This window comes from Echeneis naucrates, chromosome 16 (assembly GCF_900963305.1).
Source record: "Echeneis naucrates chromosome 16, fEcheNa1.1, whole genome shotgun sequence".
Classification (NCBI taxonomy): domain Eukaryota; kingdom Metazoa; phylum Chordata; class Actinopteri; order Carangiformes; family Echeneidae; genus Echeneis; species Echeneis naucrates.
The window spans coordinates 13,860,880-13,967,661 of NC_042526.1; the positions used below are offsets into that span (position 1 = coordinate 13,860,880).

At 40.6% G+C, this 106,782-nt stretch overlaps 11 protein-coding genes across 21 annotated transcripts; 3 read left to right on the forward strand and 8 right to left on the reverse strand.

Moving 5' to 3' along the window:
• Window positions 1-1,091: 1,091 nt before the first annotated feature.
• cyp11a1.2 (cytochrome P450 family 11 subfamily A member 1, tandem duplicate 2) lies at window positions 1,092-4,079 on the reverse strand. The gene is made up of 9 exons (XM_029522203.1): window positions 3,776-4,079; window positions 3,409-3,564; window positions 3,066-3,265; window positions 2,773-2,976; window positions 2,463-2,623; window positions 2,214-2,380; window positions 1,970-2,048; window positions 1,684-1,875; window positions 1,092-1,589 (listed from the first exon to the last, which is right to left on the reverse strand). Exons 1-9 carry the CDS (start codon window positions 4,045-4,047, stop codon window positions 1,467-1,469), a joined length of 1,554 nt encoding a protein of 517 aa, XP_029378063.1. The 5' UTR covers window positions 4,048-4,079; the 3' UTR covers window positions 1,092-1,466.
• Window positions 4,080-4,426: 347 nt separating this feature from the next.
• On the reverse strand, window positions 4,427-7,706 carry stoml1 (stomatin (EPB72)-like 1). Its single transcript, XM_029522205.1, has 7 exons — window positions 7,383-7,706; window positions 6,766-6,872; window positions 6,516-6,665; window positions 5,394-5,597; window positions 5,110-5,320; window positions 4,820-5,020; window positions 4,427-4,660 (listed from the first exon to the last, which is right to left on the reverse strand). Exons 1-7 carry the CDS (start codon window positions 7,537-7,539, stop codon window positions 4,464-4,466), a joined length of 1,227 nt encoding a protein of 408 aa, XP_029378065.1. The 5' UTR covers window positions 7,540-7,706; the 3' UTR covers window positions 4,427-4,463.
• Window positions 7,707-9,436: 1,730 nt separating this feature from the next.
• Window positions 9,437-11,561, reverse strand: LOC115056190 (photoreceptor-specific nuclear receptor-like). The gene is made up of 8 exons (XM_029522460.1): window positions 11,513-11,561; window positions 11,218-11,368; window positions 10,958-11,061; window positions 10,562-10,822; window positions 10,208-10,395; window positions 9,866-10,106; window positions 9,674-9,779; window positions 9,437-9,569 (listed from the first exon to the last, which is right to left on the reverse strand). The coding sequence occupies exons 1-8, from the start codon at window positions 11,559-11,561 to the stop codon at window positions 9,437-9,439; spliced, it is 1,233 nt and encodes a 410-aa protein (XP_029378320.1).
• A 7,328-nt stretch (window positions 11,562-18,889) lies between these two features.
• Window positions 18,890-23,604, reverse strand: hexa (hexosaminidase A (alpha polypeptide)). Its single transcript, XM_029523321.1, has 14 exons — window positions 23,535-23,604; window positions 22,902-23,006; window positions 22,720-22,785; window positions 22,536-22,582; window positions 22,278-22,388; window positions 22,086-22,187; window positions 21,738-21,870; window positions 21,359-21,539; window positions 20,936-21,022; window positions 20,785-20,857; window positions 20,132-20,306; window positions 19,353-19,443; window positions 19,142-19,249; window positions 18,890-19,023 (listed from the first exon to the last, which is right to left on the reverse strand). Exons 6-14 carry the CDS (start codon window positions 22,179-22,181, stop codon window positions 18,960-18,962), a joined length of 1,008 nt encoding a protein of 335 aa, XP_029379181.1. The 5' UTR covers window positions 22,182-22,187; window positions 22,278-22,388; window positions 22,536-22,582; window positions 22,720-22,785; window positions 22,902-23,006; window positions 23,535-23,604; the 3' UTR covers window positions 18,890-18,959.
• Window positions 23,605-24,371: 767 nt separating this feature from the next.
• On the forward strand, window positions 24,372-37,974 carry arih1 (ariadne ubiquitin-conjugating enzyme E2 binding protein homolog 1 (Drosophila)). The gene is made up of 14 exons (XM_029522089.1): window positions 24,372-24,827; window positions 29,723-29,790; window positions 29,903-30,050; window positions 31,506-31,598; window positions 31,693-31,748; window positions 32,994-33,060; window positions 33,235-33,341; window positions 33,483-33,525; window positions 33,638-33,709; window positions 33,945-34,075; window positions 34,250-34,307; window positions 34,576-34,836; window positions 35,250-35,362; window positions 35,455-37,974. Exons 1-14 carry the CDS (start codon window positions 24,540-24,542, stop codon window positions 35,537-35,539), a joined length of 1,590 nt encoding a protein of 529 aa, XP_029377949.1. The 5' UTR covers window positions 24,372-24,539; the 3' UTR covers window positions 35,540-37,974.
• Window positions 37,975-38,363: 389 nt separating this feature from the next.
• Window positions 38,364-51,128, reverse strand: c16h15orf39 (chromosome 16 C15orf39 homolog). 7 transcript variants are annotated; one of them, XM_029522083.1, is made up of 5 exons: window positions 50,996-51,126; window positions 49,580-49,672; window positions 48,617-48,709; window positions 42,583-45,868; window positions 38,364-40,245 (listed from the first exon to the last, which is right to left on the reverse strand). In XM_029522083.1, the coding sequence occupies exons 4-5, from the start codon at window positions 45,824-45,826 to the stop codon at window positions 39,134-39,136; spliced, it is 4,356 nt and encodes a 1,451-aa protein (XP_029377943.1). In that variant the 5' UTR covers window positions 45,827-45,868; window positions 48,617-48,709; window positions 49,580-49,672; window positions 50,996-51,126; the 3' UTR covers window positions 38,364-39,133. The 7 variants fall into 7 exon arrangements, with proteins under 7 accessions (XP_029377943.1, XP_029377945.1, XP_029377947.1 ...); XM_029522085.1 differs by lacking the exon at window positions 49,580-49,672 and having other exon boundaries at window positions 50,996-51,128; XM_029522087.1 differs by lacking the exon at window positions 48,617-48,709.
• A 5,355-nt stretch (window positions 51,129-56,483) lies between these two features.
• Window positions 56,484-65,137, reverse strand: ppcdc (phosphopantothenoylcysteine decarboxylase). Of its 3 annotated transcripts, XM_029523848.1 has the most exons (5): window positions 64,959-65,137; window positions 63,540-63,635; window positions 63,115-63,243; window positions 62,838-63,006; window positions 56,484-57,651 (listed from the first exon to the last, which is right to left on the reverse strand). In XM_029523848.1, exons 1-5 carry the CDS (start codon window positions 65,097-65,099, stop codon window positions 57,563-57,565), a joined length of 624 nt encoding a protein of 207 aa, XP_029379708.1. In that variant the 5' UTR covers window positions 65,100-65,137; the 3' UTR covers window positions 56,484-57,562. The 3 variants fall into 3 exon arrangements, with proteins under 3 accessions (XP_029379708.1, XP_029379709.1, XP_029379710.1); XM_029523849.1 differs by lacking the exon at window positions 63,540-63,635; XM_029523850.1 differs by lacking the exon at window positions 63,115-63,243.
• A 236-nt stretch (window positions 65,138-65,373) lies between these two features.
• hacd3 (3-hydroxyacyl-CoA dehydratase 3) lies at window positions 65,374-69,176 on the forward strand. Its single transcript, XM_029522581.1, has 11 exons — window positions 65,374-65,536; window positions 66,215-66,257; window positions 66,344-66,417; window positions 66,522-66,686; window positions 66,885-66,930; window positions 67,059-67,169; window positions 67,255-67,382; window positions 67,509-67,621; window positions 68,030-68,136; window positions 68,226-68,357; window positions 68,450-69,176. The coding sequence occupies exons 1-11, from the start codon at window positions 65,459-65,461 to the stop codon at window positions 68,524-68,526; spliced, it is 1,074 nt and encodes a 357-aa protein (XP_029378441.1). The 5' UTR covers window positions 65,374-65,458; the 3' UTR covers window positions 68,527-69,176.
• On the reverse strand, window positions 68,947-73,538 carry ints14 (integrator complex subunit 14). Of its 3 annotated transcripts, none has more exons than XM_029522578.1 (12): window positions 73,481-73,538; window positions 72,841-73,130; window positions 72,624-72,731; window positions 72,363-72,518; window positions 71,976-72,094; window positions 71,737-71,879; window positions 71,539-71,631; window positions 71,256-71,400; window positions 70,989-71,122; window positions 70,572-70,690; window positions 69,742-69,807; window positions 69,417-69,650 (listed from the first exon to the last, which is right to left on the reverse strand). In XM_029522578.1, exons 2-12 carry the CDS (start codon window positions 73,060-73,062, stop codon window positions 69,417-69,419), a joined length of 1,539 nt encoding a protein of 512 aa, XP_029378438.1. In that variant the 5' UTR covers window positions 73,063-73,130; window positions 73,481-73,538. The 3 variants fall into 3 exon arrangements, with proteins under 3 accessions (XP_029378440.1, XP_029378438.1, XP_029378439.1); XM_029522579.1 differs by having other exon boundaries at window positions 73,477-73,520; XM_029522580.1 differs by lacking the exon at window positions 73,481-73,538 and having other exon boundaries at window positions 68,947-69,650; window positions 72,841-73,062.
• Window positions 73,539-76,181: 2,643 nt separating this feature from the next.
• On the forward strand, window positions 76,182-81,575 carry slc24a1 (solute carrier family 24 member 1). Its single transcript, XM_029523349.1, has 9 exons — window positions 76,182-77,219; window positions 77,864-77,920; window positions 78,208-78,316; window positions 79,342-79,422; window positions 80,190-80,266; window positions 80,415-80,666; window positions 80,742-80,831; window positions 81,082-81,248; window positions 81,326-81,575. The coding sequence occupies exons 1-9, from the start codon at window positions 76,182-76,184 to the stop codon at window positions 81,573-81,575; spliced, it is 2,121 nt and encodes a 706-aa protein (XP_029379209.1).
• A 1,439-nt stretch (window positions 81,576-83,014) lies between these two features.
• dennd4a (DENN/MADD domain containing 4A) lies at window positions 83,015-99,465 on the reverse strand. The gene is made up of 29 exons (XM_029522741.1): window positions 99,149-99,465; window positions 98,692-98,938; window positions 98,518-98,587; window positions 98,216-98,385; window positions 97,321-97,559; window positions 97,149-97,215; window positions 96,974-97,032; window positions 96,722-96,866; window positions 96,261-96,436; window positions 95,807-95,907; window positions 94,522-94,740; window positions 94,035-94,180; window positions 93,583-93,603; window positions 91,975-92,108; window positions 91,570-91,702; window positions 91,153-91,359; window positions 90,949-91,077; window positions 90,720-90,864; window positions 89,474-89,596; window positions 88,489-88,599; window positions 87,077-87,870; window positions 86,742-86,958; window positions 86,089-86,180; window positions 85,808-85,983; window positions 85,282-85,663; window positions 84,882-84,990; window positions 84,448-84,610; window positions 84,297-84,361; window positions 83,015-83,937 (listed from the first exon to the last, which is right to left on the reverse strand). Exons 1-29 carry the CDS (start codon window positions 99,457-99,459, stop codon window positions 83,801-83,803), a joined length of 5,088 nt encoding a protein of 1,695 aa, XP_029378601.1. The 5' UTR covers window positions 99,460-99,465; the 3' UTR covers window positions 83,015-83,800.
• Between the last annotated feature and the right edge of the window lie 7,317 nt (window positions 99,466-106,782).

Below are 106,782 nucleotides of genomic sequence, written 5' to 3' on the forward strand. Positions count from 1 at the left end.
CATATTTTAGGTCATTTGGAAGACGGAAAAAGCACTAGAAAGCAAACTCAGAGTGAAGAACAGACAAAGTGGTGACAAAAATCGGGTTTTGAAAGAGCAGAGAGGTGCAGAGATGAAAAGGGTGGAAATGTAAACTCACTGGGCACCATGTTTGTACTGAGTAGAGCCTCCCTTCACTTTAGGTCTACAGATGTGGAAGGTGTTAGATGGAAAATTGGGGCCATGAAGGATGGTGAGAGACAGTAATCAGTGCACTCTGTGGCATTCCAATTATGATTAATTGGTCTTAAGTGGCCCAAAGCGTGCCATGGAAACCTTTAGACTGGCACAGCCCAGCGTGTTTATGCAAGGCAGGTTTGGTAATTAAATTTAATGATTCTAGTTTTCCGATGTCCAGTTCTGGTGAACATGTACCACTGCAGCCTGGTATCTGGTTACCAAGTGGAGACCAATGTGATTTTCTGCTCTTGCAGCGCATGTGCCTCAAGGTTCAACACATTCTGCAGTGTGAGATGCTTTTCTGCAGAGCACAGTTGCCAAGAGTGGTAATCTGTTTAGAGAAGCCTTTTCATTAGGGGTGGGAATCTTTTACTATCTCACGATTTGATTCGATTCAGATTTTTGGGGCTGCAATTTGATTCAGAATCAATTTTCGATTCCAAACGATTTGATTCATAATGATTTCTGCTTCAATCTATAGGTGTGCAAAGGATCCTCATGATCTACTCCAGTCTGCTTTGCAAGACAGAATGAAAAATTGAGACATTAACGTGTGTTTTAAAGTTTTAAACATTCATCCATGCTTAGATAGAATTGTTGCATACAAGCAATATCACATATTGCTTAAGTAACAAAAACAAAAGTGTCTCTTTATAAAGAAAATAGTGCAGTTAAACATGGGTTCCTCATTTTGCAAACCTTTTAGATATATTGACCGTGGAGTAACTTACGCCACCGTTGTACTTGTTACAGAGTTCTGTATCAGATAAATCAGCTAAGCAGACAATAAGCAGAAACCTGAAAAATTATCGGCAAAGGAAAAAAAAAAAGGGGAATGATATGTTTGTTTTGTCTTTCTTTTATTTTTTACTTACTGCAAGACATATTTTGTCTCTGCTGAGGTGCTTTATTCATTTTTTCATTGTTATTTTTATATTTTACAAATGAAAGAAAGATGCTGTATATACCAAGAACATTTCCATCATTGCCCACTCAAACATATTATACAATACACATAATACATTTTATTTTCTACCAGTTACTGAATTGCTGAGGTAATTTGTTCATGTACATCTTAAACTTGTGCTGAAGCTAACAATATACAATGCTCATTTCTCTCCTCTTACTCATGAGGCTGGAAAAATATATTTAGTCCTGCAGTGCTTTGTAAAGCAATTATATGTGATAAAGGACTTCACAAATGTGCCCGTTTTGTCATGCACCACATTTTTCTGTCAAATATAGTGTTACTGGCTGTTTTGTAATGGCTTCAAAGTCAACATTATGGGCTTGTCGGGTAAGAGAATGAGTTCAAAGGTACTCTGTACTTCCACATGACGTGGTTTCTCCACTCGGAAGTTCTCAAGCATCTGCAAATGCAAAAGATAAGCACATTGTTAATATAGTGAGTAATTAAATGAAAAAAATATGGTAAAACCACTTCTTATTTTTTATATAACTCACATGAATGAGGAAAAGTTGCATCTCTGTCTCGGCTATTCTGCGTCCTAAACATTGACGGGGGCCAAAGCCGAAGCCCAGACCTCTGAAGTAGTGGGTCTCTGTCCTCAACCAACGCGAAGGCTGATATTGCTCTGGTCGAAAAAACACCTTGGGGTCTCTTCCCATTGCGTACAGACCTAACTGAACCAAAGTCTGAACACCAACAAAAAAACTGTGGTGAGCAAATGATACTACCAAATCACAGGGATGTAGAAAACCACAGAATTTATGATTAACTCCTTCGTACCCCGGCTGGGATGTGATAGTTTTGAATGATGATGTCTTCTGTTATGTATCTTTGCAAGCTCACAGCAACTGGGTGTAACCTGCAGTAGAAAAATTCTTATTAGCCTAATGATATACATACATAATGTGTAATTCATCTGACCTCTTTGAATTACCATTGAGTCAAAGGGACAATTTTTTTTCCTCACCTTCCATCTCATGCATTGCTTGGATTGCTCATACTGGTGAAAATTTGAAAAGTTCACCTGAGTGTCTCCTTCAGAGCTCCTTTAACCAAGGGAATCCGTTTCAGCATCTCCACCATGTCTCCTTGGCTTTCAGCCCGAGCTGAAGCCACCTCTGCCCTCAGCTCCTCCTGGAGGTTGGGATGCCTGGCTAGTTCATACAATGTCCACAACAGCGTTATAGAAGTCTGAAACACATAAACAGAATGATGCCCCAAAAAAAAAAGAAAAAAAGCCAAAAATGTCACACTTTGTGAAATGGTTTCTTACTGTATCTACTCCTCCAGCCATTAACTCAGTAATGCTGGCTTTGATGTCTTCAATGGAAAGCTTGTCCAGCATGAGCAGGCTGGCCAGGACTCCAGGGTATTTCATCGTAGTCCCAGGCTCCTGACGCAGCTGCCTGTAGATGTTCTGGATGCAGCGGTCCGCTGATGGAACAAGAGGATATACCTGGGGTAAGAACCACTATATACAGTGTAGCATCTAAAAATGGAAAATGTCTTGCTGTGCTGACAGATCTTAAAAATATCATGCTATCAAAACTAAAAGATAAATATCCTTTCTGGTCTTTTCCTACCTTGATTGAAGATCCCATCCCAAGCGTCCACATGGTCTCGCCACACCTTTGCTCCAATCTGTCTCAACAAATTGGGAGGTATGTACAGCATAGGTGCGGTAGTCTTGAACATGAGGGTGATGCAGTCAATGAAATGTTGCGCCTCCGGGTCGATGTAGTCCAGCATCAAACCTAGACGCTCACCATACAGCACTGAGCTCACCGCTGTGAAGTGGACAGTTATGTGAGGGATGAAGGTCCACTGGTCAATACAGTGATAGTAGTTCATATCAAGAGAGATAAGTCTGTCTTACATTCAAGTGCATATTTGAAGAGTTCTTGAGAGAGGTCGGTAGTCCATTTATTCTGGCCACTCCGCTTTATCTTTTTGTGAAGTCTGGCCACAAAATCCTGTCCCACTTCATCCAGCAAGGGGACAAAGTTTTCCTGCACCTTTGGGGAAATCACCTCCTTGTTGAGAATGATCCGGTTTGATCTCCACTCTTCTCCATTCCTGTGAGGTCAGATGACAACTTCAAACCAGCCAGACTAGTAGGAACAATTATATGGTGTTACATAATCCGGTTTGTGATTGGGGCAAAAATGTTGGCTAAAAAGAAATGATTATTATAGGCAGAAGCTGATAATATCACATACTTTAGCAAAACTCCGTATTTGCGGTTCCTGTAGTCTCTGTAAGCTGTCCACGCTTCAACGTTCAGCCTTTTGGGATAATGGCCCTCTGCTTTGAACACGATGGCAGCATCCTCAGGATTGATGATATTTACACTTTCATAATAACCAATTTTTTCTCTGACATACCCAAAAAAGAAGGAAGGGATGAAATGTATCAGCTGATTTTTAAATGGCCTAGAAAATATTGTCAAACTCCTGATACTGACATAATCCTAAGTCATATTTCTGTTACGTCTTATCGCTATGTAAGGCAGACAATAATTTTATGCACATATTTTATCATTGGAAAAAAAAAAAAGATTTATGTTAACTGCCTGGATTTCCATACCTGTAGATGGGTCCAAAAGTTTTGAAGTTATGTAACATTATGCGGTGAAGGTTTCTGAAGCCATCGAGTTTCCAGAAATTGTACAAATTGGCCACCCCGTTCTTCCACAGTCCAGGAATCTCCCTGAAAGGCCTGACAATACTACCGTTTTCTGTGAACGCCTGTTTGACCACTGGCACACTACTGCTGCAGCGCACACCTGATGTTGTCATCTGTTCTATCCAGGATGGGGCTTGCATCACAGGTCTGCACCGCAAATTCCACTTGGCCATTGTGGTAACAAAAATGCTCACTGTGCTCTATCTTCAGCAGCTACTCTGGCCCTCTCAGGGACATCTGGTGCCAAGGAAGGAGGCTGGTCTAAATAGTCAGCCCCCCTTGCTGTGCCGATCAAGGCTCTCCAGTTGAAATTACGGCGTAATAGAATGCACAGCACAGCACAGCACAATCTGTCTGTGTTCGGGTCACTGAATATTTTATATTGCAACATGCGATCAATCAATCATCTTTTGGTAAAAGTGTCAGAAAGTATTTAGACTATGTCAACTTTGTTATTTTTGTAAACAAGCTTTGATTTGTGAAGAAAGACAAGGTCGTCACAGAAATTCTGTTTCAGTCCGTACATGAGAAATATCTATTTTACTGAAGGAGAAATGAAGGAATTGGTAAATACATATAACATTTTACTTTATTTCTTCAGTAGTTTTATGAGTTCCTCTAGCTTCATGGCAGTCTTAATGTCTCCCTGGATTTTAAGTCTGCCACTGGTGTATGCAGCAAATGGTCGCAGCCTGCCTTGGAAAATGGCCAGAAGGTCGCTGTCTGTCATACTCAATGTTACATCAGGATGTCTGCAGAAGGACCCTGCTCCCACCGCGCCACAACCTACAGAATCCAAACACACAGCTATTTATGTACCCATGGTTTTGCTTCTTTTACCGTTTGACTATGTTTACAGATTGAGCTGACAATGTTTGCTTTCAACAACAAGATTCATCTCAATGACAGTTTTCGTAATATTCACATCAACATTTAAGCCATTACCTTGGCTTAAATCTACATGGTAACTGCGATGTTCTCCATCTTTTGAGCTGATGTCAAACTGGAAACAAGCCCCAACCTGGTTGACCAAATTTTCCGAAAGCAGGACCTTTACCATGCCAAAAAGCTCTTCAGCAGAGCCTGGCATGCTCATGACATCAGAGGGGGCACTGCTGAGCTCATCTGTAAATGTTATGATGTCTTCTGAGGAGTAAAGGGCAAAGGTCAGCAAGAAAATATCTTCATAATCAAAGCATGATGTACAGTAGTGGTTTTGAGGTCTTTGGCCAAACCTTGGCGAGGCTGTGAGCTGCCACTGTGGCTCAGAAAGTGCATGGCCAACTGCTGAATGGGGCCAGTGAGACTTTCCAGTCCAGGCACAGAGGAAGGCATGATGGAGGGTCCGGAGAGGCCTTCTTCTGGCCCTTTAAGGACGGAACCAAGGGTAAGTTCGACCCTGTCTACCTCCAATCCCCAAGGATGAGTCATCTCGTTTATATCCACCTGAAGACAGCAGGAAATTATGTATATCTGAGCTCAATCAAGCCACCAGAGAGCAAGTCTAATGTTTTCTTACCTGAAGATATTCTCCCAGTTTGAGTCTCTCAGTTTGGACCTCCCGGGCTGTCTTCCTGGCCAGGCTGTGGGTTAAGGCATTCTGTGCTGTCATCCTGGTTGAGGCATTCAGGTCTTGGACTGATACTACTGACATGACAGGGTTCCAGATCCTGAACTGTATGTCTGCTCCCACTGACATAACTCCACCATCCCGAGTGGTCACCTGTAATGGCACATTTTATATTTTGCATATGTCAGAATTGAAGGAATATGGAAACATCACTTCACTCTCACAGCAGGTATTCACCAAAATCTATTACCTAAGTATACAGTTTCAGTCAAAAAACACGTAGCATGAGCTTGACTCTACAGGTCTGTTGAACTGTATTTTAATGACAGAGCTGACGCAAATTTTAACATCAGTCAAGCTTTTGCATTTAATAATAAAGTCTCTAGGGAATAAGATTTGACGGCTAAGAGGGTTAGGGGTTAGGGTTAGGGTGAAAATGAGAATTATGTTCAGACTATGTTAAGACTAAAAATAAATATTCGATGCACAAAAAATATACCCACGTTTTTCTGCTAATATTTAAGCATTTTCAAATAAATAGCTGGCAGAAAGAGGTTAAATAACAGTGTAACAACACTGCCATCTGTTGGACAAAGTAAACCATACCCAACCCAACATGTGGCATAGTGTGGCACAGTGTGGTTAGCATTGTTGCATCAAGAAATGTCTGGGGCCTTTCTTTGTGGAGTTTGCATGTACTCCCAGCGCATGTATGGCTTCTTCCCATAATCCAAAGTGGTACAGGTCAGGTTGTGAAATTGCCCACAGGCCTGAGTGTGAGCATAAATGGTTGTTTCTGTCTCTGTCTCTGTCCTCATCCAAAGTCAACCGCAATTAGCTCCAGCCCCCCGTATCTCTGGTTTTTGTGCTATTTACCTAAAAAATTAAATGTAAGCCCTGATCCCTCTGTGTCTGTAAACTGAATGAACAATCTTTTGATCTCTTTATCAATATCTTGCTTTCATTTCCCCTTTTTGGTATACAGGGAAAAAAAACTTAATTGTTGCTCAACTACCTAAATTGTAGTGTTTCAGTGCTAAATGACTTTGGCTAACGAAACAAGTGGTTTACCTGGCAAGGAGGGATGTTGAAAGCTCGGGTGCGCAGGTCTACCTTCTGCCACTGGTCAACAAGCGGCAGCACAAGGATAATACCAGGTCCCTTTGGAGGACAAACTCTGCCCAGACGAAACACTACTATCCTCTGGTAGTTAGGGACCGTCTGCAGACAAAAATCAGTCACAGTTGTCCACGGTGCTTTATTTTTTGGAAGTGAGCAGTTGTGCTGTTTGAGTAACTTTGAAGAGATAGTTTCAGCTTACTTTCAGCACAAACCATCCTGTTATGGGGAAGGTTATAAAAGTGCAGATGTAGACAAGCAAGATGACAATCAGGTTGCAAATCCAGGACAGCCAACCTTGTTTGGTATCTTTAAGATAAGAAACGAGAAAGGACTCAAACAGAACCGTTGCAATTTCTCAGGGTATTTCCCAGCCAATGAGACATTGGAAGTTGCATGAAATAATCTTTATGGTTTAATTTTTCTCATGATATACTTTATAATGCTAAACTGCAGTTTCAGAGGTTTAGTACACTCATTTTATGGGATCTCATATAGGCTATGTTGGGTTTTTCCTATTTTTATTTTTGTGTATGTGTCTCCTGCAGATCCAGTATGTGTATAATAATTAATAATATTGTTGATTGTACATTTCTAAATCGTATGTTTTATTGTGATCCATGTTCTAACGGGTATGGTGAAACAGAAATCAGTAGCATTAGCATATTAGATAGTAGACGGTAAAAAAAAAAAAAAAAACATTCTAAAAACATCTTCCTGATCATGGATGACTTAAAAAAATAATTTCAGTAATAATTATTTTTATTAGATTATTTGATGAAACGTCTATCACTCAGTGAGTGGCGGCTGGTTTCATACCAGTGAAGTCGTTCTCAGACACATTGGGGATGTAGTCAAAGGACAGTCCTCTGTGGTAGCGGGTCGGACAGACCCGGTTCGGGTCCACAAACAGGCCCGGAGTCCTCTGGTCTGCGGGCTCTCTCTGAGGGAGCAGCTCATACGGCCTGCTGAACATCGTGTCTTCTTTTAGCCAACCTCATAGTAAGTATAAGTTTCCACTACAGCAACACGCTTGGCTAAAGTACGCAAATGTTTTTAGCTTCTGATGCTAAATGCTAAGTAGCAGAGAGTATTCCGTGTTTTGGTGCTTCTTCTTCTTCTTCTTCTTTTTCTCTTCTCCTCCTCCGCCTCCTCCTTCTTCTTCTTCTCCTTCCTAAAGGAGGTTAAACGACAGTTGGCATATTGCATCACTGCCTCCTCTTGGTTTCAAATGTCCATTCCAGTCTTGCACTGAGTTTCTTTCTTCTGTAGTCGTGATATAATTGATCTTCTCTCTCTTTTAAAATTTCCCACATGAAATTAAAGACAAATTTGTGCATTTAGCGAGTTCTACAACCAGCTAAAAGATTCAAGTGACATATTTGATCCAATTCCTTAAATAACTATCTTCTTCTGTTCTGAAGGTTGTTCGGATATACAACTGATGAATGTGCAATGAGCTTAAAAAATATTAACCATGTCAGGACTAAATGACCTGAGCTATACCTCATATCTATTTCTCTGTGTCTTCTCTGTAGCATCGTGTGCACTTTATATTTTCTATCAATTGAGTTCTTTTCTTTCTGTTGATCCAAAAATTAAAAAAAAGGGAAGAAATTAAATACAAGCGAATACAAAATTTATTTCAGGTAAATATCTGTCTGAAAACCCACATGGAATGCTAAAGTAAATTTTTTAACTAATTTAATGATTTTTTTTTTTTTTTAACATTTATCTCTCTTGGATGAAACTTTTATTGATTAAGTTCAGTTTGCATCTCACTCACCTGTATATGATTCTTCGTCTCACACTGCGTTTGAAGAAGCCACTGCAGCCATTGCAGGCATAAATGCCATAGTGTTTACCGCTGCTTGAATCAGAGCAAACTTTACAAAGCAAGCCTTGGCCAAGTGCTTTCCCTGGTAGTGAACTTTTTTCTGTGGAGAACAGGTAACCGGAATTTATATTTATCACACTCTGTCAAGCATGAACGGAAAATGTGTAAAAATTATATTAATACATTTTTCATGATTGATAATTGATCTTCTCTCTCTTTTAAAATTTCCCACATGAAATTAAAGACAAATTTGTGCATTTAGCGAGTTCTACAACCAGCTAAAAGATTCAAGTGACATATTTGATCCAATTCCTTAAATAACTATCTTCTTCTGTTCTGAAGGTTGTTGTTATATACCCGGACATACAACTGATGAATGTGCAATGAGCTTAAAAAATATTAACCATGTCAGGACTAAATGACCTGAGCTATACCTCATATCTATTTCTCTGTGTCTTCTCTGTAGCATCGTGTGCACTTTATATTTTCTATCAATTGAGTCCTTTTCTTTCTGTTGATCCAAAAATTAAAAAAAAGGGAAGAAATTAAATACAAGCGAATACAAAATTTATTTCAGGTAAACACTTCAATTCAAACACGTTTTCATTTTCATGTTAAATAATATAAATGCTTTTCGTGCAACTCAAAACTATGCAAAATCATTTTCTGTGTCTCTGGTTAACAAAATTAGAATACAAAAAAAAAAGATTAAATGTTAGAGGGAATAAAAATAGAGTGACTTGTGTTTATCACTGAATAAAAACCGTTTGCTGTTTTAATTAGAACATCACTGACTTTTGGTAGGGAAAGCAGAACAAACTGATGTAATAGGACGTCATGGCAGTGTGACTGTGAGCCAGCATGCACCAGGACCGTGAAACTGAAGCATCCACATGGAATCAAAAATGTCTTCTCTATGTTGAATAACAGAATACATCAAGCAAACCAAACCAAAGCAGAATATGTTAACTATACAGCGAGGAAAGTTGTTGTTTTGTTTGTTTTAATTTCCTAGAAGAGCTTAACTTCTGCTTGTTCAGTTTTTGAACATGTCACACAACAGCTTCTCCATCGGTGTGCTGCCAATGGTCCTTTGAAAGAACAGCTGCTCGACTTTCTCAGAGCTCACAGAGTGGAGGGACGGCAGCAGAAGCAACAATCTACCAAACCTTGATGGGCAAGAAGAAAGGGGAGTGAATTAAGTGATTCTGTACTTCCATTTACGGTATGTTTGAAAATCTATGTATCCAGAGAACCCATAAAATTGAGATACCTGGCACTTTGGCCGGGGTATATTGAATGGATGTGCTGACACAACAACACCTGTGATTGGTCCTGCAGGTTCTCCACTTGCTCTGGGTCTTTGAGGCTGTGTGTCTCTGCTCAAGAAAGTCAAAAAGCAGAACCGTTGGCTGAACCGTCTACTCAAAAATCAACGCCAGTCACTGGAAAAATAACCCCTTACCTGGCTTGAACAATACAATGGCCTTCAGGCAAGCAAACTCAGTGGGATCGACAGCCAAAGCTTTGAAGCGATTGAACATCTCCTCTAAGCTCCGCAGGTCAGCTGTGGGCAGGCTAGTCCTTGCCTGCTGTGTGGGGGAAAGCTCTGGCAAAGACAGAAGAGGACACCTGTCCATGGGAAGGGACCACTGGATAGCACACAGGAGGAACATCTCACTCCAAGCTTCCTCAAGGAGAATGACCTTAGTACACCACATAAATGATGCATGTGTTATAAGTTGCAGACATGATTAATATATGTGTAGGCTGGTTCAGTATATTTATAAATACCAGTCATGCTCACCTGGTCTCGAAATGGCAAGTGAGCAAAAACAGGCAAATTTTTTGCCCATTTGACAGACATGAAGAGGAGTCGTGCCGATGTCTCATAGACACTCTCTAAACAGCTCAAGGTGTAGGGGGGCGTGTGGAAGTCAGAGGGAGTCTGATCTCTCTCTGAATCATTTGTTGTCACATCAATATTCTCCTCCACTGCACATTAGAGAAAGTGAATGAGTCAAATTTCTAAATTATAGTTCTGTTTAAGGGCTTTACAAGAGTTTCCTAGAGTTATAGTAGGCAAAATTATACATATCGTACATACTTGTGTGCACTCATTGTGATGCATCAAAGTTTAATATTCTTCATATGCTCTTACCGTCTTCAGGTTCCACCTTTGCACAGGTCTCAGCGGTCAGTAAGCTGACCATGAAGCGATGACTGTTATTGGGGTTGCTGCAGGGCTGTGTGGTGGCAGAGGTGCTGATAGACGAGGTGGCAGGAGGTCTGCAGATGGTTGAAGAGGCGACAGCGGAGGTGAGTTCTCGTGTGGTGGCCAAGTGCTCTTTTTTAGTGTCCACGCTAATTGAGTCTAGACTGATATGTGCTGTGCTTCTGGGCTGTCTCTCATTCTGCACAGCTGCAAAGGGAACAAGTAAAAAGAAAAAAACAATGAACATGCAAAGCTATAAAGGATTTATATTGTCCTTTGGCAGAAAGGGTATCTGTACAGATACTATATTCTGCATTCAACTTATTCAGAATGTTTTTTCACCATCTTTGTTCATGCCGGCTTGGAGACACTTCTTTAGTCGACAAGCTTGGCACTGATTCCGATGAGCCTTGTCAACAGGACACCTGCCAGTTCCTGCCTGACACCTGGTTTGGAAATGAAAAATATCTGTCTGAAAACCCACATGGAATGCTAAAGTAAATTTTTTAACTAATTTAATGATTTATTTGTTTTTTTTTTTTAACATTTACCTCTCTTGGATGAAACTTTTATTGATTAAGTTCAGTTTGCATCTCACTCACCTGTATATGATTCTTCGTCTCACACTGCGTTTGAAGAAGCCACTGCAGCCATTGCAGGCATAAATGCCATAGTGTTTACCGCTGCTTGAATCAGAGCAAACTTTACAAAGCAAGCCTTGGCCAAGTGCTTTCCCTGGTAGTGAACTTTTTTCTGTGGAGAACAGGTAACCGGAATTTATATTTATCACACTCTGTCAAGCATGAACGGAAAATGTGTAAAAATTATATTAATACATTTTTCATGAAAAATGTACCAATAATGTATTTAGGTATGTTACAACAATCAGCAGCTCACCTGACAAAGTTCCATCTTTGCAGTTATCAGAGAGGTCAGGAGAAAACATACTTATTTTGGTCATATGGTCGCTCATTTGAGATGTGCTCTAAAGAGTTCACTTTATGAATTGCTTTAGGTAATTGTAGGCTTTATCCCAGTCTAGTTGTTTGGCTGCATCAAAGCATTGTATCATGTGAATACAAGAGCAATGCATCAAAAGAAAAAAATAAAAATAAAATAGACATAGAACGTCCACTAAACTAAACTTATAGTTCAAATGTAAATTCTTGACAGACCAGCAGAAAGTATCTCCAGGAAAGCTTGATGATGATGATGATGATGATCCAGTGCTGAATCCTCTGCGGTTTGTAATTTAATGTGAAGTCAGTGGTTGTTAGTTGTCTTGTTTCTTTCTCGGTGTTAGACTGTGTGAGTCTGAGTTGGCTGGGGGCTTTCTGGAGGAAGACAAGGAGATTAGCAACAGGCGCTGTGTAAGCAAATGCTGATTTGTCATCCTCTTAATCTTTACTGTCTATGAGGGTGAATCAATCAGTCACACTGCTTCCAGGTGGAACCATATACGACAAAGGTGAGCTATGGATAAGAAAAGGAAATTATTTGTCTTCTTTCTTCAAACCTGCGATCAAATGTCTCTTCATGAAAAAGACTGCAGTATATTCAGTCACCAGGATATCCTGATTATAACTCTATCATGTTATTATTAATGGCTCCCTCTTCATTTTTTATTATTTCCACGAGTTTCAGTGACCCCAGTAATCTTTATCAAATTCATTATTACATTCTATCCAAACCTGCAAAAAGTTGTGTGTGTCTGTGAGCACCAATGCAGTAAAAATAAATTTGCTGCCACTATTTTTTTTTTTTTTTCAACATAAATCTACACAGAACTCCTACTGTGGATTTTGTATTTTTATGAAATATTTGGGTCTCTTTGGGTGGGAAAAATAATTAATAATCAAATAATGCGATGTTGTTATTAAGTTGAGGGAAGATATGCAAATAAACTATGTTACCTGGCTGTTGATACTGCCTAAAACATCAATGCTCAGCATCAGCTTACAGCCATCCTAATGACTAGTAAAGAACAAATAAGCTATTTGATGACAACTAATCAACAAGCTATTTCAAGAGTAATATTGATTGTTAATGTTTGTCCTTCTCCTCATATATAAATGTTCCCCACCCTTGTGTTATCAGAGTTCCTGTTAAGACGTCCTTTCTGTGCCATATTGGCCCTGTCAATGACACTAATGGCCTCAAGAGTAGTACAGCCACCCCAAATCGGCCAAAGTAGCTTAACCTCCCATGAAATGTGCTCTTCCTCTTGGAGGGGGGCCGCGAAAGGGGGTGATGAGAAGAAAAAACAATTAGTGCAGAGATTGAAGACCAGCGAAGAGTTGACCCTTAATTCCTTTCTTCTGCCATATGGTGGCCCCTCTTTGGGGCCTCACTCTGTTTAATTAGTGACCCAAGTGCAATTTACAGTCAGTAATGATCATAGAATCACTGATTTTCTCTATTTCCCCACCTGAAAGTATTAAACAGCACGTATTTACACAGAGTCTGACACAACAACACACCTGTTTGCTATTTTCTATATCCATCTATCTATAAACAATGGGAGTCATGATTGCATATAGCTGATAACATCTAGTTTAACTCTTTAATCAGATCAACAACAAAGGCACAGGCAGACACTGATTTCTAACATGTATGTAATCCCTATTAAGTCACTCTTGATTTTAGGAAGACAACTTAGTTTTGAAAACAGAGCTCTCTCTGTTCACTTAAACTGGTGTATAAAAGGATTACAGGCTACAGGAGTTGAGCACACAGATTCATTTGAGCTCTGATCATATTGGCTAATTCAGTTTTTAAATCCTGGAACAGGGACACTTCAGATCTGGGATATCAGTGGCTTAAGTAGTTGTACAAGTGTAAGCATTATACCTGCCAGCCTTTTTGGAGGTTTGTGTCAATGGACTTTGCATTATTTACCTCAACAGCTCAGGGAATCTGAAAACTCTATAACGGGTTACATTGTTGATCGTCATTGTTGCATGGAGAAAGAAACTAATATCCTGTTAACCTGTTTACCAAGATTCAATTTTTTTTTTGTTTTTCTTCTTCTTCTTCTTTTCTCCAAAGCCCTGTAACTGTCTATAGTGTAGTCACAGATAATGTGGGTGAAACCACAGCTGATGAGTCAGAGATTTATGGCCAGACTGGTGAGCGCTAATAGCTAGTAGCTAATTATAGACTGTGGAAACTGACATAGCTGATCTTTTTGCCGCTGAATCAAAGCATGTCTGAATATACTATACATCAAAAATGGGTAAGATGAAATAGATGGAGACACTAAGAACCAGCCCACCAAAACTGTTGATCATACCTATTGATAATCACTGACCACTGAAACGGTTTAGAGCACAAAGCATGGCCCTTCCCAGTATTAGTATGGTATTTAGACTAACATGCTTGGTGAGTGTATATGCACAATGAACAACATATCTCAACAAAAATTCATGTTCACACAGGTAGATAAGAATTTGGTCATTTTTGGCTGCTGACAATACCGTTACACTATTATCATATGGCATCCACGTTAGTGTTCCAAGCTAGCACAGATAGATAGATAGTTAGACTTGCTATAGTCCTTCCTGTCTTTTTTTGGATGTGTGAGTCTCCAATTGTCACCACAGGTATGATGTTGCTGCCATCAGCAAAGTCCTACTTTGGGGTTTTGCCTGGCAGGGATAACTGTCATGTTTCGTCACTCCTCAGCCCCCTGATTGTTGTCCAGATGCAGCCAATCTTTAGCAGCCGGCTGCCATAAGCCAACTAGATGATTATGTATTTAGTGGAAACATTTTTGATGACAGAGCCCTGCAGCTGATTGAATGCACGTCATTGCTAAAATCCCAGCTGGTTGGCAGGTCAGACGGATCAGCTGTTCAGTAGTTTTAGACTGTCCAGTTATTACAACTATTGTATACTTTTCACTGTAATCATCAATGAAACAATGGAGACACATGCACTACAGCAGACACACGTCCAAAACTATTTTATTGTCCTTCAGATGACATCCTTGAATGCTTGTTCACAAATCTCTGTTTAAGCAGCTTTTTGATATAATCTCTTTAAATGTCAGCTATTGTCAAAGAGTGAGATTAACTTTTAAAGTTGTTGCTGTTAGACTGCAAGGTCTACAATGAGCCACATTCTGGGGATACGAAAAGGAGAAAAGAGGTATTAAATAGATATCTGATTTAAAAAAAAAAAAAAAAAGTTGGAACAGTATCTGCGCAAACTTAAATTGTAAACTTTGAAATAAACAAGACCAGTGAAATATTTCATCAGGATAATCTTATTCCTGCCATGTTGTCACGTCATAAGCCTCTATTACACTGCTGTCAGCATGTCTATCTGACTCCTAGTAGCTTCAGAGTGGTTAACCAAGCTTGCTTGGTTAAGCTTTGTTAGGTTCAGTTCAGCGTTTCTTCTGCACCCCCCAAGTCAGATGAAGTAGAAGGATTGTGGTGTCAGCACTATGGACATCAGGGATTTCCACGCCTTGCCATCTGCTGCCACTGCTGTAATCCTTACATTGTCTCAGTCCATATCAAAGTCATGCCAGTTTGATTTAACAGGTAAGCTGACATCAGCCAGACTTTCTGTAAAATCTATGTTGCTGCTGGTGAAGGAATTGCGAGGCTTAACGCGTTAAGAACAAATCAGTCATGATGTCACGAGATTGTTTTATATATTAAAATTCTAATTTCTCTTAAAGATAAATGGATGACATCATTATATATTTGTCTTAATTTAACATTTTAACTGAAGAGAAAAAAGTTATTTTAAATTATTCGATATTGTACCTTATCATATTCACAAGTCTACTCTCAGTCACAGAAGAAATAATTAGGGGTGTTCACTTCTTACATATAAAAGCACTGCTAATCTGATTTCTAAAAGGAAACTGATGCCTTCGGACAGAATCTCCACAGTGGACTGCAGTACACCCAGTAAGAGCTTGTGGATAACTTTTTAATTGTGTAATTATTTAGGGACGAAAAACTCAGATTGACTAATAACTATGCTATGACTGTTGTCAGAATTCCTGCAAACATGTACAGACATTTATTGATTGTTTTCCATTATACAGATGGATCCAAAGACTAACGCATGTCTGATAAATTCTTGTTATCTAAAGCCAATGAAGTAACGCAAGAGTGATTGAAGTGAAGCATTATTCAAACCTCAAGAGAGCGAGCTAACCATTTGCGTAACTCTCCCTGGTGTTAATGTTAATTTGGTCTATGTGTTATGAGTTCCAATATTTATGGGCACGCCTATTATTATGGCAATTATTATAGTCTCAATAACATAGCAGTAAGCAATTATTTTATACATGAAGATATGTATTGAAGTCCTGAACAAAATAGCAACTCAACTGTATGTGTTGCAATCAGAGAGTCTCTGTTTTGAGTCTGAGAAAGTGGGATGTTCATGCAGTAGAGAATTTCCTGTTGGACGTAACATCCACGCATATGGGATGCTGAGATGAAGGTTGGACTTTGAAAAAAAAAAAAAAAAAAAGATATAATCTGTATATGTGTGCGTGTGTGTGTGTGTGTGTGTGTGTGTGTGCGTCAAAATTCAGTGACCTCATCCTGATGTGTCATTCAAAGATCTACTCATTCTTTCTCTACTTCTGAGCAGCAGAGCATTCTGGACAGGACACCCTGCAGACATGCTGGCTTTCACTGAAGATGCATTTCAATTTTCCTCGCTGTTGAGTTAGCTTGTGATGGTCTTCTTAAGCTTTACAAAGCAGGAGGGTAAGGTCTTACAGAAGGTAGGCAAAGTGTTTGACGTAGTGAAAAGTCATTGTCGGATTATACTTAATGAAATGCCAAGTGGAGAAAGCCAAGACTGCAGTGTCACCGAATTCCATACGACAGATCCCAAAAAGTTTGCAACAAAATCCTCGATATAACTTCTAAAAGGTAAGGATCAACGTGCTGGATGAAAGATTGTATTTGAAGACTGAATCACGGGGTTACTTTTATAAGTGTGGGAATTTTGGAACATTCAGTTTGACTAACAATCTGAGCGCTCCAGCTACCTCCCACAGTCAAAAGACATGCCGTTTTGAGTTAACTGTTGGATCTAAATTGCGTGAGTATGAATGCTTGTTTGTCTCCCTGTGTCAACCATGTGATAGACTTGCGAAATGCCCAGGGAAATCCCTGGACTCAGCCAATGTTGAGAGGGATTGGCTCCAGTCCCTCCCCACCCACCCATATTAGCTGTAAACAGATGGAGGAATTGTGTGCCTAGTTATCCTGGCTGATAGTTGGAGTAAAGTTACTGCCTTCTGACATAATTATCATGTCTGATGGAAGCATCACACCTTGAAGTTCTGTTCAAAATAGGCCTGTCAGTATTTTATGAGTGATGTATTCAGTAGGATGTGCGATATTCAGCAGTCACACAGTGAAGAGCAACCCGGTTTGGCTGTGATAACACAAACTGGTGGCACCCAGGGACATGCTGAAGGATTTCCATACTTGTCAGGCGAACTGGGGTCAGTCAATACAACACCACATTGGTGGAAATCCTGTGGAGGCGAAACGTACTCTGGATTAGAGGGTCAACTGTTTCAGCCACAGAGAGCAGCTTGGAAAGTGGACAAAGTGTACAGCTCTGGATAAACAGTGGATGATAGTGAAAATAGCCTTCTGAAGCAGGCAGACACAAAATCCACCCACTATGTGGGACCAGGGATGAATGGTGACTGGCTAAAATGAGCTGGTTTATCCTGATAGGATGCCTTATTTCAACAGGACATCGACGGAGCGAGCATTCACACACTCCGTGCAGTCCCGGGAAAAGTTTGACCCCCAGAGCTGGTCCAGTTCGTTATGGGTTGACTGAATGACTGAACATACGGATAATTTGGAGGACCATTAGCTTGGTCTGGGTTTGTTTGCTGAGCCCCCTTCACCTCTGTTTCTACGTCCCATGGTGAGGATTATGTGATGTTTGAGCTTTTCAGCCCCCCTAAGAGGAAAGCCATCTTGCCTTCTAGTATCTGTGATCCCATTCCCCAAAACCTCAAGACTATAGGTAAGATTTGAAACCAACCACCAATGACTCCTCACCAAACCATTTCCATTTCACCCTCAGTGCCCATTTAAGTTTGCCAGGTCTGAGCCCCAACCCTACCCCTTCCTCAACATTTGATGGCATTTTAGTGATCTTTGCAAAACATTTCATGAGTCCCTGGCTGAGGCTCTTCCATGACAAGACCCAGGAACGCCAAGAAGGCCTAGTATTCCAAACTGCTGTTTGATTAATAAACAAAAAAATATTTAATTATGGATATGACTATTACTATTATTATTTTTATGATCAATACTATTTTCCTTTTCCTTCCTTCCTTTTGAGATTCCTGCTCTCTTGTGCTCCTCTTGAACTTTCTCCCTTTTCCCCAGTTCTGTATTTAACCAGTGTGAAGTGTATCTATATGTTCTTGACATGCAGGCTTTTGATTTCTGCTCAACCCTCTCGTCCCTAAAAACATATTGACTGGGCAACCTAAAGTGTCAATATATGGAAGAACAACTGTCAGCCAGTTTTTGTTCCAACTTCAATTCAGACCCAGACTGCTGAGGGATGCACTGAGAACCCCTTCTCTCTCTCTCTCAACCCAATCGGTCGAGGCAGCTGGCTGCACTCCCTGAGTCTGGTTCTGTTTGAGGATCCTGCCTCTTTTTTCTCTGTTTTCCTTGCCACCGTTCGTTCTTGGAGGGATATGTTGGGTGTCTTTACCAACTCCATCAAGAGTTTGGTTTAGACCTGCTCTATGTGTAAAGTGCCTTGATGCAACTGTTACCATTGGGCACATTTAATTTTATTTTTATTTTATTGTAATGTCAAAAACTTTTGTCACTTTGGTTAAAAATAGCGATAATTTCCCCACGCTAACATAATTTTATTACATTTCAGTGCAAGCACACCAGCAATGTTAATATTTAAAGTAAACCATGTAACAAAACCTTCAAGTGCAAATCAACATGGCATTGCAAGGCAGCACTTTAGCTTTGAAAAGTTTTTTAACAACATTTCTACTACTTAATATTCAAATTGTAAACTAAAATGACGGTTATTGAAGCAGCGCTTACAAAAAAAGTGAAAAAAAAAAATTAAATAAATAAATAAATAAATATATATATATATATATATATATATATATAGGTATGAGATGTAGTCCCTGAGTCCTTGAGTGGAAACATGCTGAAGCCTGAAGGAACAAAATATTGAAGATTTTACATAGTTTTAAAGGCTCCTCCGATTTTTTTTTCCCCCCAGAATCAGCTAAGAAGTCAACTGTGAACTTAGCTCAAATGCTCATCTTGTTATGTTAGTCCTAACACCTTCAAACACCTTGGAACTCATGTTTGCAATGACCAATGTAGAGAGGCTCTGCCTGGATGCCACGCCTTGAGGAGAAAGGGAGACAAAAATGTCAGTGTGTAATAAAGCAGATATTATGAGAAAACTGATGTCCTGTAGGTGTTCCAGCATTATGTTTGTTAAAGTCTTTGATAGTAAAAGTACCTCACGAGCTTGCAGCGAAAGTCCTGCAGTCGAGGAAATGCCTGGTCGACATTGGAGGTCCGTCTCTCATCACTCCACAGTCTCTCGGCTGCAGCACTTGCCCTTGGCCTGCGATTTTGGATGCAATCAGTAATCATTAGTCAGTTATCATTTCAATCAGCAGTAGGTAATTTGACTTAGGTGGTGATTTCAGGTGATTTTCATGCCATACCAAAGGCGTGGAGTGAGATTGGTGGCGTCAACATATTCTCCCCACATGCAGACCTCGCCCCCTATCACCAGCTTCTTCTGTTTGTCAGTTCCTGTGAGGTGATGATAGCGCCATGGATTTATTTAAGGGCGGTCAGATAATGATTTTACTTCTGAACAAAAATTTCACTTCAAAATAATCACGCCACTTCAAGTCAAACTCAGAGAGACAATATTTAAGTGGGCTTCAGAGGTTTACAGCTTTAGTGATTTTGCAGTGCTCTGCTCTATAGCCGAGAGAGCCTTCCTGATGTGCAGCTCTAGTATATTATTTTATAATATTGTCAAGATGTCTTGATTCTTTTGTGCTTAGGGGGAAGAGTGCGTATGTCAAAACAGAGCTGTAAATCAAGCACGGAGAACATGTACCACAGCAATGACATCTGTGTGGCTGTGTCCCCATTCCGTACTGGACACTTAATTCTGTGTTGTGTATTGTTTGTGATATGTTCACACTGAAATAATGCTTGACCTGAGGAAACTGAGCTGCAGAGAGCCGGGAAAAATACTGTACATCAGCCCTGTACAAAACTGTAGACTAGCCGTATTTCTATTTTTGTAAATTCGGTAAACAATTAGCATGCCATACAGAACTTGAATAGAGAATATGCCTTTAACATCTATACATAAACCAGTCTTCACTGCCACCTACTGGTACAGCTGTGAATGAATATTATTATGATAGGCATTAACCACAGCAGACTACTTCAACAAGCCACAGCATGGGAGTTTATCTCTGACCCTTGAAGGCAAGGGGCCACACAGTGTAGTAGCGTGCCCAATCGTGTGTGGGCCCTGGCTGGTCCAGATACCATGGCGAGGCCAGAATCACCCTGAGTCCTGCTTTGGCCACCTTGCGGACCTCACACAGGTAACAGCCTGCTCGCCATACCTCCACCACTGATAGAGAGCTGCGCTGCAACACAGTGCTATAGACGATTAGACTTAGAATCATTTTTGTGATGTATTAGCTTGATACTATTTATGCACTGTTTCATTTGTATACCAGTGTGGAGATTCAAACTTCTGGTCAGATATTCCAAATGGCTACATCACATAGATGATAGCACATAAGTTAAGTTTAATCTATTAAACGTACGATTAGCCATTTCTTTCCAGTGAATTAACTGTCAATGACAAATTTTGAGACAAAAGATCAGATTTTCCTTTTTAAGCACAAAGAATGCATTCAAATCAAATTAAAGTGTTTATATATATACACACATATATATTTCTAAACATGCAACTATGTAAAAGCTACATAATTTTATGCATAATTGCGTAATTTTTAACAATGCCTGAATTGTTCATGATCCCATATGGACTCTGCAGTTGGACTTATGTAGCTTTGTTTTATATCATAGTGGTGATATTTGTTGGCTATACTTACTTACTCTTTTATGATAGTCAAAAACATCCTGCCACACGATCGATGTCTTCTTGAGAGCTGAAGTGATATTCACAATGCTGGAAATACAGACATTAATGGTGAGTTCAGTGTATTTCTCTGAGCCTTATTTATTGTTGTTCCACTTTACAACCTACCTCTCCATGTAAAACGCTTGTAGTTTTGCAAAGTCTACTCCAAATCCCATCTTCTGCATAAATGTGCGAATGTCAGGGTTGGATCTCCTTCGGAAACATAACTGTAATGATTATTATGCATATTCTTTAAAAGGTTAAAGTTACTTCAAATAAATCAAAGTTTCTTTTATTTTTATGATTATTATTATTGTTGTTGCATTTTAAAGAGAAGACATTCATTTTTCATGTTTCCAATTAACCTTTTTTATGTTTAAACAAGCAAAATATCAGGATACTACTAGAAATACTATAGTGACATTCCTTCTGTTGTCATTCTTTGCCCCTATTGCTACCTATTCAGCAGAAATGTAAACAAATAAGTGAGCAAAAACAGGAAATCCTTGTTAAAATGAAATGTAAATTATCTGCTACATTAGAGCCTACCAGCAGGAAAAGTCAACCTCATCTCCTCCTAAGTGGATGAAAGAATCAGGAAACACTGATGATACTTCCTGAAACAGTCTTGCCATGAACTGGTAGGTGGAGGGTAATGCTGGATTAACAGGACCAAAAGTGCCTGAAGGGATGCCACTTCTGTAGCAGGGAGTCAACAGGTTGGACTGCCCTGTAGAATAAATATTGATCGGTCAAATTTAGTTCAGAATTGACTTTCAATACATTTATTGCATTGCCTGTTGAGTTTAGACACAGCATAGCCTGTCCTTTAGAAAAGAAATTAAACAAATTCAAAATTCAGGATGTTTTGTTGCCATAATTAAAGGAAACATTTGTAAACATGGCGTGTTTTGTCTTTGAGCTGTACCTTTTCCCCAAGAACTGGTGTGGCCGGGCGAATCAAACTCAGGAAGGACTCTGATTCCCCGCAGCCTGGCATATGAGATCACCCTCCTCACATCTGATTGTGTGTAGATGTGAGTCATTGGATGGAAAGCCCCCTGAAATAGAGCCAGATGCCTTTGTTCAGGGAGGATGTCATTTCTCAGCATTTTCCTATCCCTTGACTCCACATACTGTTTAAAACTAGGATAACAGTTTAAGTTAAAAATAAAAAGTGGATTCATATATGTGCAAAGTAAATTAAAGTGAATAAGCAAATAACATTAGGCTAATCATTCTTTCTTTTTAATTAACAGCTTTCTTCATGATTTACCTTACTGGAAAGGTTTGGAAAGGTGCAACTCTGGTAAGGGAATGAAGGGTCATCAACAATGTGCCAATGAAACACATTGAATTTATTGTAAGCCATTGCATCCTACCAAGAAAACATATGGTTAGAAACTGATGACAAGTGTGATCAATCAAACAGAACTCTTAAGATTGAGTTATGTCATGTGGTTACTACCAGAGTTTTTAAAATGGTCTGCACTGGTAAAAAGTGTCGTGAAGTGTCCAACAAAATCCCCCTGAACTGAAACCGAGGGAAGTCCACAATCTCAGTCTTGTTCACAAAATACTAAAACAGAAGCATTCACCAGGAAAACGTATTAAAAACATACATCAAAATTATAAATTTGGCTGTGTAACAAGGACATTTTTTGTATTCAAGAAAAGTTATTACAGAGGCCTTGTGAATTTGAGCAAATAGACAATTCTAACTTACTGAACCAGAGTCATCTTGATACACTAGCTGGCTGAAGGTTTCCAGACCTGTGCTTAAGGATGAGACATTTAGTATAAAGTCATAAATCACTAAAATCTACAAAAGTAACAATAGATGATCAATTGTTAAATGTTTTGTTAACCAGGCTCCAGTGGAACCCCTAACAGAAGCCTGACGTGTTCACCTCTTACAGCACCCCACACAGTTTCTGCATTCAAAACTGCTTTCCTTTCAGAGACACTCAGATTGTCTGAAACACAGATTAGGGCAAGTTAGTGAAAGTGGTGGACCATGCTGGATGGGACAGTTGTCACTGTGACCTTTACTTGGTAGTGTTGTGACTCGGATAAATGTGCAGATACTTACATCTCTCAGAGGATTCCTCATTTGGGTAGTCATCACAGTGATCATGGTCAACACTGATCTCTGCTGTAAATGGTTTATCCTTGCTGAATTCCAAGACATCATTTGCTGTTGGTTTGAGAAATGAATTTATGGTGGCGGTATAATTCATGTTTTGTAGAGATGCATCCACAACCTGCACACCTTCATTTTAACAATGCTGCACAGTGCCATGATTATAAGACGCGATTGTGAAAACATGAACATCAAGCCTCATTGTCATAGAGGGTTTTAGACAAGGTAGGCCCACACTGGCTGAATAATGAACTGCTGCCTCTACAAAGCCCATTGATAGGTTTTGAAAAGCCACCATGACAAACAGGACATTCAAAACAAAACCAAAGTGAGCACTTTTTTTGCTTTACATTTGTGTCCATTCATTATGGAGCCTGAAATTTGTTCAGCATCAAATTATCTAACCTCAATACCCACACTATATTTTAAAAAGCCAGGTTTGCCATACAAGTATCACAAATAATATTGCCTGTAACACCTTAGTGGATACGTTTATTTGCTTCAATGGACACTGGAGGTTTTTTTCCCCCACTCCAACGAGGTGGGAAATCATAAATTTAACGCCACCTAACTATCACCTACCAGATGAATAGTCTGGAAAAACAAGAGAAAAATATCTCTTGAAAGCAGAGTCCAGGACAGAACAGCCCCGCTGAGCGACTGACTGTTTTCCATAACCAAAGTGGAAAGTATGTGGGTTCAGCGGGTATTGCTCCATGGACGAGGTGAAATCCTGTGGTAACGGCCATACTCCCTCCACTGTGTCTGCAGATTGGACGTTAATTAATAATTGCAAAATGAAAATTGGACGGTTGTGGCATCCTGGTCTAAACGCATACATGACTCCTGAGGGTTCAACTGTCCAACTGTGGAGAGCGTGCAGTCACATGACTGAGGCACCAGGAGCGGCTGTTTTTGTTGTTGTTGTTGTCTTTCTTTGTTTTGCATTTAAATTTGGCGATTTGTGCCAGTACATTGCCGGAAACATAAAAAACGCTGTTCAAGTTGAAGTAATGTGATTCTCTCAAAAAAAAAAAATGGGTAGAGAAAATACCCTTACCATCCACTGGGGTACCAAAAAAATGGGCTTGGTCAATAAAATATAACGTTTTATGAGTAAAAACATTTTTATGTAGTAGTTAGACAATGTTTGTGATTGTAGCTCATTTGCCAAAGGTTGGCTTCCATCCCACATTTATCGGGAGTTTTTTCGTGTGTTTTGTTAACTCGCTGTACACTTTCGTTACACATGTCAAAATAAAGCATTTAGTGAGAGTGCTTTTTTTATTATTGTTTTTTTTTACATTTTAAAACATTAAGACTATTCGGTGGAAGGAAAAGTTTTTCATACTAATACATTTTTTTCCTTTTTTATCCTCTGTACAGTCCATCTGACGTAAGACCGTCGTAAGTTGGTGACGCTGTCTCTCTTTGTTGGCTTAGCAGCGGCGACGTTTTGTTGTTATTTTCGCTGCAGCTGAAAAACAGGCTCAGATCATTTTGGGTTCCGTATTGTTCTACAATCGCCGTTTTTACACACTGTAGACCTTTCGGTGTGCTTGTCATAAGTTGATAACCACGCTAGGAATGGACTCAGACGAGGGTTATAACTATGAATACGACGACGAAGAGGAGGAATGTAGCGAGGACAGCGCCGAAGAGGAGCCCGAGGACGACACCCTGGAACTCGGAGAGGTGGAGTTGGTCGATCCCGTGGTGGCCGGTGGGGAGCGAGACGAGTGCGGCGAGACCGGCGGAGGTGGCCACGGTCCCGGCGAGGAGGAGGAGGAGGACTACCGCTTCGAGGTTTTGACTGCCGAGCAGATCCTCCAGCATATGGTGGAGTGTATCAGGGAGGTCAACGAGGTCATCCAGGTAGATATTGTAGTATGTCAGTGATAGGAAAGACCGGGGTCCGGGCTTGGGTGAAGCGTAAACAGGCCGTGGACGTTAGCTTAGCCGTTAGCCCGCTAGGAGTAGTTTACTTGCTGGAAGTTGGCAGTTTAACAAAGTCATTCCATTTGCTCACCACAAACAATATTTTTCAGTTAATCACGACTTCGTGTGCTTGGCGTTTCGATTACACGGACACGATATGGGCAACTTTAAAATTGTACATTAAAAGAACAATCGCTTTACGAATTCTGTTCCAGGAAGTAGCCTAATCCCTATTGAGAAGTTGGCAGTGCCGTTTGCTAAGCTAACATTAGCCTGCAAGTTAGCTAGCTCGCTAACTAGCCAAGTGTAACCGTTAAACGAGCCTATTTGTGGATAAACATAACGTCTCCGTTCTCGAAGCAGATCACAGTCAGATCTCATTGGACGGCGGCTGCAGCGCGTTAACGAAGCTGCTCCAACTTAACGGTGCGACATTTGCAAAATAAGAGCAGCGATAACGCCGCTTTAACGTTGGCACGAAAGGCTTGGTCATCGAGTTGGTTAGCTACTTGTATTCTGTGTTACTGGCCTTTACGGGCAATCTGACTATTTGTCATGATTTCCAAATAAGTTTGGATGCACCACAAACGAAAACGATACAATCTGTCGGCCGTTAAAAGATAGAGAATAGGGGAAAACTCTGGAGCCCTCCAGCTTAACGCTACTTGGGCCTCCATTTCCTTTCCCTTCACTTGGCCACAGAATAAAATGGAAAGTGCTCCTGGGAGACCTGCCACTTTTTGTGTTTGTAAGTATTATTTATCCATGAATTTATCCGTCGATGTGTTTTTAGTGGTCAGTGTTTCGTTTTAACAGCTCCCTGTCCGCCCTTGCTCCTCTCAAAAAACAACAAAACGTAAATGAGTGGAAAAATCCGCAAAGATGATTCTTCCATAAATAGAGTCTCGTATAGATTCTTGTTTTCTGGTTCCTGTAGCAATAACCCTTGAAGTGAGGTTTTTCATGTGGCGTGTGTGATAATGGGATGGTTTATGTCAATTCAACGACCTTTCCCGTAATTTGCTCCTCTTATTGTTCCCTCATGTGCCAAGCGTGCCTTGTTTTGCTTGGTCTCTGAGGACATTTTTAGGATATAGTTACCTGTGCTTTTTTTTTTTTTTTTCCTCGTGTAGACCGTCAAAGAACAAACCTCATACAACCAGAAAAAGGCCAAACCTGCCCTAGTATTGTCCACAAATTCACTGAGACGTGTTAGATTATTTTGTCCAGGCAAAAAGGATATCTTGAATGAGTTTACCTTGCTACAGGTGACCAGCGTCACAAACTTCAGTCTCAAAAACATTATCAGTAATACAAATCTGAAGATTATACCCTTTCTTTGAGGATCATTCACTACAGGAGCTGGCACAGTGGGTTACTGGAGTTTCTGCGAGGAATGCTAATAAATGGGCAAATTGTCAATTGTTCTTTTTGATTGTCTTCTGCTTTAATTGTAAATTCATATTCCCCAACCTCATATTTGTGTTTGTACATGTGACTCATGTTCCTATCTCATAAAAATATTTTAAACCGGTCCTTTAATAATGCATTGGGTAAGTTTTGGAGAAAAAAACTACCTTTGTAGCTGAGTCATTTGCATTCACATTTTACAGTATAGAATAACAGTAGTATAACACAATTTCATGTATTGTTATACATAAAATATAACCAAAACTTTAGAAGTTCGATAGCATTAGTCCTAGAATGCCCCACTCATTTGTCAGGATTCAGTGAAATAAGCATCGTTTGTATGAACAGCTTGAGATAGAAAATTTCTCTATCCAGTATTTTCATACAGAGATTAAGCCAGTTTTTTGGGGAGGGGACCAGGGCGGGGGCTTAAAGAGTGTAACCAGGGCACTAGAATACTCCCCCCCCCCACAGCTGCAAAATTATTGCTCTTTCAAATGCACACTGCATATAAAAAGCACCATGTGTGTTTTAGCCACAAACTTTTGAAAATGATTTGCATCATCATCATCTGGGGAATCTCCTGCACCTGTAATCACAGTGACAGCTGGTACACATCATTGTAGTTACTTCAGAAGCCAAAGAAAGATTTTCAATCACGCATACGTCCTCATACAGCAAACTATTAAAGTTCGTATATTAGACTAATAATAGACCAAAGTTGTGGATCGTAGCCGTCATGAACTGGTCTGCTGATCTTCACTGAGAGATGAGGTGATGTGAAAACACAGCAGAAGAATTGTCCCTACTCTTATCATTGTATGTGTGTATTTAAGAACAGATAAGTGACAGTTCACTGCTAACTATAGCCTGTTCTGATAGTTATTGTACCATACATTTAGTATGGCTGTCTGTAAAACCTTGCCCAGGACCAATTATGGAGGTCCGCCTATTTCTCTGTTTGATATCCCTTGGATGTTCATATGTATGTGTGTAGTAGGCAATGAGGTCACGATAGCTTCATGCACTGTCACTATAGTAACAAGGCCACTTTAAAGGGTTATCATGGCTGATGGAAAAAGAGGTACTTTGGTACCAAAAATTAGTTGAGTAAGTACCATACACTGGAAAACAATATTTATTTTAACTGTATAGCAGTATTACTTGTGGCAAATGGTAAACTGAAGCAGGCTTTCTTTAGCCTCTTTTCCACTGGTCATAAAACCCACTAAGACACACTAACATCTGGCATTTGTCTGCATTTGAAAAGGGAATAATCATTCAGACCCAAGTCAAATGTCTCTGTAGTAGATACTTGGCTTCATTCATTCATTCATCTTCTACTTCTCATCTGTTTCCGGGTCGTGGGGTCCCAGCTCACATTGGGTGAGTGGGCTCACATTCAGACCTATGGGCAATTTAACGTCACCAGTTAACCTAGACATGATTGTCTGGATGTTGAGAGTAAACTGGAGTACGTGGAGGAAACCCACACAAGCAGGGTGAGAACATGCAAACTGGGCACAGAAAGGTGCTGTGGGGCAACAGTATAACCACTACACTGCTGTGCTGTTACTGGCTTCAGTCCGGATTGATGTAATCACAAAACTTGGGAGATCATGCTAATTGCCCATTCTGCAGTAACAACTTCCATAATACATGGGCACAGAACTTTCACCTGTCCAACGTAGTGTTGTTAAATATGAAATACTATGACTTTGCTCTTCTTGGAAATGACAGAGGCAGCTGGAGCCTTGATAGAAGTTTTACAAACATGGAAACACAAATTGAAGTGTCTCATGCAAGCTCCAATACTTTTACAGGAGGATGAGATGCAACAGATTTTATTTTAGTTTGCCACTCACTGTCTGACCATTGTGTATTGTGAGTGATAGTATAGTATACATGACATTGCACTGTGTAGTTTGGGTGTCCTTAATCCAACCGAGGCAAGCTCAACTAAAAGTGGAAAAGTGGGCAATTAGCCTTTAACAGGTTTACCTAACCCTTAAAAACAACCTTTTAATACTACCAATAAAAAAGGGCTGATTAAGTCGTAAGAAAGAACAAATGGTAGATAATAGAAAACCTGAGGTGACTTAAATAGTTATTGAAAACACCAGCTCCTTGCTGTTCATAGTTTAGCATAGAACGCAGCATCTTGTTGCTCCTCAAGCAGCATATTTCTGTCCTAAAAATAATTTATGCCTCGATGCACTGTAGGTAGTTGTGCAGCTCTTGGCCTAGCACCTTATTGAGACACATTATGTTGGGTTGTTTTCTGTTTTTATGCATTTATCATTTGTGTACCAGAAAAGAGAATAGCTTGTACCTTTTGGTGGTGCACTTATGTTGTGGCCAATAACTTCATAACATCATTGTGCATACTCTCTTTTCATTAGTAGCATTGCTCTCATTTGTTACCAACCTGGCTGCTACGAATGTAGCCAATAGAGTAAAGGATAATAGTGAATGCTACTAGGTTGAAAAACATAATTAAAAGATCACATACATCTTTTGTGTGGTTGTTATCAACTACTTTGAGGTAAGGAAGCAGTAATACTAAGCGTAAATAATATGTTAAATTACTAAAATTCATTTAATTGCTTCCACTGAGGAGAAAAAGGCAATGCATATGTGGGTTTTAGACATATAAAAAGCACAGGATCCATTTTGCAAATGGTGCTCACTCAAATCAAAATATGGATAGTGATCTTGGTTACAGAAATGTGTGGGAGATAGAATCGATGGTAAGAATGTATGTGATCTTTTACATTTAAGGGTATTTTTGTGGACAGGGCTTAACTTTGGTTTTGTTGCCCTTTGAAAGAAACTTCAGTTTGATCTTTTTATTTAAGATGCCAGTACAGTTTAAACTGAGTTTGTAGTTCTGCTGGTGAAATGGCAGTTAGTGATGAATTCGCACTACCACTGCAATTTTTGCATGATGTCACATTAAATTTGTTGAAATTGTCCTGCAGCTTCGTTCAGTTTCACTATCACCTGACAAGTCACAGGAAATGGTGCACTCATAGGTTTTTTTTCCCACCATCTAGTTTCCTGGTTTATTGAATAATAATCAGCTGCCATTTTGCATGTGAAGTCTACAGCAATGAACAGATAAGTTTCCTGATGCTAAATACGGATGGACACTAAATGACCATTTAAGTGGGATCTATTTTGGTAATTTAAATTACTTGATTCTGTTTCAGTACACGCCTTTCTGGTGTAATGCCTCAGCCTAATTCATATATTTAAAAACCTAGGTCCTTACAGTTGTAGGATTGTAGAAATACCAACTAAGAAACTTTTCATCTCAGCAGTTACTAGAATTGTATCTTGTTTATGTAAAGAGTGAAAAGTAAAAGTAGTTACTGCAAAATTAAGATTTATTTCTGACCAAACCTTTCTCATTCCTCTAGAATCCTGCAACAATAACACGCATCCTTCTCAGTCACTTCAACTGGGACAAAGAAAAGCTCATGGAAAGGCAAGTGTCTGAGTTCCAGTCATTATATGCTGCCAAGATGACATGAATGTCTTCATGCTTTATTTCTTTTTTGTAACGGTGATCATATTTGTTTTTGTCTCAATTCATCCAGGTATTTTGATGGTAACCTGGACAAGCTTTTTTCTGAGTGTCATGTTATTAACCCGAGTAAAAAGCCACGGATCCGTCCTCCAATCAACACCAGATCATCGGCACAGGACATGCCATGTCAGATCTGCTATCTGAACTTCCCCAACTCTGTGAGTCCCTAGACGATACATTTCGTTTAATGAGCTGATTTTTTTTTTGTTTAAGTCTAAGTTGTGGTTTATGAAAGGATTTAGTTTGTATTGTATGTACTGTAACATGCAAAAGCTATGTGATTACTAATACAGTAGAGTTTTAAGGCATGCGTCATCGTGTGTAAGGTCACATTCATTTTACACACCATTTTAACAACATTGGTCACACTAGAGCAGTGAGAATTGAAAAAAAAAAATGTATGGCTAGGCTGATGGCAAGATGTGATCATGTTTGTTTATGACGCATTCGCCTTTTCATTCATTCCTCTTCCACTGCTTGTCCGCTTCCAGGTCTTCGGCTTTTGCCTAACTCAGAATTTTTCACAAGAGAGAGATCTTTTTCTGTTGTCTGTGTTGTTAGGGGCAGGACAGCTTTGTCTGACATGCAGAGCACAGAGCAACACAAACAGCCTACTTTTAGTGGCAATAGTGGAAAAAAACAACAGGTTCCAACATGTGGCAATCTCTTGCATGAAGCTTTTGGGAACATGTGCAGTCTCTCAGAACATCCAATGAGCGTCCATCACATACAGACAAAGAACTGTATAGCTTTTGACCACTTGGCACAGAGTTCATCTGCTGTTGCACTGTTTATAAAAGTTTGTTCAATCCAATGCTCTTATAGTTTTGTTCTTAGGATATATATTGGCATGCATTTTGAGATGATATGAGAAAATAAGGTAATGCAAATCTGTTCTTAGTAATCAACAAGTTCCGATCCATTTGGGGCTGAAAAAGAAGATGACAGTGTCCAAAAGTTAGGAAAAAAGTTAATACCATCATAATCCAGCCCTTTACACCAAGAGCCACTCAGTGCCACATGTTTCACTTTTTTTTTTCCCCCAACAAAACATGATTCATAATTAAAATCAAGATGTAGAATTATGCATTTCTTAAAGAGCAAGATGCCAATTTTGTATGGTAAAGTGCAGTACAGTATAGACCCTGATTTTCTTTGAAACTTTTTTTTTTTTTTTTTTTTTTACGCTGACTTTTTTAATCATTGAACTCAGTTTAACTGCTGTATTTCCGGCTTAACGGTGCAGTGCTGGGCAGGTGACAGTAGTGTAGTGTCTGCTTAGAAAGCGGTGGTAATTAGGTTTTCATGTCTACATTGGAGTAGACAACTTATGCATATTTATCTTAATTAAAGGCCCACTTTATCATAGAAACAGAACTGTACACTTCACATTTCATTTTCTCAACAAATACTCGTTCAATATGCAGTACCTAGACTATTTTAAGCAACAATATTTGGGTGCTGAAGTTTTTAGCACTCAAAATGATCAATTATTTATTTATTCAGTAATAATAAATGTCATTGTTTAAATTTGTTTGTTCAAAATCCAGAGCCTTTCACTCGCATGGTGTCGTATATTCTTTGAAGTCAAATCGTATGTTTCTCCTCTACAGTATTTTACGGGCCTGGAGTGTGGACACAAGTTCTGCATGCAGTGCTGGGGAGACTACCTGACCACCAAAATTATAGAAGAAGGAATGGGACAGGTACCCATTAAGATTAACTATCCTGTATTATCTGTTTAGTCTTTTAAATAACAGTGTTACTCATAATTTTCTACCCACTGTGTTGCCTTCTCAGACCATTTCCTGTCCTGCTCATAGTTGTGACATTTTGGTTGATGACAACACAGTCATGTGAGTATCTGTGCTTATGTTTGCTCTAATGTCTTGTTGCATATTGACTAGCAATGATCAGCATTCTAGTAATGAGAGGAGAACAAACTAAAGATAATGAAATGATCACTGTACGGAGACACTGTTCAACTCCATGGTCTTCAAAATTAGAGATGCACTGATCCACTTTTATTCAGTTCAATCCGATTTGGATACATTTTAATAGGGTATGACTAACCAACCCTGCAAGAGCATTTTTTATCTTGAATTTTACTATTGTCCTTATTATGGTTGTTGTTGCTTATATTACCTGCAAGTTCTGTACTACCTGTGCTGTAGTAAACCATATAGCACTTTTTATTAAAAGAGCCAAAAATATACGAAAATGCATCCAGTGCATGAAATATAAATGAATTTCAAAGCAATTTATTCGAAATGTAACTGTAGTGGGCTTTGCATATAAAAAGGTGTAGGATTACAAACCCCAATGGGAACTCCTTTAATGTTTTGAATAGCTTGAACACATGACGTGCACAGAAATGAATGATCAAATATTGGATAAGTAGAAATCTAAATATAAGTAATAGCGGCATTTCAGTATTACGTCCTCCCTCAGTTGCCAACTAATGGTGCAGGGTGCCGCCTGTACGTCTAACTCCTGTAATTCGGAAAGAAAAGAAAAAAACAAAAACACGTGGGGGACTATTGCATTTATTGGTAGAACTGATTGATTAATGGCTAACTCATAATCAAATCTCACTTTTAACATAGACTATTGGGTATGTGTGTGTTGTTTAAGAGTTAAATCTGTAAATCAGTTATTGAGACTTTAGTCATACTCCAGTACTCAGTACAAAGAAATATACCTCCATATTGGAACCATGGACACTAATCTCTTGTACCAGCTTTTAAGCAGTCAGTAATTGTCTTAACCTACATTCTGATCTCACCAGCTAACAAAAGACCTAACAGTGTATTCACTGTTCAGTATAGGTAGTGACATGTACAGTACAGAAACAAGTTTCCCATGTCAGTGTTGATTCTGCCTTTGTTTGTAACATGCAGTAAATCTTAATTTTGCAATAATACAAAATCAGTTGTTGAGTAAATACATTTTCTGACTATAATGCTTAGGAAAAAGGTTTGCTTGACAGTTATTTGTTATTGTATTTATATTGTATGCATCAAGCACGAAAGGAAGGAATCTTTTACCAGTCATCCTTCTAATGTGAAGAAGATTAATAAATTATTACATCTCTCCTATAGGCGCCTCATAACAGATTCAAAAGTGAAGTTGAAGTACCAGCATTTAATTACTAATAGTTTTGTAGAGGTAAGATTTGAGTTTTCTTTTCTCCTTAACAGTATATTGATGTGGGCTGAAAAATCCATATTTATTATTTATTTATTGTACTGAGTTTTAAGGTTATCTATATGTATTGCTTGGAAAAAATAGACCTTCAAGGGGTGTCCATCAGTTCACTCTCTGTCTCTTTCCTGCTCTAAGTGCAATCGACTGTTAAAGTGGTGCCCAGCACCAGACTGCCATCACGTTGTGAAAGTCCAGTACCCAGATGCCAAGCCAGTGAGGTGCAAGTGTGGCCGTCAGTTCTGGTAAGAGAGTTTTCAAAAATTATGAAAAGACTATTGTGAACTGACAGTGACGGTACTTAAATATTGACTTTGGGTTTAACAAGAATTATTTACATTAACAAAATTTTACCTATTCTTACCTATTACCTATTATTGCTGCAGCTTCAACTGTGGGGAGAATTGGCATGATCCTGTCAAGTGTAAGGTAAGCTATCAAGGAATGTTTCAACACATTATTATTCTTTTTTTGCTTATCCTGACTGAATTTTTTAGACTTGGATTTATCAGTATTTTTTTCTTGGTTATTGTTTTTGCAGTGGTTGAGAAAATGGATTAAGAAATGCGATGATGACAGTGAAACCTCCAACTGGATTGCAGCAAATACAAAGGTATGAAATTGGCATCGTAGAAAATAGTCTGCTAGTGAAGGCCACTTTTCTGGTCAATGTGACAGACTTTTTGAAAAGCTGAATATTTTAATGAGTGCAGTTATTTTTTTGTTTCAATAATGTTCCCTGCCCTAAGCTTTGATCTTTGGTATTGCTTTATTCACAACCCTGGACTTCATCTTTGGTTTTACTGCTATTAAATATAGATAAATTTATGAATCCTTTCCGCTCATAGGAGTGTCCAAAATGCCATGTGACCATTGAGAAAGATGGTGGCTGCAATCACATGGTTTGTCGGAACCAGAACTGCAAAGCTGAGTTCTGCTGGGTCTGCCTTGGTCCATGGGAGCCCCACGGCTCAGCCTGGTAACATTGATAATGGCATATTCATTTCAATTAATCACCAGAACCTTTTAAATATTTGAATAATACATCACTGTTATATCAGGTGATATGTAATAGTCAGGAAAGTATGAAAACATCAAATATTAAATTGTAACCATATGTGTATGTGTATTGTTAATGATCATACCATTTCAGGTACAACTGCAATCGCTACAATGAAGATGATGCCAAGGCAGCCAGAGATGCCCAAGAGGTAGAAGGCAATAATTTTAACATCGAAATTTACTCTGCCAGATATCACAATGTCTAGCCTAGATACTTTGTAATAGTCCATTACATCTTTGATAAACTGTGATTTATAGGGTACTAAGCGTAGCGCCTTGGCTGAAATGCCTCTGTAATACCATTAAGATATTTCATTATATGTTGCTGATTATGTACTGCCCATTGACTTTGAGTTAAAGAGTTATGCTTTGGTCAAGCACTCTTGAATGAAAGCCAGTACCATCCTGTGTGTGCAGCGCTCCAGGGCAGCCTTGCAGAGGTACCTATTCTACTGCAACCGCTACATGAACCACATGCAGAGCCTGCGCTTTGAGCACAAGCTCTATGCTCAGGTCAAGCAGAAGATGGAAGAGATGCAGCAGCACAATATGTCCTGGATTGAGGTGCAGTTTCTGAAGAAGGCTGTGGATGTACTGTGCCAGTGCCGCTCCACGCTCATGTTCACTTACGTCTTTGCCTTCTACCTCAAGAAGAACAACCAGTCCATTATTTTTGAGGTAAGTTAAAAGGAAAATTCTTATTTTAAGTGGTATGAATGTGAGCAGATGCTGTATGATGCATGTAATTGACTAGAGATATAGAAATAAAAAAAACAAACAAAAAAAAACCAATCAATCTTAAAAGTTCAGTTTAGTTCAGTTTTGCTGATAATGTTGAAGCAGACCAAGAGGATACACCACTTTCTCTAAAGGATTGCTATACCATGCTTTAGCTGTGTTTATATTTGCATAAGACTCAATCTCATTTACTTGCTAGCTATCTCGAATGTCACAGTGTGACTTAATCCCCACACTTTTTCTCTGAACTCATAATGCTGACAGTTTATTTATTTATTTTTTCCCTAATTCATTAATTAATTTATTTTTTGCTGTGACCATATTGTTGTTTTTCAATTATTTTTGTTCACCAGAACAACCAGGCAGACCTGGAAAATGCCACTGAGGTGCTGTCTGGCTACCTAGAGCGGGACATCTCCCAGGATTCCTTGCAGGATATCAAGCAGAAAGTACAAGATAAGTACAGGTCAGTGAAGGAAGGAAATCTTAATTACAGCCTTCCACTCTGACGTATGCCTTTGTTGTTCTGTAAATAAATAAACTTTCTTGTGTTGGTAGATACTGTGAGAGCAGGCGAAGAGTGCTTCTACAGCACGTGCATGAAGGCTATGAGAAGGACCTGTGGGAGTACATCGAGGATTGAGGACACGTCCCAATGCAACGGACTCTTGAGTATCTTGACAAACTAGAGCGCTGATGCAATTTAACAGGGCAGCACGGGCCTTCTGCCGCCTCTCCTTTGGCAAACCACCCACTTTTGCATCATTTTCCAGGATTTGTTTAACAAAATCTTAAAAAGTAAATTATATTTAAATAAAAGGTAGAGTAATAAAAAGAAAGTGTACTACAGTATTGTTAGCAACAGAGTGGAGTCTTGGGAAAGCAGAAAGATCCATCTAAAACAAATACATCCTTTTGGCTTGTATTGTAACACCTCCCCTGAACTATCTTATTTTCCAGTTTTTTGCTTGCGAATCTTTTCTGTTTTGATTTTGATTTTTGTTTTCCCATTAGTGTGAAAATGTTTTCAACACAGCTTTAATTGTCCTGGCCATGTCTGCAATATGTGGTGAGATCCTTGTCTGGGTGACTGAATGTTGATAGGCTGATTGCAAAGGGGCAAAGACATTTCGGGGGGAGGGGGGAGGGGCGGGATATCAAAAGAACAAAATAGCAAGTCTGTATTTTTCAATTTGTAAATAGTCCATATGCATGGAAGTTAAGTAAGAGCAAGAGTGGCACGTGTTTGCATAATTTTGAAATTTTGAAATATTTATTCTTTACCAATATTGAAAAGGTGTACTTTTGCCATGTAAGTTGAGTCTGTTTACTCCCTCCAGTGTGTGGGGGGGTGTGGAGGTCTTTGGCAATAAGGCATTCGCCCTATCATCCTCAGTCTCTTCAGAGCAGCGCACAAATTACACCTTATTAGTAAATTTAAATGGGGACTGATAGAATTTCTTAGTTGCTAAGTGATCAGTTAAAACACTCAGTGAAAGTGCAACTGAGTTAGAAAACCAAGACCAGAAAAAAGTTTCACAGTTCAAAGGAAAGGTTAAACGCACAGGCCCTGTGTCCCTCTATTCTAACCTTTTGCTGCACCCTCTTAGTTGTTTTTAGAGGTGTTTAACATTGAAGAACATTACTAATAATTTGCAAGAGCCAAACTGAGTGACATTCACTCTTTTTTTTTTCTTTTTTTTTTTCTTCCCCCTTCTTTTTTCCTCCCTCTTTCCCGACATGGCTAGAGGTCGCCCTCTTAAAGCTCAGCTTGCACCTTGGGGATGGAATGAGGGTAATAGAATGTACTGACAGCACAGCTTTGTAGTGCTGCTAATTGGACTGGATCACTGTCAAACAGGGTCAGGCATTTGCATCACTCTTGCAGGGAATACTTGGATGGCATGGGGCTGATAGTGGCCACGCCTCGATGAAGAGATCTCTTGCCTTGCAGTAAGGCTGAACATTGCTTTAAACTGAGCTACACAGATGGACTTGCGTGATCCTTGGGCAGATGAGGAATATAGGGCAAACTTCTAAAGGTTGTAGGACTGTTTTATAACGCTGTTATGCTTTTGCATTAAAGACTGTATTTTTTCGCACATGGGTTGAGGATACGACATTGAAATGTCAGTGCCCCTCCAGGTTTTTCATTGTTCTGTGTGGTGGTTGCTCTGGTTGTCAAGCCCTCTCCTTGTAAATTCTCGTTCGTGTCTCTGCAGTATGGCAGTCTTCACAGGATTGACTGGAGGGGACACGAATATACAGGCACTGATTCAAGTCAGAAGATGACACCAAAGTGTCAGCCATCATTAAAACACATCCTTTGCCCCAGTTTCAGATCTTTGGGGAATTCTCTCCCAAATGCTTCTTATGTGTTCAAACTTATTATTTTATCCTAGCAAATTATAAACTGTATTGTTTATTTGAATAAATGTCATGAGAAATCTCATTTTTGGGAGTACTGTGTGAGTCATTAGAATAGGTTTGGTCTCAATCATCAATTAACCAGTCATCCATTTCTGCACTATGTATTTTGCAATGTAGTGTACTACAGACCTTGGCTGAGCTGTGTCTTCCAGAATAGTTGGGAAATAATTTGGTACCTCTCATTAACTCATTTTGATTTTAGGCAAAATTGTTAGCTTTTTGCACCACTTTTACTTTTGCAGTTTGTACAATTATAGTGGTTGTTTGTATGATGTCACTTTTTGAGTTTATTGTTTCAAGTCACAAACCAATGATGGCACAAGTTGAATGGATAGTAACAAAAGATGGGCTATTTTCGCTTCGCTGTCTGCAGGAAACACCAGCTATAGCTGTGATCATTAGGCTAACATGCCCTCCAGGGCTCACTGTTTTCATTGTGTCTGCTAATAGTTCTTAAACATTTCATAACATTTGAAGTAACAGAAGCAGCTACTTGCATTAAACTGAGACATCCAAAAACTTTTAATACTTTTCTACATATCTTTTCTTTATGCTATCAAAGGTGTTTTATTTCTTATTAGTGTAAAAATGTGGGAGAAATTAGTTGTCTGTTTTGGAGAAAATATTAAAGTGCAAAATGTGCAAACATCGTTCTGTTATGGGTGGTTGTTTGATAGTGGACACATCCTCTTTCTTGTGGCAGCAGATGTTTCAACTAAAGAGAAAAAAAAAAGTGAGCAGTGATAGTTTAAACCGTGTGCCACAGTGGATCATGCAACTAAATAAAAGGAAATTTGCAACAAACATTTTAGCCACTGGATGGGGACAAAGACTGCCATTCTATTGTAAAGTTTCATATTTTATATGCAGTTGTATTACGTGTTCATAGTCTGTGGTGAGACGTTAGATAAAATACTGCACCATGTTGGTGCATCATTGGGAATATTATATATATATATATATATAGTAAATAATTTCAAAAGTTATGTTTTTCTTAAATATTTGAAAAGTCTTCGGGAGAAACACAGTTACAACAATGAAAAAAAAAATACAAACCTTTATTTGAGACAAAGAAGTCATATTTTGACAATTCAGTCTGCAGAAATCTTAGAAAAGCATACATCTATTGTTGACGGTACGTAAAGACACATTTCATAAATGCCTGTCTAGCTTCAGCTACTCACACACAAAAAATACAACCACAATCCTGATTGTAAAAAAAAAAAAAAAACTATAAAAATAAAAATGTGTGACAATTGTAGACATGCCTGAGACCTTCAATGTTCACCAATATACATGGATAGCACTGCCTTACAGTAAAACTTCATGTCATTTGCTGGTTTTTTTATTATTTCTTAAAATGTAAAAATGTACTAACTACCTTTTAACTAGAAGAGTGGATAATGGCTTCTTCAAAAAATGTATAATATAGCATTTGTTTCTAAAAAAGCACTTGGGGGATTTTAAGTTGTTTGGTATGTGTGTTTTTCTTTATTATTATTTAAATTAAACACAACAAGGCCACACATAATCACAATCTTAATTGTGAATAAACAAAAAAGCTGTTGCCAGATCTGTCAAAGACAAGCGCTTAAAGACGAGAAAAGATGCTGCAAACTGTCCGTACCCACAGACTGGTCCCGTGGCAATAAAGTGGCAGAAATTTTTAGCTGACCTTAACATGAGTAGAAAATTTGTGCCCCAGAGGACGGATTTATATTCAGGACTTGTCAGCCTGTTTTTGGCGAGAGAGAGAAAAAAAAAAATAAAAAAATAAGTGACCTAAAACAAAATTGGCGTAGCAATTTCAGTCTTCAATTTTGAGCCAACCTTTTTTATAGTCAATCAGCAGCTCTAGGTAGTACTTCCACTCTGGCTCGCTGTCATATCTGACCTCAAATATGGTTTTGAGAGGATTGGTGTGGGCCTCGTGGATACGCAGAACCTCTCCTCGATACCACACTTCCGATTTGTCATCCTCTTCATACAGATGGTGGATCCTCTTTCCCACCAGGTCTGGGTAGCACAGTCTCATGGCCCTCTGAGCTCTCTGGACAGCTGAACGCAGCACCCAACGCCTCCTGTGTTCAGCGCTGTGGCAGGTGGACAGGTAGGGACAGTACTTGATCTTTAAGAGTGGTCTGTGCTTTCTCTTGGAGGAGCTTCTGAGGGGTCTTAAGGCGTGAGAGAAGCCGCCTGTCCTCTGCCTCTGTGTTACTTTGGGCGTCCTCCGGTGAAGGTCCTTCTCGTCGCTAACATCTCCTTCCACATCCTCCATCTGTGATCGGGAAGCATCGGTAAACATCCCTGAGTCTGACACTGCTTTGTAGTGAGCCTTTTTTCTTTTGAGGCCTTCACTAAACATCCTCCTCAGTTTGAGAATCATGCCTGAACAGTTCTTGGAACCATCTATTTTAGATTTGGATTTTTCTGGCGTGGGGGACTGACTACCGGGTTGCAGACTGGAAGGCTCCTGTGTTTCTGTGTCACTGTGAGTTGGAGAGAGCTCATCAAACGTCAAAGGACATGTCCATGAATTGTCAGAAGAAGGGCTTTGTAGGATGAGGGAAAAATCCTGCTCCATCATCACACCGTCACTTGCCCTGTTGCCGCTCTCCTCAGAGTGTTTGGCACTCCAGTTTTTCTTGAAAACTTCATTCAACACATCTCCATTTACTGTGTCATCACTCTCTTCCTCATCTGACAAACTGTTGTCTAAAAACATGCGCCTTGAGCTTCTCTTTACCCTTCTTTTGGTTCTATTTATGTTCGAATGTGATTTTGGTTCCTGGGCCTCCTGATGTTCCAGCGGGTGTGGCTCTGGTGGGGAGACCAGCGAGGCAGGGATGTCTGAAAACACAGAAGTCTCCTCACTACTGTCATCTTTTTCTCTGTAAGCAGGATCGTCCATATCTAATCCTGCAACACACGGAATATAATAAAATAACAACAGGTCAAAATAAACACAAAAGTATGCCAGATTTTTTTTTTAAATGGTTTCTGACAAAAAGAGGAATGTAATAGTTAAGGAGTTAATAAGAGTTTAGTTTGTCATCAAGAAAACAGTAAATCAGATAAGAGGGATGTTCAGGATTTTGAATTAAAAAAAAAAAAAAAAAAATCAAAAACCCCAAAACAAAGCATGTTTCCCCGAGAGATGAAAAAACCAGATAGCACCTACAAGGTTCAACACCTCCACGCAGGCTGGCAAATCAATCCTCCCAAAGTACATAGCCAGCACACAACAAAGAGAAGCTAATTCTAATGATATCAGCAGATATGGTTATCAGACAGCATGATCCAACACCATCAAAAAAACCACGCACAAAATAAAAACTACCTTTCTGAGACAGAATAAAAGCTGTGGGTGTAGACATGAAGGGCTGGGGAAAAGCCAGCTGCTACAAGTGATGGTGTTGATCAGGGATTGAGGGAAAGAGTAGGACAAGGCAAATGTTCAGATACCAAAGTCAAGCCCTCCCAAACTATGTCAACTGTGAATAGAATCAATACATTTTGTAGAAATTTAGAATAAAATCCAATTTATTCAGCAAATGCTTGTGACAAGCAAAATAACAGCTGTCAAAAAGGAAACAAAGACACTTAAAGACAAGTCTGACAAGTTCTATATGAATTGGAATGTCAATAAAATTAGCAAAGACAACAAAGCCAACCATGAATTACTTCTAACAAGTACGGCTTGTGCTTGTGTGTAAAAGTGAGCCATGTAATTCAGTCCCCACCATACAAAATCCTCCAGTGAAAATATGAATTAGTGCCGCAAACGTGCAACAACACAACATAGATAAACTACAACTAACTGACTTTTGATGATTCTTTTATTTTTTAAATGAAACTATACATGTTCATATCTTAAAGGACAAATTAACACATTACTGAGTTTGCCTTAACTGTAACACGCATGTGAACAATTCATGCGCCCACTCTCTGACTACAAAGCCCACACTGATGTTCACCATCTCTTCAAAACATAAACTGCTGTCCGATCCCCAGAGTTCAAAGTCTCACCCCCCCCCCAACACCACCACTTCCACCATCAACTGCAAGTTGCCACTTCCTTCCTCCATCCTCCATCCATCACTCTTGAAGAGCTCAACTAATGCTCAACCCCCCCCCCGCAAAAAAAACAAAACAAAACAGAAGGTCAGTTTCAGTTTGTCAGCTTAGCAACCTTTCCTCCACCCACCCAAAATCATACAACTGATTGTGCTCTGTTATTAAAAGCTAGCAGAAACTATTTCTTCTGTCTACTAAGGAAAAAAGGCAAAAGGTAAGTGAAATTGAGGGACAATAATACACAAAAAAAAAAAAAAAAAAAAAAAAATACCTGGACTCTCTTTTGGACATCAGGTGAAGTTGATTCTGTAAAAAATAAATGGATTTTATATTGAATATGTATTATTTACTTAGACTTAATCTTTACAAAAAAGGGCCATTAATGCAGAAATACGACCAATAAAAGACTGTTTGATCATAAAGTTAGATAGCTAACAGTCAAAATATGATGCCTTGCATTCAAATCCAAAAGAATCAGTAAATCACACATCTTAGCAAGGGGGATTTGAAAGAAAGAACAAATGTTTTGGCAGTCAAATTGCACACCTTTCAATCATTTGTAGAGAAACAAGTATTCATGTGAGAAGTACTATCATGAATTTCAGTGTGTCCTGTGATCGATCACAAGCAACAATCTGGGCAACTTCCAAGTCATTGTTACATAAAAGAAGAGCCTCTTTTAACTCATGACCGAGGTGAAGAGTTTAAATTTCATCACTGACTGATTATTTTCACTGTGCTGAGAATATGGATGATGCTGCGCTGGAAAACACAACAAGCCCAAGAAGTAAAAGCTTGAAAAGCTTTCGGTTTGTATATACATGCCCCTTAAATAACTGTCTACTAGCCATCTATTTCCTGTCTTCTTCACGAACATTTGTGCGCTTCAGTGTTAGTCATCAGTACTGGTGTCCAACATACCCCCATTCGATCGTAACACCTCTCATTTTTGTATCTCGACAGTACTGAGAGAGACAAAATGTCATAATACCAACTGGAGCAACTTTCATTTGGAAAAATAGATGAAAATACATTTTAAGGATTAAAGTAACATGTTTGCATTTCAACATTTCAATACTGCAAAGTCTGTTTCTTTCATTCCTTTACTAGGCAAATGTTCAGTGCACTGCACATACTGGTCACATGGCCTCAGCACGTCAGAAGTAAATGCACACTCACCCAGATGTTTGCAGACACAGGCGTAGTGCAAAAGGTTGACCACATCAGCGTAGATGTCAGGAAGGTGTTTGAGCGACATCAATCTCCTGAGGCGGGACGAGCAGGCTTGCTTATGAAGCTGGATGAGGATCTTTTCTTCCGAGAGCGTGGTGGGGCGCAGCTCCACTTTGTGCTCCTGCAGGACCTGGTCAATGAAGCTGCCCTGCACCATCGGAAACAGGATCTCCTTCATCACCAGCATGGGGAGGAACACCGCCCCTGTTCGCATGACATGTGGGAAAGGCGAGCGCTTCTGGATGGTGTACTCCCTCAACCTCTCAAGGACCTTATGGAGTGCTGACTTGATCTCCTCATTGAGCCACACTTCTCGGGCTTTTACACCCAACAAACACGACACTTTCAGGACTTTGGTTGATGGTGATGCAGGTTTATTAAGTTCCAATTCGGACAACCAGGTTCTGAGGTCCTGCTCTGAAGTGGCAAACACAGCTTTGGATACTAGCTTGCAGAGGAAATGGTGCAACTCAAGGAAATGCTTTCGGACTGGAACTTGGAGGTTTCGTTTCGGTATGAATTCAGTTACGGGCTGCGCAGGTGGCTTCTCTGGGGCTTGACTGGGGATGGAATGCTTCATTTCGGGGAGAATGATTTTGTAGGTGGAGAGTTTTAGACATTGAGGAGGAATTTTCTTGAAATGTATCTTTCTCTCAGATGTCTGAGTTGTGATAATGGGTTTGGATTGGAGAGTAGTCTGCACCTGTTCGTGAAGTGTGTGTGCATCATCCTGAGAAGATGAGTTCATCTGTGCAGTCGATTCGGCAGGTTTGGACTCCCCTGAAGTGCCATTTTCTTCTGTTAATGAGAGTTTTCGTTCAAGTTCATTTGGTTCACATTTCTTTATGACCAACATGGGCTCACTGTCAGATGAAGCAGTCTCTAAAGGCTCTTGTTTGATTGTGACTTCGCTGTAGTCCGTCTGGCTGACAGGAGACACAACAATTATATCGGAATCTTCTGCATCTATGTTTTCCACTTTAATATTTTTGGGCTCAGATATTTCTACAATGGACTTCTCTGATGGAGCGTCTGGACAGATTTCTTTGGGAACTGAACGGACAACAGACTGCTGCTTCTCTTGATCTGGCATTTTCTGCTTTATGTCCAGCTTGGTTTTGTCTGCACATTGCTCCAAAGACTGGACGGTTTTATGAGGTACTCTGCCTGGAAATAACACTCCAGAGGCCTGCAGGTATGCTTGGTATGGTGCCAGACTAAAGACATTATCAATAACTGGCATAGGAGGGGAGTCTGTTTTGTTTCCTACTTTGACATTCTCCATTTTCACCTTTTGTCGTTTCTTAACGAGTTCCCCTTCACAAAAATTCCTCCCTTCTTCTTTTATTTTGTTGGGAGGAGATGAGTGAGAGAGACTTCTCTTCAGGCACCCTTTAAGACTGGTGGATCCTGAACTGGATACGGGGCTATTGTATTTATTTCCTGTTACAACAGAGGGGGAATGGATAATTTTTCTGACATTTGCACTGTTACTTGCAGCTGTGTGGATGCCGTCTGAACTGTGACTGGGTGACCCGGGAAGCCACGCTGCTGGTGTAACAGGAAGGGGTTTTGGCTGTTTTGGGCATGTAACCTGGGCATCACAGGGGGAACGGTCCACAAGTCTGTTCATGCTCAAGCCAGCCGGAGGAAGGATGTGCCGGTCTATATGTAGGCTGGACAGTGGGGGGAAAAATCTGTTCATTTGAATGCTGGTTGGTGAGATGCCAGCTTGGCTCATATATCTGGCAGGACTGGTTTGGTCCACACATAGGACTGGCGAGGAAGGTTGTGACTGGTCAATATTCAGGCTCATGTTGGCCTTGTCCTTATGCAGATTAGCTGCAGAAGCCCAGGAATGATCAACTTTTTGGCTGGATGGGGAAGCATTTGTGCTGCTTCTGAGAAAACTAGGTGGCGTGTTTTGCCTTTTAAGGGGTGCTCCAGCTTGTCTTGCATTTAAATGATATCCAGGGACTGCATAACATGGATAGTCAAACCCCTGAATAAAGGAATGGTTGGGAAACATTTCAGTGTTAGGCAAGGTCAAAGGAATTTCACCATGAAGAGACTGAGGCACTAAGTAATGTTCCCGGGGGTTAGAGGTTGTGCGTTTACGAATTACAGGGACATCATCTCTCTGCTTACTGCCAATACTTTTACACCGCGTGCTGTTTTGTACCTCCTCATTTGCCTGGGGGTAATAAAACACTGGATGCTGTGTTAGTTGGCCATATATGGACATGGGAGAGCATTCCTGATAAACCTCTGAGGTCATATGCTCATATGTAGGATGGGAGGGGTTTAGGCTGGAGTAGCCTCTGGGGGGAGTCTGTAACCTGTGGCTCTGCTCACTTAATGAGCCGATCAGTTTTGGGGTGCAAGGGTAGCCACTGTAGTTTGGATCAATCATAGCAGGTAAAGTCCTCGCTGCACTCGGGCTGTACGTGTCCAAAGCCATCCGCTTCACTGGTTCTGCATGTGGCTCAAACTGTAAACCTCTCTGCTGCAGCAGTTTATCCTGTACCTTCGCCTGAATCGGCGGTCTTTCAGCGTAGTTAGCATCAGTTTGCATCCAGTTGTGCTCATATACACTCTGTGGTCCTCTCTGAGAACCAGGCTCCACGCTGTATCGTTTTCCTCTCACACAGCCCAGTTCATTGCAGCAGGGATTGTGCCTGTAAACCGGCTTAGGAACCGCAAGGTAAACAGAGTTTTCAGATGTAGGAGAGGGATTCTCACCTCCAGTTTTTTGTTTTCTACCAGCCACTGATGTAGCAGCTGTAGGACTGCTACTCCCAGGACTTTTAGTGTATATGGTAAAGCCCTGTTTTACTGCAGGGTGACACAGGGACGAAGAATGAGGATGGCCTTCTTCTGAAGAACTGCTGTGTTGCCTGTAAAGTATGCGTTTTTTTCCCTCCGTGCCAGAAAGGTGACCCATAGGACCCCTGCTATCAAGCAGAGTCATCTCTGGGGTAATCCATGGTGAGATGAACCCTGATCTGTCCTTTGTTCTGGGGTCATAAGCCATGTAGGACCCACTGTACTGCAGTGAGTGCTTATCTAGGAAACCAGACATAGTTTGTGTTTTTGACAATCCCGTGGCTGCTATGGTCCCATCAAATAATGGCATCCTGCTTCGAAACACTGGATCACTGAGAATCTGCATTGACTGGCTGTTCATCATGTAGTAACCTTGCTATGGCACAGCACCAAAGTGGCTCCAGATCTAAAAACAAAAATACAACAATTAGCCAAAGCCATAATAATAAGAAATGTGCAAGATACATAGATATCCACCTCTTTAATTCCCTTAAACACACTCTGATGCCAGGCTGAGGTGGCAGGATGCTGTTGGGGATACTCTTGTGACGCAGAAAGTGATTAGTATCGAAGATCATAGAGTAGACAACAAAGAACTAATGCCTGGCTATTTTCCAATAAAAAAAAAAGGCCTCACCACTGCCAAAAATCCATGTTCTTTATGCAAAGACCATATCATTCCCATTTCACATGTGGCTCACATTAGTGAAGGTCTCAAAGAGCCTGTACAAATACATAGGAATGTGACCTTACATTCTTGGAGGCCCTATAATAGAATATATGATAAACTTCAAGGATGAATAATAACAATGAGTATTTGTCTTATGTTTACAGTACGTAACAGAAAAATACTTTCAACACTTCAGTCATCAATAGATAGCAGCTAGCTTAAGGAAAGATCCTTTAACCTTGACAGATCTTGGGGTTGATCATATGTGTATCACACAGACCCAGCCAGTACACACTCCTGGAATAAAAATGCAACACAAGACAAGGAAGGAATGCTTTAGGAAGAAAATTTAGAAAAGAGAGAAATAATGAGTAGAAGTGTCCTAAAGACAGCTACTGTCATAATTGCTACACATTGCAATAAACAAACCAGCTATGGTGGTGCAGCTTCCAGCATTACGTGTGATTGGAAACAGCCTGCACTTCAAGGCCATTGCAACAAATGTGAGAATTATGATGCGACTCAACAAATTATTCAAATTTGATGCATTTTCAGGGTACCATAAGGGTCTGACTTGTTTAAGAGCTCAACTTCTGCATTAATAAATATGAACTTTTCAGCCCATTTACGACACTTTACATTTTGAATTCATGTGCTGAAGCCCAGCAGGACAGAAAACTCTCTATTCTGCATTTTGTCACCGCAAGCCCTTTGTCATACCATAGTTCCTTTTTCACTCACTTCTCCAATGAAGGGGTGAAGCTTTTATTTTCATTTTCAAGTAATTTACTGGTTATTTTGTCAATTACAATTTCCCATAACATATTGCCAAACCGTTGGGATGAATTATCTCACAACACATGAATCAATAAATCAATGTATTGCTTTTGTGCTGTAATAAATTACTCCACCCTGAGAAAAAAAAACAAAAAAACGCTAAAATTTCTGAGAAAAGGTAAGGAAGTATCTAGGAGAAGTAAGTTCTGCTTGCTCTACAACTGCAGCTATTTCAAAAGCAACACAGCATGTGGGAAGACATTATATATTTGACATATTTATGGTAAGTGCATTTGAAACAGTGGCTGCTTCTCCCATCTTGGTCTATTAAAGTACTTGCGGAAAATAAAAAAAATGACAGACTCAGTGTCTGATCAGGTTAACATAAGGTGCAAGGCATTAATTGTGTTGTTTGCGTAGAGAGAATTACTGCCCTCCAGGTAATACGCAGGACGTCCATATGTGACGTCCAACTTCACATCTAGAGATTCTGACTTTGAGTCCTTAGCTAAGGATGCTTCAGAGGGCACAGGGACTGCATAGTTTCCACAGACCGGAAGGCCAGCATTAGACATGCAAATAGGAAAGTAAAGCATTCAAACTTTTGTTGCTCATGGAAGAGCAAATATTCTGAAGAAAATAGGTCTCAAGAGTCTTCGAAGTCTGATGTGGATGAAGTTTATTCAAAATAGAGGAAGTATGTGAACAAACGGCTGAGTGGACCGGACCCCGGGGTCTGAGTTCACACTGACTACCAGCCCTGAAACACCTGATTATATATCCCAGAGGCCCCTCCTGTCTTCTCCGAGGCCACAGCCCATTCTTTTAGAATTTCCATCTTTTCATGAGTTTGGGAGTTTTCTTTGATCTAATGGTGGCTTGAGTTGCTTGACCTGGTTTTTTCCTAAACATCAAAAGCACTGTGTGGGATGAGCGGATTTTCAGACATCATGCACCTGTGCGTGAGCAAGTTTTTGGATATGTTTTCCGACACATCAAAGACATTGTGTAGGTTGTGTGTAGCTACTAGTGGCCACCTGGCTTCCGGAGTTGCCACACACCACGCAGTTGGAGTACCTGTTATCAGTCTTTATGTGAGCCTCACTGCACTTCTCCAAATCATCTACAGACCTCTGCTCATTCTACTGATATGGGCTGTAGCCTCTTTGAATCTACCGGTGCATTGACACGACACATTAATTGTGCTTAATATAAAACACAATGTGCACACCATCTGACCCCAAAAAAAATCCCACAACACTACCCAAAGGGTGTGCCAAACTAATCTTGATTTATGGGGCGACTTAGCTGTCACAGGGGACCCTCAGAAATATTCCCCATTCAAGGTGGACCCCAGTTACACTGAGTCACAAAACAAAATCAAAGTTATGTGAAGTTAATCTTTACGATACACAGGTCCATGCCGTTGAATCATATTTTCAAACTTCAATTAAAATGCTTATCCATTCATCCATCTAACCCAGGGGTCAGCAACCTTAAACACTCAAGAGCCAGAAAAGAGATCACTGGGAGCCACAAAACTATTTTGACATCTAAAATGAGGATATCACTGCATATATTGTTTTTTGCCGTTATGCTTGCTTTTATTGCATTTATGAAATCAATTATTTGCAAATACAACACTCAATATGGATTTGAGTCCTCTTTGGATGTCTGAAATAAAAAGCCAAACTTAAAATTATTCACCTGCAGCAAACCAAAACTGCCGTCAGCTTCTGCGGGCCCTCAATCTTTTATTATCATCATAGAGTGTACTGGAGCGAGCAGTCATCTGTCAACCTGAATAGAAAAAAAGACTATTTCACTTAACAATGTAAAATATATATTTGCAAAATAATAGCCTATTAAAGTATTTATTTCACTTGGTTAATGTGATTTTTGCTCCTGAACCTCAGCATCTGCACATCAGGGCTGTGTGACGTCACCATCACCGCGACATTTGACTTTTTGTTGTTTGCCAATTTCTCACCACACATTAAGCAAACTGATAAACAATTCTCATCAGCAGTGAAAGCAAATGAATCTTCCCACGTATAATTAAAAGCTCAGTTTTCTTCTGAAACTCTTCTTTTCTTGGATTTATCCATGGTAGGCCTACCTGGAGTTGAAATCGCGCGCCGGCGGGTGTCGCAGGTCGGCGGTTATGACGCATATTTTGAGCGACAAAAAAATTAAACGCGTTGTATTTTAATAATACAAGACCGCCATAATCTTCAAATTTAGAATTAATTTTGAAAAAAAAAAACCATTATAAAATAAAATTTTAATTAAATATGAATTATTTATTTTCCAAAGCCACAGGGAGCCGCAGCAGAGGGATGGAAGAGCCACACGTGGTTCCGGAACCGCGGGTTGCCAACCCCTGATCTAACCCTAACCCGGAGGAAACCCACGCAGGTACGGGGAGAAGTTGCAAACTCCACACAGAAAGGCCCCAGGCCCAGGAACCGAACCAGCAACACTCTTGATTTTTTCCCGACAAAAAGGGGAAAAGGCAGCTAAAAAGCTGAAGCTGACAATCTGGGGCCAGTGACTGTGCAACTGATCTGATAAAAAATATATATATATCAGTAGATTGATTGATCAGATCATCTCAGACTCGTGGTACCTTCACCATCAGTGTAAATCCCAGCTATCCCCGGCATTTACCTCTATAAAATGAACGCATGCTCGTCTCTTATCTTCGCCTTTGTCAACAGGCTGAACCTGAAGGCACCGCGGAGTTTGTGCTACACAGTCAACCTGGAGAAAGAGACAGACAGATGTCCTTATCATCAGAGGGATTCTTCTGCATCTGCAAAAGGCACAGCATTTACAGCACAGTTTTTTTGTTTTGTTTTGTTTTTTTTTTTTTTTTTTACTGAAGGCGTTCTCCAATTTTACCCTCCGGACCAACAGATCAGAGGGCAAAACCTCCCAAAAGCTCAGAGCTGAAAACATAACATCTGCCGGCGTCACCTCCAGACTCTGTACACAAAGCTGTGATACAAATTATATCAGCCTGTGACACATCTGCAGTCTGTGGTAAACTTTCTCGTTGTCAACAGCGCATGGGCCTCGTTGGGGCTAAATTCAGGCTCGTGACAGCACACTGGGCCACAGCGCTCAGTGATCTTATCGCTTCATCCTGTTGACACCTTTCAGAGAAGCACACAGAGGCGGCTGATGCGCCAGAAGCGCCGAGACTTGTGGTTTGCGTGCAAAAGGTGTTTTCAACGGTCTGAGAGCCGCGCGCTCTCTCAGAGGCGCGCGTGCGTGCGTGCGGGTTTCTGTGTGTGTGTGTCCCCCCGCACTCCCAGATGCGTAGGGTTATGGTGATGGAGGGAGAGAGATAGACAGACTGAGACTTCCGAAACTAAACCGTCCAAACTGACAGCGAGCCTCCAAACCACGTGGGAAAATAAAGGCTGGAGCATATCCCTGCAATAAACTATACAACACTTTAGTCCGGCTTTCAGAGTTAATGTTCCCCTAAATAAAGATGTTAAACGGCGTGGGTGTTTAGATTAAATGAAAATAAAAATTAAAAATAAAACCGCATCAGTTGGTCTCAAAGTTACACACACACACAAAAAAAAAAGGATTAAAAAGTCCAAGTATAAGAAAAAAAAGGAACTTGAAGTTTTCATAAAGTTTCTTAGCCTTTGTTGACAGTCAGGTGAGCCTTTGTTGACAGTCAGGTGATTTAAATGTATATATATATATATATATATAATTATTTTTTTTACCAGGAGTAACATGCAGACGCAGATCATTTGACATTTATGTGGCTGCGCTAGACTGACGGGACATGAAACAAGTGATTTCCCCACAATCCTCAAAGGCGTCACGGCGCAGCTGAAGTGAATAAAGAGCCACTGTGGGTTAAACAAACAGCGGCCCTGCACTGTTTGCAGGGACGCGTTGATCGATCTGCCCTGATTAAATAGTTTCACATGCCTTCCTGGAGGACGCGCTGGAGGGTTTGATAACACGTCTTTCCCTTTCTTCCTCCTTTCTTTCCTGTCTTCTAAGCCGCAGATCATTTCGACACATGATGACTGAGCACTGAAAGACTTTTCTTACCTCGCTGCAGCGGTGACAATTAAAGATATCCACAACGCCTCCATGAACACACAGCTTCTGAGGAAACAGGGAATGGTCTGGCTTCTCTTCTGGTTGGTGGACTTGTCAGAACGGATGCGCAAAAAAAAAAACAAACTAAACAACAACAACAATCAACCACTCCTAAAAAAAAAAAAAAAAAAAAATCCAAACAAGTGCTGCCACTAAGTTTGGTCAATTCTGCCGGAGTCCACTCGGCTTTTGGAGAAGTTAAAGTGAAGAAAAGACAAAAGGGAGGAGGAGGATGGTCCTTGGTATATAGGCGGAGTCACACCCTCTGTCTGTCCGCGGCTTCTACTCTACGTGTGATGTTTTCCTGCTGTTGGGCTGCTCGCTTTTATTGGCTGTATACAAAGTCCGGCTGTCAACTGGCTGCTACTGCTGCCAAAAAACATCAACAACAACAACAACAACAACAACACAAGCATACACGCGTGCAACAGCAGCAGTTTCATATAGGCTGAGGTTCCACTCTTGTTTCTACAAATAGCTCCTTTTTTTTTGTACTTCACCCCGTGGAAATTAATTTACAGTCCTTTGCAAACACCCGAAAATTTTCAACATTTCCTCTCTTGACATTGCTGCCAACAAGGAGTAAGGCTGTACAAAACGCCCCGCATCATCAAGAGAATTAATGATTCAGTGGTAGTCTGATGTAAGCATTGTCACGTGTTCATTGAAAAACACACCACACTCAGTCTTTCGGTACAACAAATACAGTCCTGTATGTACAAAAAAAAAAAAAAAAATAGAAGCAAAATCTTAAATAAACCACAAAGTGAATGAGTCAACTATGAGTGCAACAGAGTATGTGCATTTTATTTTGTGAAGGCAAAATCCTGCTGTGAAAGTCAGTTTGCTGACCTCATCCTGCTGTAGTTAATGGTTGACCTCAGTTGACTAAAGTTGAAACCAGGTCAGGTGTTCTCCCTCTCCTCATTGATTATGTTCTACATTTTAGTCAGACCATGAGCAGTGACATAAACAATTACACTGTAAAAGTCAAGTAGTCATGTTTTGCTTCAGACTTTGCCCATCTCAGCACAGCGAAGGTACAGAAAATCCGGCATCGCCACCAAAATAAAATTCTTCCACTTTATCATCTGAATTAGTTCATTTCTTGTTGCACTTGCATCATACTGGTCCCTCGTCACCTGTGAGTAGGGAGCCTAATTTGTGGCTCCCGCAGGGCTGCCACAGTTTAGTCTCGACAAGTTGGTGGCTTCCGTCGGTCCCTGTGGCCTCACAGGTAAAGAGATGTTCGTCAAGAGGTTTGACTGAGGAGTGGAGGCCGCTACGTTTCCCCACAGAGCACCCTCACATCTCCCCCATTTCCAGTTACCATGGCATTACAGCTTAAGGCTAACCAACACAAGGCATCGAGGGGTTAACAGTGTGCCATAAGGGTGCAGTGACAGACACGTCCAAACACAGAAGGCAAATGATGCTTTAGACACACGCAGTCCCGTCATGTGATACCATCTCTCGTTCGCTAAAGCACAAGGTCAACACTAACATTCTGCAAGTTGAATTCATTTATATGGCCTATGATTCTATATTGATTTTTTTTTTTTTTAATGGCAAATGTACGGTGTGAATTTGTAGTGTGAAAACGTGCGTGTGAAAATGCCTGCTGAGCCCTCAGTTAAGGACAATCGGGAATGTGGGGCCAGAAGGTACAATTACAGGAAGGTGTGAAGACTGCTGAAAGTCAATGAGGAAATAAGGAAACGTGGGAGTCCCTATCTTGAATTTTGGAAAGTACAGCAGAAACCATTCATGGGCGATCAGTTTCTAAATATGAGTATTACTTCGGGGTGTTCAGTTTCTTTTTCAAATGGACCCATCTGAATCCAAAAGCTCTAGTTTAAATATTATCTGCGAGATGACCTCTGCCAGTCACAAGGGCATTTGCAGATTCACTCACAGCACAGTGAAGTATATGTGCAAATGAGCTCTGAGCTCAGAGCTCAGGTTTTGACAATCTTTTATACCAGTTTGTGGGTTACATTATCAACACAGTGCTACACTGTCATGCTTTAATGCAGAGTTTATCTTTGAGCATTCTTGGGTACATTGATTAAAGCTATTGCAAGTAGCAGGTTACAGACAATAAAGAAGAAAAACATCATGCTTTGGCTACACTTGCTGCGTGGACCATGACAGATCAAGTAAAATATCTTTACCATCATGTCCCATTAGCTGTCAGTTGTTAGAAATGTGTTTGAGAATTGATAAAGACAGGCAGAATACACATATTAAACACTGTAGAAAAGCGTAACACACATCTTGGTGGTAGTTAAGCCGCTGAATGATTATACAGACTCGGGGGACAATTTGATTATCTGCTTCATTTAAATTGACCTGTTGCCTCTCATTTCCTGGTATAAATATCAGCAGCATATGCAGAGTGGGCATTACAACTCTGTTGAAGATTATCTCGCTCTGTGAAACTTCCTCATGTTAAATATCTAACATAAATAAACACAGGAGAGTAGAGTAAAGACCAAGTAAAGAACAGATCAATCTAAACGTCTGCAAGGTATCCAAATGAGCTCAAATAACGGGGCTGATAACATGGGTTACATTTTCTGTCCAGAGGGATTACTTTCTGGATCCAGAGGGGTTACAGTGACTGAAGTGTAGTAAAACTGAGTAGTAAAAGAAGGGGGCAGTTCATTTTTACACCCAGCAGCATATATTGTGGCACATACCATCCTGAATAAAAATGGTACAATACGTCAACTCATGTGAGAGAAATGCACTTCACTAATTTCTATTTGCCTCTGAGTGAATCCACAAGATGTTTACCACTTTTAAACATCTGACCGCCAATAGAGCGAGTTATGGTGACACGGGGAACAGAGCTGCTGATCTCTCAGGATGTCGTTTTCTGATGAAACCTGGTTGAATATTCCCAGAGGCCAGAAACTGCATGTTGAGCCTGGAGACTTCTTGAGTTAAATCAGACACAGGGGATGCATGTTCACCTGACATACGCACATTAGCACAAGATGTTATGTGTAATGTGTATTTCTCATCCAATGTTCTCTCACTGTAAACACACATACTGAGCACTATGAATTAAATCCACTTCTCACAAAAAAACAAAACAAAAAAAAAAACAAAACAAAAAAACTGGCGCTGCACTGGCATTTTCAGTTTTGGAAGTTAGAGAGTGGACAAATCTATTTTAAAACATCCAAAGAGCTACATACTGTAAAGGGTTATCTAACACAAGCCCTAACCTTGGCTGAATGAGTCTGAGACAGCAATGTAATGGAATAAACTACAAACTATCCTCTAGCTTTTGACTCTCTCACTTCCCTTGGAGATTTTGAAGATTTACAATAAGCGAGAGGTAGCTTATTGTCTCTCCTTTATTTCCTGTTATAGTCTAGTCTGTCAGCTATAATGAACTGTGATCTATGACGTGATGGTCTTTCATGCCTGTTGTGTGTTTGTCTTGTTCTTAGGTCTGAATTATGTAACAAATATTTGAGGTATGCAGTGAGTGAGGGCTGTCAGGTTGGAATCCCTCTGGCATGCAAATGGTCGTAAATAAGAACCATTTGTCCCTTTGCACTTCTTGTAGAGTGGAAAAAGCGACACTGTTATACTGTCTATCCATCTGTCAGGTTGCAGGGAGATTAGGGCCGATCCCAGCTGATATTGGGCAAATGTCACCAGCAAACCTAAATGTGCATGTCTGTGGCCTGTGGGAGGAAGCCTTAGAACTCAATCAGAACCCAAAGGAAGGACATGGAAACTGCACACAGAAAAGCCCAACGCCTGAGATTCAGACCCAGAAGCTCCTTGCTGTGAGGCAACAGTGCTGACCAATCTGTATACTGTCAATAGGCTATTATACTGTATCGAGACCACAGATCATTTCAATGTTTCTGTATAATCTAGAATATTTACATTCAGAACTCATGCTACCGCCAAAAATTGTACAGGTCTGTATGTTTTCCGGATGTTTGTCGGGCTCTCTTGAGAAGTCTGTCTGTCACGTTTCAAGTTGAGGTGTGGATTTGAAAATAATAATTCAGTCAGAGTTCATAGTTGTTAGTTGAGGTTATTGTAATTAGCAGACCAGTAATTGGTTACTAATAGTGTAATTAAATGGGCTGGAATGTTGCTGGCTCACTTTCTTGTAAACCTGGAGCCTAATCAGCTTTAATACTTATCTTTGTCAGCCTTTGCTTACAACAGTATTCCTATTTGAATCGGTGAAATTCTCAACCAACACAAGGTGAACCGACATTTGATGGAGCGGAGAGCATGATGATATTCTCTGCAAAGCTGTTCAGAAAGTTCTTAAACAGAAATTTAAATGACAGGAAGATCGGTATGTTTCTTCTTGAAACGCAAAGCATTTCTAAGTTTCTAGTTCACACTGCCCCTGACTTCAGGCTATCTGTAGTTTCGATGATTTGACCATAGTGGTGAGAACATGCTGTTTATTACCTCTGGGCACACCTGCAGACTGCGCACTCCCACAGCGCTGTCAAGGCTGCAGTGACACTCCCCTCACCAGTGTGGCTGATGTAACGTGCCTCTGGCCTCATTAACAGAAACGCAGCAGCCAATAGCAGCAGGACAAGTTATGGTTCAGGGAAGGATGCTTCTCGTTCGACGAGCCATTCACGCTGCTCCATGTGCTGCAACCTCGACAACTCAACAGTAACATGCCCCTGGCTATTTGCAAACCAAATCCCCCCCCCCCCCACCTTTCTTGGATTTTGTGGGAACACTGATAAACCACGATAAAACATAGCTCTCTGGTCGGCATAGAGAGAATAACACGGGCAGTACAAAATTAGTCTACACTTTGGCCATTAAACAAGTACTTAGATACACGTTGTGAATGTGAGTCAAATTCTTGTCAGACAGTGTCAGAGTATCTTAACTCTTGCCTAAACGTGTCTGACATGTTTCCTCTAGTGGAAATTAAACAAACTGTGGGATAGAAGAAGTTGTCTGTATATTTATTTAAGCTGTCGCGCAAGAGGGCCAAGTGACCAAAGTGACAGTTAGCAACTTCAGAGGAATTGATGAAGGGGTCATCCGTACAAGAGCAAAGAACCATTGGTTACATTCAATAAGCAAGCAGCTGCATTGATAATGAATTAAGAACATTAAAGGACATCCGTCTGAACCCTTTGGCCATTTCCCCGTCCTAACTGGATGAAGGCACATGTCCAGACATACGGGTTATTTGGCATGTGCATACAATATCATTGTATTAGGAAATGCAGTTCATTACTTAAAGGTTCAATTTTTTTACTAAAAAAATCTGAGCAAGACTAGTCATGGTTACTCCAAAGTAGAAGATTCAGAATATCAGATTATTGTACTCAATATAGGGTTAAATATGAAAGGATAACTTTTACACCGTATTTCCTATATAAGTGTGGCAGAAGAGAATAACCTTGATTACCACCTGTGAGATTCAGTTCCTTTCAGTTTATTACAAGTAAGACCATTGTTACAGCCTGCTCCTTGTCACTGTTAGTGAGAAGTATAACCAAATAGTATAGCATAAACAAACCAATGTCAAGTTTGCTTCCTTGACACAATCCAGACGGGTAAATTTCACTTTGTTTGGAGATGTAGGGATTTAACGAAGATAAACATGTCTTACACACAAATGTGAACTATGGCCTCCATCACTTTTTACCACTGGTAGCATTTGGTAAAAACAAAACAAAACAAAACAAAACAAAACAAAAAAAAACACACACACACACTGGGGAACAGCTACCAGCCCTTGGTACCTTGTTTAAAAGTTGATGTTTGGGAAAAAAAAAAAGACTGCCAGTGATAGCTAATGGTCACTGAACCAGAGGCATGCATCCCTCTGCTGTCAACTTCATGTATTGTGCTGCTGCATTAAAGTCAGCCTGTCAAACTGTATCGTGGGAATAGACTTTCCACTAGTTTGTCTCATAATTAACCCCATAGGCACCATAACAGCTGCTACTCAGCTAAAATCTGAAAATGCTCTTGATGGTAAAATTGATGGGTTGATAAACATGTGCATTTAATGATTTTTTTTTTTTTTTTTTTGTATTAGTTCATTCGAAGACGGCATTGTTCATTTCAACTGCTTTTGCCCTTTACCTCGATGACCTTGATGTGATTCCTATTATAAAATTACAAGGAACTTCTAAGCAGAATAATGTGACTACAATCCCAATTGGGGAAATTCATTATTTAAGTTTGTCAAACTGTTTGTCGATTGGTACCATTTCTTGGCGAACCCCCCCCAAAAAAAAGGACATACATTTATATTAATTGCATTTTCAGCATAATGAGTCACAGACTAGACAAACAAAATAAAGGTGTGTGTGCTAGTCTGCCCCAACAGGTGCAACAAAACTTATCAAACAATGACATGCCACTGAATGACTTCCAGTACACACCTACATAATCCCAAAGAAAAAAATTAACTAATCACATTCCGGGAACAGGCCATGTTCATATTTTGATTGGTCACAATCAATATACGACACAATGTGGCATTCATGTTTTCTCCGATGACTTATCTGGTTTCTGTAGATACTGTTTGATAACACTGACAATGGTCGACACCTCAGCCATGGCACCTTTACCTGCAACAAAGTGAAGAGTTACTTGTTACACAAACACCTACAGGGAGGAATAAATGATCTGTAATTACCAGAAGGCAATGATTTTAATAAGCATGGACGACTTCTCTTCTCCAGGGTTTGCATAGCTTTGTTATCACTCTATTTTGTTCCCCACTTACCTGTGAATCGATGAGACATAGCATTGCCAGGAAACTGGTCTGTGCTTCATTTAGCTATGGCTTTGTGATTAGAAGTTGCTTTCAATATTTCCTTGATATGTGAGACCTTGTTATGCATCACTGTTATATTCTTTTCAAGCGCCTTGCACACTCATTGCATCAGAAAATATTGGTTGTTTCAACATTTACGGTGATAAGTGAAAGCTAAAAAAAAAACAAAAAAAAAAACACAAAGGCTCCTCAAAAACACAACTGAGCAACTGATTAATATCAAAACATGAGCTGTTTGGGCTACCATCACCTACAATCCAAACCATCTATGTGAGATGGTGTTTTTAGTGGCAGGCACTAGGAGACTGGTTTTGGTTCAGGGAAACTTAACAGAACAAAGAACTGAGATGTCCTTAATGGAATCCTGTGTATCAGATTCACCTTCAAACAGGATAAATGCCCCAAAGCTCACAGTCAAAACATAACAGGTGCAGTTTAAGGACAATTCTGTGAATGTCCTTGAAGAACCCAGCGAGAGCGCTGAACCCAATCACACCTCTTGGAAGACATCTGAAAATGTCTGATCATTGCTGCCAGAAGAATGGCAGAAATTACACCAAGTAGTTTCAAGGATTCTTTTCCCTTTTCATAAAATGAATAATTTACAACCATTAACCAATTTATCAAATTTTGGCATAAAGCTGGAACATAACCATATATTAAAAAAAACTTAAGAGGTCTGAATACGTTTGATAGAAGCTAATTCTTACATCTGATTCCCCACTAAGACAGTTTACAATACCATTTGACTCTTGAGATTTTAAATCAAGGGCACAAGATAAACTCAGACTCAGTTGAATCAGCCATAAAAAATGGTTAGACAATGGTCTCAATTCATGCTAGACTTGGAAGGGTGCCAAGTAAATAAAGTGAGCGTACGTATCACATTAATGAGTGTATATTTAAAACAAAAAAAAAAAAAAACCCACAATACACACCCAGCCATTGTTACATTTATAAGGTGTGCCATCTCTGTAAGGAGGCCACAGCATTGCAGTCCGTGTGTTATCATGTGAACTCATTAGTGATCACAAATGTGCTGAGCAACCCTGCAGCTGACATGCTAATCATGTTTATCTGGTCTTCAATTTTAAGGATTATTACAGGGCAGAATCCCTTGTAGGCTTATGAAACACACTGAGCAGGTTCTTATGCCCTCCCACACGACAGACCTTTGCTGTTTCCTAAGATTCATGCAGTCTGCTGCTCACTAGTCACGTTTGTTCTGCAAACTGGGGACATCTGCCCAAGACGTGTTCTTGTTTTTGCAGGTTTTTCTGCATTTTAAGCGTTTATTGTAAGACTCAACGGCTGCCCTACACTGTGTGAATTGGCGATGGCCCCACATCTTCCGCTTATCGGTCTGAGGCTACATCTGTGTGAAGATAACGCTCAGTGGGGTCAGCTGTTGTGCACAGTTTGCTTTCCTTTAACCCTCCTGTCGTGTTCGGGTCAAATCTGACCGATTTACAACTTAAAACACTCATAAATATTGTGTTTTCCATCTGATTGCCTCAAGGCCTGATGATATCCTCCACACTACGCACTTGAACATATAAAAGTGATGATCACCTCTTTCATTGAATTTTGAGTGTTTTAATCAACCTTGTTAAGCCTGTGGTGTTCCCGGTCATAAGTGACCGTCGTGGGAAATGAATGGGTATCCAGACTATATTCATCCATCAGACAGAAAACATCCCCATACACACCACCCCAGCTCACTCACTCACACACGCATTTCAGACTGAACAATGTCTTCTGTGCGTACACATCTCTTTCCCGCGCTTATGTGCCGATCCTCCCATGTGAACCAACTTCCCGATGAAACAATGTATCATATCTTCACACAGATTAGACAGGTGTCTGTTATGTGAACCCATCTCTTTCCCACGCTTTTATGCCTATCCCCCACGTGAACCACACCTTCCAGACTAATCAATGTATCGTCTTCACACAGACCACATATATATCCCATGATGTTTGCCTTGCACTCCTTTTACTCTGAGCACAATGAGTAGGCCACTGACCAAGCGGTTCTCTGTCGAAAAGGTTCTGGTCCGGCTTTTTGAACATGATGAAAAGGGCACTGAAACTGAACCAGAGATAGAGGAGGATGTCTCGGAAGTGGAAGACAACTTAGATTTTGATCCAGACTTTGAGGAGACTGACCAGTCAACAGATGGAGAGGGAGAGGTGAAATGACAAACTGGCTGCCATCAGAAACATTTGGGACAGGTGGGTGGAGCGCCTACCATTTATGTACAATCCAGGCCCTGACGTGACAGTTGATGAGCGCCTGGTTCCTTTCAGAGGTCGCTGTTCAGTCAAGGTGTACATTCCAAGCAAACCAGGGAAATATGGAATAAAGATCTGAGCAGCATGTGACGCCAAGAGCAGCTATGCCTGGAATATGCAGGTATACATGGGGAAACCCAGTACTGGAAGGGCCGAAAGAAACCAGGGCATGCGTGTTATGCTGGACATGACAACCTGTCTCCAAGGGCATAATATCACATGTGACAACTTCTTCACATCATATGCTCTTGGTCAGGAGCTGCTGAAAAGAAAACTCACCATCGTAGGGACAGTGAGGAAGAACAAGCCTGAACTCGACCAGAGGAAGAGAGGCACTCTCATCAAAATTTGCTTTCACTGTCACACACACTCTTGTGTCATATGTTCCCAAGAAGAATAGAAATGTCATCCTGATGAGCTCGCTACACAAAGACGCCGCTGTCAGCACCACAGAGGACAGGAAGCCCCTTATGATCCAGGACTACAACAAGAACAAAGGAGGCGTTGACTGCCTTGATAAGGTAATGTAAAGTTTCATCCATCATGCATTTTATTTTATTTTTATTTATGCATTTTTTGTATGAGAGATTCAATATTGTTCCCAATCTCTTATTTATTGTTCCTTTTATTGCAGCTTACTGGTACATCCACCTGCAAGCAAATGACAGCCCGCTGGCCTGTGGCACTGTTCCACAACATCCTTGATGTGCCGCATGTGCTTTGAACGCACATGTGGTGTGGACAGCCATTGACCCAACCTGGAATCAGGGGAAAAGTTTGAAGAGGAGACTTTTCCTAGCAGAGCTGGGGAAAGCTTTGGTGACTCCTCTTATTCAAAGGCGCCAGCACATTCCCTGCACACCAGTCTCTGCCAGTCTGGTTAGGAGTGTGCAAGCCCCAGCCCCAGCTGCTCTCCCCCAACAAGAACATGGGCAGAAAAGGAAGCGCTGTGAGCGCTGTGCCCCTAGAGACAATAAAACAAGCCTGAGATGCTGCAAATGTGATGCCTATGTTTGCAAGGCCCACTCTGACCTGAGTGTCACTTGCCACTCATGTGCATGAATTCACGTGCACGTGCGCGCGGGCACACACACACACACACACACACACACACACACACACACACACACAATCATGTTGAGTTTGGTCTTTCGTTTTCCATTTAGTTTTTACATTACATGTTCATTTTGTAATACATTTTCAGTGCCTATTTGTATTTTCACTGCAGTTATTTTATGTCTAATTCTATAAATTCATGTAAAACACTACTTTGAGACATTGTTCACAGCTAAAGAATGTTGAATAAAAATTTGGTGGTGAAAAATGTTTTTTGTGCTAATTTAAGAGCAGTTAAAACAGTCAATTTTGACTGGGAACATTAAAGCAAGGGGCGGGAAGAGAACATGACCGGAGGGTTAAAGGTATTTTTCTGCCTCACAATTACTCCTTCTTTTTCTAATTGTATGGGGAAGCACTGATTTTTATATATATATAAAATATACATATAAATATATAATCCTGGCAACCTGCCTGCTGCATTGCATCCCCTAAGTGGAATATGCCTGGAACACGTCCATAGTCATCCTAGGGGGCTCAAACTATTCTAGGCCCCAACTGTCAAACACTGTTCAATGCTGCCGATGAATGGTTCTAATGGAAGCCACAATTTTCTGTCATGAAACGTCATTTGGAACATGGCTCACCAGTGGGGTCTTATTGTCTATGTTTGCTAAAAAGTGCAATAATGTGCGGGCACTACTGTGTGGGGTAGGCCACCCAGAAGCATGGCCACAAGGTATAGGCGCTCTGCTTTCTGAGTAGCAGATGAATGTGGAAATGATGGTCGACTAACTTTAAGTTACTCTAACAAGATATTTCGTACACACACAATGAGGGCAACGCTGAGCAAAAAGGTGTGGTATATTTGTAGCAATCAAGAAAAAATGCACATACAATGATTTGGTAATCGAAGACAACATGCATTCTTAAGAATGTTGCCTTCATACTGGTGTGTTTAGCAAAGGAAATGATCTAAACAGCACGGTAAGTGGTTGGCTGTGTCTGACTATCTCTGTGTGTTGACCCTGTGATGGACTGTCCAGGGTGTACCTCCAGCAACCCCCACCCCCCGCAACCCAGAAACAGATAAGCGGTTGAAGATGAATTAATGAATGACTACTCTAAACCAGTTGTGGCATAAAGTAATTAATTATTTCATGACATAGGCGTGCATGGCAAATTAGATTATGGCCTAACAGGAAAACCAGGATCTCTGAGACAAGCAGGAACATGCTAGTCTGGAAAGAAACAGTTCATTGAAAGGCTGCTTGAGGCTGAGCGAGTCAAGTCCCATGGACTCCAAATTTAAGTCCCTTCTACTTAAGTGAGGATACGCTACTTTGAGGTGTGTGAGCAAATACTTAACATGCAAGTCAGAAGTTAAAACATGTATCTGAAATTAGATTAAAACATTAATTCTAAAATACCAGTTTTTATACAAATGTGTCTTTTTCATCTCATGATTTCATCTGCTGATTTTACAAAAAGTGCACTTGAAGAGTTTTTGTCTTATAAGGTAAAAATTTGTTTTTACATGACTTGTATACTTAATTGTCCAACCAACAGCATTGTGAGATTTTATGAGGCTATTGAATGTTTTTTTTAAATTGTATTTAAACCCACCTTCATCTCCACACACTAACGTCTTAGCGATGCAGGGTATTTCCATATATCCAAACTCCTTCAAACTGGATACTTGCTTTGCTGTTATGGGATGCTGCCACATAGCTGTATTCATTGCAGGGCAGAATAGGAGAGGTCGACTGGTATCCCATGCTCTTACCACACACGTCTGCCAACATACAAATCAATTAGAAACTACTTCCAAAGAAATCATATAGTGGATTGTTATTCACTGCAACAATCTGTAGGTAATCACATAAAAATGTAGTGTTCTCACCAGCAGATTATCACAAATGCCGCTAGCAATCTTCCCAAGAGTGTTAGCATCTAGGGGGGCAATGACAAATAGATCTGCCCAGCGCCTTAGCTCAATGTGTAGCACAGGGTCAGATCTCTGTGTCCACATCTAGAACAGAGACATACTTTTCAGGCACCCAACAAACAAGTCACTAACTTTTTGACTTCTTTGGAATCCACAATATCTTTTCTCTGCGTGACTCCTCACTCGGGTAGTTTGTTTCAAAATTTGCATGGGAACTGGAAAGTGAATACTTAGCAACTCATGCAACTCTTGGAATTCATACATTTGTCATTATATCACAAGTTACAAAGGGTTTATAGGATAGTGACTTTGCACAGCGAATTAATGGAATGTTTTACTTGAAATACAAATACTAGGAAATTTGGCACATTCATTGTTACCTCCCACTCATCCTTGTCACTGTAGATTTTTACTGAAACTTCTGCGGGATTGTAGAAGTGCTTGGCATGCTCCGTAGTGACCACTCTTACATCAACCTAAACCATAAAACAGAACCATGACATTTACAAGGGTTTTTTTAACAGCATTTTTTTTCAAGATCCTGTCTACAGTTCTTAAGAGACAGGAAAACTAAAGGGAGAAATAAATAAATACAATCAAATGATCTTAATTTGATAGAGTAATTTATGGGCCTTACACTTAAATGTGACTTGGCAACGCAGAATTGCTTGGTTAGATGTGAATGGTGGATTGTACTTTTAAAATCAAGCATCACCCCAATTAATTGGCTATATTAAAATCATATTAAATCTCCCTGCTCAGAATGTATCTTTGGAATAAAAAAGGGTTTCACTTTAAATCAGATGAAATGCCAAGTTGCACATCAATCAGAACCTACATATCCTATCTACGGGGGAAAGTGTAAACGATGACAAAGACAGTTCAGAAGAATATGAAATGTATTGTTATTGTCTCGCAAATATGATAAAACTGCATCTCCCTGTATAGCCAGGCATTACTCCATGATGCGCAGACATAATGTTGCGCGTTGAAATTCAATTTTAAACAATAACCTAGAAACTGTGTATCACATCATACCTTCCTTGCTTTCAGGTTTTATTGGTTACATTGTTATGCAGTTTGTGCTGCTTCTGGTCTGGTTTAATTCCACTGTACTTTGTGAGACCTTATGATAGCTACTATAGCTGAGAGTCAATAACAGCGCTGCAAGTCGAAAAAGGAAGCACAATAAGAGAGTGCTGCTGCTGCGGTTGTTGCAACATCTCCATCTTGTGGCCAAAGTCCGCCCACACGAGCTCTGCCAGGCAGAGACACGCTTTCAGACACATGGACAGAAACTCTGCAAACGTTCAAACGGACAGTCCTTTCAACATAATTACAGAATAGCTTTAATTTATAGATTCATTTAATGTAAAGTGCAACAAGCGAAAGATTGACATCTAAAGGTGTAACCCCCCCCCCTCCGACACTTAAAAGAGCTCAAGCTTTCTCAGGTAATTCACCTGTGCACAATTGTGTGCACAAGATACAGATAAGTTGTTTCAAACATTTTAAATAATACCTTCGTGGGTTTAGTCTGCGTCAGTGCTCTATAGTCATACAATCTCTGTTACAACACACCTTATTTTCCTCTACACAAAGTTGTATCTCTTTGTCTCTTGAGTTTGGTGTCGTTGCCATACTGGGTACGTTGATCAAATTAGGTATGTACCAGATTCCAAATATTTAAGTGCACCAAACTTTACTTTCAAGTGTGTAAGACACAGAGACAGGCAGGGGGCATGGTATTAGGGAGCAGGCTTTCAATTAAAATATAATAATAACAATACAGAGCTCACCCCAGAGAGCTGAAGCAGCTGAGAGACCAAAAGAGGTAGTTTCAGGGCTGCAACGCTTCCCGTTACGCCAACAAGAACACGGAATGTCCCGCAAGATTTTACCAATTCAGTTTTCAGACACGCAACCTCGTCCTTTTGCATGTTAGCATATCAACAACAATTTCCGCTTGAGCCGTGCCCTCTCAAACCACCTACTACTTCCGTAAACACTCAGTTCGCCGCCAGCCAATCACAGGACACCACAACAGGCGTAGCGACGTCATCAGGTGGGAGTGCGACGTCATTACGCTCGCGGTTGCTGAACGCGCGTGTTCACAGAACATTCTGGTTAACGGCAGGAAGCTGCCGGAACCGATCATGAAGAGAAGAGCCTGAAACTAAGCTCTTTAACTAAGCCCTGCGAAAAGATTATATATATATATATATATATATATATATATATATATATATATCTATATCTGAATCTGAATCTGAGGAGAAAAACACAAAAAGACGCAACAATGGCCCTCACACCTCTCGTTTACTGGGCTCAGCGCCACAAAGAAATTTACCTGCGAGTGGAGCTGACGGACGCTCAGGTGAGCAGCGGGGCGGCCGCCGGCAGAGACATGATATTTAACCATGCAGATCACTGCTGCATCTTCCTGCAAGTCCCACAGCACCGGCTAGCCGCACCATTTGAATTTGAGATGATATATCGTGTGTTGTGTGTGAGTTGGTTTTTAGTAAGGTTTTTTTTATTATTTTTTTTTTTTTTTAATGACCTGAATCCTCACCATATCTGAGTGATTCTCCACGTTGGGAGTAACGCATTTCTAAGATGCCAGCTTGTGTGCGTGCCATCAGTCCAGTGGGGTTAGTAAGGGTCAGAAGGATGGCTTGGCACAAAGGCCCCAAAGACAAATACGGTTTTGTTTTGGGTTTTTTTTTTCAGAGCACAACACTGTGTGTTGTATTTTTTTTACACTAAACAGTGACATAAACAAGCTGATTCAAATTGGAGACTAGCTCATTTGACTGAGCCTTCTCCAAGCTTAGGATTTATACTGGTTTGTAATTTGTCAGTCTTGTGTTTTATTTATATATATATATATATATATACACAAAATAAAATTAGTCTGACTAATATCAGAGTTTTGCTAATCAGTCTTGTCAGTCAGGCCCAGCTTTGGTCACAGGAAGTAATATGATGCTTAAATTCTTATCACTCTGTAAGAGGAAGTAAGCTCATCATCTGCCTCTGTTTCCTTCTGCAGAATATCGATGTCCTCGTACTTGAAAACGTCCTTAGGTTTAGAGGTGACTATCATTTTAAATTACACATCACTTTGTAAATATTGTAAAAATGTTTAATTTGTTCCACTCTATATGATATTTGTGTGTAGCCCGGGGCCACGGTGCAAAAGGACTAAATGAATACTGTTTCAGCTTGGAGTTTCTTTCCCCAGTAAAGCCAGAGGTATGTACTAATTATAAAACTACCCATACAGATCTACTGTACTTTTTTTCGTTCTCATTTCTGCCACTTTTGCGACTGACTGTCGAATAAAACTGTGTGCCCAGGTAAGCTATAAGTCCACACAACGGCAGGTAAATATCACAGTGAGGAAAGAGCAGCATGGCTGGTGGGACCGACTAACTGTACAGGAGCGTAAACCTGTCTTCCTAGCACCTGACTTCGACCGCTGGCTGGACGAGTCAGACGCTGAGATGGAGAACCGAGAAAAGGTGCGATTAAAATTCTCCCTTTGATTCAGTGGGACATTTCTTGCACAGCCACCTGAATTTGACTGTTTTTTATTGAACATCATATCAATAGTCAAAACATCAAATTAGCCTCATATTAGCACTGAGATTGCACCATTGGTTTTAAAAGTAATGATTGAAATATGGATTGTTAAAATTTTTTGTTTTAACTTTGAAAAGGACGAGAAAAGGAACAGGTTGAGGGCTGCAAAGCATGAAGAGGAAGGTAAAAATAATTTTTAAACAGGAAATTTTTTAGTTTGTGGTTTTAAAACTTATTGCAAATAAAGTGTCTTATTATTGGATAGTACAGTCTATATTTCTCATAATTTCTTTCTTTTCCAAATATTTCAGGGTTTGTCAGCCTTAAAATGGGATATTTGTTCATGTACAACCTTGTGCAGTTTCTTGGTTTTTCTTGGATCTTTGTCAACATGACTGTACGCCTCTTTATCTTTGGTCAAGGTAAGACAATATAATTGTGATCATCTTCACTTATCACGTCTTTCACAAAACCTGGTAAGACCAATCAACTCTGCTCCTATTTCAGATTCTCTGTACGACACATTTCACACTATATCAGACGTGATGTTCTTCTGCCAGATCCTGGCATCAGTAGAGGTTCTCAATGCTGCTTTTGGTGTAGTCAAAACAGGTGTTGTTCCCCCTCTCATACAGGTATGGGATGCTTTTGGCTTCATTTAACTACATTTGTAGTGCTAATGCATTTCTTTAGTAAGCACTTTATTAATTATTAATTTATTAATTCATTAATTGCTTTGGTGGCATTTGTTCTTTTGCTAGGTGGTTGGAAGGAATTTTATCCTTTTCATCATCTTTGGTAGCTTGGAGGAAATGCACCACCGACCAGTTGTGTTTTTCGTTTTCTATTTGTGGAGTGCCATCGAGATTGTTAGGTAGGTAAAGTTATGTAAGGCTGTATGTTATTTTTGTTTCAGAGTGAACAGTTGTTTGTTCACAAGCAATATTCTTCCATTTAAAACAAAATTCTCTAAATACACCCAAACTTCTGTTACTGAATAGTGGATGCACTTTTTAGACACTTTTTTGTTAGTGAAATTAATTTGTTTAAATGACAATTGTATTAAATCAGTAAATTCGTGGTCTGAAAATAAAACCATTCTTGGCAACAATTGGTATAGTTGATATCAAAAGTGCATTATAACTAAGAGTATCCACTCTGTAGCATCATTGACTCACTGCCGATGGGTGCAGGACACCATTGGGTCATCTAGGCTACATTGTTGTTTTAGTTAAGCACAACTTGTTTCCTGTCCAAAACTAACGCTAAGTTCCAATTTCAGGTATCCATTTTACATGCTGGGCTGTTTTAACACAGAGTGGAAAACCCTCACATGGCTGCGATACACAATCTGGATACCACTGTACCCGTTGGGTGTTTTAGCTGAAGGTGAGCTAGTTTACTTCTCTCCAAATCAGTTAAAACAATCTTTCTTTTTGGAAATACTGATATTAATTTAATTTCCTATTCATATTTAGCCGTTGCTGTTATACAATCAATTCCCATATTTTACGAGACCAAACGCTTCAGCATTCCTGTCCCGAAAGTCTTCGGCACCTCCATCAACTTCTGTTACATCCTGCACATTTATCTTGTTCTCATGTTTCTGGGTAAGTCTCCACATTGTCTTCAATGAAACATTACTCATTGAAATCTTCCGATTAATATCATGTCATGATACCGTTTGGTATCCACCCCACAGGACTTTTCATCAACTTTCGCCATCTGTACAAGCAGAGGAAGAGGCGCTTCCGTACCAAGAAGAGGAAAGCCAATTGAGACTCAGTATCAGGAAGAATCCTCAAGCACCTCTGCTGCCTGTTTATTTCTGAAGGAAACTTTCAAATGATCCTCTGTCCAGTGGAAACTGGGATGTTATGGGGAAAAAAAAAATCTTTTCCACATTGTCTTTACTCATTAAAATTATTTCCTTTTGGATAAACCTACACATCCTAAAGATGATGCAATACTTTATCACTGCCTCTGTAGTCTCAGATTTTGTTGAGTAGTGAGTAGTTGAGTACTGAATTAAGCCACAGAGATCCCATGTGATACTGTTCTTGTCTTTCCTTTTGATGTTGAGTTTTGTTTGGTGCAGTGCTATTTTGGTCATCTACATTACAATGAGCACTGTTCAGATGTCATTTGATACACAATAATTGGTGTATAAAAGAAGGACGCGACAAACTCAAACAAATGTGGTATTTGTTATAATTCCAGATTCTTGAATTGTCCCAAAAATCTCAGGGAACTGTACAATTACAAAGAGTTTTGTCTCCTCTGTTCAAAAATAACCTATGAAGAATTTGGACTTGTGTCCTTTCTTCATTCTGTTCCTCAAACTCATTTGTCACTGGACAGCAAATGAGATCATTTTCTTGGTTTCCTGTAAATTTCTGTTATTTGCCAACTAATAAAAATGGAATCTAAAGCTCATCAGTCTGTGAAAAAACATCCTACAAAATAACACGTAAAAAATTATTTACATTCAACATTTTACAAATATCCCAGTATGCATGTGTTGGCATGTTTCAGCAGACGAGTTTTAAGTTATCCCTCATGGCTTGACAAATGAAGCAGATGCAGCTCACACTGGGCGCATCTCCGTATTGGTCCACACAGGCTGAGTCTGCAGTATTTTAGTCTATTTTCACAAAGCCAAATGTGCCTCAGCTTGAGAAGTCAGTGTGCATGGGGGCAATGTTGTGATCAAAAGCAGCATACTGGGAATCACCAGTGCTGGCCAGTTTGAGCTGCTGTGCTGCGTGGGACAGCTGGAAGGCAGCGTCAGGATGGGCCGAGTCCGGCAACAAAGTGCACTCTCTTTCCAGCAGATCGGCCACTCCTTTGAGAAGCTCCCAGAAACCAAAAGCCAAGGCTGCCTTGCGCAGGCGGTTGAGCTCCTAACAAAAAACAACAGTTTTCTAAATTATGACAGAAAAATCTAAGCTGTCGGGATTGATTTTCCAGCCTGCAGTTTTCAGTGAAACATACCTTATAGAAGGTTTGAGTTTTATCCGGTAATTTTCTTGCATTCCTCAGAATCTTCTGCACATCGGTCTGAAATCAGTAGAGTCCCATGTTAATGACTTGTTAGTATTTACATCAGTGGAACATTTCAACATTACAAAGTTCATTGTGGTATAGTTACAACGTTACACGGCACATTCTTAATAATGTTAGGCCTCGATTACAGCTCAGAGGTAGATCTAGACTGTGGCCGCATGTCTCCGCCAACCAGCAGAAGTGCAGGAATTAGGAAGGGAAGTTTATGACTTTGAATTCGACCATTGAATGATGGTTAGTATTTTTGCAGATAATCATGTTAAACTAAAAATTACCTCTGATCATGTGGACGTAAAATCTTTGTATTAATTGTGTTATAAGTACTGTATGAATTTAATAATTACATTTTTTTTGTTTTCAATAACTTTGAGCAACAAAATATGGTCAATTCATCTGTGAGACCAAGAGAGTGTTTGGGTCAAATCAAAGTTAATTTCTCCAAATCACAATTTAGAAATGACATGGACATTAGCAAACATCAATTACACACTTGGAAGCCATTTTGGTTTACTTCAGTTTTAAGAGCTTTCTGGTCCAATATTACCAAATATTTCAGAGGTGTAGCAAAGAGTAACATTTCATTCATATGCTTCAATTTCAACTTTCTCTGAATAATCATGGCCTCATTTCCATTTTCTGCAGACATCTCATCTTATTATTGTAGAAGCAGGAAAAGCTAGTAGGTTCACGTTACTTTTACAACTTTAACCAATACCTAAAAAAAAAAAAAAAAAAGATCTGCTGTAATTTTACTGTACCTGCAGTCCGCTGGCCTTGATCCACACAGTGACATTCTGGGCGTAGCTCCGTTTAACCTGTGGCTGCACAGGAAAAGGGCTCTTATTGTCATCTTCTCCATATGGATTCTCTGCAGCCTCTGAAGTACACAAAGGTCACAAAACATCTTAGTGAAGTCGACAGAATCATGATAACAGCAGGTCAACTTTGTTACATATTAGTAAAAAATTAACCGATAACACAGCCAGACCTTTGATCTTTAGGAGTAGTTAGTTATTTATTAGCATTTTTCATAATAACCCATAAAAAAAAAAAAAAATACTCTCAACATGATGCGTTCAGGAAGGCGTGTATAACCAGTAGGTTAAAGGGACGTCTTTTTAAATATGCAGAAAAGTGCAGCCATTTGCTTCCTTGACAAGTCAGTGACAGGTTACCTGAGATTGGTCCCAAATGAGTAATCTTGCCGAGCCACGGCAGAGGCTCCGAACCAGGCTCAAACAGAGACATCATTAGATTTGATTTCTTCTTACTATCTGCTTGGGAGTACAGCATGCCGTACCACTCTGTCCTGAGAAAAAAAAAAAAAAAGTTCAGAAGAATACTGTCAATACAAACTCATTCTGACTAAGATGAACTCATTTTGTTATTCAAGTGTCTTGATGTTTAAATGCACTAAAGTCAACAACTTTATTGATTCTTACCCCAGCTGAACCAGTGCGATCATGCCCTCAACTTTCAGACTGCCATGTAAAAGCACACAGAAATTTGGACTTTTTCCTGCCATCTGACTGGCGGAGGGTTCTTCCTCGAGCTCATCGGTGGCTCCTGTGCCAACTTCATCCACATCTGCAATCAAGTACAAATAAAACATTGACAATATCATGAAATCTTAAATATAATATACTGAGATAATTGATTTTGGTATTTTTCAAAACAGCTTTAAATGTGGATGGTGAACATCATTAAACCCATTAAAACACGAACCTTTGTTGACAGCAATGGGCAGTACCAAGTGTCTAGATATAACGGGAGGACTGGAAATATCAGAGATTTCAATGAAGCCGACAATTTCTAAGTCTGAAACAGGCATAAAAGAGAGAACTCCAGATTTGTCAGAAGAAAACGGGAAGAAATAAGTTGAAATTAAACTCTCAATCAATACATTTTAAACCGCCTTGGTACCTGTACTAACTGTTCGTGGCATGGGCTCCACTTCCTCATCCACCACGATAGGCTCGGGTCGAGGGAACACCTGAACATCTGAGGACAGGTTCCCACAGTGCAGGACCGCATGGAAAGGAGAGTACGCATAATCTATCAGCCTCCTGCACACAAACGAGGGAAGGAATATGTGAAAAAATACAAGCTTCCTCAGTAAACTTATATTAAAAATAAAAAGTACATTTTCCCCCCAATCATACCCAAACATGGCCTGCACACTCTTCATACAAAGTGGTCCCTCCATAGTAAAGATCTGTCCGTCCCCTCCACTGAGACGAAGCAGCTCCTCCAAGTTGTTCATGGCATCGGTCATCTGTAACTGCAATTACACCACAGATTGGATCACGTTTGTAAACTGGAAGGTGCAAAAATTATACAGAGATAAAGCACACAAAAAGGGTCACATATTGGCCTGAGTCTTTCACTTCCTGTTTAATCGATTAAGTCCCCTAAAATACTTTTTCAATGCAAATTCTGAATCGTAGCAAATGAGAAATTTCACTTACAATTACACAAACAGAGTTTAGTGGGAGATAAAAAAGAACAGAAACGCATGGACAGGCCTCCAAAAAAGGCTGAATCTGTACCTCCTCTGCATTGGCGATACACATGATGTACAGTTTGGTAGGGAAAGGGAAAGGGAGTGGGAACTTCTTGTCGTCCCCACGCTGTTTGAGGGTTTGGAGGGAGTGGCGTAGTGAACCCTTTCCAATGCCCAAAGATCCATCAGTAATCAGCATCACCTATAGGACATGAAGAGGAGATATAACGTAAAAATCGCTACTTCACTTCAACAACAGTATATTCACAGGCATGACAATATTTGTACGGAGGCCTATCCAGCACACCTGACAGGGACAAGCACTGCCCCACTCCTGTTGCACCAGGTTACTAACTCCATGAAGCGCTGACTCAATGCAGGTCTTGTCATAGTCCTCCACGCTGCTCAAAGCCTCCTGCATAGGAAACGATACAAATTCATAGATCCCCCCAAATTCTTCTCCACAGTCTTCCTTTGGCCCCCGACCCAGGAGACCCAAACCCCTTAAAGGAGACACACTTCACCTGTAAAGCGTTGTAATCTCTGGTGAAAGGCACTAGGAGCTCCCAGAGGGAGGAGAAGGCCATGAGAGCCGTGAACTCCAGGCGGTAGTTTGAAGCCATGTGCTCAAACAACATGTTGAGTCCGTGCACGGCCAGGTTCTTCCTCTGAAACTCCTCACTGCCGTCCAGGGACACTGGCCGTGTCATGGACAGAGACACATCCATCAGGACCACGGTCGGCATGGCTGGCTGCTTTTATACGGACTCACAACAACGCCGAGGGGTTTTTATCAGCCTCCTGTGTGAACTGACTGGGATACAGAAAAGATCAGTGTGTGAGCATCTGCTCCTCCACGGAGGTCACGATTCAACAGCTCTGTTACATAAGTTGGACTGATGTCATCTCACCGAGGTCGGTTTATATCAACCAACAAATACAGAAGGAAGTTAAAGCTAAAAGGACTGAACTGTCACAGCACAGGAGCGTTAGCTAGCGTTAGCTAAACTACGATAGCTTTCTGCAACACAACTGTAGAAACGTCCAGCTGATTATTACACACATCATATATATTAGCACAACTACATATAAAGCGTACGCTTGCAATGGCGATATATTAGTAAATAAATAAATATGTATATATATATGTACGTATTTACATGCCATTCAATATGTTTCACTCGCCATCCACCACTGTTTTTGTTGTCTTGTGCACCACGAAGTCCGTCCGGGTGAAACGTGCCATTTATCACGTAGTTCTCACGTCTTGAAAATTTGTGTTTTTGTAATGAAAGATCAACGTGAAAATAACCAACTAAATAAATAAATAGCGAGTGTGTACTTTAAACGTTACGTTCGGTGGATAATTCACATAATGTGTTTTCAGCTAAAGTTTAAATGCTAGTTCAAACCATATTGTGTAACTAAACACGCTGATCGATATCAGTGGAAAAGTCGTGCGTGTAAATTATTCTAACATAGAAAATCGAAACGTGCTGAAGTTACCATTTGCGTCTACCAAACTGGCTTCACGTCTGGATTTCAACAGTTGGAAATTTGGTTTTAAGGTAAGGTAGCTCTTATTGTGTGTTTATAGCAAGTAAATACTGTAAATGTCTGTCAGTCTGCACAAACACACTCATAATCCTTCTAACACTTAAGTATAATAAATTTAAGATTCAATGAAAATCCCACAGCTGCTTTGGGGTTTTTTGATAACTCTACATGACTATTAATGCATGATTTGTTTGTTTGAATGGTCTTGCACTGTTTTAATAGGAGCGGCTGAATTGCGCCACCTGCTGTCTTAGTGTAATTTTATCTCTATGTTTTTCCTCAGCTTTTCCTTCCATCTACAATCATGCTACAAAATGCTTCTGTGGCTCAAAATGAGGCTGAGCAGGCTCCTGTTTTTCCTGTGCAACCCTCTACCAGCTGACCATCAGTGCCAGACTGTCTGAGCCTTTGCCAATGCCTCAGATTGGAGAGGATTCAGAGGGGTTTGAAGAGATCACCACGGAGACTCAAAAGCTTGAGGACCTTCTTAATGGTGGTGACAAATTAGACCCTGAAATGCGTGATTTAAATGATACAGATACAACTTCAGATTTAGAATTTTCCAATCCGCCTGAGTCTCCACTACTTTCCACCACAAATTTGACTATTGTGGCCCCTGAGCGTCCACAGGAGACCCCCACACCAGCTCCAGCTCCTCCTCTATCTACCCCGGCCTCTCTTGGCGAGGTGTCACTTGCAATTGTGTGTGATGAATTCTTTGCTTCTGCACTGGGAGTAATCACGCTTTGTTTTCTCGGGAAGTGCTTCATCTAACCTGGTGGCCACTTTTCAGAGATGTATCCTTCTACATATTTGATCTCATCTTGCTGATCATCTTTTTCCTGGATAATGTCATAATGTGGTGGGAGAGCATGATGCTGGTGGCTGGCTACACTCTCTATGTGATTTTCATGAAGTGTAATTCGCAAATAGAGCAAGCTGTCAAGACCCAACTCTACAAACACAAGAGCGTTGTCCAAATCATTGCTGTGCAGGAACCTGAAAAGGTAACCTCTACTGTGAGTTTTTTTTTTTTTTTTGAAGGTAGATGTCAAAAGAGTAACACTAGTTAAGGTCAGCACATTGATTTCTGTCTCTAGGTGGATGCACCTGTTGAGTCAGGAGGCTTTGAACAATCTGGCAGTGATGAAGAAGAAAGCAGACAGCAATAACTCCAGTAAAACTCAAAACGAATTCACTGAGATGTTTTGTGACCTTTGTATATTGCTTTAAAGGTAAATGTAGATATATTTAATGTGAAAATATGAAAGTTTAAATTTTACACTCAGGACATTTTAGACAACCTGAGTCATTCAAGCAAATAATAATCTCTGTTCCTATGTGATACATACAGAAAACCTGCAAAGGAAATGTTGACAATAATTTTACTGGCCTGTGTACATTGTCCGTTTTGAAATTAATTAAAAGGGTAAAACTATGTAATGCTTGTTTCCAGTTTCTGTGTTACACTTCATAAAACGATTTGTATGCCAACATAACATAATTGCAGACTAAAGTACCAATTTGATTTTGCTTTAAATGAAATATTACCACAGTCGGCTGACAACATAGTGAGAGTGTGACAATGCATATAATCCTCTTAGAAGACCTCAGGTATTAGGTATTATGCTGATCCATTGTGAAGACTTGTCCTGCGTCCTACATAACCCTTTGGCCACTGTCAACAGTTTGGACTTTTACCTTAATATCCACCTGTGGAAATTTACTTTTGGGGATTTTTGCACCTCTAATTGAGAATATTCTGGTGGTAAGTTTCCATTCATTTGTGATCAACATGAATTATTTTTTCTTCCGTTTATCAGGACACTCTTATAATATCACCTGCTCATAATATGGCAGCTTCTATTTATTGCAGTTTTGTCTCTCTGGCGATTTTTAATGTTTACTTTACTTGTAATTTTCCTTTCTGTTGCTCAAGTTGTTAAATCTCTTTGTCCGAAAACAATATATGTCAAAAGAGACAGCAGCTTCACAACAGCTTCTAAATTGGCTTATCAATCATGCTCTCACAGACTGTTGTGTATGAGGCGTGTTGTGACAGCTGAATCATACCCTCCTGGTGAGCTGCATGCTGTTCAAATAGAATTTTATCTCTGATGCATCTGTGTGTTTACACCAGGTAAAAGGAGGAAGAAGTAGCTGAAGATGTGACATGAATTGCACCGATAAAGTTTTAGATTCTGTCACCCCATGTTCGGCTGTAGAGAACACAGGACTTGTCCTCCGCCAAAGCCCTTTAATGCAGAGTAATTCAACATAGCCGGAAGCAGCGCTGCTTGGGAGGAAAATGTACTTAACAAGAAGGAAGCGACTACAGCTGAGTAGGGTCCTGTTTTTCCTGTCTGGGGTTTTCCTGTGCACCCTCTACCAGCTGACCATCAGTGCCAGACTGTATGAGCCGTTGCCAATGCCTCAGATTGGAGAGGATTTTGTGGAGGGTTCAACAGAGGTGCTTGAGGAGACTACTGCTGAGACTCAAGGGCTTGAGGAGCCTCTCACTGCATCACATGAGTTAGAGCCCACAGATCAAACAACAACCCAGATGCATGCGGAGACAACTACAGATTTAAAAACATCCACCCCCACTGCATCTCCACCATTGCCAACCACAAATCGGACCATTGTGCACTGTATCTATGTGGCCCCTGAGCCTCCACTGGAGACCCCCACACCCACACCGGCTCCAGCTCCTCCTGTAACTACCATCACCCCAGCCTCCCCTGGTGAGGCTCCACATGTTAAAGGCGAATACCCAACAGATGTCTTCTCTGTCGAAGACCGCAGGCGAGGCTGGGTGGCCCTCCACATTTTTGGGATGATATACATGTTCGTGTCACTTGCAATTGTGTGCGATGAATTCTTTGTTCCTGCACTGGGAGTAATCACAGACAAATTAGCCATTTCCGACGATGTGGCAGGAGCCACCTTCATGGCCGCCGGAGGTTCTGCGCCTGAGCTTTTTACCTCCCTGATAGGGGTCTTCATTGCCCACAGCAATGTGGGCATTGGCACAATTGTCGGTTCAGCAGTTTTCAACATTTTGTTTGTGATTGGAATGTGCGCTTTGTTTTCTCGGGAAGTGCTTCATCTAACCTGGTGGCCACTTTTCAGAGATGTATCCTTCTACATATTTGATCTCATCTTGCTGATCATCTTTTTCCTGGATAATGTCATAATGTGGTGGGAGAGCATGATGCTGGTGGCTGGCTACACTCTCTATGTGATTTTCATGAAGTTTAATGTGCAAATAGAGCAAGCTGTCAAGACCCAACTCTACAAACACAAGAGCGTTGTCCAAATCATTGCTGTGGAGGAACCTGAAAAGGTGAGCACCATATATGTTGTAGGTGTATAACTGGTATTCCTAATCTGTCACCTCTCTATGAAATATAATGACACATTATCTGTCTTATACGGTGTTTGCAGTATCTATGGTATGCAATTGAGAACAGAGCAATGGGACTTGAAAGAACAACATATACAACTCTTACAACTCAGGCAAATGTTTATGTATTATTGAATTTTAAAAGATGCACATTTTTAACCTTAGTTTTCGCTTCTATTTGATCTTGTCATCATATAGGTAATACAATCACACTACATGGCACTCAGAAAAAAAAGGATCCAAATACTTAAAAGTGAAACAAATCAGAACGAGAGAAAGAGAAAAGTGTGAATATTATTTACACCAAATGGGTAAATCCTATCAGAATAAAGAAATGACATTAACAAAGGCCTCTGTGAACCAAAGCTGCTCAGCTGCAGAAAAATAATCCCCAAACACAATGTGTTTAAGCATGGGAAGTGTAATTTGCACAAAGTAAATCTACAGCACACTCAGGGCTCTTGTTGTTACCATAATAACAATAACATAATGCTCAGGTTAAATTGATCTACCAAAACTGAATAAATCTGGTCTACCCCAACCATTGAATGATGAATGAATGACAAAAACATTGTTACACGCAGACAAATGGGGAGGATGAGGATGACGCTCCTACTCCAGATGACAAGAATCGCTTAAAGGTAAATATTGATGAAGCAACAATTCATCTCCACGAGAAACGAGACACCGCAAATGTCAATTTTGACTCTTTGTCTACATGCAATTTTCCTGTTTACTGTCCTATTTCATCATCAGTCATCATCATGCTAACAAGACGCTCCTATAAACTGTTGGCACGTGTGAATGCACTTGCCAAGAAGAAAAAATAAATACATACCTGGCCTCTAGTCTGGCATGAAAAGTCGAGCAATAATGTGTCACTGTGTTGTGAGTAGATATCATGACCTCAGTCATCATTTCCCCCCAGCTGAAGCCATCCCTTCAGCGAGGGGGAAGTTCAGCGTCTTTACACAACAGCACCATGAGAAACACCATCTTTCAGCTCATGATCCACACATTAGACCCTCTGGGAGACGGTGAGTGTCATGTAACTTGTGATGACAAAACACTGCTGGCTGTGTGTTTAAAACTGCTTTTACAATGAGCGTATAGGCAAAACGTCCTTATAATAGTGAAAAGGATTAGCAAAGTGTCCCAAATCAACACACTGCTAAGACCAGATTGAAACTAAGCAGATAAATACCTATCTCAGTCTATGGAAGGATCCATTCGGAGGCCAACACTGAAATATAAAACTCAGGACATACAGATATGGATTTAGGCTATTTTTTTCCTATTTGATAAAGATGATTTTTATCGATATATGCTAAAAGGCATTCCTAAAAATGATACATTTTTATTTAGAATTCATAGAATTCAGGGGTTTGCCGATAACTGGTTGAGCAATGTGGTCATGTCCTGGTTTCCTTCAGCTTTGTTGTAATGGGCAGCCCAGATCCATTAATAGGTTTCCTTTACAGTCTATGATATTGTGGTGATCATACCAGGATAACCTTACAGCAACATTTACAGTTTTCTGTTCTTTAACCTTTTCTGGGGATCTTTTCCTGTCTCTCAGACCTTTGGGAAACAAACACCCCATTAGTCACACAATGCAGATCACGGTTATCAGCCCTGTTTCAACCTTTAGCTCCCAAGAGACCTCATAAGTGCCTGTGAATTACTGAACCTACTTGAATAACAATAGCGTGCTGCACAGTAAAGCTCATATTCAGAGAATGTTAACAGTATGGAAAGAAAAGTGAGCTTAAAAAGTTTGTTATGCGGCGTACTGCTTTAATCATTTTTCTTTATTTGTGCATTAAAAACGTCACAAGTCCTTAGATGGGCTCATTTTTCCCTCCATGACATTGCTCTGTGCTGCTCTCACAATCATGTTCCCTGTGTTGGTTTTGATGCTGTACTGCCTTTATTTCACTCTGTGCTTGATTTTTGATTGATGCGATTGATGTTTTGTCCTCTGTATATATAACTGCTCTGCGTAAGTGATTCACCACAGTATTCTCGGTTTGTCTTTGCTTGCTTGACTGTTTGTTTGCAGGGAAATTTAAGGAAAAGGCTGAGACTCTGAATAACGTGGCTAGACGGAAGGGAGAGGGGAAAGCTCAAGACAAAGGTGAAGGTAACATGGAAGGATGTGATGGTCAGCCACTGATCAGATACCTTTCATTCAGCTTTCAGAGTCTGCACACGAAGAGAGGCTGAAAGCTGCTTGTTGATAAAACACTGTTTCTCTTAGTTTTATAAATATTCAGAATTTAAGCCTCTGGTCAGAAGGATGCAGATGAACAAAAATCATTCTAATGCATATCGAGCAAAGAGTGGTTTAATATGTTTCATGCAGGATGAGTAATTCGTTTTTGGTGGTATTCTGTAGACGGTTGTTCATTCTGGATGCGTGCGTGCACCTTTAAATGTGTTCTATGTTGGCTGTTGGATGCTCATTTTGGAGGCATCCTGACAGCCTGATGGATAAAGCTGCTACCTAGTCTGATGGAGCCGGCTTAGAAATATCACATCTGGGAAAATGTGTCTTGAGCATTAGTTTATGGTGCCTGGCAGCTTACCTGAGCTGGGTGACCTGTAGTAAAATATGAAGTGTATACAGGACATTATAAATAAAACACTAAAATAAAAGGACAATGCCAAATTGTGTGCGTTTATGATGAATAAAAACTGGAAATATAGCACTGAATCCTTAATGTAATAAAATCCCTAAATATATCCGCGAAGATACGAGGATTAATGTTAATCCTAACATCACTTTCATAGAATTTCTCTGTATGAGCAGTCTTACAGCCTGATGAGAAGGATGGGAGTTGTTTTAGATAACTGGATGGGTCAGAGACATCAGGCAAATGCACAGGAGTTTTGGGATTCCTTTTGCAGATGGTGGAGGAAAAACTGAGCAGACAAAAGAGTCGGAGGCAGAAAAAGAGAAGAAGGAGCCGCCGGAGGATGAAAAGGTACTCTGCACCCATGTCCTGGTGGTTACCAAAAAGCCAAGAAGTCAGTCTTTGATACCTGTTTATGTAAGGGTCGATAAGATGAGCAGCTTTTGGCAAAACGGCCTCCTCTTTTGGCTCTGCTGACATCGATTTTGACGTCTTTCAGGAAGATGTTCCAGCAGGACAGGACGAGTCAGGGGACTCAGAAGACTCGGACAGCGGCGAAGACTCCAGCGATGAAGACAGTGATGAGTCCAGTGAAGACGAGGATGATGCTGAGGAAGAGGAAGAAGAGGAGAAAGAGGATGAGCCTCTGTCTTTAGAGTGGCCTGACACACCACGAAAACAAGCCACGTACCTCATCTTGCTGCCCATCGTCTTCCCTCTGTGGCTCACAGTTCCTGATGTTCGTAACCCGGTGAGATACAGACACCTTTCTGTGATCAGCTTTGGTTTCTGAAGTACCTGAACTTTTACATCTCTTCCACAACAGAAATCCAAAAAATTCTTTGTGGTCACCTTTCTGGGCTCTATTCTGTGGATTGCTGTTTTCTCCTACCTCATGGTGTGGTGGGCTCATCAGGTCAGTTACTTTACAATCTTGAGAATTGCAGTGTAGTTTCCATAGTTTTGTGTGATCAGGTAGCAAAGTGCCGGTAAATACTTTCAAACTTTTTTAGTTAAAACAATTTAAAACATGATTTTACATTTCAGCAGTTAGTAATTATTCCTTATTAAAACTGGTCTCTTTTTTTTTTTTTTTTTTTTTTTTAAATGTCGGTGAATCCATAAATGATGATGAAAATCACTCTTCTCTCCGGTTTGCCCTCCAGGTGGGGGAGACCATCGGGATCTCTGAGGAGATTATGGGCCTGACGATCTTGGCTGCGGGAACGTCCATTCCTGATCTCATAACCAGTGTGATTGTGGCACGTAAAGGCCTGGGAGACATGGCTGTGTCCAGCTCTGTGGGCAGTAACATCTTTGACATCACTGTGGGGTGAGGGCCGGCTGCCTAATGTGTTCCAGGGAAGAGGAAGTGCTGGTAGTTAACTGCTCGTTTTGTTTTTCCGTCAGTCTGCCTATCCCGTGGCTCCTCTACTCATCCACCCATGGTCTGGCTCCAGTGGCCGTCAGCAGCAACGGGCTGTTCTGTGCCATCGTGCTCCTCTTCCTCATGCTCCTTTTTGTCATCTTCTCCATCGCATCCTGCAAGTGGAAGATGAACAAGGCGCTGGGCTTGACCATGTTCCTACTCTACTTTATCTTCCTGGTGCTTAGTGTGATGCTGGAAGATCGCATCATTGTCTGTCCTGTTTCTATCTGAACTTCATCTCTCCATACCAGTTGTTCCCCTCGCTTGTGACATGGGCCGTACACGAGCAGTGGTTCAGAAGGTTCAGAGAGCTCCTGTAGTTGTTTTGCACTGCTGTAAATCACATTTGGCTCACTTGTCCGGAGCAGAACATGGACCACAACATTCCCTTCAACTTGTTACGTATTCATTTTTAGCAACAACGGCAGCTTTTAACTTTTCCATTTCACTGGGAGATGCAGATTTACTGATTATTAGATCGTAGATCGTGCAGATATAGCTGTAAAAGAAAGAACAAGAAAAGAATAACAAATGTGGAGAAACAGAAATCTAGGAGACACGCACGTATTGGAAAATCTAAGTTCGTAAATGGGAATTCTGCACAAAATGTAAGTACACTTTTGCAGAAACAACATCCACGAAGAGATCCTGAGCTTACTTGAACTCACTTGTCTTTCATGCAAATCAGTTTTTATACATAAAAAAAGACTTGTCATTCATTTTGTACAATATTAATAATAATAATGCTAATAATAATAATAATTTCCACCCATCAAATTAACATGTTTATTCATAATGAAGGCAAACTATAGATCCAGACAGAGAAAAATTGATTCCTTTAGTTTTTTTTTTTTATGTAAAAATCATACAAACCAGTATCTGTGTTACAAATGATAAATAATACTCCTTTAGCATTGTTTATTTGACAAATAGTGTAAACAACATTTAGACATCGAATGGTGTTTTGGTCATCAATGTTTTTTGTCTTTTTCTGTTTTGTCTCGTCTTTTGTCACCAGATACGAGGTGGCTAAAATGCAAATGAACATGCTGTGAGATTGGTTATTCTGAGCACACAGCAATGTCTAATCCAGCATCTTATCATTATAACTGTGAGGTACAGTAATGAGCAGTGCAGTCCTGTCACACTACAAATAGAAATCTAGGCAGTTTTTATGTCAGTTAAGAGTGAAAGACAAAAGAGCGAACAATCACACTTTTCTTTTCTTTTTTTTTTTTTGGGTTGTGGTTATAAATTAGGGCAGGTCAGAGGTGCTGTTCCAACACATTTTAGACTTGTACATCTACTAATATGTTTAGTGCAAACAATCACTGCACTGTCATCCATTCAAAATTGTTTTCAACAGTCAGTTTGGTTGTAAGTGGTTAAAATGAGCTTCAACAGTGCACTTTTGTCCAAGTGTCTAAAACTGACATCTACATCATACAGTGGAGACCAATGTGAAATATACAAAATATTAGAATCATATACTCTGTACAATTTTATATATCAGTTTCTGTGTCAATACATGAATTTGTCTAGCAAAAATCATGTTGATTAAACCAACAAAAGTGTATTTTCAGTTTTATTTGTCTTCTATTAGTTTGATTGTACTGTTTGGAAGGAAATATATCCTTGGTGGTCCCTCATAACACATGAACCATTCATTCATCACTTTAAAAAAGATATTGCTTAAAAACTGTAAATAAAACATATAAGTATTACTCCTTTTTTGAGTTATTTTAGTATATTGTACAAAAAAGATACATACCTAACTAATTGTGCATACACATGAATTAACTGCTCCTCTTTCATTCAGAAGCAGCATTACCTCTTATACTGTTTGATGTCATTGTATAGTTTAGTTTTGTTTCTTGTGTATTCAGACATTGAACATGCCTGCTAGGATTACAGAGGTACAGAAACAATTTCTTTGCTTTTGTCAGCCAGCACAGTAAATCCTGCAGCTGCTAAATAGAAAAGTCACTTGATCATTGGCTGCGGGGGCAACAGCATTGTGTTAATGAAAATGAAAAGTCAGAGCTCATCTGGTCCAAGTGCTTTGTGAAAACATGAACATCTAAGAGCAAGTACTTATTATACACACACTCAACAAAAGTCTTCACAAGGTCACCAGGACCACTGAGACAACATGATCATACGCTTACTTTTAACTCACGGCCTCAACAGCAACAAAGTCATAAAATAGACTGTACAAATATTTTACCATAATTATGCTGAAAATACAGAAGAATTTTCTGAATATTTACAAACACGAGGGTTGTCCACGTCCCTCCATGCATTTTGGAATTCATGAAATTCATGGCAGTTGCCTGACATTAAGTGTCATCTTTCTATTGTGCTTTAAAGAGGTTCAGTCAGGTGAGCTGGTCCTGAGTCTGAAGAGCAGTCCGAAAATCAGTTAATGGAAAACGTAACAGAAGGAGACAATCATTTTACAAAGTGGGCTCCCTAAAAGTTCTCCTACATTCCATGACTCCTGCTCCAGGGGGCCGGTCACAGTTGTGTGTCAGTTTAACCAGGTTGGGTGTGAGGCGATCATAGGCCAACTTGTACTCCCGGTCAAAAGCATCTGCAAAGAAATAAAGATTGTTAAAAAAATATATTTTTACTCAGATAGTCACTATTTTAAGTTTTCTAATTAGCAAGAGATGTAGCTAATGCGAATGTCATTTGTTTTTTAGTGTCGCTGTCCAGCATTGTATAAATTGAATTTTTGACCTGCTGGTGGCACTAAAGGAAAAGGAATGATCAAAGTCATTACAATTTATGCCATAGGGACTACTGATATCTGTATCACTTTCCAGGCCAGTCCATCCAATAATGTCTGTGATGTTTGAATCTGGACAAATGTGGTAAACTATTCAAACCACGGGGTGACATTACCATCCTACGCTGCCAGCATGAATAAAAATAGGCTTTTAAACTCACTTATATTAATGTTGTTCTTCCCCAGAGCCACCAGAGCAAGGAACAATAAATCTCTGTAGAGGCTCCTTTTTGGGAGAGAAAGAAAGAAAGAAAATTAGGTTTTCTATTCCCATTGTGGTCTCAACATGACTTTACACTGACAACTCCTCACCTCTGCCTCTTAAAACCGAGTTCTGGCCCCAAAAGCTGGATGATCTGGCTCATGGGTTGATAGACATCACTCTTTTTAATGCTCCTCACAAAACCCTGCAGGAGCTCTACAGTGAAGAGCTGGCCTTCTTCACATAGGCCCGACCGAACTAGGGAGTTGGCACCTGAAAACAAAGAGAGATGAGAGTCACCGTGATCAAAGGTTCATTCATCTCAGAAGACACTGAGATAGGAGGCGTGGGTGATAGGAGTTCTGATTTGAATTATGCATGATTTTTTTTTTTTTTTGTTGTTTCATATTCATAGTTTCATTTGGATGTCAATATCTGACCTTGATTACATTTTCCAGCATTGCCATAATTTTGTAGAAATTAATTTCAGCTTTCGGAACATAATATACCTCAGTCTGTTAAAGTAAATACTGAAGTAACTCACAGTGTGTGTTCCACAGGACATAGCAGGGTTGAACTTTGTCTTGGTGCAACTTCAGGTTGTCCCACATAATCCTCACTAGCACTTGCTTACTGTCCTCAGATGAAACGCTCTGTTGAGTCTAAAGAGGTAAAATGAGAATGAATGCTTTATTTTGTGTCTGACAGCCAATATTAACTGTTATATCTATTTATAGCAATACATTTTCATTTGAAATGACACATTTCCAGTGAAATTCATGCATTTTTTTGTTAAAACTACCACCGGCAGTCACCAAACTCCTAACTGTCGACATCCTACACAAAAGCTTGAAACCAAGACTGATTAAATGGTGACCATATATTAAATGGATTAATCTACACAATTATACGTGGGTTAGCATGAAAGATGTTGGCATCTTTACCTCATCGCCATGGCTACAGTGCTGGGAAGCCAGGACTAAAGCTGGCAGGTTGCTTGGCAGCTCCAGCCTTCTGAAGTACCACACGAGGTTCCAGTAGACTATGGGGTGCTGGTCAACAATGCTCGGAGAGGAGATGGCCTGGTCGCCCTCGTTCAACAGGAGGCTCTCCAGCTCTTTCCACAGAACCAGAGGGCTCAGATAGGGCACCGTCACCGGAGCACAGGCCGGCACAGCTTTCGCAGCGCTCCCGCCGCCCTCCTGCTTCTGTGGCGATGCTGCTGACTGAGCTCCACAGTCTGATGCAGCTGCAGACACGTCGGCCTCAGGATTGAGAGATGCAGACGCGTACTCCTCTGTAACAGGATTACTTTGCTCAGAAGACCTGCGAGGAGATGCACAACAAATCTGTTTAATGAGGCCACTGGGATAAAAGATATTGTGTCTGAGAGTGCGTGTGTGTGTGCGTGAGTCCATGTGAATTCATAATGGGTTCATACTGCGCCCATCTGTCCAAGGGGGAACTTGCCTGTTCTGTGGTCTCAGATCTCTGATTTCCACATTAAGGAAAGGAAGAAAAGCTGTTCCACAGAAGGGACAAGTACTGTTGAGGTTTGAGTCATTTGCTGTCCATCCAGCCATGATCTCCTCATCATACACCAGACAGTCACATGTCTTACAGAGCGAACAGCTGGACATGAGCACCTACAACAGAAATCATCGCAACGTGGAGGAAATCAGATGCAGTGCAACACTTCGTCACGACAGAGCGAATCAGTAGCACCGGATTTTAAAACACAAGGAACTTACCTCTATGGCGTAATTGGGAGCAGGTTGGAAGCGACCGGTGTCTTGGGAGGAATCTGGAGTGTGAGGAGTTTTTGCGGGGAGCGCCAAACCACCTGGGTACAATGGATGATTATACAATTAGACACACAAGGCAAAGCCAGGATGTAGCACAAGCTATCAAAGCCATCAAATGAGAAAGAGTGAGACAAAGAAGCAGCCTGTTCTTCAAAGAGTTCACTCAGCAGTTGTTTCAGCTACAGTGAATGTGTGTCTTCGGTTTTTTGTCTTAGAGCGTGCACGTGAGGGTGCATGCACGTGTATATGTTTGCTGTATGGCCTGCGGCTGAGTGCAGGGAAGCCTACACACTCGATCAGCCCTCATGCCTGCTGGCCTAGTTTTCCACAGAAAAACCGACTCTCCCTTACTCAGCCCGACTCTAAATTTAGACAGCCAAGAACTGTTTTGCTAGGAATCAATACAATGCTGCAGTGAAGCAATGACCTTTTTTAAACCGCACGTTTAGACCGCAAGCTACTTGAAATGAGATTATCTTGTTTGCCTTGCAAAAGCAGACATTTCAACAGACATTCCATCTTTCAATGAAAATCCCAAATTAGCAGCTTTGGTCAAACAATATTGATTAGACAGACAGATTAAAGGATGTGGAACAAACCGGAGAAGGAGTTGTGTCTGAACACTCTGTTAGGCGTGCCAGGGCTGCCGAGGTTAGCACAGCCCACGACTGGGCTCCTCCTGATTCGGGACATGCTGCCATGCTGGGGGGAGGTGAAGCCATCTGGGTCCAGACAGGAGTCATTATCAAGCAGCAAGAAGCAGTCTGCCTCTCCTGAGGTCAGAGAGGATATGCTAATCTGGTCACAGTTTGCATCCTGCAGGATGGAAAAAAGAAAGAAAGCAAATGCCATCACATTAAGACAGCTCGATGTGGACAGTTTGATATCATCAGCAGCTTTGTTGGAAAAATTTGGAGCATGCTGTACTTCTGACCTGTGTTAATGAAGACTGGGACGACAGGCGAGAGTAAAGGCGGCTGGCCTTCTCAGCCACGCCCTTCCCTGCTGATATGACGCTGCTCTTGAAGATGTCCAGAGTTGGTGTGAGGAGAGAGTCCATGGAGAACGATGAGGTGGAGGGAGTGGGTGACGAGGGTGACACTAACGAGGAGGGCCTGTCCCTGTCTTTGTTACCGACACCCAGAGGAAGAGACGGAGACGGCCTCAGCCTCTCCTTGGGTTTAACAGGCAGTGGGAGGTGTGTGTTGGAGCGCAGGAGAGCGGGGGGGCTCGGCCAGGCGTGTGGAGATAAGGGGGTTGAGGTGTTCTGTAGGTCCATGCTGGGAGTGCGGCTGCTCAGGGGACTGCTGCCGTTCATGTACATCTCAATCTCCTCCGCGAGGTTGCGGTGGGTGCTTGGCGTGCTACAGTTGTCCGGGTCACACCTTTGCACTTGCTTAGTCGCCATCAGCGACAGGGGGTCGAAGCCCATCTCTATATCCGTCCTACTCACACCACCAGCACTCCTCTCAACAGAGACGCCTTGCCTCTCCCCTGCATCACTGCACCTCATGCTCATCTCCTCCAGAGCCGTCTGTTTGTCCGTCTCCTCTTCCTCTACCCCATGCAGTCTCTCCGTGGCTACGTGCTGCTGCTTCGCTGAGCCTAGATGAGGCACGGTGAGCCTCAGGGCTCCCTGTCCACCAGACAAATCGAGAGATTTTGGCCTCTCTGTTTTTGGCAGAACTCCGCTGTGAAGGGTGTCACCGGATGACCCGGTGCCATTACCTGTGACAAAAAAGCAATGTAGCAAGACATTCAGCTCTGACAGAGAAGGACAGAAAAAAATCTCTGGTCCTATTTAACACATCAATTAAAGCTTTTAGGAAGAGAGGCTGCGTATTGGTGTCTCAATGTCAGATGGTGGAGACTTAAATCATGCAAATCTTAAGGAAGATACACCGATTACAATTTTTTGTGCAGTCAGTCAAAACCTTAAACGTGCCAAAATACATTCCTACAAAATGTTTGCATTTGACATAGAAAATCCCCTGAATGGAAAATAAAGTTATAAGGTATTAAGAGAGAGGAAATGCAACGCTTAGTGACAACACTGATCATGAACGGTGGAACAGAGAGACCTGACATGTTTTTATTTGCAGCAACATTGGAAACAAATCCTTTCACACATGCGATTGCCTGCTTACATAACATTCATCCATCACCAGATTCTGTTTCTCCAAAACATCTAAACAGATCAGCAAATGGATGGGCAGGGAGGGGTGTGCATTACGCCCACACCGCAATATGACATACCAGCTTTTAAACTGAAACTGACATTTTCACTTCAGCAGAAATGGTCACTAAGTGTCAAAGATTAGAGACAGCAGCCAAAGCATCACTCACCAGAATGACTCTGTCCTTTGTCTTCTGCCAGTGGGATGTTGTCATTCTCTCGGCTGCACAGCTTCTCTTCCTCTTTGGACAGTGAATCATAACCTTGGTCTGACTGTCCACCTGAAAACAGATAAGAGGTATCACTCCTCGGAAAGTCCTTTTTTTTATTTTTTTTTTGCACTGTTTTTCTCTCTCAGAGAGTGCTGAGTAAATCAAAAGCCTGCTATTTAGTCTCCATGGAGCCTTTAGAAAAGAAAAGCGATTTGAGAGTTTTGACCGCTTTGCCATTCTGTACAGCTAACAGCAAACTCAGTACCACTCACAGAATAGAAAAGCAGGAGTATCAGGAGAGGAAAAGAGTCTTTGATACAGCCAAGGGCAAACACAAACATGTTCTTAAAATCTAGAGTCAGAGTTAATATCAGAACAAGCCACGAGCTGCCCTTAGACCTTTACGACCCCTGCTGTTTCTGCTGCAGTGCACATGTAGTATGTGTAGTATGTAACCCTAACCCTAACATAAGGCACAGGGCAAAAGAAGAACCAACGTGTGTCAGTGAGTTAACATGACTGATGAACTGCCTATTTTACATTTTCCCTCATCAATTTTAAACGTCAGTGGAATGTAGTTAGGATTTGTTATTTTATTACCCTTAAATAATTATTTGATGGCTTTCCATATTCATAAAATATCACTTCAGGGACTTAATAATAATACAATGACATGTTTCTGAGGCATATTTTTGGTAGTTGAGAGATCCTGTTTTTCAGTGGGTGTTGGGTGATTGACAAATAGCAAAATTGCGTCATAACAATTTATTTGAGTACGGTGACAATGACGCAGAGAGAAGAGAAAGAAGAGGAGATTTAAGAATCCCGGGGTTTGACCACTTTTTATTTGCTAAATCAATCAATTTAACAGTGCAACATTGAGTCACAACGAGAAGTAGTGACACAGGTAGGATGAGGGAGAAGCAAAGCTGTGGCATCCTACCTGTGCTAAATCCATCATCACTGGAGTCCATTTTAGTGAAGTCAGTGTCAATGGAGGTTCTCTCAGCAGAGTCATTAGCACTGTCCAAACTCCCATGACTGACTGTGTCAAGATCACTGCCGTCTGCAATGAGATAACAATAAAAGCGGGGGGCCCAGGTTAAAACAAATGTCAGAGTAGCAGCCGGATTATAAGACTAAAGCACAGATGGAATAAGAGCACTTTATGTAACCATTATGAGCAGGGATGCTGTGAATACCTCATACTGTGGCTGGCTGTGGCTGATTGAACATTGCTGAACAAAAAAGGATGCCATCACATTCATTTTTTTTTATCTTATTTTTTTAACTCAAAGGAGAGCCGAATCCGGGCCAAATGAATTGTTGATGAATGAATGAATGAATGAATGAATTCATTCAACGAAAGGATTGCGCTTTTTAATTTGATTGCATTTCCATCTTTGTACATTTCTATAAAATCATCTTTGTTAAGTGCACCAAATCTGAAAACATGAATAAGCAGTAGTAAAGGACATGGTGTGAAGCTTGATGATGCAATACTGCTAATGACCCTTTCTATGGCCTGTTGTGAGAACTAACATCAAGAGAAACCTGTGCACTGGGACCAGTGGGGAGAGAAAAACGCTTCTCTATGTTTAATTAGTGACACTAAAGTAATGTGTGTAGGGAACAATTTGTCCTGGAGGAGGCTGGATAAACCCTGTTATTTTAAGATGCCTTGAAGAAAATACTGCTCCCACAGGATCATCCTCATTTACATGTGTACTCATTAAGCTGTGATGTAAAATCCTACTTTGACAGTCTTCCATTTACTGAATCGCTGGGCAAGTGAAACGTAACTACCACTGAACATCATGCTATACCACACAACATAAGACCTGAAAAATCTGGGCTATGAAGAAAGAGATGACTCGTGGTGTACGTTTTAGTGTTTGTATGTTGGAAATGTGTGACTCATTGTACTAATGGATGTGGATGATATCAATTTTCATTTAATGATGCTTATATCTGACTGCATTTCTGAGATCATGACTGCAAAGAGCAAAGGATATATGACTTGTTTTCACTAGAGCAAAGAGTGTTACAACAAGCGTTTATGCAGGAAGTATGGCACATATTTGTGAAACTATTGCATTTAAATGAAAAAATATCAGTGCACCTTTTAGCTGTCAGTTATCACATTCACATATCAGTCAAACTCTAATAAAACAGGATTTTGGGCTGACCTGAAAGCTGAGGATCTCGGTGAAGTGTCTGGTTTTTTCTCCCAGCTAGTTTGAAGTGGAGCACACCGAGAATCATGTTCCTCAGCTTCCTCCACAGAAAGTAGCCTCCTCTGGTGGTGGAGGGCCAGGTGCTCTCCAGCACCGCCTGCCACAGAAGCATGATTTCAACTAAACTCGTCCATTTGAAGTCAGGCCACTTTTGTTGACAGTTCATATCAAAACCACTTACCCTGTTGTAATACCCATAGGTGATGGCATTGGGTTGAACTCCAGCCTTCTTCATCTCAAACAGCACCCTGACTGCAAGGACAGGCTGACTGTACTGGCCACACAACTGCAGCAGCACACGGTAACACACCTTGGACAGAAGATTTCTTTCAGTATCATTAATGCGTATGCATTTCTGTGTGTGTCTTATTTTTCAGTCTCCTACCTCATCTGGAGCCTGCAGCTTCTTGTCTTGCATCTTCCTCAACACATCGTAGGCTGTGCGCAGTGCTCGGACCTTCAAGTGGCACGACCCGACAAATCCTGGCAGGCAGATGAACCAGAGGCCGTAGCAGTGGTGTAGCAGACACTTGGACCACATCTGAGGCATAGATGAATAGGTTTTGGCTATCCTTTGAGCTGATTTGATCTCCTGAGATGAAAAAAATAAAAAGAACACATAAAAAGATGATTTATCTTGTTTTATCAACCACATCATTTTTCCATTGACATTCATACCCTTATCCATCATCATGAAGGATGAGTATAACACTAGAACAACACAAAAAACAAGATAGGGAGATTTAAAAAAAAAACAACAAACAAACAAAAAACAAAAACGTTCCCTACTGGTTTGGCTGACCTGTTTAGAGCGTCTAAAGATGGCCGTGGGGCTGGCTGGGCTGCTGTGACGTGAGGCCATGCCTGCTGATGGAGGACTTTGTCCCTCCAGTGGCTCCAAAAGCTCAGCATTCAGCACAGGAAACCCAGAGTAGCTGCAGAAACACATATACATACACTCATTTACCATGAAGATAACTTCACATGGGGATCAATCCCACATAAAGAGAAACAACGTACGCCAAGTGTAAAGCAGCTTTGACACAGGTTCAACAAAAGCAATGAGTTACAGTTTAAAATAATGACAAAGCCCCAGAGCATGGACTAATTCTTATCTCTAACTACTGAAGAACTGTATTTTCCTTTGGGAATCACATCGTGTGCGTGCATGTGCCTCTGAAATGTGTAAAACATAGAATCCCGGTACCTATAGCACAGAGGATGTTCCTCCCCCTGTGGTGGTGGAGGCAGCTCTGGAGGGTTGATATAGACTGTGTGCTCACTGCGATGGGATTCATCCAGTTCAATCAGTCTGGTGTCCTCAGGGCGCTCACTGTCCAACTGGCAAGACAAACACAATTTTCATCACTTTTTTTTGAGCGTATATCTCAGCTTTTCCATAAACACAAATCCATTGGCTTTTGCTGTTTGGAGGCTCACAGGCATCTGGGACTGTACAAAGCTTCAGCTCGGAGCAAACAAGGGTCAGTGGGGAGAAGCAGATGTCAGTAATGAGTCTATATACCCCAGAAATATGGCCTCTATCATCAGTCCGTTTATCTGAAGCGTACTGCCAAGGCAGAGGCTTGATCCTATGAATCTTCCAACACTAAATGAATGCAGGCTGCAGTGACCTGGACAAAATGCCATGTCGCTTCAGGGACACGAAACCACACTACTTTACTGCTTTGGCCGCGTTGGTTGAAACTGAGCTGTCAAATTTCTGTCAACTTGAAACGACGGATCCGCCCTATGAAGTGAAGAGTTCAAGTCTCGACTGCCTGCCTGTCTGAGGTCAGGAGCAGCAACACAGAGGAGAAGGTAAAGGTTGCATGTTCTTTTTTTTTCTTTTTTCTTTTTTTTCCTGTCAAAATTACTCCTGAATAGCCGATGTGCGCTCACTTGGCTTGTCTGAATCGATTACCTGCTTATCTTGGACAAAAGATTCGCACAAAACGTTAAAAATCATGGCAGCAGCTGAAAAGCTCCTGAGTGGTGCTGCATTTACAGCGTTTGTTCCACTCAGTCAAGTGGATGATTCAGTCAACTGACCCGTTTGCCCTCACTTCGATTCTGCTCAGTGTTTCTCTGCTTGTTGCCCTTCCTCTTACACCCAAGAGGTCTTTCTCAATCATGCACTTGTTGTCAACCTCAGCAGCAATGACGCTGAATGAATCAATACTTCCACTTCTCAATAATAACCGCAACATCCATTCATACAGGAGCTCAAAATGTGCATGCAAGATGTTAATGTGACTTCCTGATTACACAAGTGTGCAAGCAGAAAAAGTTTTTCAGGAAGGGGGGGTGGTGTTTTGTCATTTGCATGCATTACAAAACATGTGTAGGCACAGTTTATAAATAAAAGATGTCAAATCCCAGAAAGATTAGCCCTCGAACTAACAATGAGGCACTGATTGTCAACTCAAAATATGGATCATTGCCTCCATCAAACTTGTATTTTATATTTGGCAGAAGCTACTGAAGAACGGACAGTGTGCAAAATGGCGAACGCTAATAATTAATCTTTCCGTCTCAGCATCACATCAGTCAGATCTGCCGAAGCTCTCTGTGTGGATCATTCTATTGGCACCTGGTTCAATAATGCAGACTGCGGACACATAAAAGGCTAACGCACATCCTTCCATTTAAAAACCTGACTGCACTTTTGCCTTCACAAACAGACAGCGCTCTGAGCTGACTCACGAGCGCACTGACTAAAACTACGCCAGAAGCTACTGTCACACGGAGAAAGGCAAAATGTGTAAAAAGGTGCATCCAGCTATAAACTGCAGTACAAGCCCCGGAGGCTTACCTTGCCTCCAGTGGTGAATAGCTGTCAGGCAGGCGGGTCAGCATGACAAACAAAGGAGCAGAGAGAGAAATCAGAGAAAAAGAAAAAGACCAAGACAGACAAAGGAAAAACATTTACAAGACTGAAAACAACAGGAGGAAGATAATGATGATAAAAGTTTAGTGCCCATGTTAAGAGAAGCCTCAAGGGAGATCTTGTGTGTGTTAATTTCTATTAGTTCCTGTTTTTTGCTTATAGTTCTTTCTAATTAAACCTCGATAAGACATCTTAATTGAGGAGACAGCATGCGATTAATCTTTCCTCTAAATGCCTCATTGTTTTTTCTGAGAACTTCTGCAAATGTGTGGAGTTCAGACTAAATATGGGAGCATTAATTCACACAATGATGTGGTTTTTCTAATGAATTGTCTCTACACATGAAATCCATAATAAGGATTTGCTGCAAGCCTCACCTTATCAACGCACTCATCAAAGAAAGCCAGGCTCGCATCCTTATCGCTGACAAATGAGCACTCCTCTATGAAACGGCTGAACATTTGAGTCTTGGTCATGAGGGAGTAAAATCTTTGATGGGAGCGATCCCTGCTCTTCAGGAAGCCTGTGAAACAAAACGTATCGCGATATCATTGCACTGCCATGATTCTAAAAATGAACGCGCACTTTATGGTGTAAATGTGCAGCATTTATAAGAAATTCACACTGTGCTGCAATACAAGTTCTTCACTGCTACACACATATGGGCGAGGTCATTGAGCTTTTAATCGTAGCTGTTTCTCTGATTGCTCATCTAAGCTTAATTTCCACTGAGGCCTGAGATAAATCAACAGAGTCATTACTGCGGTGATTTGGGCCAAACTTTGCTGCAGCCACCACAGCTGTGGAAAAACATCTAGGCAACACAACAACAGCTTGTTGGTTTATATTATGTTTGAAGTGTACCTTGGATGTCGAAGAGGGAGCCGGCATCCGTTGTCTTCTCGGAGGGGGCCTGGGTGATGGGCAGCAGGTAGGAGCGGTATCCTCGCAGGATAGCCGCCATAAAGCGCAGGAAGGCCTCCTGGATCTCCAGCTCCAGAGTGTGGAGGCTCTTCCCCCCGTGGAGCTCACTGTCAGTCACTGTGTGCTCCATCTGCATGTCTTCACGGTTCAGCTGACCACCTGACAGCGCACACAGTCGTGATGTTGATTGTATATATATATAACCATGAATAAAATAGCAACACAAGGAAGTAAAATCAGGTACAACCACACTAATAGTGTATATATGCAGTTTTTTTTTGTTTTTTTTTTGTGCTTGTAATTTTTGGCACATTTTCTAAAATGTGACAAGTAGTAACCAGCTAAATGAAAATTTTGTAAATGCAAATACACAATATTTGCTGATTGGCACAAAAAAAAGATGTTGGCGGGAATGTCATCAGTTCTGTGACCTTTGCATATTTGGTCATAAACCAAAGAATTGAACAAACTGAAAATTTGAGATGATGATAGCAGCACATAAAATAATGAATACATTTCTCTCAAAAGTAAACGTGAACCTCGTCGTATCGGAGGAAAAGTCAGGGGATCCTGTTGTGGCCATGAATGTCTGGACAAGATTTAATGGTAACAAAGTATAGTTCTTGAGTTATTTCACTCTCGTGCACCAAACTCTAAACCAACTCAACAGCCAAAAGCACTGCTGTAAACAGCTATTAGGCAACAATTTTGCGTGATTGTACAGAGTGTTTCCGTCCTGGACAACTGGATACATTTGGATAAAACTGGAAACATTTCATCATTCCTGTATCAATAGCCAAAAGTCATGTAACCGAGAACATCAAAGGTGAATATTTGTTAGTTGCGTTCAAATTACAATTTCTTTACTTTTTACTGTTAATTGAGACAATTAGGAATGAATCTGCTTTAGAGGAGACAGATATTTCAGTTCTCTCTGCTGACACAACACATTAGCCTGTAGTGCTATGCAGTCAGCTGAAATTTGAGTAAAGCTGCAAAAGTGATTCTGGGAAACACAGCCGTTGGCTGATGGGCATAGATGTGGCCAGCAGTGGGTATATCCTTCATCAACACCCTCTCTTGGGATGAACATTATAGATTGGCTTTATATAACATTGTAATAACTTAATGACCTTTTCCTGTAAATTATCAGTACAGGCTGACTCGGCAGATAATTAATAATTCATGAAAATACACACGAAATGACACAGCATAGCGGACTCACCCTCAGTGAGCTGCTGATAAAGCTTATTCAAGGCATTCAAGAGATATTTGCAAGCTCTCCTGGGCAAGATTTTCCACGTTAAAGCCTTCTTGTCGTCTTTTCTGAAAACACACCATATGGGTTTCATTACGAGGGAGGACAGGGAAGAAATATTGAAGATAGATAGACGGAGAAAGATAGATTTACCGATCTCAGCATTTACGATTACATTGCAAAACATCTTTGGAATTGAAGTGGTAGACAAGCAGGATCCAAAAGTGCTTTTTGTACAGTAAGTAATTTTATATTCCAGCTCTTATCATTACATAAGATAGGCTCTCACTGACAAATGTAGACAACCTTCGGAAGAACTTCTGTCATGAAACCAATAAAACCTTAAATCATGGGGGGATTATTTTTTTGTTGGGTTTCTTGGAATTGAAAGTGGCCATCTATCACAGAGCAGCTTACTTACTGGGAGATTGTGTTGGTGTCCAGATCCACACAGCTGATGTCAGCCGGGGGCACATAAAGGTCGAAGTATCTGGAGTCCACTCCCACAATGAAAGGACACGGTGCACTGAGCACATCAGCCAGGGCTAGTGGGCACAGAGGGATGTAAGGGCATGGCCAGTGGAAGGGAAAGATCATCTGAGACAGAGATGGACAAGAGACAAAATCATCAGAACAATGAATCAATACAATTTATACATAGACTGCATGGATAAAAGAAGAGATTAAAACAAAGAGATGCTCAACAACCCCTGAACCACTGATAGCATTAGACAGGGTCTTTGATGCGATTATGGGTGATTCATTGATGCCTCAGCCTTGCCTCTTACCTCATCCAGAATCGCACTAATCACATTTAAGGTCATCCTCTTTAGAGTTATGATTGGAAAATATGTGGCAGATAGAAAAGAACAAAAGACTTACAGATACAAGCGCCTCTGTAACACTGGTGAGTACAGCTGGACGCAAGGAATGAACCAGGATCTTGTGCTCTGTGACAGCCAGCACCAAAAGAGTGGCTGCGTTTTTTGGGCCCAGATTCAACAGTAATGTCGAGAGGCTTCCACCGCTAACACACAAAAACATATCAAATGAGAAGGAGAATGCAAAAAATATAGAATGTCTGTGTGTTATAATTATTATTATAATTACATATTTTCCTGAATCCTCCCTTACCTGAGAGGTAGAGGAGAGGAGACCGGCTGGCTCAGCATCAGACTGTCATGTGGAGACAGCTGCGAAAGATCCACAAAGGAGTTTGAGTGTGTGGAGGATTTTACAGTGTGTGTCACAGACAGTTATGTCACAACAAATAAAGCATGCACTCATCAGCGTCACATCTGAAGGTCACCTGCACTAGGATGCGTGGTCTCTGCGTCGAGGGGAATGGCACACTTTGCATGAAGTGAGATATGTGCCTAAAAGCGTATATAAAAAAAAATGTTAATAAACTCTCAAACTAAAAATGAACCAACTTCTGATTGACTCAAAAAATAAAGGCAATTTCAGTGAAACTTGCTAACTTTTCAATAGGCAGAGCATGCGGCCCAGAGATGGAGTATCGGTAGAGGAAAGTGAGAAAGCTCTTGAAGGACTGGAAGAAGGGCCAGTGGGAGAGCAGACAGATGCTTTTGTTGCTGTAAACACTTCTGGTCCCATCAAGTCTGAGATCAACGCTTGGCAGACTGAGCTGTGAGCGCTGACGTTCAGACAGATTCTCCTCTGAGTAAGGCTCATAGAACTGGATGGCTGCTCCGTACACCTGCAGACAAAATTATCACTATATAAATGTCTATGATCAGAAAGATGCAAAGGAATTAAATCACTCCAGGCATGAAGGGCTAGAGGACTAGCACGTAGTCTAGAGGTTGGGGGAGAAGGAGTGAGCACTGAGGTATTCAGCAGTTAAAACTTGTGCACCAGCCCAAGTGGCGCATGAGTTATCCATTATTCAAAAGATGAGCTGCAAAAAAAATCTTTTATGCTGCATTGCTTTCAAAGCCTAACAGCCCTTTAGTATTCCTAACGCAGACTTTAGACTGTTTTTGATACCAGTTGTAGTCTGGAAGTTGATTAAGATTGTCTGGTATTCTTAGAAATATTCCTGCAGTTCATCATAAGGCATATAATATGCAGAGAGGGACAAATGGGGTAATGGAGATGGAGAGGATGACTGAAATGAAGCAATTGAGTATGATTTTGTGTATTTAAGGGCAGAAAACTAATGATAACTCTGAGGGGACAGCTTAATTTGTCATAATAAAAATTAATGAATGAAACGATGATGTAAATGAGACTCTTAAGCAAGTTGTGGTATCGTTTTTGGGAAATATCATTGTCGATTTTGCGTCACAGAAACACAAAGGATTGTGAAACATTGTAATTGGTAACTCTTATATCAGCAGGTGGTGATTTCACCTTTTCTCCTGAGGCCCCCGTCAGCACAAATGTGGAAAAAACAGGCAGAGAGTGCTTGGTGTGCGCGGGCCAGCACTCGATCGTGGCTCCCATGGGCAGGCAGAACATAGGTACTGACTCAGGCAGTGGGAAGGACTCGTAGTCCTCTTCAGGATACCTACACAGCAGACCTAGACACAAGCACATAACAACACAACGCAGTCAAGCACATCTTGAAAACTGTGCTTCGTGTTGACATACGGGCAGGCCCTGACAACATAATGAAAAAAATGTTTAATACGCTGTACGCATCACTTGTTTACCTGCTTTGTATGCAATTGTGTTTGATTTGGCCAGAGATTTCTTATAGCAAAGGTAGACCGAAGATCCCCACTGGAATAGGAGAGAAGAGAAAGACCACCACCAATCAATGAAAACCTTAGTTATTTTTGCAAGCGTGCTTGGGATGGAAGAGCGCTCTCAGAGGTGTATCCCACCATGCTGCTGTTCAGGTTCTTGTCCACCTTGCAGAAGGTGTGAGGGGGCGTCTCCCCTTTGCCTGGGATGATGATGCAGACATCAGTGACAGCAAGGGAGGTGTGGGGCTGGCTCTTGGGAGCACGGCGGTAGGTGATGTAGATGCGCTGAGAGGACGAGCTGCTGATATTGGCAGGGCGACCTGAGGGTGTTGTCTGGACTATGTGGCATCCAGGCTTTAGCTTCTCCTTCCACTCATACAGAACCCTGAAACATGAGGGAGCGTTAGGCCAACTTTTTATTTAATCCTTCAGAGACAAGAGAGTCTTGAGGGAAAAATACCGCTTTGACAATGTATTAATTGAGGAGATGACTGGCTAAAGGATGCGTTTCAGAGCAGATTGCCATTACCCAAGGCAGAGAAGTGATTAGTGGTGCTGGGTGAGTAAAAGGGTCAGGCTGAGGATTACTGCTTACCCAAGATCTGTCAGTGGAGGCTTATCTCTGCCACGCTTAAAGCACAGGAAGATCTGAGGGCCCCTGAGGCTGGCTCCATTGAGTTCTGCAGAGAGGCCTGAAGGGGTGCTTTCCACACAGGTGAAGCCGGGGGGTACCTCTTCACCCAGGGAGCGGATTACTACAGCTACGTCAGTGATGGGGGCGTTGGGTTTCACAGACTTGGGACTGGCATCATCAAAGTGGAGTTCGTCCTCCAGAGGCTTGGACAAGTCAGTGAGGCCCGCAACCACAAAGTAGTCGGCTACACGAGGCCCTTTATCCTCCATCATTTCCCATTCCCACACTGCGGGCTGCAAAAGCAGAATGCGAGAGAGAGGAGCAGGTCTTTTATTATATGTTGCAATCATAAAGCAATTACATACGATGCCCTTGCAATCAGGACCTGGCTGAGAGAGCTTGGCTGTCTATTCCAGGATCAGCATTAACTGAGGATACTCTATTAATTGTCTTGCCGCTGTAACTGTTGAATGAATCATGCGAACAGAGATACTACGCAGCATGCAAAATATAGTTTACCCATATTGCACATACACTCTTCGGTGACGGAATAACCAAATATAATGAGGGCATCTGGAAACATTTAGCACGCATTCCTCTCTGCAAAAACATCATAATTCACCAAGAAATACGGGAGGGTTTAAAACCAGTGACCTTGCTATATGCCCTGACTGATTATGTAAAATAAAACACATGCCTGTGTAGAAAAAAAGAGGTGTGGAAAGAAAAAGTACAAGGCCTATAAATGAGCTCTGGGAAATGAAGTGAGAGTGCACTGCAGTGGAGCAAAAAGCTTTTTTTGGAGCTTTTAGCGAGGTGATATTCAGACATCGTATATTCTGAGCTAAATAATGTTCGGAAGACAAAAGGAATAGAGGGAGTGCCTGTGAGTCAGCTTGTTATAGCTTTATCACAAAGCACGGAGCCCTGGAAGGCCTCTTAGCGACGGGCCAACTTATTGTGCTTCAGCTAAAGAGACTGTTTTATCTCTTTCAGCAGTTCCTCCACACTCACTCGCGTAGGCTACTGATAAACAGCTGCCTATAATTTCCCCCACTGGGATATGAGGGAGTTAGCATTAAGTTGTGCACTCTCCGTCTTTGATGTTTGACTACTAGGGGCTATGACACTACGCCGTGACTATATCTCACCCACTCAGGACTTCAGCTTCCACTGGCTTTAAAGGAGACTGATTTGTGCACCGTTCTCCTCTGTGGCAGCGTGATGGGACAGGAAGCTAAGCATTGCTTACAGGCTTAGAGCGTGAAACTGACCACTAACATGAGAACATGAAAAAAAAAAAATAATAATAATAAAAAAAAAAATAAATAAAGATAATCTTTTGTAGCAAACATGCTGCTGCATTCAGACTCAGCTATTAACCAGCCAGAGCCACAGCGGCAGCTAAATTGACTTATTTGGGTAATTACTGAGCCTCCTATTGAGGCCTAAGAAAATCCAGTCTAATTTACATTCTGTTTGCTTTGTGTAACAGTGAGAAGGATATTTTAAAAACCATGACTCATCATCACTCTTTCCAGTGTTTTTTCTGCATTACAGGCCCTATTTGTCCGATGGGCCATGGTTGTCTAATGTTCGTTTTGATGTAGGTAATTGTTGCTCCTGGGTATACCCAGTGATTCAGCATTTATCCATTTTTTTGCAAAATTTGTCAATACACACTTTCAAGTAGCACTTCCAGTAAAGATTTTATTATTTGTGTTCACTTTGGATCTTTCTTCACTCTTATTCTCAAAACAAAAAAAGAAAAGCAAAAAAATCAAAAAGTGTTGAGTGCTGCCAAGTTGATTTCTGAAAACAAACAAAAGGGTCCAGAATTTGACAAAGTCTGGCTCTGTCAAAACGTCCCATTATTTCGCAGCCAATGCATATTTAAAGTTGCTTAAGTAGTCTCTTTTTCGGGATTCATCACTGCTTGTATTTTCCTCTCATACTGACACATGGCATTTGTTTAAACAAAAGACTTTAAACTTTGAACACTTGTTTGTCAATCCAATTGATTTGATTATTAGATCCCCGCCTAACAAATAATGTTTCAAGCAGCTCAAGTGTCAAGCCAGGCAATAAACTGTTCATCTAATCTGCTACAAGGTTCACAAACTTTTCATTGTCACTGTTCTCCAGACCGATCATCAAAGAGAAAATGCAAAAGACAGTGATTAGAATGAAAAATGAAAATCAAGCGGTGTATTTCTATTTCACTTAGGGAACAAACAATGAAAGAAGGTGAAAGGCATAACTTATTCTGCTAAGTAGATCCCCCTTCCCCTGGATGTGATGCAGCACTTACAGCAGTCAGTTAAGGCTATTGGGTAGGTATTGCAAGAGTGCTGTTACACAGCTGATGGCAAGGCAGATGTGTCATACAATACTTGGAAGGTTCAGGATTAAATATAGATGTAATCTCCAGTTCCAACTACCACGACATCCACTGCGTCTGTTCCTCCCCCTCAACAGGAAGCGCAGGCCTAAAATCAAATCTAATCCTCGCCATAGCAACAACATTAAAACTGAACTGAAGGCTCACAGGAGACTTTCACAATGTGATGATGAAACGACTAATCTGCATGTTTCGTTACCACAGATGTACTCTGTCCATGAAATTAGTGTCCCTGTAAAAGCTGAGCAGTAGAACAAATCAGGTGGAAATATTAACAGTTTCAGTTCACCTGATTATGTTTTTTTATCATGAGAGTGGCATTTTTTAAAAACTGACCAGCTAGCTACAAAACACCATACACTGAACGGGCCTGTCCACTGTTTTCCGCATAATACTGCATAACTTTGACTGTCCTACCTATCAGTTCAGAAAGGCTTGTCTAAACTCCTTTGAGACCTGCACGAAGTGAGAAGAGGCCTATGAATAGGTCTAATTTGACCCAACTTACATGTTATATCATTTATTCATTTTATATAAATATATTTTTGGGGATCTTTCTGCTATCACACATTTTGGAGGCAGCCCTGCATTAGCTCAACACTGAGAGTGAGTCACTAATGGTCTCCCCAGAAACTGCAATCTTCTCATTCACCACAGTTTTCTTCATAAAAGCAGACAAATAAGGACAAGTCGGATTTCCTCTTCTCACAAGCTAACAGGCCGACTTCCCTATTCATGTCCACGATTGCTTCTATGAGTCACATCGACAGCCACACTTGCAGGAACTTGCTCAGCACTTGTGCCATAATTCCTAAAATGTAGACTGATTGTGCGCCACAAACTTAGATTTCCCCCCACTGCCTTCGAACACCACTCATTGTATTCCGTAGAATAGAATAGATCTTCTATTTATTCTTGCCAATGGGGGAAGTTCAGTTGTTGTCTCATGTTGTCAATTAATGTAATTTAACATATTCCAAGATGCATTTTGTAGTTATATTAAATGTAAAATTTTGACATAGCGTAGACTGGACTGGACTAAGCTAAGATATAACATAAAACATTTGAAAAGATAAGGCTTATATTTGACCAGGCCAAATAGGGCAGACTTGTCGTTATTTCCTATTTGTAAAATATGTGATGCTGTGAAATAAAAGGCTTTGGCGTTTTGCTTTGAGTATCACAGCGTTGTAACCCAGTAGTTGTGTCCAGTACACAGCCAAGGCTGCTGGCAGGCCCATGCTGTGCAGGGATTATAGAGGGCGGTGTTAACAGCAGGGGGGCAGGGACGATGGGCAGCCTGATCCAGAGAGGGAAACACCAAAAGATTTCACTCAGCATCTGTTCCCTCTTAGCCATGTAGACAGCGCTCACCCTCATCAAACCCATTTGCACCACTTATGTTTGAGAGGGGGGGACCCTGACCGCTTGATGAGGAGAGCACACACGCCCAAGATAAACAGAGGAGAAAGATGTAGAAGAAAACACTGTGGCTGGACAAAGAGAAAATGCACAAGGAACCCTCTCTGACAAGCTTGCAGCATAAACCATGAAGTAAACAAACAATCATTTGAAAAACACAGCTGGTCCCAGCGGCCATAATAATACAGAGGGGTTCTCTCATCTGCCCCCTTTAGAAGAAGCCATCTTATGGAGTATCTACAAGGGATGCAACGAAATAAGCCTCCACATGACTTCAATGTAGCCAATGAGCGTACTGTAAATATAGTGAATCACACACAGTCAGCGATGTTCACTATAAAGCACCAAGTTATTCTTACAATGCATAATGCTACACGACAAAAATACCGCCAGTGTGTTCAGTAATAATAATAACAGCCCTCATCAACCACCCACCATCCAAACAACAATAAAGGATTCAGTTTGTAACGTCAACAGCCATCACCCGATTTCAAATGTCAATTTCAAAATATTGATAATTAAGGTAGGGAGACACCTTCATCATAGACACAGAAAAGAAAAAGGAGAATATACTCACATCTCACGAATCACGACGACTGAAAGATCAAAGCTGTCAATTACCAAATTTCTGAGACGGTATTATTCCTCCCTGCTACGTTCTTGGGCTGTTATTATTATTATTATTATTATTGTTGTTGTTGTTGTTGTTGTTCTCTCTCTTATAAATAACAGTACAAAAAAAGTCACCGTGAGATGGATGCGTCGGAACAGCCCGTGTGGTCCAGAGCTGCGCTTTATCCAGACCTGCGCGTGTCACGTGACCGATTACAACCCTCCCTGACGTCACCAATGACACGGCCGGGCGCTGTTTACTGAAGAGTAACGTCTGAAGGTGTGAAGAAACATCTGGACTATAAACTTCCCGCACAGCTGCAATACAAGATATTCTCAGAACACACAGCGATCGTTATCATCGGCGGGAGGAGTTATAGTAATGAATGTTCCCATTCATCCAGGTCATTGTTCGCTCTCTAAATTGATTCGTAGGCAACTGGACTTGTATTTGTCAAAGAAGACGTTTCGCCTCTTATCCGAGGGGCTTCATCGGTTCATGCTCGCTGGTCTACTAGTCCGCACTAGTCCGGCCTGAAATGACTGAAATACACCGAAATAAGCACAAAAACAAACAATCACCTTTACTCGTCATCGTTCGTGTCTTTTCGTGGTTGTTTCCTTGACTTTGTGTCTCCTTTATTCTTCGCACATGTACAGAAAAATGAGTGATCAATATCACTAAATGATGAAGTAATCAAAACCATTTTAATTAACTGCCATTTTGGTTTGTTTTTAGTCAGGACTCAAGATTGGAGCTAACACTTCCAACTTCAAAACAATTTTAACGCAAACTATTTTCCAAGACAAGATGTATTCTTAGCAAAGTTTTTCAACTTAGATTGTTAATTGTTATTTAATTTTAATTTTCATTGCATTAAAATGCAGCAACATTTCTTCATTTTTTTTTCTACTTAAGAGGCTAAGCTTTAGCTTGGATGATGATGATGATGTCAACATTTTTTTTATAATAAAATATGAAAATAAATCCAAGACAAACCCTAGCCCTGACCTTATAGAGTTTAGACATACTTCAGCCTTTAAGATGTCTCCAAAAAAACCCAGAGCTTTCAGCATGCTTGGATGATGATACAAACAGCAGTGTACTACACCAAAATTAAAGTCAACCCCACCCCCCATGATAAATGTAAAAAATAAAACAGAAATAAGTAGATAAAATTATTTTATCCGTATGGACACATTATGATGTTTTGTAGTTGGTAATATTCAAACACATGCACATTGTAAACCAAATACTCCCTGAGGAAGAGTAAAAACAGACCCAACGTTGCTGACATTATATATGAGGGCTGATCTAGATCACATTCCAGACTTCACAGACTGCAAAGTATTTTCCTTGTGCAATATATTTGTATCAGTCAAACTGAAGCCAATTGGACATTTGTGAAGAGCACAAATAAAATACATTAAACGATTACATTTTATTTCATTAGACTTGTGCTGTTACAGGCCAACTTCTCGTGCAAACATTCAGAATGAGTCAGGCTTGGTAAGACTGAGCTAGCGTAGGAAAAAGAGTGCCGGAGCCCAGAGACAGCATGACAGCATGTCTTGCCCTCTACTGCCCTTGTGTGGAGATTAGTAAGACGCACAGTCTACTTACATATGACCGTGTTTGAGTACCAGCAGACTGCAACTTAGCTTTTCATACCTTTTGCTCTGTCCTTTATTATTATATCTCCAAAACAATCAGATCCATGCCACGTTGACACTCAAAAATGTTAGGCATCACATGATTTTTAGAGAGCTGTCAATGATCGGGAAGTGAAGGATTGGTATAGGTGAAAAATTTGATATGGAAGCGGGGTGGAATAAACGATGATTTTTCATTCTGACGTGAAGCTATGACTGTATAAAAATGGATAATATGAAGGAAAAAGATTACAAGGATGGCTTTTCTGACGGCTTCACTGCTCCAAATTCATTGCATAGCCAGCAGCAGCATTTGTCTTTTACAGATTGAATTGAACACAGATTCATAGCCAGTGACTCCAGTCCAGCATGTCTGCAGAAAAGGAAAAGAATAAATTGCTTCCCCCTAAGGCTTTTCAATTATACGGAGGTGCAGTGTGGTATTTTGGTATTTTATTATACTTTTTTTTGTGTTGCTCATTGTACAAATATAATTATATAATATAATGATTGTAAATAGTCCCCCATCCCACCTATCTCTCACATCTCCCACTTATTGATGAGTTATACTGTGCACATGACATTAAACGTCTTGAATATTGTTTTTTCAGAGAACAAAGTACCCAGTATAGACAGTCCTGGACAAATATTATTCCCAGAGAAGTAAAGCTTGTGCAGTCCAATTCTAATTTCATTTTTATTTGCTTTTAAAAATACTTAAGTATAACAAATTCTATAGTATCTATAATGGATCTACTGAACCTCATGACAGTGAGACCACCTGCTAAAGGCACCCATTGACTGACTGACTAAATGACTTGAGGTATGTGATCGAAAGCCCGATTTAAATACTATACTATAGCACTATAGTGTGCTAGTGATTATACATCTCTTCTAATATAGCCATCATTAAGCCCAACCCAAATTCAAAAATTATTCTGCTGATTGAAGTCAAATGGACAAAAGCCCATTTGTTGTATTTTAGCTCTAGAACAGAAAGAGCTAAAAGTCAAGCTTCAGAAAAGAAGGGGGGGGGGGGGGAGAAATATAGGTACTTAAAAATACTTACCTGTGTCCACGCCTTTGCATTCCAGATGTTTAGATGTTCACTGAAAGTGAGACAAGGTGCTCAAATTTAGACTAGACAGATGCATTCACTGAAGCCAAAGAGATTTAAATTAATTTGCTAATTGCACACTGATCTGCTTTCACGACAATGTCTCATTCGTTATAGGATATGTATGGTATCACTAAACATCTCAAAATTTGTCATGCTTGTACTGTCTGGATAAATAAATCCATAAACAAATTCAATAAAAGCTCAAGGCCTAAAAAGCTCCCCCTGTCCTAGCCAGAGTTTTTAATTTTCATATCATTCATTATTTTTCAAGGCAATTTGAACCATTTCAACCATAATTTAGAAACTCAAATCTTGATTCCATTGACACCTTGAGGCCTTGACTATAAACTATAGTTTATGAAGCTCATCTCCGACTAAATTAAAGAC

What these genes read in the sequence shown, in the direction of transcription:
- hexa (XM_029523321.1), bottom strand. Translation starts at nt 22,181, where the DNA reads ATGGCTTACAATAAATTCAATGTGTTTCATTGGCACATTGTTGATGAC. An exon ending in TTCCAAACCTTTCCAGTAAG is followed by an intron (nt 21,871 to 22,085) that starts GTAAATCATGAA and finishes GCTCTATTTCAG; the next exon opens with GGGGCTTTCCATCCAATGAC. An exon ending in GTGGCCCCTTGCCTTCAAGG is followed by an intron (nt 19,444 to 20,131) that starts GTCAGAGATAAA and finishes ATCACCTCACAG; the next exon opens with GAACTGACAAACAGAAGAAG.
- slc24a1 (XM_029523349.1), top strand. Translation starts at nt 76,182, where the DNA reads ATGTACTTAACAAGAAGGAAGCGACTACAGCTGAGTAGGGTCCTGTTT. An exon ending in ATTAGACCCTCTGGGAGACG is followed by an intron (nt 78,317 to 79,341) that starts GTGAGTGTCATG and finishes GTTTGTTTGCAG; the next exon opens with GGAAATTTAAGGAAAAGGCT. An exon ending in ATCTTTGACATCACTGTGGG is followed by an intron (nt 81,249 to 81,325) that starts GTGAGGGCCGGC and finishes TTTTTCCGTCAG; the next exon opens with TCTGCCTATCCCGTGGCTCC.
- stoml1 (XM_029522205.1), bottom strand. Translation starts at nt 7,539, where the DNA reads ATGTTCAGCAGGCCGTATGAGCTGCTCCCTCAGAGAGAGCCCGCAGAC. An exon ending in AACTGGGAGAATATCTTCAG is followed by an intron (nt 5,321 to 5,393) that starts GTAAGAAAACAT and finishes TGCTGTCTTCAG; the next exon opens with GTGGATATAAACGAGATGAC. An exon ending in CCATGTAGATTTAAGCCAAG is followed by an intron (nt 4,661 to 4,819) that starts GTAATGGCTTAA and finishes TGGATTCTGTAG; the next exon opens with GTTGTGGCGCGGTGGGAGCA.
- ppcdc (XM_029523848.1), bottom strand. Translation starts at nt 65,099, where the DNA reads ATGCAAAAGGACGAGGTTGCGTGTCTGAAAACTGAATTGGTAAAATCT. An exon ending in GCATTTGTGATAATCTGCTG is followed by an intron (nt 63,007 to 63,114) that starts GTGAGAACACTA and finishes GTATGTTGGCAG; the next exon opens with ACGTGTGTGGTAAGAGCATG. An exon ending in GTTAGTGTGTGGAGATGAAG is followed by an intron (nt 57,652 to 62,837) that starts GTGGGTTTAAAT and finishes ACTTTGTTGCAG; the next exon opens with GTAAAGGTGCCATGGCTGAG.
- dennd4a (XM_029522741.1), bottom strand. Translation starts at nt 99,459, where the DNA reads ATGATGGAGGATAAAGGGCCTCGTGTAGCCGACTACTTTGTGGTTGCG. An exon ending in CAGACACAACTCCTTCTCCG is followed by an intron (nt 86,181 to 86,741) that starts GTTTGTTCCACA and finishes CATTGTACCCAG; the next exon opens with GTGGTTTGGCGCTCCCCGCA. An exon ending in ACTGTAGCCATGGCGATGAG is followed by an intron (nt 84,991 to 85,281) that starts GTAAAGATGCCA and finishes TAGACTCAACAG; the next exon opens with AGCGTTTCATCTGAGGACAG.
- arih1 (XM_029522089.1), top strand. Translation starts at nt 24,540, where the DNA reads ATGGACTCAGACGAGGGTTATAACTATGAATACGACGACGAAGAGGAG. An exon ending in ATCTGAACTTCCCCAACTCT is followed by an intron (nt 30,051 to 31,505) that starts GTGAGTCCCTAG and finishes TCTCCTCTACAG; the next exon opens with TATTTTACGGGCCTGGAGTG. An exon ending in GGATTGCAGCAAATACAAAG is followed by an intron (nt 33,710 to 33,944) that starts GTATGAAATTGG and finishes TTCCGCTCATAG; the next exon opens with GAGTGTCCAAAATGCCATGT.
- ints14 (XM_029522580.1), bottom strand. Translation starts at nt 73,062, where the DNA reads ATGCCGACCGTGGTCCTGATGGATGTGTCTCTGTCCATGACACGGCCA. An exon ending in GTATCGCCAATGCAGAGGAG is followed by an intron (nt 72,095 to 72,362) that starts GTACAGATTCAG and finishes GTGTAATTGCAG; the next exon opens with TTACAGATGACCGATGCCAT. An exon ending in GCCACGAACAGTTAGTACAG is followed by an intron (nt 71,632 to 71,736) that starts GTACCAAGGCGG and finishes TGCCTGTTTCAG; the next exon opens with ACTTAGAAATTGTCGGCTTC.
- hacd3 (XM_029522581.1), top strand. Translation starts at nt 65,459, where the DNA reads ATGGCCCTCACACCTCTCGTTTACTGGGCTCAGCGCCACAAAGAAATT. An exon ending in TTTCCCCAGTAAAGCCAGAG is followed by an intron (nt 66,418 to 66,521) that starts GTATGTACTAAT and finishes CTGTGTGCCCAG; the next exon opens with GTAAGCTATAAGTCCACACA. An exon ending in TTGTTCCCCCTCTCATACAG is followed by an intron (nt 67,383 to 67,508) that starts GTATGGGATGCT and finishes TTCTTTTGCTAG; the next exon opens with GTGGTTGGAAGGAATTTTAT.
- LOC115056190 (XM_029522460.1), bottom strand. Translation starts at nt 11,561, where the DNA reads ATGTTTTCTCCTGACCTCTCTGATAACTGCAAAGATGGAACTTTGTCA. An exon ending in AGACGAAGAATCATATACAG is followed by an intron (nt 11,062 to 11,217) that starts GTGAGTGAGATG and finishes TTTCCAAACCAG; the next exon opens with GTGTCAGGCAGGAACTGGCA. An exon ending in AGCCGGCATGAACAAAGATG is followed by an intron (nt 10,823 to 10,957) that starts GTGAAAAAACAT and finishes TTCCCTTTGCAG; the next exon opens with CTGTGCAGAATGAGAGACAG.
- c16h15orf39 (XM_029522085.1), bottom strand. Translation starts at nt 45,826, where the DNA reads ATGATGAACAGCCAGTCAATGCAGATTCTCAGTGATCCAGTGTTTCGA. An exon ending in CTGTGTCTGCAAACATCTGG is followed by an intron (nt 40,246 to 42,582) that starts GTGAGTGTGCAT and finishes CGTGTGTTGCAG; the next exon opens with GATTAGATATGGACGATCCT.
- cyp11a1.2 (XM_029522203.1), bottom strand. Translation starts at nt 4,047, where the DNA reads ATGGCCAAGTGGAATTTGCGGTGCAGACCTGTGATGCAAGCCCCATCC. An exon ending in GCTCTGAAGGAGACACTCAG is followed by an intron (nt 2,049 to 2,213) that starts GTGAACTTTTCA and finishes TTTCTACTGCAG; the next exon opens with GTTACACCCAGTTGCTGTGA. An exon ending in ACTATCACATCCCAGCCGGG is followed by an intron (nt 1,876 to 1,969) that starts GTACGAAGGAGT and finishes GTTGGTGTTCAG; the next exon opens with ACTTTGGTTCAGTTAGGTCT.